The sequence below is a fragment of the Bidens hawaiensis genome, unplaced genomic scaffold, assembly GCF_021521415.1.
Source record: "Bidens hawaiensis isolate Kalapana, Puna unplaced genomic scaffold, B.hawaiensis_p1.1 tig00023079_1, whole genome shotgun sequence".
NCBI classification, from domain to species: Eukaryota; Viridiplantae; Streptophyta; class Magnoliopsida; order Asterales; family Asteraceae; genus Bidens; species Bidens hawaiensis.
The window spans coordinates 1-144,179 of NW_027493616.1; the positions used below are offsets into that span (position 1 = coordinate 1).

General features: G+C 35.6%; 7 protein-coding genes and 9 pseudogenes across 11 annotated transcripts; 7 read left to right on the forward strand and 9 right to left on the reverse strand.

Annotated features, from left to right (window-relative positions):
* The first annotated feature begins 2,725 nt into the window (after nucleotides 1-2,725).
* On the forward strand, nucleotides 2,726-17,624 carry LOC143566933 (uncharacterized; annotated as a pseudogene).
* LOC143566919 (G-type lectin S-receptor-like serine/threonine-protein kinase At4g27290) lies at nucleotides 8,323-11,190 on the forward strand (annotated as a pseudogene). The gene is made up of 2 exons (XR_013141311.1): nucleotides 8,323-9,804; nucleotides 9,995-11,190. The product of XR_013141311.1 is annotated as a G-type lectin S-receptor-like serine/threonine-protein kinase At4g27290 (transcript).
* A 2,550-nt stretch (nucleotides 17,625-20,174) lies between the features above and the next one.
* LOC143566940 (uncharacterized) lies at nucleotides 20,175-29,185 on the forward strand (annotated as a pseudogene). The gene is made up of 16 exons (XR_013141314.1): nucleotides 20,175-20,645; nucleotides 21,557-21,732; nucleotides 22,431-22,596; nucleotides 22,745-22,797; nucleotides 22,954-23,097; nucleotides 24,306-24,410; nucleotides 24,497-24,622; nucleotides 25,654-25,854; nucleotides 25,934-26,022; nucleotides 26,248-26,410; nucleotides 27,159-27,224; nucleotides 27,366-27,459; nucleotides 27,550-27,662; nucleotides 27,767-27,837; nucleotides 28,525-28,663; nucleotides 28,754-29,185. The product of XR_013141314.1 is annotated as an uncharacterized LOC143566940 (transcript).
* Nucleotides 29,186-30,606: 1,421 nt separating this feature from the next.
* Nucleotides 30,607-32,708, reverse strand: LOC143566920 (F-box/kelch-repeat protein At3g06240-like). Its single transcript, XM_077053476.1, has 2 exons — nucleotides 32,542-32,708; nucleotides 30,607-31,783 (listed from the first exon to the last, which is right to left on the reverse strand). The coding sequence occupies exons 1-2, from the start codon at nucleotides 32,579-32,581 to the stop codon at nucleotides 30,744-30,746; spliced, it is 1,080 nt and encodes a 359-aa protein (XP_076909591.1). The 5' UTR covers nucleotides 32,582-32,708; the 3' UTR covers nucleotides 30,607-30,743.
* A 19,056-nt stretch (nucleotides 32,709-51,764) lies between these two features.
* On the forward strand, nucleotides 51,765-55,729 carry LOC143566941 (rhomboid-like protein 19). The gene is made up of 9 exons (XM_077053490.1): nucleotides 51,765-51,942; nucleotides 52,008-52,132; nucleotides 53,417-53,477; nucleotides 53,575-53,741; nucleotides 53,832-53,937; nucleotides 54,685-54,780; nucleotides 55,020-55,126; nucleotides 55,212-55,349; nucleotides 55,472-55,729. Exons 1-9 carry the CDS (start codon nucleotides 51,928-51,930, stop codon nucleotides 55,581-55,583), a joined length of 927 nt encoding a protein of 308 aa, XP_076909605.1. The 5' UTR covers nucleotides 51,765-51,927; the 3' UTR covers nucleotides 55,584-55,729.
* A 430-nt stretch (nucleotides 55,730-56,159) lies between these two features.
* On the reverse strand, nucleotides 56,160-61,082 carry LOC143566942 (MLO-like protein 12; annotated as a pseudogene). The gene is made up of 15 exons (XR_013141315.1): nucleotides 60,559-61,082; nucleotides 60,274-60,331; nucleotides 60,022-60,173; nucleotides 59,779-59,895; nucleotides 59,625-59,685; nucleotides 59,433-59,521; nucleotides 58,655-58,729; nucleotides 58,427-58,521; nucleotides 58,290-58,339; nucleotides 58,111-58,151; nucleotides 57,845-58,018; nucleotides 57,727-57,762; nucleotides 57,564-57,631; nucleotides 56,864-56,924; nucleotides 56,160-56,768 (listed from the first exon to the last, which is right to left on the reverse strand). The product of XR_013141315.1 is annotated as an MLO-like protein 12 (transcript).
* Nucleotides 61,083-63,988: 2,906 nt separating this feature from the next.
* Nucleotides 63,989-64,661, reverse strand: LOC143566934 (elongation factor 1-alpha pseudogene; annotated as a pseudogene).
* A 1,811-nt stretch (nucleotides 64,662-66,472) lies between these two features.
* Nucleotides 66,473-67,077, reverse strand: LOC143566943 (17.9 kDa class II heat shock protein-like; annotated as a pseudogene).
* Nucleotides 67,078-73,824: 6,747 nt separating this feature from the next.
* Nucleotides 73,825-74,279, forward strand: LOC143566921 (17.9 kDa class II heat shock protein-like; annotated as a pseudogene).
* A 1,147-nt stretch (nucleotides 74,280-75,426) lies between these two features.
* LOC143566923 (uncharacterized) lies at nucleotides 75,427-78,080 on the reverse strand. The gene is made up of 4 exons (XM_077053477.1): nucleotides 78,045-78,080; nucleotides 76,537-76,646; nucleotides 76,367-76,408; nucleotides 75,427-76,046 (listed from the first exon to the last, which is right to left on the reverse strand). Exons 2-4 carry the CDS (start codon nucleotides 76,639-76,641, stop codon nucleotides 75,732-75,734), a joined length of 462 nt encoding a protein of 153 aa, XP_076909592.1. The 5' UTR covers nucleotides 76,642-76,646; nucleotides 78,045-78,080; the 3' UTR covers nucleotides 75,427-75,731.
* Nucleotides 78,081-79,921: 1,841 nt separating this feature from the next.
* LOC143566944 (uncharacterized) lies at nucleotides 79,922-82,406 on the reverse strand. Its single transcript, XM_077053491.1, has one exon. The coding sequence runs from the start codon at nucleotides 82,370-82,372 to the stop codon at nucleotides 80,048-80,050; it is 2,325 nt and encodes a 774-aa protein (XP_076909606.1). The 5' UTR covers nucleotides 82,373-82,406; the 3' UTR covers nucleotides 79,922-80,047.
* An 8,925-nt stretch (nucleotides 82,407-91,331) lies between these two features.
* LOC143566924 (nuclear transcription factor Y subunit B-1-like) lies at nucleotides 91,332-93,360 on the reverse strand (annotated as a pseudogene). The gene is made up of 5 exons (XR_013141312.1): nucleotides 93,138-93,360; nucleotides 91,938-92,067; nucleotides 91,732-91,737; nucleotides 91,530-91,613; nucleotides 91,332-91,407 (listed from the first exon to the last, which is right to left on the reverse strand). The product of XR_013141312.1 is annotated as a nuclear transcription factor Y subunit B-1-like (transcript).
* Nucleotides 93,361-99,161: 5,801 nt separating this feature from the next.
* LOC143566925 (ABC transporter G family member 16 pseudogene) lies at nucleotides 99,162-101,682 on the reverse strand (annotated as a pseudogene).
* Nucleotides 101,683-104,031: 2,349 nt separating this feature from the next.
* On the reverse strand, nucleotides 104,032-108,574 carry LOC143566927 (protein MAEA homolog). The gene is made up of 7 exons (XM_077053478.1): nucleotides 108,169-108,574; nucleotides 107,059-107,253; nucleotides 106,766-106,888; nucleotides 106,481-106,666; nucleotides 105,440-105,573; nucleotides 105,097-105,283; nucleotides 104,032-104,321 (listed from the first exon to the last, which is right to left on the reverse strand). The coding sequence occupies exons 1-7, from the start codon at nucleotides 108,460-108,462 to the stop codon at nucleotides 104,220-104,222; spliced, it is 1,221 nt and encodes a 406-aa protein (XP_076909593.1). The 5' UTR covers nucleotides 108,463-108,574; the 3' UTR covers nucleotides 104,032-104,219.
* Nucleotides 108,575-123,412: 14,838 nt separating this feature from the next.
* Nucleotides 123,413-124,808, forward strand: LOC143566928 (receptor-like protein kinase ANXUR2). The gene is made up of 2 exons (XM_077053479.1): nucleotides 123,413-124,450; nucleotides 124,597-124,808. The coding sequence occupies exons 1-2, from the start codon at nucleotides 123,548-123,550 to the stop codon at nucleotides 124,729-124,731; spliced, it is 1,038 nt and encodes a 345-aa protein (XP_076909594.1). The 5' UTR covers nucleotides 123,413-123,547; the 3' UTR covers nucleotides 124,732-124,808.
* Nucleotides 124,809-142,796: 17,988 nt separating this feature from the next.
* LOC143566935 (putative receptor-like protein kinase At5g59700) lies at nucleotides 142,797-143,418 on the forward strand. Its single transcript, XM_077053486.1, has 2 exons — nucleotides 142,797-143,160; nucleotides 143,246-143,418. Exons 1-2 carry the CDS (start codon nucleotides 142,797-142,799, stop codon nucleotides 143,416-143,418), a joined length of 537 nt encoding a protein of 178 aa, XP_076909601.1.
* Nucleotides 143,419-144,179: the final 761 nt, after the last annotated feature.

Sequence of the window (144,179 nt, forward strand, 5' to 3'; positions counted from 1 at the left end):
AGGAAATGGGGCTAGAAACTCACCTGGATCCTGTTGCGCTCGCCGTTAATCGTAATCCCCTCCTTTAACTGAGCCCGGCTAACTGTTAAACATATTTGTTAATTAACCGTATATTTATCTAAGTTGGTATTTAATTAACCAACACTTTTCTAAGTTGGCTTGTTTGTCTAATTAATACACATGGGCTATCTAGTTAGATAAGGCTACTGATCACTCTAGCGTTTGGGCCTAGTTGGGCCAGGCCCACCAACCATAACACTTCCCAAGTGGCCGAGAACTCTCGGTAGAGAACCCATGTGTTGACCGAGAACCCTTGGATTGACCGAGAACACCGTTCCTGACCGAGAACCTATGTTCTTGGCCGAGAGCACATGGTCACCGAATCAAATTGACCGAGAACTCTTGGTCACCGAGAACTCCAATTGACTGAAAACTCATGTTGACTGAGTTCTCGCGTTGACCGAGAACCCATATGGAGGCTCAGGTCTGAGAACCCTTGTCTGATGCTTTCAGCACATATTTTTCTATCTTTAATTTCATTTTAGCTCAGTAACGGTTAATCGGTCCATGATTATCCTTTTAATCGCCTAAACCCCAAACCTCCTTAACCGTTTTACGCTCGTTATCAACCCATCATAAAGACTTAACCCTTTTCTAGCATAAAGCTTGAACCTTTATGGCTAAAACGTTCAAAACTAGATCTAGGGTTTATTTAAACGAGCCGTTCATAACCATGAGTTCGTTAAGTCCTTTTTAATCTTCAAGTTTGCAACTTTACGATTTATCTAGACCCGATCTATCATCCTACCAATTTTCATGTAAATCCGTTCATGAAAAGTAAGCCTTTTTAACAAAAACGTACCTTTGAGGTTTTTGTATGAAATCACTCGAGATGCTCAAAACCATATCAAACGAACTCCGATTTGAGTGATTCAAGCGGCCACGGAACCGTCTCGTCCCGATCTAAAAACCCATCAGCTCACCTTCGCCGTAAACCGCCGCTACAGTTGCCGGAATAGCTGAACAGTGGCCGAAATCTTTACTTTTGAGTTGCTGTGGTGTTACTGATAAAAACCGAACTTCCCGACCTCTGATCGAAGATCTTTTCGGTGGAAAACTTCATTTATATGTGTTGAATACTCGGTTAAAATTTGAGATCGATCCGACGGCTAGATCTCCGGGAATCTTTGTATCTTTGTGGGTGTTTTTCTCAAAAATGGGAATTGGGTTGAGTGTGTGTTTTGATGGTGGAGGCTATGGTGTGGAGATGTATGAAAATGGAAAGGATTAGGGTTTTAATGGGTATTTATACTCCCTTAAACCCATGGACCTTAGGCCCATCTTTCCTTTTTGGTCCATAACTAATTACCTCTAATTAGCCTACTTATCATTCTATCTTTATAATTTTACTATTTTTATATTAACTCAAGTAAATTTTTCCATCTTAAATAAATAATATATTAATTATTTATTCTTAGAATTTCGGGATGTTACATAGGGTTAGGGTTTGAGGATGAAGCCGTGGTAGGTCAGGACGGAGAGAGCCATGGGAAGTGAGTTAGGGTTAGGTTTTGAGGATAATACAGAGATGATGAAGGTGAGAAGGTGAAGAAGATGATGATAGATTTGGACATGGTGAGTTTACAGAGATTAAGATATTTTTATTGTTATTATTAGAAAATAAAAATATAGGTAAAAGCCATGTAGGAAAATAAAAATGCCAAGTCACTAGCCATATCAGCTAAAACTTAACCCCGTTAATTATTTTTAACGGGGGATCATAAAACATAAAACCTTAAAAAGGTGGGACTTGCCAGCGGGAAATACCGGGGGTGGGATTATTATTGGCCAATCCATTAAATGTGAGATTATTTAAATCCAATTTTCCTTTAATTTTTGTGTCAATTAAAAGTGATTTTTTGATAGGTCGGCTCATGTTGACGATTTAAGTTTTATCAAATTATTTTAGTTAGTTGAATGCAATTAAGACTAAATAGAAGTCTAAATAAATATTGATACATGTTAGAAGGTTTGAAGTGCACGTTTGTTCAAGAATATTATGATTTTCTAGAGCAATGAAGTAGGTGTAAGAGGGCGAATCCCTCAACACCACGGGTTCCAGAGGGGCCGGACACGGTCCAAAGGACAAAACTCCTAAGCGGAGGTATCGGGTCTGGCTAAGGCGGTTTGAGCCCCTAGTTGAAATTTTTCCTGACATGGTTGCTTGGTTCTTTACTAGTTACTAGCAATTGAGCATCATTAACAACCTTTGCTATCAAAAGAAATTGCTATTTGTAGAGTAACGCAGTTAGGACTAACAGTAGACAATTATCAATAGTAACAAAGATACTTTTAAGTTCTTATAACCATTACAAATAAATCTCGGATTATAGCTAGGCTTTAATAACTAGCAAAATTAATCATTAAGTTTGGGCAAAAAACATCTTGATATTAGCTAAAATTTAAATTTTAATATTTTGGACAATAACAAATTTGAACAAACCAAAAGAACAAAAACCGCAGTTTACTCCCGAAATTGAGAAGACTAAGAGATAACTATACAAAAACTCTTATAAAAAATAGCCTTCAGTAAAACGTTCTTATCAGATTAAATAGTAAGTCGAATATCAAATGTTATATGTACACATTACCCTCATGCACTCCCAAATGAATATATTTGAAAAACTAAATAGCTAGTTGATATATTAGAGATAAGAACACATTCATGGAGGGTATTACCATACTTATGTTAATCTACGGCGTAATATGTTCTATGTTAACAAGTTCAATGGGAATAGACACTTTGTCCCCAACTCAACTCATCAGAGATGGCGATACAATCATTTCATCTGGTGGAATGTTTGAACTGGGATTTTTCAGTCCGGGTAACCCCAAGAACCGATATTTGGGAATATGGTACAAAAACGTTTCAAATGACGCAGTTGTCTGGGTTGCAAATAGAGATACACCACTTAATACCACTTCAGGCATCCTCAAAGTCAGCAACAATGGGATCCTGCTACTTGTTTCTGTTGGTAACACTAATACAACTATCTGGTCATCTTCTATTGTATCGCCAACGAAAGTTATATTTAATCCTATGGCACAGCTTCTAGATAATGGAAATCTTGTTATAAAGGAAAAAAGTAGGACTATATGGCAAAGTTTTGATTACCCTGGAGACACCTATCTCCCGGGTATGAAAATCGGTAAGGACTTGATTAGAGGCATAGACAGGCGGATGGTATCGTGGAAGAGTCCTAATGATCCTTCTACAGGTGAGTATGTAATATGGATGGATACCAATGGATTCCCACAGTTATTTGAGAAACAGGGTTCGGTTTTGCACACGAGGTTTGCACCATGGAATGGGCTTAGCATTATTGGTCTGTCTAGTGTCATAGGAAACGTGATGCCTGTTATGAAGATTTTGTCATGAATGAGAAGGAGATATATTTTACGATTTCAGTTGATGGGTCGGCTATTTCGAAAACGTATTTGGACCCTGATGGGAATATCAAAGTTATGAGCTGGGTTGATAGCACCCAAACTTGGCAAACCATTTTAGCTACAAAACCTAATGACACTTGTGCACAATATGGACTATGCGGTCCATATGGAACCTGTAACGGTGGGAACATTCCTGTTTGTAGTTGCATGGAAGTTTTTGCGCCCAAGCGTTCCGAGGAATGGAATGCAAGAAACTGGTCAAGTGGGTGTGTACCGAGAACCCCTTTGGGTTGTGGGGATAGGAATGCGTTTAAAGTGATTTCAGGTGTGAAACTCCCAGATACCCGAAGTTCATGGTATAATTTGAGTACGAATCTAGGGGAATGCAAGACGGAGTGCACGAGGAATTGTTCGTGTACAGCGTATTCAATATCAAATATTACAAGTGGTGGAGATGGATGCTTGCTATGGTTTGGTGATCTAGTGAGAATCGGATGGGACCGAAGATATTTACTTTAAAATAGCCCTTTCCAAATTCACAAGTAAGCACTGTTTGAGTTGATGATTTTTCATTGCAAACCAATCGGCCAATTTTGTTTTACTAAAAACATGGGCTCTCACTAACTTTTCACTCAAACACGCTGAAAAACATAATTATTTTTTAATCTTTATATTTTCTTTTATAAAAATCTGAAATAGTGAATTTGATTGGTTGGCAAAAATTGTGGCCCCATACATTTTTGCGCTCGTTAACATGGTAGCGACATAGCGCCCAAGGGAGCTCAATGCCCTTGGCACCTTATGATTTGGGGGAGATTTGATGGTGAGGTGGCTTGGGGCGCTAACCCACAAAGCTTAGTCTTAGAGCATCCACAACAACAAACATTCACAAACCGTCACGTCAGCGCCACATCATATTCCAAACTTTTCTTAAAAATCTCAACTTTCTTCCACAACAACAAACCTCCACAAACACCCACATCATCACCTACCTTTATAATTAATTTATATATAACTTAATTACTTTTACAATATATTAATGCTTTTTTCCTTTAAAAAATAAATACGTTGATATTTTAAAAATTAAATACATTTAAATAATATAATATAATTTAAAAATTAATAGATAATAAATTTGTGGTAAATCAACGACTTGAAAAAATTATATAAAATGATTTTTTATTATTAGTTTATTTCTTCCAAGACTAAAATAATATTTATATTTATAATAAAGCTTTCCCTTTATCTTCTTCTTGGTTTGGTAAAGCGGTGCCTGCATCTATTTTCATTCCAACCAAAACTTGATTTAGAATCGGATCGAAGACTGTCGTTTTTGATTCGTTTGAGGAAATCAAGTAAGTGTTTCAACTTCTTTCTTATGCTTAATATTGATAACGAATTTCTGGGTTAAATACAAAAGTTGATATTTGGGTGAAAACACGGATCTTGTTGAATTAGTGATTAGGGTTTCGATTTCAAAGGAATGGAATTTGAGGGAACGAATATTGCGATGGACGATGGTATTTCGTTTTTGAGTTTGATGATTTTGGATGAAAGGGCGACGGTTATGGCCCACCCAGCAAGGTTGTCAGTCGTTTGCTTTCACCAACTGTACAATCAGACTTCAGCCCCACAAGTCCGTTTGCTTGCCATGTAGATCTGGACATCGGGGAATGTTGCCCGCTGGAGATGCTCTTAGTAAGACTATTCCATTGTTTAATCTTTGAGGTTTTCGTATTTTTATTTATATATATATGTTTGTGTATTCAAGGTCCTGCAACCCCCGGCACAGGTTCTTCAACCCCTAGCCCTGCTTCCAACAAAAAGAAAACCATAATTATAGTGGTTGGCTTAATATGTTTGGTCCTGGTTGGTGCAACTCTTGCAATGCATGCAAGAAAAAAGAAGAATAGGTCTTACATGACTAGACAAGGTAAGGTCAGCATGCTGTTATATATACTTTTCTCATTAGGGTCAAATAAGAGAGAAAAAAAATGGTGAAAAGAAAACCATTAAGCATAATACTTAGTTTTATAAAAAAGTATACTACTGTAATATTGTTTGTAATCATAGTTGATACATACTTATTGATGGTTTGGATTAAAAAGTATATATACTAATATTGTCTGTAAAACACTTGACTGCCTGGATCATGATTCGAAACTAGATGTCTTGAAGTACCATCTAAGTCTACTTTCATAACGTCTTTACATGGTTTATTATATGTTTTTTCCTGTTAAAATAACTCTACATATGACTTTGTATCATTGTATGTGACTCAATTCTAGACCTTAATGAAGACTCTATAAGTGATAGTCGAAAGGAAGAAATTGATTTACCATCTTTTAGCTTGTCTATGATTACTAAGTCTACATGCAACTTTTCCATCACCAATAAGCTTGGACAAGGTGGCTTTGGTTCTGTCTATAAGGTAACAAATCTTCAGAAATTTTAGTGATTGAATTTCAACTTTTAATAAGCCTCATGTATCAAGATGGGTGGCATGAACTTGAAAATATCTGTTATCGGTCATTAAGAATATGTTTGGAAAACTTTAGGGAGTGCTGGAGGATGGTCGAGAAATAGCGGTGAAGCGATTGTCAAAATCTTCACGGAAAGGGATTGATGAGTTCAAAAACGAAGTTAGATGTATTGCCAAACTCCAGCATCGAAATCTTGTGAAGCTTTTAGGATACTGCATTCAAGGAGATGAAACAATGCTGATATATGAATACATGGCAAACAAAAGTTTGGACTTAACTATATTTGGTTTGACTCTCTTTCCATGAGACTTAACTATATTTGGTATTTGTGTTTTTTTTTGGCAAACAGCCGTCATTCTATCCCAAAAACGGAAGAAAAAAAAACTAGAATAAGCAGTTATGGACAAACACCTACCACATGAAAGTATTTTTCATTTTTCCATCATCACTTTTTTGCAAAGTACGATTTTTGGGCTATTGGCACACATGATGTTTTGTTATGTTGGATCGCCCCGATCATATTTAATGAGTAAAAACTTTCATCTCTGGTAAAGATTAGGAGTATTTTACTCAACCGGTCTGTTTTGACAACCAACAATCTTAGGAAAATTTAAAAAAACAAATCTAGGAGCATAAGATAGCAAATACAACTCTCCACTATTTATCAGCCCATCTATATTGATTTTTTTTGCATTTCTAGAAGTATCTTGGTTGCCTATATTTGAAGTGTCTAATTACTTTGGATTAAGATGCATAATAGTAGCTTTATCTAGTGATGCATTCAGTTTCTTCAAAAAAACATGGAATTACTATGCCAAAACTAAGCGAGTTAATTTTTTTAGATGCAAGCAGGAGTTTGATGCTTGATTGGCCCCAACGGTTTCATATTATCCATGGTATTGCTCGAGGGCTTCTTTATCTGCATCAAGATTCTCGGCTTAGGGTTATACACAGAGATTTGAAAGCTGCAAATGTTTTGTTGGATGATGACATGAATCCTAAAATATCAGACTTTGGTCTTGCTAGAAGATTTAAAGGCTATGAGACTGAAGCCAATACCAACAAAGTGGTTGGAACTTAGTAAGAACTAGTAAAACCAAATATTTGCTATATCAATTACAGACGTTCATTTTTATTAGTATTGATGAAAACTTCATAATTTGCAGTGGCTATATCGCTCCAGAATATGCAGTGCATGGGCTTTTCTCAGTTAAATCGGATGTATTCAGCTTTGGAGTTTCGGTATTGGAAATAGTAAGTGGGAAGAAAAACCGAGGGTTCTCTCATAAAGAACAAAGGGATAACCTTCTTGGACACGTAAGTTTAGCCTACTTATTCCACTATTGTAAAATAATATGGCGAAAAGTGATCAATCATAACTTCTTTTTGAAGAAATTTCCTGAATTTACTCTTTAATTGTGCAATTGTTTAGGCATGGAGACTTTTTAAAGATAACAAATCCTTTGAACTTGCTAGTTCTCAGTTAAGGGATGTGCATACTGACTCTGAAATACTCCGCTCAATACATATCGGTTTGTTATGTGTGCAACATCATGCGGAAGATAGACCAACTATGTCATCTGTGGTTGTGATGCTGGATCACGAGAGTATATTACCTCCACCAAAGCAACCTGCATTTTACATTGAAGTGGGTTCGTGTGAAAATGTTGAACTTTCAATGACCCCAACACATAACTCGGTTAATAATGTCACCATAACAACTTTAAATGGTCGATAGAATACCTAGTCTTTCATGTCTATGTCCATATGGTTTGTTGTGCCATATACTTTTGAATAAGTTTATGTTTAGAATTGCATGTAGATTTTTGTAATATAGCTAAAGTGTATTTAAACTTGTATTTTCAAGCTTGGCCTTAGTTGTTTGATACAAATTTAGAGTCAGTTATGTAATTAGTGTAAAATTTAGGTTGTGCCATTTGTGTATTTGTAAAGTGTCATAGGGCTAGCATCTAATATAGAACTGATTGTACTACATCGTTTAAAAGACATTGTTTAGATTATGATAGTGTTGATTGGCGAATCGACACGTCGATCTGTTCATTGACAATATAAAAGCTGATGATCACCATCTAAACTTTCACTGACTGTCAATTGATCAATTCAAGTTTGTGTTTTTATACTTAATCTATTTTCTTTGTTATTCGTTTAATATTCTTGTTATGATGATTGATTCAATGATCTCTTTGGCCTAGTTGGTATGAGAGCCATGTTGGTTCATTGCGGAACCATGTTCCAATCAAGATCAAGATCATCCAAAGCGTCCAACTAAATGTTAATAGCAACTGACAAAAGTTTTGTAAATTGATAAATTTTCAACGCTGAATATCAAATCACAAACACAGTAACGTAGAAAACAATAAGTGATAAATATTCAACGCCTCATGTGAAACAATTGTCCTTTAGTAGAATATTCAGTTGTTACTTGCCAGATTAGTCAATTACTAGACTTTTAAAATGGTCCAATGTTGAATATCAAATGGCAGATATTAATTTTCTGGTTCAATGCCAAATTGAATTAAGTTTTTGAAAGCTTAACAACTAGTTTTCTTTGAAAGCTGAAGATTAATACTTTAATGATGGGTCTTACCATACTTTTGTTATTCTTTGCTGCTTTAACCTCTATATTAACAACCGCTATTGCAAACGACTCTTTGTCCCCAAACGAACACATCAGGGATGGTGACACCATTGTTTCAACCGGAGGAATGTTTGAACTGGGATTTTTCAGCCCCGATAACTCCAAGAATCGATATTTGGGAATATGCTACAAAAACGTCTCGAATGGCACCGTTGTCTGGGTTGCAAATAGAGATACACCTCTCAACACTACTTCAGGCATCTTCTAAGTCAGTAGCAATGGGATCCTCGAACTTGTATCTGTTGGTAACACAAATACCACTATCTGGTCATCTTTTTCAGTATCTTCAAATAATATTAACAATCCTGTGGCACGGATTTTAGATAACGGAAATCTTGTTATAGGGGAAGAAAATAGGACTTTATGGCAAAGTTTTGATTACCCTGGAGACACGTATCTCCTGGGTATGAAAATCGGTAAAGACTTGATTACAGGCATAGACAGGCAGTTTACATCATGGAAGAGCCTTGATGATCCTTCTCCGGGTCAGTATGTAATATTGATGGATACGAATGGCTTTCCACAGATATTTCAGAAACGGGGGTTCTGTTTTCCACACGCGGTTTGGACCATGGAACGGGGTCAGGTTCAATGGCATGCCTAGTTTGATACAAAACCCCACAGCAGTAAACGAATTTGTTATCAACGAGAAGGAGATATATTATAAGATCGAAGTTGATAGTGCGGTTGTTTCAAGGATATATATCAACCCTGAAGGTGGTATGACACGAATGAATTGGGTTGACCTCACCCAAAATTGGTTTACATTTTTGGTTGTAGCGCCAACAGATAGTTGTTCACAATATGGGCTATGCGGTCCATATGGAACGTGTAACACTCAAAACTTCCCTATTTGTAGTTGTTTGGGAGGTTTTGAGCCCAAACGCCCGGAGGAATGGAACGCGGGAGCCTGGACAAGTGGGTGTGTACCGAGAATTCCTTTCGATTGTGGGAATGAAAGTGAGAATGGGTTTAGAAGAGTTTCAGGTGTGAAATTCCCAGATACCCGAAGTTCGTGGTACAATTTTAGTATGAATCTTGAGGATTGTGAGAACGAATGCAGGAGAAATTGCTCTTGTACAGCTTACGCAAATTTAGATATTAGAAATGGTGGAAGTGGATGCTTGCTTTGGTTTAATGAGCTTGTGGATGTTAGAGAATACAATGAAACTCAAGATCTTTTCATTAGAATGGCCAGATCTGAATTAACTAGTAAGTACCCTTTGTTTGAGTTGATGTATTTATTGATTTTATTCATTTGGTTTTTTTTAACCAACTCTCTTTTTTCATCTTTTGCTTGGTATTATTCACATTAGACAATCAATGAGGGCAAACATGTATTGACAATTAATAATACTACTATTCTATTATGTGATTTTCTATTCTTCTTTGTGTATTCAAGGTCTTGCAACTCATGACTCTGCTTCCAACAAAAAGAATACGATAATTATAGCGGTCGTGTCAACCTCAATATGTATGCTTGTGGTAGGTCTAGCTCTTGTGGTGTACCTAAGGATCAAGAAGAAAAGGTTATACATGAAAAGGCAAGGTATGGTAAATGTGTGTTTTTTCAATAGTGGTGCCAAGTTAAGCTCCTTTATGAATAGATCAAATATAGGTCTATTAGTCATATTGAAAAATTAGCCTGAAAATGTTTTAAATGCATAACACCTCCTTATTAATATCATTAGAAATGCATTAATATTTAAATAGTTTAATGTTTTAATGTTTGCTTAACACAAGATTTGTTAATCGATCAGTTGTCTATATTGTGCTTCAAAACTGTATGTCTTGATGTACAATCTATAGTCTGCTTTCCAAACTAATTAGTGCTTTTGATTGTTCAAATGTTTGTCTCTAGTTATAACAATTTCATATTTATCTTTTTATGTGACTCGGTACCAGACCTCAATGAAGAATCAGTTTATGACGGTCCGAAGGAAGATATTGATTTACCATCTTTTAGCTTGTCTACGATTGCTAAGTCTACAAGCAACTTTTCCATCACCAATAAGCTTGGACAAGGTGGCTTTGGTTCAGTTTACAAGGTAACAACCCTTCTGAAATTAGTGATTAACTTTGTATAGAGTTTTTAGGATTAATTCAATATTTACTTTTCTGATACATACTGAAAGAAAAAATAAACGCATAGATAAATTCTCAATAAACACGGATGAAAACTGAACGAATTAACTGTAATAGGAGGCATCCTTTTATTGAGTTTATTTATCATATAGATTTGGGAATTGTTGTTCAAAAACAATATTTGACATGGTAACCAAACTAATAGACTGGAAAAGTTAATAATATATTCTGGAAAAATTAAATAATGCAAATTCTTTTGAAAACTCCAGGGTGTGTTGGGGGATGGTCGAGAAATAGCAGTGAAGCGATTGTCAAAATCTTCAAGTCAAGGTCTTGATGAGTTCAAGAACGAAGTTAGATGTATCGCCAAACTTCAGCATCGAAATCTTGTGAAGCTTTTAGGATACTGCATTCAAGGAGACGAAACAATGCTGATTTATGAATACATGGCCAACAAAAGTTTGGATTTAACTATATTCGGTCCGATTCTCTTTCCATGATATTTACTATATAATCTCACAAAAATTGATGTGTTTTTGTGTGAACCATAATATTTTATGTTATTCTTTTTAATTTTTACCTGTTAGACGCATTGAGTTACTATGCATAGCTAACCAAATAGTTGACTTGTAGACATAAGTCGAAGTTCAATGCTTGATTGGCCCAAACGGTTTCACATTATCCTTGGGACTGCTCGTGGGCTTCTTTATCTGCATCAAGATTCTCGGCTTCAGGTCATTTATAGAGATTTGAAAGCCGCAAATATTTTGTTGGATGATGACATGAATTCCAAAATATCAGACTTCGGTCTTGCTAGAAGATTTAAAGGCTATGAGACTGAAGCTAATACCAACAAAGTGGTTGGAACTTAGTAAGAACTAAAAAAAATTAATTGATTTTTTTTTTACTAAATGAATACTAGAAAGTTATATATAAATTCAATCAACTTTTTATTAATTTTATGTATTATTATAAAGATATAAATGGATATATAGATAACATTAATGGAAAAATAGATAGTGAGGTGGATGCCGGAGGTGGTGGTTTTAAACAAGAACTATTTACTGTTCACCAGAGGAGAAATTGATGTTTTGGAGGTTGGTTTAAAATCTGATTTGGCATACGAAGATGTCGGTTTGAAACAAAAACAACATTTTACCATTGTGGATGCTCTAAGGACGCCCGTATAATGGTCCAACGGCAACAAATAGTGTGAAAGGTGAGACCGTTGGCAACACTTTTCTGAGGTGAAATTATTATCGACCAAATTAAAAAAATATGGGATTAATATAATCTGGTTTTCCTAATATTTTATGTTATTCTTTTTAATTTTTACCTGTTAGACGCATTGAGTTACTATGCATAGCTAACCAAATAGTTGACTTGTAGACGTAAGTCGAAGTTCAATGCTTGATTGGCCCAAACGGTTTCACATTATCCTTGGGACTGCTCGTGGGCTTCTTTATCTGCATCAAGATTCTCGGCTTCGGGTCATTCATAGAGATTTGAAAGCCGCAAATATTTTGTTGGATGATGACATGAATCCCAAAATATCAGACTTCGGTCTTGCTAGAAGATTTAAAGGCTATGAGACTGAAGCTAATACCAACAAAGTGGTTGGAACTTAGTAAGAACTAAAAAACATTAATTGATTTTTTTTTTAACTAAATGAATACTAGAAAGTTATATATAAATTCAATCAACTTTTTATTAATTTTATGTATTATTATAAAGATATAAATGGATATATAGATAACATTAATGGAAAAATAGATAGTGAGGTGGATGCCGGAGGTGGTGGTTTTAAACAAGAACTATTTACTGTTCACCAGAGGAGAAATTGATGTTTTGGAGGTTGGTTTAAAATCTGATTTGGCATACGAAGATGTCGGTTTGAAACAAAAACAACATTTTACCATTGTGGATGCTCTAAGGACGCCCGTATAATGGTCCAACAGCAACAAATAGTATGAAAGGTGAGACCGTTGGCAACACTTTTCTGAGGTGAAATTATTATCGACCAAATTAACAAAATATGGGATTAATATAATCTGGTTTTCCTAATATATAATAACTTACTTCAAACAAAGAAAACAATAGGAAAGAATAAGTGATGACAATTCAACGGAACCATTAAAAGACCTCTAGATGACTTTTGAAATAGTCCAGTGTTGAATAACAAATGGCAGATGCACCGTCTTGCAAGGCATGAATAAATTTTTGAAAGCTGAATAACTAGATAATCTTTGAAAATGGGAAGAACACCTTCATGGAGGGTCTAGCCATACTTTTGTTTATCTTCTGTGCTTCATGTTCTATGCTATTTAGTTCTAATGCAGTAGACACGTTATTCCAAAGCGAACACATTAGGGATGGTGACACCATTGTTTCATCTGGTGGAATGTTTGAACTGGGATTTTTCAGCCTCGGCAAGAACCGATATTTGGGAATTTGGTACAAAAAGGTTTCTAGTGGCACCGTTGTATGGGTTGCAAATCGAGAGAAACCAGTAAACACTGCTTCAAGCATCCTCAAACTCGGTAGCAATGGGATCCTGCAACTTGTGTCTCTTGGTAATACTAATTCCACTATATGGTCATCTTCTTATAAATATTTAAATATTAGAAATCCTATAGCACAGCTTTTAGATAATGGAAAGCTTGTTATAAGGGAAGAAAGTATGATTTTATGGCAAAGTTTTGATTACCCTGGAGACACTTATCTCCCGGGTATGAAAATCGGTAAGGACTTGAATACAGGCATAGACAGGCAATTTACATCATGGAAGAGCCTTGATGATCCTTCTCCGGGTAAGTATGTAATATTGATGGATACAAATGGCTTTCCACAGGTGTTTCAGAAACAGGGTTCTAATTTCCGCACGAGGTTTGGACCATGGAATGGTGTGAGGTTTAATGGCATGCCGAGTTTGAGAGAAAATCCATCAGCAATTAAGTTTGTGTTCAACGAGCAGGAGATATATTATGGAATTGAAGAAGTTGATAGTTCAGTTGTTTTGCGGATGTATTTGAACCCTGACGGTGTTGTCACACGCATGATTTGGGTTGACCGCATCCAAAGCTGGCTTTCTATTTTGGCTATAGCACCCACTGATACTTGTTCACCATATGGACTATGCGGTCCATATGGAATATGTAACAACAGAAACTTCCCTATCTGTAGTTGTATGGAAGGTTTTGTGCCCAAACAGCCTGATGATTGGAATGCGGCGGACTGGTCAAGTGGGTGTGTACCGAGAACTCCTTTAGAATGTGGGAATGGGAAAGCAATTGGGTTTAAAAGAGTTCCAGGTGTGAAACTCCCGGACACTCGAAGTTCACAGTATCATTCGAATTTGAATCTAGAGGAATGTGAGATGGAGTGCAGGAGGAACTGTTCTTGTACCGCGTATGCAAAGTCGGATATTTCAGGAAGTGGATGTTTACTATGGTTTGACGGTCTAATGGACATTCGAGAATGGGACGAGACCCAAGATCTTTACATTAAGATGGCCCTTACTGAATTAGCAAGTAAGCATGAACGAGTCACTTTCTTTCAAATGATTTCTTTTGGTTGTCACCTTCAAATTTTCGAGCACCGTCAGCTCGTACTAAAAAATTGGCAGTTCTTATCAAACAATACTAAAACTTGCAATTCTTGCGGGACATATGAAATGGGATTAAGGGTATCGAATACTATATGTTGTAATATGCTGTTATGACTTTTCTTTTTTCAAAAAATAAATATAGTTTAGAATACATCAAAGATTCAAAACTATAGCACACAAACTAAACGTTATACTTTTTTATTTGTATATTTTTATTCCTTTCATTAGTTCCATGCTTATTGTGTAATTAAGTTTATATATATTTTTCTTTGTGTTTAAGGTTTTCCAGCTCATGGTTCTGCTTCCAACAAGAAGAAAATGATTATAGTACCAAGCTCAATATGTTTGGTTCTCATAGGTCTAACGCTTGCGGTGTACACAAGAATGATGAAGAAAGGTCTTATATGAAAGGACTAGCTAAATAGTCATCAGAAGTACCTGTATTTTAAATGCATATAACCTCATCATTAATATTTCATTAAAATGACATAATTTTATTTTACAATAAATTTAGAGAAAGTATTTGTGCAGAACCGCACCAAAACCAGCAATATAACACTTTTAATTAACGAATCTCATATAAACACATATATATATGACTAACATGTTCAATTTCTAAAGTGTGCTTCAAAATTGTATGTCTTGAAGTACAATCAATAAGACAGGTTTCCAGATGTCAATCCAGATTTATTATATGATTTTCTTTTTTCTTTATTAATAATTTCAAAACTCACTTCATATGTGACTCAGTGCATGACCTTAATGAAAATTCTGTTGGTGACGATCTAAACGAAGATGTTGATTTACCATCTTTTAGCCTATCCAGGATCGCTAAGTCTACTAGTAACTTTTCAGTTACTAATAAGCTTGGAGAAGGTGGCTTTGGTCCAGTCTACAAAGTATATAAAATATATATTTAGAAATTAGTGATAAACATTTCAAAGACTTGATTGATTTTTGACAAACACTTATTAATTATGATTTGTCCCGATATATATATTTTTTCCACTTATAACTCTAGCTCAACAACGAATTGAGTGGGGCACATATCATAATGGGAATTAGTGAATAGAGAAAAGTCTTTAGCAACATTTGAATTAAATAATAATAATTGTTTGGAATAATTCAGGGTGTGTTGGAGGATGGTCGAGAAATCGCTGTCAAACGATTGTCAAAATCTTCAAGACAAGGGCTTGATGAGTTCAAGAACGAAGTTAGATGTATTGCCAAACTTCAGCATCGAAATCTTGTTAAGCTTTTAGGATACTGCATTCAAGGAGACGAAACAATGTTGATTTATGAATACATGTCCAACAAAAGTTTGGATTTAACAATATATGGTTCGACTCTCTTCCCATCAAATTAGCTATACTATATCATTTGATGTACTAAAGTTGGTGCATTTTCATGTGAACCATGGTGTTTGAATTTTTTGAAAGCCATAGCTCATTTTAGTATTCTATAATGGTAGCAAAAGAGGCCCAAATTAATGGTACTGGTTGTCAGGGTGCAGTAGGATAGCCCAATATTTGTTTATTTATCCTAGACTATTAAATTTTAATGATTAGTGTCCCAAATATGACCATCACAAACTTATATACTTTCAACAATAATATGAGGTTTTGAACATAAAACATTTTACTAGGTTTTATGCATTGAAATTACACAATGGTGGATCTTGTGTAACTCTTTTATTTGTCAGTATTCAAAGACAAACGGGTCAAAATTTCCATGTCTAGTATTCATTTTAATGCATGAAAGAGTAACATTCTGATCAACGGATTCTTTTGATGACCAGCATTCCTATAATCCTATGAGAATGATGAGAAAAAATGTGCAGTCAGTTTTAGATAGCAAATTCAACACTCCAAATGCCAATATATGTTTCTATATTCTGATAATTTATTTTCTTTTGCTTAATTTGCTAGAACTGTGTTGTTGTTTAGATTTGAAATGTCTAATTACATTAATGGTTTGTGATGCCTATTAGTTTATCTAGTAATGCTTTCAATTTCTTCACAAACATAGAACATATTACTATGCAGAAAATAATCATATAGTTAATATTGTAGACGTAAGTTCGAGTTCAATACTTGATTGGCCCCAAAGGTTCCATATTATCCATGGGGTTGCTCGAGGTCTTCTTTATCTGCATCAGGATTCTCGGCTTCGGGTTATTCATAGAGATTTAAAAGCTTCAAATGTTTTATTGGATGGTGACATGAACCCCAAAATATCAGACTTTGGTCTTGCTAGAAGATTTATCGGCTATGAGACTGAAGCCAATACCAACAAAGTTGTTGGAACCTAGTAAGAACTAATAAAACCAAATATGATAACCATATTCATTTTGGGAAGTTTAACTAGTTGTTGTTTCCATACAGGGCTTTTTAGAACTACATGTACAGTAAAATGTTGATAATGTGTTACATTTATTTGCATTGATTAAATAATAAAATTTTGTAGCGGTTACATTGCTCCAGAATATGCAGTGCTTGGGTTTTTCTCAACTAAATCAGATGTATTTAGTTTTGGAGTTTTGCTATTAGAAATAGTGAGTGGGAAGAAAAACCGAGACTTCTCTCATGAAGAACACAATGATAACCTTATTGTGCATGTAAGTTTAATCAACTTGTTTCCACTATTTATTTTAAAACAAAATTTAATATATGATTGAAAGTACAATAAAAGAAAATATATAGCTAGTCATCATGTTCAAGTAAATGGAACATTTTTAATGTCTTGAAATATTTTAATCTCGTTCGAATATCTTTGAAAAATGGCAACGAAACTAATTAAACCAATGAGTGGGATTTCATTAGTTTAAACCAGAACGTAAAAATGGCTAATAAAGTCCATTAACTTGATAATGTAACTTGCGTTTTGATTTTTTATTTTTATTTCATAAGCCAGGTTTTCTCATTGTAAAAAAGATGTATATTCGTCTTCCCCCCTAAAATAAGATAAAACTGCAACTTTAACGTTGAGCATAAGTTTCACTGTGAAAGAATTGTTTGCATTTATGATTGTTGTATTGTACTCTAATGGTGACGTTGTTTAGGCATGGAGACTTCATAAGAAAGACAGATCCCTTGAGCTTGCTAGTTCTGAATTAAGGAGTGCTTGCGCTGACTCTGAAATACTACGATCAATACATATCGGTTTGTTATGTGTGCAACATCATGCAGAAGATAGACCAACTATGTCATTTGTAGTTGTGATGTTGAATCACAAAATTGCATTGCCTCCGCCAAAACAACCAGCGTTTTTCACTGAAGAGAGTGTGTCTACACATAAATCAATTAATGATGTCACAATAACGCACTTAGATGCTCGATAGAATATCTAGTCTTTCATGCCTATGTTGTTTTATATAATATTTACTCCTAAATTGATTTATGCTTAATACTACTTCTTAAAACACTTTTGTAATACCAATCGGGTCTTCAAATCCTGAGTTCTTGAATATAATATTTAATGAAAAGATTGTCACATATACTTTGATATATTTATAAACCAGGTACCAACTTGTGGTCATATGCCTAGACCCTCAGGCGGGGTGCAACATGAAACTTGCATGTGCTACACAAAGAGTGAGGTCCGATGTAAGGCTTCTTGTGGGTTTGGGTTTGAGGGTCATGAGCTGGTGTGGGAATTGAGTTGGTTAAGGCATAGTTCTTGCGTTTCTTGATGTGGTTGCTATAATTTTTGTGAGGTTGGTTGATGAGGTTAGGAGAGGATTCACCTTTAACCTCCTCTGTGGGTTCGGTAGTAGCATTTTCCATGGTTTTATTTGCATTCTTTCGCGTCAAGGTCCCGACCTTAACGTGATTTTCAGATACAGTAGCAGCAAGGGAAATGGCTTTGGCAATGGTGGACGAGTTACGACTAAGCACGACATCTTGAATTGTTATAGTAAGTCCAAGATGGCTATATCAAGTGGTGTAACAAGGTGGGGATTCAACAAACTTTACTCATGGAAAACGGTTTGAATAATAACTGGAGTTATAACCGTTGTCTTGTTTGAGATTCCAAAACTCGGTTTCAAGTTTTTGGAGTTCATGTTTGGGACAAAACTCCTTTCTCGTGAGGGTCATTAGATTATCTCATGGCTAGGCCCTAGTGATTTCAGCTCTTTGGGTATTCTTGATGGTATTCCACCAGGTTAGGGCTCTTAGGTCAAAGATGCTTGAAGCAAAGCTAGTCTTTTAGTGATCGGGACACTTGCAATGGATGAAAACATTCTCCATGCTCTCAAACCATCGGAGGAGTTTAGTGACTAAAAAATATGATGACCATCACCACAAACTAAAGAAACATAAGCTGCTAAAGTATTAATATGTATGTGTGTAGCGAAAAAATTGCGCACATCAAGTGCGTGCACATGTAAGTTTTTAAGAGTTAATGGTTTTGTTTGTCCATGTGCTTTGTAGATCTTGCACCATTGGTCCTCAAAGTTTAATAATTACACACTTGATCCTAATAGTTGAGTCAAAAGCGGTAGGATAGACGGGTATTCAAATAAAGGGGAGTCGACATTGCAAGCAAACAGAGAGCCTCCGCCCGGTTGCGAGCCAGAAAGCGTATCGACAATTTGAAATTCCGACTACCGTGGTTCTTCTTGTTTTTTTTTTTACCAGATTTCATTCTTTCTTTATACACGCATATAATTGCAACGTGTTCACTTACAACTTCAGTCAATGAAAATCATTAACAATTAGTCACCCACACCCACCCATCACCCTCCCCTCTCCTCTCCTCACTAGCGCGTTTTCACCCATGAAGGTTATGTTATTATTATGAAAGGGGGTAACAACAAGCCACCTATAGGAGAACTAATTCTGTCCCAACTAACCCAACATATTTTGTTGCCCCCGTATTACTTCTTAAAATTTTTCATCCGCTTTGTTTAAAGTTGGTCAATAATCTTTTTTTTGGGGGGTTGGGGGGGGGGGGGTCTTAAATAAGGAAAAGTAGTATGTCAATAAGGTTTCCATTATCACCTTTAGAATTTTAAGTCTTTCGCCGGGGATGAAGCAGAAAATATCAAAGATGTAAGACCCATTTTCAATTCTATTCATGTTGGCTCCCACTGAGAGACCCAAGCATGAGAATGGGAATTGGGCCAGGATACACCCTATTTGACTAGCCATATCATTCAAAACCCTTGTATCGACCAATATAAATTTGATTTATTAAGGTTAATTTTCAGCCCTGAAATCAAAAAGATGTTTGGTATGTACATAGGTGGTGTATAGTAAGCAAACGTACATGAGAGACGCACCACTCATTTTTGGCACTTACATAGCCAAGATTTTTTTCCAATAGGAACCCTTTTCTTCGGTATTCAGATTTTTTACAACCAAATATTATAACTTTTGGATCGGTCGCGTTCGGGTTGGGTGGGTCGGGGCGAGAAACACCCCATCTTCATCATTGCTACCATGGAATGGCTTGTACAACAAAATCTTGTTTTAATTTTCTTTTCTAATAATTGACTTTGTTGGTTCATGTGTTTTTAGTTTCGATTTAAATTTCTTAAACTCATCATTCCTAAGTTATCTTTCTCTTAATTTTGATTGTTGTTAATGGAAAATAAGATCCAAGAAGTAATACTCGACAGGTATTTTGTCGAAACCTAATAGAAAGCCCGAAACTTGACGGGTAATTACCTTACTAAAATCTGACAGCTTTGTGATAAGCTTTAATAATCAGGTATTAGTTTGAGAAAAACTAAACCCGGCCCACTTTCATCTCTATCCCCTAGTATCAACAATAATAGCCGTCACCATTTAGAATTAATGTAATTAAATGAAGTAAACTAATAATAATATGACGTAGTTAGTCGCGCCAAAAGGAAAGCCATTTCTAGTTTTATCAGTCACAAGTCACAACATACATACATACATACCGATAACACAAAGCAGATACGTTACACCTTTATCCACCCTTCATTCCAACCCCAAATTCGCCGGAGATACGATATTATTATTATTATTATTATTATTATTATTATTATTATTATTATTCTAATCAATGCTCGCCGCCGCTGCCACCGGCGCGGTAGCATCCATTCCGGCTTCCGCAATCCGCTCACGAACTCAATCGAACTCAATTAAACCCTCGCGAAGTAATTGCCGTGCTGTAGCTGGAAACCTAGGGCATTTTGTTCAGGTCGTGAAGAAGGATGTGGATTTTATTAAGAGGAATATCAGTGCAGGTGTGAATTGGACGAGTAAGGCTATCGGTTTTCCCGAGATTGCGAAGAAGGTAGATGAAGTTGTGTGGTTACGGAACGTTGAAGATCCCGAGTATGTTGATGAGTATCGGCCTCCGGTGTGGCCGGAGCCGTATTATCCAGGTTTTAGTTACTTGTGGTTTTGATAGTTATACATAATTGTGCTATGGTAGCTATTAGTATAGGAATTAGGTGTTTTAAGATTGAGAATAGGTTTATATATTACTAAACTGTTTTGTGAAGTGAAGCTATGAATTAATATGTTGATTGATAGATGTTAAGAGGAGAATGTGATTTAGATAATGTTGTTAGGGCTTGTTTCTATTGGCTCAATTTAAATCAGTGTTGTAGAACTTGCTAGGTGTTAGTTTGGTGTTGGCGTACCGACTAAAGATAATAAGATTGGAATTTATACATAATTTTTCAAATACTTCAAAGATTTTGACCAAAATTTGACTGATTTTAGGGGCCGATTAGGTGATATCGAATTGGTAGACCTATGATTTCTGATTAATCGGCGCGTAATCGCAATTGTTTGCAACAATGTATAAAATTGATCACTCACTTGTCTTGAAAGCGATGCATTTGGCTTTTCAATGAAAAACCTAGAAATCAAGTACACCAACTAATAATCTAATATGGAACTTGTTACTAATTTATCATTTATAACTTGCAAGGTTAACCATTTGGTTTTCTTCTTAATGTCTAAGTGTAACTATATTGGTAACATAAAAAGTTTATGTTTGAAGTTTAATTCAGGTATTTCTTCTTTGTTATCTAGTCTAAACAAGCGTCTTGTGTATGTTAGAATGTTGATGTGTATACATACATTACATCCTTGACTAATGAGCAATTACCAGTTTGTGTGTTCTAAATTGTATTTGTTTTATTTTGAATCAAACCATGCAAGATAAGTTTGGTTGCCTTCTCATTTAATTGATGCAAAATGTTATGTGAAAACTAGGACATGCAAGTACATTATTGTTCAGGATTTATGTTGATTCTGTTGACATTGTATTATCTTCTTTTTACAGAGCTCTCTGGCACGGATCTGATTATGGCTGATCTTAAAGCCTTGGAGGCATATATACTCTATTACTATTATTTGTCGAAAATGTGGACCAAGCCACTTCCAGAAGTTTACAATGCACAAGAAGCTGATATTTACTTCAAATGCCGGCCTCATATAGTGGCCCTTCGACTCATTGAGGTAGATTATTACCCTTGATTTCACATAATTGTGATCTATGCAGATATAGTAAACAGTTTGTTTCCTTTCTAGTAGGCACATATGTTTTTCTTGATGTTTTCCAATAGACAACTGTTATTAATGTAGTTCTTAGTGAGTTAGTGCATGCTTCCAGCCTTAGTTTTAAAAGGCCCACATGAACTATTTGGAATATGCCTCATGCACATCTGGGTTAAATTTGTTTAAACTTGAGGTGTGGAGGAGACTTTAATCCTATTTTAACGCAAAAGAGTTGATAAACGTGCAACTCAAAATGCAAACTAGCCTACCAGTAATTCTAAACATTCAAATTAAATACTTGATAAGCATAGTAATAAACCTAGACCCTTTTCGTTTCTACCCCTTCAACTTTCTTGATGTTTCGTGTCAGGATTAAACTCCTATATACTAGTAAGTATCCAAATGTTAAAAGCCAGTTAATTGATTTATTTTTCCTCACACAATCGAGTGTAAGACCATATGTAGTCGGTTTTGTTATTTTTTTACTCTGTTTAAAAACTTTGTTAGTTCTTTAATTTGTGTCATCAGATCTACCTTTTCATATAAAGTTATGAGTTTCATCATATAAACAAAATGGAAAATCCATTATTGGGATTGTTTAGAATGTAATCTTCTACATTTCCTATTTTTTTTATTTCGACAATGTTGTGTTTGGGAAGGTTTTGGGATCGTTTGCTGCAGCTGCCATCAGAATCAGAATAGCAGGGATAAAAAGGTCAAAAAACTTAAGTGGGAATTCAGAGGTTGATGACTATAACTCCCAGTATCAATTTGGGATGGTGTTAAAAGAAACAATGTTAAACCTGGGTCCTACTTTTATCAAAGGTACAACTGTCAGCTGCAGAAGGATTTAATCATGATTATTATTTTTGTAGCTTATTTCTAGTATCCTGTTTGTTAGACCTTTGGATTTCTTTATGCTCTTGTTAGGTCTTCAATATTCATTGTGACATGCTTTTGGTTGCTGATGCAGTTGGCCAGTCACTTTCTACAAGGCCAGATATTATTGGTTTTCAAATATCTAAGGTTAGATGGAAGTGAAACTATTTTTTTATGTCAGTTATCGTAACTCTGTTTTTTTCAAGAAGTGAATATTAATTGTTAAAATTGGATTGCATCCCCCTAATGTCAATTAATCATGCTCAGATATTATTCATATTTCTTAATTACTTTTGATTGCAGGCTTTAAGTGAGCTTCATGATCAAATTCCCCCTTTTCCAAGGGATTTAGCCATGAAAATCATAGAGGAAGAGTTAGGTTCCCCTTTGGAAACGTTCTACAGTTACATTTCTGAGGAAGCAGTAGCTGCAGCATCATTTGGTCAGGTGCGATCTAGGGTTGTCAACAAACCGAATGTTCAATGAACCGTTTGTGAACCGTTCGGCGAGAAGTTTGTTTATGTTCATTGATTTTTAACGAACGAACATGAATGCATTTTTCTGGTCATTTAGTAAACGAACGAACATGAACACATGTCTTGTTCGTTCATTTATCTTTGTGAAATGTTGTTTATGTTCGTTCATTTTTAACGAACGAACATGAATGCATTTTTCTGGTCATTTAGTTAAATGAACGAACATGAACACATGTCTTGTTCGTTCATTTATCTTTGTGAAATGTTGTTTTATGTTCGTTACATTTGGTCTAGTTTTATGTTTAAAATATCGCTCATTACAATTAGTCTGGTATTAAAACTAATTAAGTGGTTCAGTTGGCTGGTTGGGTTGGGTTAAAGCACTGGGTTGCTGGAGAGCGTGGGTTCGAATCCCCTTAGCACCATTTTGAGTACTTAGAGCCGAGGGTCTCTCTGGAAGCCACCTCTTTATTCCTTTGGATAGAGGTACGGTGTGCCTACATCCCACCCTCCCCAGACCCTACTTATAGCTTTGCTGTCGGTGGGATTTTACTGGGCATGATTGATTGATTGATTGACAATTAGTCTGGTATTAATAAACTTTTAGACTCAACAGATCTATGTTCATGTTTATTTTTAATTGGTGTTTGTCCATTTATGTTTGCTTATGTTTCTTCATCTACGTTTCTATTATAATCGTCCGTATCCGTTCGTCTATATTATTGATGAATGGAAAATAGACGAACACAAACACACTTATTTTCTTAAGGAACGAGCAAGAACAAGAAAACTATGTTCGTTTAAATGTCCGTGTTCGATCGTTTGTTTGCTTAAAGTTAGATGAACCTGCTCGCCCCGTATGTCCTCGTTTGGTTCATTTACATGCGTAGTGTGATCTGTTTAGTAGCTAGTACCATGAAACGTTCTCTTTCATGATAATATTACAAAATATATACTGCTACGATAATAATCTAACTTTTTAATAGAACCGTTTAGAAGGTTTTATACATTTAAGGCTTGAAGCACACTTTGTGTGACTTTCCTTTTAGCTGAAATTACGATTAACCCATTTGACCCTTTAAAGATAAACATAACACTAATGTAAGTAAACGGGTCACAATTATTACAACAATTATGTCTTTATCGATCTTTCTTCATAATTATATATATTGTGCATAGGTCTACAAGGCAAAAACAATAGACGGTCACGATGTTGCTGTGAAAGTTCAACGGCCTAATCTGCGACACATAGTGTTTCGGGATATTTATATCATGCGACTTGGGGTCTGTAAAATTGTTTACTCTGTTCAACTCAGTACATTAATTCAAATCTTTAATCCAAATTACTTATAATCCATGAACATGCACAGCTGGACATTTTGCAACAAGTGCTTAAAAGGAAAAATGATCTACGCCTTTATGCTGATGAACTCGGAAAAGGGTTGGTGGGGGAGTTGGATTATACTTTGGAGGCTGCAAATGCTGTAGAATTTATGGTATGTTATTATTCGCAGTTTACAATTTTACCCTTTACTATGTGTGAACTTTCTTATTGCAGGAAATGGTAAAAAGATATGATCTTGATGTTGCACCATTTTTTTGTTGTACTTCATGCATATGCTTTCAGATTTGCTAGAAAGTAGGAGAATGCATTTTATAGACTACAGATCTAGCTTATTAAAAAGCAGTGTTACATATGGGCCTATAAATGAACCGAAAGTTCAGTGAATCGTTTGGCGGCAAGTTCGTTTAAATAATAAATGAGTGAACATGAACAATTCCTGTTGTTCATCTAGTTAAACAAACGAATATGAACATGTGTTTTGTTCGTTTATTTATGTTTGTGAATGTTTGTTTACGTCTGTTCATTTTAGTTTGTTAATGTTCGTTTACATCCTTTCATGTTCGTTCATTACGCTCGCTTATGACCGTTTATTTAATAAACGAAGGAACATGAACAAATGTTTTTGTTCATATAGTTAAATGGACGAACAACACACATTTCTTTAATTCCTTTATGTTCGTGAACGTTTGTTGAAGTCCTTTCATTTAGTTCGTTTATTTTTGTTTGTTTATTTACGTTATTTATGTTCGTTATTTTACGTTTAAGTTCGTTCATGTATATATTAATTTATGTTTTTTGGCTCATTACATATTGGTTTATTTTTATGAAATTAAAGTATCATACATTACAATATAGTCAAGTTTTGTTAGTTTTTTAGGCTTAACAAATTGATTTTTTACTTTTATTTTGTGTTGCTTAGTTATGCTCGTTTATATTCACCCGTCTATGTTCGTAAACCGTTCATTTATACCATTAACGAACGAACGTGATCGTATACGGTTAAAGTTAAACAAACGAACACGAAAATATGTCCGTGTTCGTTTGGTTCGTTTACAAGCCTAGTGTTGCATAGCATAATAATAATGTTAAATCAACCTTGATCTATCATTACAAAAATCTCATTTTTATTCAAAATTTCAATTATAGAGTGGATTTTTAATGCAAATTGGTCAATTTTTGCAGGAAGCTCATTCCGCCTTTCCTTCTATCCGTGTTCCAAAAGTATTCGAAAACTTGACTCAAAAGCGAGTCTTAACAATGGAGTGGATGGCTGGTGAGAATCCAAAAGAGTTACTCTTCATATGTAGTAGCAACAATCTTGAAAATGAATCTCAGTATTCAGAGAAGCAGAGAACCGAGGCCAAAAGGCATCTTCTTGATCTGGTTTGTATTTAACACTTCTAAAATATTATAGATCCAAATAATATATTTATTCAATATCATCACTCTTTGGATTATGTAGGTTAACAAAGGAGTTGAGGCATGTCTAGTTCAGCTTATTGAAACTGGCTTATTGCATGCGGATCCACATCCTGGAAATATGCTCTATTGGTGGGTATTTAATTTCTTATCATCATATTTGACTATTTGTTACTTTACAATGATATATCTGAATATTGTAATTGCAATGGAGGGAGAACCCTCAATATGTACGAAAGAACCCCTAGACAAACCTATAATGCGCTCTTGGGCTAAATGCAACTGAATCTTAATAATTAATCAGTACTAATTATAATTAACAGTTATAGTTTAACTTTCTCGGTGATTTTGTGTTAGATTTCTTGATTTTGGATTAATTTGTCGGATGGAAAAGAAACATAAGTTTGCCATGCTGGGGTCTATTATTCACATAGTAAATGGTGACTGGAAATCCCTTGTTGGTTCCCTTGTTGAAATGGATGTTGTCAGGCCTGGAACTAATCTCTCACGAGTTACCATGGTAACATTTCCGTAATTGATAAATTTTTATTTATGATAAACAGTTTCTGCTTTCTTGATTATTATTATTTAAAAGATAGCAAAATTAAGGGTGCGCATGGGTTAGTTTCGGGCTCACAAGATTTTCATAAGCGTTTAGTTTCAGTTTTTTCGGTTTCATTTTTTTTTCAGATTTCTGTTTCTGGTTTTTTAATTTTACAATTAGGCTTGGAAGTTTTTTGGCCGGAAATTTTTTAACTCAAAATAATAAATTTGCCTAAATCTTTCTATTAATTAATAATTAATTGATTATTTTACATTTGGGCTAAGCCAAAAGAGTAAAAAGGAACTAACTTAAAGGAAACAACAAACGCCCCACATTATTTTATTCAACAAACAAGATTATTATTGAAACAATATAGATTTTCTGTCATATTTGACAACTATTTATTTACAAAAAGCTTAATCAAAAAATATTCATGTCAACCCAAAAACTGACCATTTTGACCAGACTATCGATCCGACCATTTTACCTAGCCATGTGCACGAAATCCGAAAAAACCAAACCTAAACAAAAACTGACGGTTTGGTTCTATGTTTTTTAAAAAATCAAACTTTTGGTATGGTTTCGGTTTTGCATGTTTTTAAAACAGAAAAAACTGAAGCAAACCGAATTTATGGATTTTCATTATTTTGAATCTTAAGTAATCTGGAAGAATTTAATAAATAAGGTCCACCTTTGTAGCTGTCTTACAAAATTATTGGTTTAGGAACTAGAGAATGCCATGGATGAGGTGCAATTCAATGATGGAATCCCTGATGTCAGATTCAGCAAGGTGAGATACTGTTAATATATACTTATCTTTCAATTGTTATTTTTCTTTCCAAGATTAATAAATAGTAATATATGATCATTTTTAATTGCAACCGTGTCAGAATTTTTAAATATTACTAACTTTTTCAATCTCTTTATGTAGGTGCTGGGTAAAGTGTTTTCGATAGCCCTTAAGTATCATTTTCGCATGCCACCATACTATACTCTTCTGCTACGATCTCTCGCTTCCTTTGAGGGCATATTTGTCATATACCTAACTATATCCTCAGTTTCCAATCATGTATACGCTTTACTTTTATCCAACGTTATTTCGTTGTAACTTGTAGGGTTGGCAATGGCTGGAGATCCCAATTTTAATACGTTTGAAGATTCATACCCATATGTCGTTCGTAAGCTTCTCACGGATAACTCACTCGATACTAGGAAGATACTGCACGCGGTACTCAGCTTTTAACTGTTTTTGTTTCTATCTTCATTGAGTCAAATATATGACACTTAGATTTATCTGAATGTATTTGATTTCATGCCTTTTTTTTTCTTTAGGTTGTGCTAAACAAAAGAAAAGAACTTCAATGGAAGAAGGTTGCTTTTTTCTTGAGAGTTGGGGCAACGAGGTATGCCACTCGTGGTGTCATTTAGTTTGGTCCTTACCAATCTGTTTGTTCTTTTCGTTTACCTGGATTATAGTTTAGATGCTTGAGATTTCTTATGGTGTCTAGGCCTGTAAACGAACACAAACGGAGGATGTTCATGTTCATTCGTTTAACTTTAAGCGAACAAAGATCACACACGAACAATTAGACAAACGGGATTTTCTTGTTTGTGTCCATTTATGTTCATTCGTTAAAAGTATAATAAACGATTCATAAACGTAAATGAACATAAATGAACGACCATAACTGAACATAGATGAACGAGCACAAATAAACATAACTGAACGTAGATTATTGAACATAAACGAACACAAGTACACAACTAAGGGGGCATCAATTCAGAGTAAATGTGAACATCAATCTGCTGGGCCTAGTAAATTTAATAAAACTCACTGGATTGTAATGAACCTAAAAACTTTTAATGAATATATAAAGAAACGAACTTAAATAAACGTAAACTAATAAACATAAATGAACCTGAACAAAAGTTCATGAACATAAATAAGTCAATAAGACATTTGTTCATGCTCCTTCGTTTAACTAACTAAAAAAAATTGTTCATTCTTTTACTCAATAAATGAACATAAACGAACTTCCCGTCAAACGGTTCACTAAACGTCGGTTCATTTTTATTGTGATTTCTTTCAGCAAAGAATTGCAACTGACATCAAAAAGTGGAACATCTTCCGAGGAGCCCTCCAATAGGGTATCAGATACAGTAAACTTAGCCCTTAAACTTCTACTCTCAAAAGATGGTGCAGTTGTGAGACGACTTGTGATGACTGCTGTGAGTAACCAATATACATATAAATATGTATATATGCACACACCCACACATATGTATATACACACGCATACTTATTTTGTTGTTAAACAGAATGGGACGTCACTAATCCGAGGCATTGTTTCCAAAGAAGCGAGACCTTTCCGTCATCAAGTCAGCAAAATCATTGCCGATATGATATACCAATCTATATGTACAGCCTTAGGCAAAACCTTCATAGTGGCCAAATATGGTGCTATTTACACATCATCTTCAACACCAGCAATTAACTACCAGTCCCTAATGAAAAACCGGAGACTCAAGGTCATTCTCCTCAAAGTCTTGGAATCTGGAAGAAAAAACCCAGTTTTGATGGCTCGGTTATGTTGGGTTAGCTTTGTGACACTTGTTGCAGCATCAGCCATTGCTTGTCACCGCTTGGTTGTTTCTTTATCGGAGGCTTATTTGGGTCAGTTGTCATTCGGTTCAAAGAAACTTGCAGTGAGTAATAGCTAATGTTTGATTATTCTTCTAGTATATGAATACATGAAGCCATGAAGGATGAAGATGGCTTACCTTTGAGATTAACGTATAGTTGTAAAGAATGAATAATTCTGCAATTTAATATATGAAAAGCATCCTTAAAACTATATTGCAGGTATAAATTTCTTTCAAAAAGGCTTTTATTATTGTTTAATGTTTAACACGCCGGTCATTTATAAATAAATAAATGAAATATATTTTTTCTATATAGCAATAAGCCAATAATAACAATTTATAGATTGGTTAATTTTTATTTTAAAATTAATTAAATTATTATACATGGTTCATTTGCGTCTCATGAAGTTACGCAAGGGCTTAAATTCGTTTGACTTGAACTAAATAACGGATTAAATAGGGTCAATCTTATGTCAAATGCCAACTTATAACAGGCTTAATGAGTGAGCGGCATCTGTGAGACTGTGACTATTGTTTTTTTTGTCTCCGCTACCGCTTAATGGTCTCTCAGCACCACTGAACCCTTGCCAACGCAACCAGCATGTTGTGGTTGCCCTTGCCAACATCATTGTCTTCACCGCCACTCATGCAGTCACCCCCTGCATCGACAGGATGCAACTATCACCAACACCATCAATGTCACTAACACCAACCACCACTGGACCTCATAAAAATGAATACAAGGGATGACCTGATTTTGATACTTTTATTTTTCTAAAGCCACTCCTTTCAATCAAATTTATCTCATTTTAATATCAATGTGTTTTAAAGCGGCCCGTTTTAATCCAAACTTACTGTGACCCAATACTTTTTTACGTGACACGCCTCGTTTTGCCAGGCTTAGCTATATAATACCTTGATTTCTTGGGCTATGTTGTGGTTGCCTAATTGGACCGCACGTGTGGTTAGTTGCTTCTTTAGTTAAAATGAAATTTTGGTCGCATACTTAGGCAACGGCTTAGCTAGAGGAACACCAACGGCATACTATTTAGACGCCACCGACGTGTCATTCAAGCTGTATGATGTCATTTGGGTCATGTGATTAGTGAGAAATGATTATATGGGGGCTCCTATTGGGTTGTGATATTCAAATCATACGAGCCATATGGGCATATGATGATATGGGTCGTTCAATATAATGGAAAATGGTCGTACGGTCTTATGACTTTGCATGTCACAACAATCATTTTTTATGTAAGTCAAACACACATAGCAAGCCGTATGATTTAACTATCACCATCAATACAAGCCCCCATATGACCATTTCTCACCTGTCACATACTCACATGACCCATATGACATCATACTGCTCGTATGGCACAGCAATGGCATCTAAATAGTATGTCAGTGGTGTTTCTCAAGCTAAGTCGTTACATAAATACGTGATTCCAACTAAAGAAGCAACTAACCAGATATGTGGTCCAATCACAACATAGCCCAAGAAATCAAGAGCTCAACCACAACATGTAAATGCAGCAATCATGTTTGGATGTGGGGAGTATAACACTTATTATTGATAAAATTTGCAACTCAACCAACATGAGTTCAACAGAAAAACAAAACACACACACAACTGAAACAAGTGACCTAATTCATGAAACTAACATCAGTACAACAGACATGAAACTTCAGGTGAAACCAACCTTTCAACATAAACCGTGGCCTCGCCGAACCACTTCAAATCACCCACCCCTTTAACGTGCCTAAACGTCTTCTTTTTAATATTATAAACCGCAAACCACTGCAGCTCAATCTCCACAACAATTTCATCATCATTTAGCAACCGCAAAGGCCTCAAATACGAAAGGTCACCAGTCCACACATCAAGCGGCATCTTAACAAACATTGACCAAGAGTTGACCACCCCATATTCCTTCATCACCCACACCTCAACTTCTATATCATGCACATCATCACGAAGCACATAAAGACATCCTTTTAACACACCCAACATGTAATACGGTACGTACGGTTTTGAAGGTGGCAAATAAATGCCTGTAAACGTCTCGTTTAACACATCAAACGAAGCTATCACTCGTTTTTGACCGTCAACGTTGCTATAACGGGCCAACCAGTGAACCGACCCGTTTAAAAACACACCCGCCGTATCAATGAAATCATACGTACCAAATCTAGTATTGTCACGAGCGAACATTGGAAATCTAACCACTCTTAGATCACTCGGGTTTGACCCGTAACCGAACCCGTACACATAGTCAATATGTTGTGATGATTGAACCAGCTTGAAATATCTTCTAGTTGACGGGTTATATATGGTCAAATCGTTTGACCGGTCAATTAAACATACCAACCCGTTGCACGGACACAAAATCTTGATCACATTTCTCGGGTTTTGAAACGGGCAGTCGAGCTCTATCAACGCATTGGTGTCTTTTGGTGGTGAGTTATAGTTTAACAAAAGAAGGGGGAACGTCGGAATGAGGATTCGATAACATGTCGATAACGATTCACTTTTCTTAAGGTGTGATTTGATGAAATGGTTGTCGGAAATTATACGTTTAAACTGCTTTGATACAAGCATGAACCGTAACAAGGATTTAACCGGGAGCCGAGAAAGAATGTCCCTTACAATCTCATCCGGAAGATCATCATTTTGTATGTTACATTCCGACATGTTGGAAGACCCTGCAAAAGAGGTTTAAGGTTCACTATAATATACCACGGTGCTAAACGGGTCTTGTTTGTGGGTTATTACGTCCAAACCGACACATCAACTCGAAACACGACCCGTTTAACATGAAAACAAATTTACTTTACCTTTTTTTCACATAGTATACTCAAAATTAGAAGTGCAAAAACCGGTTTGGGTTGAAACCAGTTTGGTTTGGTCAACAAAAGTCAAAACCAGTTTATGATCGGTTTCGTTTCGGGTTGAAGCCGGTTTCTTCAAGTTACAATCGGTTATGGTTCGGGTTTTGACCGGTTTTTGCCCGATTTTGTCTGGTTTCGGTTCGGTTAACCAGTTTGGAACCGGTTTTGGTGGAGAAAATTACAAACCGGTTCCGAACTTACAGTTTCAATCGGTTCCAAACCGGTTTCTACATAATCGGTTCGGTTTTCGATTCGATTTTCGGGTCAATTCAGTTAACCAGTTTATTTGTCCACCTCTATTTAAAATTACAAATTTACAACCAATAAATACAAATATGCATAAAACAGTAATAACGTTTAAACAATAAAACCTAAAACTAACAAAAACCATGAAAAGGGTATCCTAAAATTAACCCAGATTCGTTAATAATGCAGAAATGGGATCCGTATGCGTAATTATTTAATAAATTTGAGCTAAAGAACGAATTATTAAGAAGTATAATAAATTTGAGTTAGTAAATTTGGGTTAATATACAGGATGATAAGTAACGAAATGATAATAGAAAGCATACCAGGAATGATTGAAACAGAATTGGTAATGGAATCATCCATGGATGCAAGCCTCGTTTGGATCTATGAGCGGTAAATGATTTAAATAGATAACATTTGGGGATAAGGATAAGCTCGGTACCGGTATTCAAAATATATGAAGATTGGGATTGGTATCGAAAATACTTAATACGCGCGGATTCAAAACCTCATGTATTAAATTAGTGCCGACCAGTTTGTGCGGTGCGGTGCGGTGTGGGCGAATTAAATGGGTACGTGTAGTCTATCGTCTTCTTGGTTTTCAAATTCTAGAGATTTCTTTTATTTTTCTTTATTATCGAAATCTCCGTCTCCATCTATATCTCACAAACATAAAGATTATGCTATGTATAAAGATTTACAATTCACGTCTTTTTACTTAAAAATTGTATCTCAAGCATTTCGGTTTAGGGTGTGTTTGAGATTGATCACTTAAGTTCAAAATGACTTTTCGTAAAAATGACTTATTTAACTTATGATTTTTCTAAAAAGAGTTTATTAAAAAGTGTTTGGATTAGCTTATGTTGTGGGAAAATAGATATTTACCAAAAAGGATATTATTTATTAAAAGTTGTTGGGTTTTGAGGATGTGAAAAGAGTAATGATAATTACCAAACATAAAAGTTAATAGGTTACACCTTGACTTATACAAAACTCCTTATTTATGTTTCTTGATAAGTTGAATACAAAAAGACTTATAAGTTTACTAAACACCTAATTAACTTATTAATTGTTTGAAAAAGTTAATAAGTCATAGGGAGCCCTAAATAAACAATCCCAAACAGGCCCTTATAGCTCAAGTATATGAAAGAAAAGAGGAAAAGAAATAGATAGAGATGCATATGAAGATGACGAATGTGATTTGCGAGATTAAACAAAACTTAGTGATAAAGAATGTCAGTTTTTCTAAAGAAGGAGATTGCGAGATTAAAGAATGTCAATTAGTCCCCTAGGGTTTGTTCTTCATTGAATCCATAGAGTATATTTCATTATAGATTGATTATGTGAGTATGTATTAGATCCTTCACATTGGGTGCACATCCACTCTAGTTTTGAGTTTTTTAACAGTAGATTGTTGTAACACCCCGACCAAAGGCGGATTATACATCGGGGCGCCACATATTGTTCCATTACTCGTGACACTATTCGGTGTCAATATTTAATAAATATATTCATTCGCGCACGCGCAACGTAAACACAAGATAACATAAATCAACATAAATCAATATATTATAAGACAAAATATTCAAACAATAATAACTTGTCTTGATACATTTTAATCTAGGTCCAAAGGTAAAAACGTCCTACGTGTCCACAAGCTCCAAATGTAGCTACAGCAAACCTGAACATGTGTTAAAATAAAACGTCAAACACTTGCGTGTTGGTGAGAAATCAAGTTTAATACAATACATAGATAACAATAAATCTGCGCGCAACACGTGTATGTCTGGTGTTTAACAAGGGTGCAATCAGATTGTGATCAAGCCTAAATAGATCATAGTTCATAGTTCAATCCGTGCTCCCAAATGAGCACAAAAACGAGAAAACATCTGTGCAAGTGTAAACAAAGAAAACCGTAAACGATAGGTCTCCCGTGTTCATCCAATGGATCCATGAAAACTTCGGAATAGGCCGAACAAAGCGGTTAATGATACACACATACAAATAAACAGCCAAGTAAACGTCCTCAACACATGGGATACTGCGCGACTAAAGTTCATAAACAAGTTTAAGACTCAAGTTTGTACGAACACATGAACATCCCAAAACATTAAAAATAAAAAGGGATTAGGTACGAGATTACTCACTTGATAAACGGTGCGGTGTAAGATAAAGCAAGAACCAACTTTAAACAAGCACAAGTTAACCTATAATTAAAGATTATTGTTTTAACGATTGGTTTTAAATCTTGATTATAAGTTAGCATAATTAATAAGTAAATTATTATATACTATATATATATTACCGGAAAAAGCAGGGCAGGGCAGGACAGGAGAGAGGACGGAGGCAGAGAGGGAGGCGGCAGAGAGAGCAAGGAGGAGGTTAAAATAAGTGTTTGTGTGTGAAGTGTTAGGAAAATAACATTATTATTTATAGGGAAACCCTAGGGAACACAATCCCTAGAAAAGGGGAAAAGATCTCCAAAAAGTAAAAGATTCCAAAAGCAAAAGATATCAAAAAGCATAAGAAAACAAAAGCAAAAGATATGGAAAGATATGGCAGCTGCAGGGGACAAGGGAAAAGCTGACAGGTAACAGTAAAAGCATGGGCGGTTCAGATAAAGGTACTGGTCAAGCATGGAAAAAGCAGATCTCAAAAGATAATGTCAGTCACTTTTTCTGTCAACCAATGGGGTTGGTGCGCATGCTGCGCCGAAAGTAACTTTTCAGACATAAGGCAGGTTAGGTCAACAGCACAGAAGATAAGACATCACAAGAGCAAACGGCTAGATTAAACAGAAGAAAACTCAAAGGGTTTAGCGCGAGAAGGCTCGAGCGCACGCGCGAGGGCGAAGGCTGACAGAGCAAACCTTAGCGCGCCGCGGGAAGAACTATTATCCTTAGCGCGTCGCGGGAAGAACTACCGTTCTTAGCGCGCTGCGAGAACAGTTCGCCTCGCGTGTCGCAGGAACAACAGGTCTTCGCGCAGGCTTCCTTGTAAGGAGTCTGGCGCGTGGAGCTGCGCAGACAACCTTAGGCGGGAAGAAACAAAGGACAAGCAAAGAGTTAAGAGAAAAGGAGGTTCAAGGCGTAAGGGCGGAACGACGACAAGAGAGAGAAAGAGGCGGGACGGCAACAAGAGGGAAAAGAAGGCGGAAAGAGAGAAGAAGAGGGACGGGACGGCGGGAAGGAAAAGAGAGGAAGAGGCGGGAAGGAAAACATTATTATTAAAAATAAAGTATAAGTATAAATAAATATTAAATCATAAAAGAAAGAGATCGGATCGGAGAAACGGGTACCTGGGTCGGGTCGGATCGGGTCAGATGTCACAGTCTCCCCTACTTTAAGAAATTCCGTCCCGAAATTTATCTCGAAGTAGGTTGCGCAGAGAACAGGTGCGGGTACTTGATCTTCATCTGATCTTCCCTTTCCCATGTAAACTCGGCTCCGCGCTTGGACTCCCAGCGAACTTTCACGATAGGGATGCGACTGCGCTTGGTTTGCTTTACCTCGCGATCCATAATCTCAACAGGCTTCTCAACGAAATGCATAGATTCATCAACTTGAACTTCATCAAGTGGAATGTGAAGGTTCTCGTCAGCTAAACACTTCTTGAGATTGGATACATGGAACGTTGGATGCACATTACTGAGCGCGGGCGGCAGGTCAAGTCTGTAGGCAACTTTTCCTACACGCGCGAGAATCTTGAATGGTCCAACATATCGAGGAGCAAGCTTACCTTTCTTCCCAAAGCGGACAACACCTTTCCAAGGCGACACTTTGAGGAGAACAAGATCACCAACTTGAAATTCGAGAGGCTTTCGCCTGCGATATGCGTAACTCTTCTGTCGGCTTCTGGCAGTCAGCAGATGATCACGGATCTTGGCGATTTTATCGGTTGTCTCTTGAACAAGTCCGGGTCCTGTGATTTGAGTTTCACCCACTTCGCTCCAACAAATCGGGGAGCGGCACTTACGACCGTAAAGTGCTTCAAATGGGGCCATACCAATACTGGAATGATAGCTGTTATTATAAGAGAACTCGATCAAAGGCAGGTGCGAATCCCAATTACCTCCAAAATCAAGAACACAAGATCGGAGCATATCCTCAAGAGTTTGAATAGTTCGCTCAGACTGTCCGTCAGTCTGAGGATGATATGCAGTACTCATGTCCAAGCGAGTTCCTAGCGCAGATTGGAGAGATTTCCAAAAGCGAGATATAAAACGGCCATCGCGATCGGATATGATGCTCAAAGGAGTACCATGGCGGCAGACAATTTCCTTGACATAAAGCTGCGCGAGTTGCTCAACACGATAGTTTTCACGAATGGGCAGAAAGTGAGCAGACTTAGTCAAACGATCCACTATTACCCAAATGCTATCATGTTTGCTTGCTGTCAAAGGCAACTTGGTAATAAAGTCCATCGCTATACCTTCCCATTTCCACATAGGAATTTCTGGTTGTTCGAGCAAACCAGATGGGCGTTGATGTTCAGCTTTTACCTTAGAACAAGTCAGGCATTTAGCTACGAACACAGCAATATCCTTTTTCATACCGGGCCACCAATAAGTAATGCGCAAATCCTTGTACATCTTATCAGCGCCGGGATGAATAGAATACCGAGATTTATGCGCTTCACTCAGGATATCAGCGCGAAGATTCTCATCAAAGGGAATCCAGATGCGATTGAGATAGCAGAGAATTCCACTCAGATTAGGGACAAAGTGAGCTTCCGCGCTACACGCTAACTCGGCGCGAAGGTTACCATTACTGATGGATGCGCGCTGCGCGTCACGAATGCACGATTCAAGGTTGCTTTGGATCGGCGCGAAGTGAAGCTGCGTGCGCGGCAAGATACAGTTAAGCTGGCTGGGTTTTCGGCTGAGCGCATCGGCTACCACATTAGCCTTACCAGGATGATACCGGATCTCATAATCGTAATCGCTGATGAGTTCGTTCCATCGGCGTTGCCTCATGTTGAGTTCCTTTTGATCAAAGATATGCTGAAGGCTTTTATGGTCAGTGTAGAGGATACACTTGGTACCATAAAGGTAGTGTCTCCAGATCTTCAAGGCAAATACCACTGCGCCTAGTTCGAGGTCGTGAGTTGTATAATTCTTTTCGTGAACCTTGAGTTGCCTTGATGCGTAAGCGATAACCTTGCCTCGTTGCATAAGAACACAACCGAGACCTTGGTTGGATGCATCGCAATACACGACAAAATCATCATTACCCTCAGGTAGCGCAAGAACAGGAGCTTCACACAACAAACGCTTGAGCGTCAGAAAGGCTTCTTCTTGCTTCGAGCCCCAAATATACGGTTTACCTTTGTGCGTTAGAGCTGTTAAAGGCAATGCGATCTTTGAGAAGTTCGAAATAAATCGCCGGTAGTAACCAGCTAAGCCCAGAAAGGAACGGATCTCAGAAGGAGTGGTCGGCGTAATCCAGTTCTTGATTGCTTCAATCTTGGATGGGTCGACATGGATACCCATCTTGTTTACAACATGGCCAAGAAACTGTACTTCATCAGACCAAAATTCACACTTGGAGAGCTTGGCAAAGAGCTGCTCGGCTCTAAGCTTTTGCAACACCAACCGAAGATGTTGCTCATGCTCGGCCTTGGTCTTAGAATACACCAGAACATCATCGATAAACACAATCACGAATTTATCCAAGAAAGGCCTACACACCCGATTCATTAGATCCATGAAAACGGCGGGTGCGTTGGTTAAACCGAAGGACATGACCAAGAATTCAAAATGGCCATAGCGAGTTCGAAAGGCAGTCTTCGGAACATCTTCATCGCGGATGCGCAACTGGTGATAGCCAGAGCGGAGATCAATCTTGGAGAAACAAGAGGCACCTTGGAGTTGATCAAAGAGGTCGTCAATACGCGGTAAGGGATACCGGTTCTTAATGGTGAGTTTGTTCAACTCGCGGTAATCGATACACATGCGGAACGAACCATCTTTCTTTTTAACGAACAACACCGGAGCACCCCAGGGCGAGGAGCTAGGGCGAATGAATCCCTTAGCGGTCAACTCTTGAAGTTGGCTTGCCAATTCTTGCATCTCAGCGGGCGCAAGACGGTAAGGAGATTTAGCTACGGGGGAAGCACCAGGGACAAGATCAATACGGAACTCGACTTCACGAGCGGGAGGGATACCAGGAAGATCATCAGGAAAAACTTCAGGGAAATCACGCACAACAGGGATATCGCGAAGCTTCTTCTTTCCTTCATCGGGTTTAACCACATGGGCTAAGAATGCAATACACTTCTTCCGCATGAGTCTTTGGGCTTCGGCGCAAGACATAAGCTTAAGACCACTGGAGGGTTTTTCGCCGTAGATGTGAAGATCACCATTTTCTCGAGGTATGCGAATCATCTTCTTGGCGCAAATAACTTCGGCGCGATTATTCGAGAGCCAGTCCATACCAATGATAACATCAAAGCTTCCAAGAGGCATGGGGATGAGGTCGATCAGAAAATCGTTTTCGTTAAGGTTAAGCGTGCAATCTTTAATCACTGAGTTAATTAAAACAGTTTCGCCATTAGCCAATTCAACTGAAAAATTTTCTTTTAAATCGTTGCGCGGTCGCGCAAGCTTCTGCTCAAACGCGCGAGAAATAAAACTTCGATCGGAGCCAGTATCAAAAAGTACAGAAGCATAAAATCCGTTAAGCAAAAATGTACCATTAACTACGTCATTATTCGCTTGCGCTTGGTGCGCGGTTATGTTAAAAGCTCGTCCGCGCGTCACTTGGTTCGAAATCTGGTTCACCGGATTCGCTTGCGTAATCTGAACTTGTAGTCTCGGGCACGCGTTCCGGAAATGACTGGGATCACCGCAGTTAAAGCACGATCTGGGTCGTGGGTTTTGGTAGGTTGGTTGTGGGTTCTGCGGGTAGACTGGTGGTATTGGCGCAATTGGATTGGCGGGAGGGACTCTACAGTATTCGGCTGAGTGACCAATGCGGCCACATCGGTTACATTGTCGACACGGGGTCTGAGTTGGGTGGTGAAGTCTACAGGTTGGGCAAAAGGGTTGGTTTCCTGTGTAAGGTTTCTTAGTTGGCGGGGTAGGGAGTGCGGGATTGGTTAAGGCATAGTTATGGACTACAGGAGGTGTTGGGTAGGTCGACAGTGGGTTAGGCGCGTAAACTGGAGGTTGGTAGGTGGGTTGCTGGACTATGGGCGGGCTGGTAAGCGCGTAAGCTTTGCGCCTGCGCTTGAGGTTGTTACGGTTCGAGGGTTCTGGTTTGGTTTCTGTTGGTTCAGGGACAGTTTTGGTGGGTTTGGTCTTCTCAGTTCCCCGCAGGAACAGAGTTCCTGCTCTGACATGGTTGTCGCTGAGCACAGCGGCCAACTCGATGGCGTCAGAGAGGGTTGCTGGGTTTCTGGCCCATACAGAATCTTGAATTTCCATGGGGAGACCCCCAAGGAATTTCTCGATGGCTCGGCGGGAAGGGGTAACAAGGTGAGGGACAAGCAGGCTTAGTTCATGGAAGCGCGTCGCGTACTCGCGTTCTTCACCGCTGTATTGCTTAAGATTCCAAAATTCTTCTTCCAGGCGCTTAACTTCGTTGGGAGGGCAGAATTCTCGTGTCAGAATTTCCTTGAATTCCTCCCATGTCATGCTAGAAGCAGCTTCTGCGCCACGCGCATGAGCTACTCCATTCCACCATGTAAGCGCTCTAGATTCCAGGACACTGGAAGCATATAGGGTTCGTCTGTCTGAGGGGCATTGGGTGTGGAGGAAAGTGTTTTCAATCTTCTCGAGCCATTGGAGCATCACGGTGGCTCCTTCAAGACCTGTGAACTTTGGAGGGTTACCCGCATTAAAGGACTTAATGTTATAACTGGAGGTATTAGCATTGTTTTGGTTTAAGGCTTGGGCTATTGCGGCGGCCATTTCCTGGGAACGTTGCTGTCTACGCCTGCGCGAGGCTTCTCTCCTCTGATGACGGCGAGATAGCGGAGGCATTCTATAAAAGTTTTAATTTTTGTTAATATCTTGGTTTTAGCGCAAAGTTTAATCTTATAAAGCTTGGTTTCGCGGAGTCAGTTACTGTCAAAAGTTAAAGTAAAATAAATGACCCTAAATGCAGACTTAATAAAGGTAACAAATTCGAATCAAGAATCGACAATTCATGTATCACCATGACTTTCCGAATTCTCAATTTAAAATGACGAGTAAACGAGTATTGGAGATTGACGATTCATGTATCACCATGACTTTTCAATCTTCAATATAAAATATACAAGAAAATGAGTATTGGAGGTTGACAATTCATGTATCACCATGACTTTTCAAGTCTCCAACCTCAGAACATAATCGTAAATGGAAATTGAAAATCAACTATTCATGTATCACCATAACTTTTCGGATTTTCAACTCCCAACAAACGAATATGTAAGAAAAATCAATAAAAATCGAAATTTAACAAAAATCGAAATATCGCGAAATAAATCATAAAATCATATACTGCGCAAGCGCGAGCATATTCATAAATAACGAGTAATTAACAATAAGCGTGCAAACATGAGATTTCTCTCATGCGCGAGAAGGGACTCTTAGGTATTCTAGGCCGTTACGTCTAACCACCTATCCTAAAGTCAACGAGCTCTGATACCAATCTGTAACACCCCGACCAAAGGCGGATTATACATCGAGGCGCCACATATTGTTCCATTACTCGTGACACTATTGGGTGTCAATATTTAATAAATATATTCATTCGCGCACGCGCAACGTAAACACAAGATAACATAAATCAACATAAATCAATATATTATAAGACAAAATATTCGAACAATAATAACTTGTCTTGATACATTTTAATCTAGGTCCAAAGGTAAAAACGTCCTACGTGTCCACAAGCTCCAAATGTAGCTACAGCAAACCTGAACATGTGTTAAAATAAAACGTCAAACACTTGCGTGTTGGTGAGAAATCAAGTTTAATACAATACATAGATAACAATAAATCTGCGCGCAACACGTGTATGTCTGGTGTTTAACAAGGGTGCAATCAGATTGTGATCAAGCCTAAATAGATCATAGCTCATAGTTCATAGTTCAATCCGTGCTCCCAAATGAGCACAAAAACGAGAAAACATCTGTGCAAGTGTAAACAAAGAAAACCGTAAACGATAGGTCTCCCGTGTTCATCCAATGGATCCATGAAAACTTCGGAATAGGCCGAACAAAGCGGTTAATGATACACACATACAAATAAACAGCCAAGTAAACGTCCTCAACACATGGGATACTGCGCGACTAAAGTTCATAAACAAGTTTAAGACTCAAGTTTGTACGAACACATGAACATCCCAAAACATTAAAAATAAAAAGGGATTAGGTACGAGATTACTCACTTGATAAACGGTGCGGTGTAAGATAAAGCAAGAACCAACTTTAAACAAGCACAAGTTAACCTATAATTAAAGATTATTGTTTTAACGATTGGTTTTAAATCTTGATTATAAGTTAGCATAATTAATAAGTAAATTATTATATACTATATATATATTACCGGAAAAAGCAGGGCAGGGCAGGACAGGAGAGAGGACGGAGGCAGAGAGGGAGGCGGCAGAGAGAGCAAGGAGGAGGTTAAAATAAGTGTTTGTGTGTGAAGTGTTAGGAAAATAACATTATTATTTATAGGGAAACCCTAGGGAACACAATCCCTAGAAAAGGGGAAAAGATCTCCAAAAAGTAAAAGATTCCAAAAGCAAAAGATATCAAAAAGCATAAGAAAACAAAAGCAAAAGATATGGAAAGATATGGCAGCTGCAGGGGACAAGGGAAAAGCTGACAGGTAACAGTAAAGGCATGGGCGGTTCAGATAAAGGTACTGGTCAAGCATGGAAAAAGCAGATCTCAAAAGATAATGTCAGTCACTTTTTCTGTCAACCAATGGGGTTGGTGCGCATGCTGCGCCGAAAGTAACTTTTCAGACATAAGGCAGGTTAGGTCAACAGCACAGAAGATAAGACATCACAAGAGCAAACGGCTAGATTAAACAGAAGAAAACTCAAAGGGTTTAGCGCGAGAAGGCTCGAGCGCACGCGCGAGGGCGAAGGCTGACAGAGCAAACCTTAGCGCGCCGCGGGAAGAACTATTATCCTTAGCGCGTCGCGGGAAGAACTACCGTTCTTAGCGCGCTGCGAGAACAGTTCGCCTCGCGTGTCGCAGGAACAACAGGTCTTCGCGCAGGCTTCCTTGTAAGGAGTCTGGCGCGTGGAGCTGCGCAGACAACCTTAGGCGGGAAGAAACAAAGGACAAGCAAAGAGTTAAGAGAAAAGGAGGTTCAAGGCGTAAGGGCGGAACGACGACAAGAGAGAGAAAGAGGCGGGACGGCAACAAGAGGGAAAAGAAGGCGGAAAGAGAGAAGAAGAGGGACGGGACGGCGGGAAGGAAAAGAGAGGAAGAGGCGGGAAGGAAAACATTATTATTAAAAATAAAGTATAAGTATAAATAAATATTAAATCATAAAAGAAAGAGATCGGATCGGAGAAACGGGTACCTGGGTCGGGTCGGATCGGGTCAGATGTCACAGTCTCCCCTACTTTAAGAAATTCCGTCCCGAAATTTATCTCGAAGTAGGTTGCGCAGAGAACAGGTGCGGGTACTTGATCTTCATCTGATCTTCCCTTTCCCATGTAAACTCGGCTCCGCGCTTGGACTCCCAGCGAACTTTCACGATAGGGATGCGACTGCGCTTGTTTTGCTTTACCTCGCGATCCATAATCTCAACAGGCTTCTCAACGAAATGCATAGATTCATCAACTTGAACTTCATCAAGTGGAATGTGAAGGTTCTCGTCAGCTAAACACTTCTTGAGATTGGATACATGGAACGTTGGATGCACATTACTGAGCGCGGGCGGCAGGTCAAGTCTGTAGGCAACTTTTCCTACACGCGCGAGAATCTTGAATGGTCCAACATATCGAGGAGCAAGCTTACCTTTCTTCCCAAAGCGGACAACACCTTTCCAAGGCGACACTTTGAGGAGAACAAGATCACCAACTTGAAATTCGAGAGGCTTTCGCCTGCGATATGCGTAACTCTTCTGTCGGCTTCTGGCAGTCAGCAGATGATCACGGATCTTGGCGATTTTATCGGTTGTCTCTTGAACAAGTCCGGGTCCTGTGATTTGAGTTTCACCCACTTCGCTCCAACAAATCGGGGAGCAGCACTTACGACCGTAAAGTGCTTCAAATGGGGCCATACCAATACTGGAATGATAGCTGTTATTATAAGAGAACTCGATCAAAGGCAGGTGCGAATCCCAATTACCTCCAAAATCAAGAACACAAGATCGGAGCATATCCTCAAGAGTTTGAATAGTTCGCTCAGACTGTCCGTCAGTCTGAGGATGATATGCAGTACTCATGTCCAAGCGAGTTCCTAGCGCAGATTGGAGAGATTTCCAAAAGCGAGATATAAAACGGCCATCGCGATCGGATATGATGCTCAAAGGAGTACCATGGCGGCAGACAATTTCCTTGACATAAAGCTGCGCGAGTTGCTCAACACGATAGTTTTCACGAATGGGCAGAAAGTGAGCAGACTTAGTCAAACGATCCACTATTACCCAAATGCTATCATGTTTGCTTGCTGTCAAAGGCAACTTGGTAATAAAGTCCATCGCTATACCTTCCCATTTCCACATAGGAATTTCTGGTTGTTCGAGCAAACCAGATGGGCGTTGATGTTCAGCTTTTACCTTAGAACAAGTCAGGCATTTAGCTACGAACACAGCAATATCCTTTTTCATACCGGGCCACCAATAAGTAATGCGCAAATCCTTGTACATCTTATCAGCGCCGGGATGAATAGAATACCGAGATTTATGCGCTTCACTCAGGATATCAGCGCGAAGATTCTCATCAAAGGGAATCCAGATGCGATTGAGATAGCAGAGAATTCCACTCAGATTAGGGACAAAGTGAGCTTCCGCGCTACACGCTAACTCGGCGCGAAGGTTACCATTACTGATGGATGCGCGCTGCGCGTCACGAATGCACGATTCAAGGTTGCTTTGGATCGGCGCGAAGTGAAGCTGCGTGCGCGGCAAGATACAGTTAAGCTGGCTGGGTTTTCGGCTGAGCGCATCGGCTACCACATTAGCCTTACCAGGATGATACCGGATCTCATAATCGTAATCGCTGATGAGTTCGTTCCATCGGCGTTGCCTCATGTTGAGTTCCTTTTGATCAAAGATATGCTGAAGGCTTTTATGGTCAGTGTAGAGGATACACTTGGTACCATAAAGGTAGTGTCTCCAGATCTTCAAGGCAAATACCACTGCGCCTAGTTCGAGGTCGTGAGTTGTATAATTCTTTTCGTGAACCTTGAGTTGCCTTGATGCGTAAGCGATAACCTTGCCTCGTTGCATAAGAACACAACCGAGACCTTGGTTGGATGCATCGCAATACACGACAAAATCATCATTACCCTCAGGTAGCGCAAGAACAGGAGCTTCACACAACAAACGCTTGAGCGTCAGAAAGGCTTCTTCTTGCTTCGAGCCCCAAATATACGGTTTACCTTTGTGCGTTAGAGCTGTTAAAGGCAATGCGATCTTTGAGAAGTTCGAAATAAATCGCCGGTAGTAACCAGCTAAGCCCAGAAAGGAACGGATCTCAGAAGGAGTGGTCGGCGTAATCCAGTTCTTGATTGCTTCAATCTTGGATGGGTCGACATGGATACCCATCTTGTTTACAACATGGCCAAGAAACTGTACTTCATCAGACCAAAATTCACACTTGGAGAGCTTGGCAAAGAGCTGCTCGGCTCTAAGCTTTTGCAACACCAACCGAAGATGTTGCTCATGCTCGGCCTTGGTCTTAGAATACACCAGAACATCATCGATAAACACAATCACGAATTTATCCAAGAAAGGCCTACACACCCGATTCATTAGATCCATGAAAACGGCGGGTGCGTTGGTTAAACCGAAGGACATGACCAAGAATTCAAAATGGCCATAGCGAGTTCGAAAGGCAGTCTTCGGAACATCTTCATCGCGGATGCGCAACTGGTGATAGCCAGAGCGGAGATCAATCTTGGAGAAACAAGAGGCACCTTGGAGTTGATCAAAGAGGTCGTCAATACGCGGTAAGGGATACCGGTTCTTAATGGTGAGTTTGTTCAACTCGCGGTAATCGATACACATGCGGAACGAACCATCTTTCTTTTTAACGAACAACACCGGAGCACCCCAGGGCGAGGAGCTAGGGCGAATGAATCCCTTAGCGGTCAACTCTTGAAGTTGGCTTGCCAATTCTTGCATCTCAGCGGGCGCAAGACGGTAAGGAGATTTAGCTACGGGGGAAGCACCAGGGACAAGATCAATACGGAACTCGACTTCACGAGCGGGAGGGATACCAGGAAGATCATCAGGAAAAACTTCAGGGAAATCACGCACAACAGGGATATCGCGAAGCTTCTTCTTTCCTTCATCGGGTTTAACCACATGGGCTAAGAATGCAATACACTTCTTCCGCATGAGTCTTTGGGCTTCGGCGCAAGACATAAGCTTAAGACCACTGGAGGGTTTTTCGCCGTAGATGTGAAGATCACCATTTTCTCGAGGTATGCGAATCATCTTCTTGGCCCAAATAACTTCGGCGCGATTATTCGAGAGCCAGTCCATACCAATGATAACATCAAAGCTTCCAAGAGGCATGGGGATGAGGTCGATCAGAAAATCGTTTTCGTTAAGGTTAAGCGTGCAATCTTTAATCACTGAGTTAATTAAAACAGTTTCGCCATTAGCCAATTCAACTGAAAAATTTTCTTTTAAATCGTTGCGCGGTCGCGCAAGCTTCTGCTCAAACGCGCGAGAAATAAAACTTCGATCGGAGCCAGTATCAAAAAGTACAGAAGCATAAAATCCGTTAAGCAAAAATGTACCATTAACTACGTCATTATTCGCTTGCGCTTGGTGCGCGGTTATGTTAAAAGCTCGTCCGCGCGTCACTTGGTTCGAAATCTGGTTCACCGGATTCGCTTGCGTAATCTGAACTTGTAGTCTCGGGCACGCGTTCCGGAAATGACTGGGATCACCGCAGTTAAAGCACGATCTGGGTCGTGGGTTTTGGTAGGTTGGTTGTGGGTTCTGCGGGTAGACTGGTGGTATTGGCGCAATTGGATTGGCGGGAGGGACTCTACAGTATTCGGCTGAGTGACCAATGCGGCCACATCGGTTACATTGTCGACACGGGGTCTGAGTTGGGTGGTGAAGTCTACAGGTTGGGCAAAAGGGTTGGTTTCCTGTGTAAGGTTTCTTAGTTGGCGGGGTAGGGAGTGCGGGATTGGTTAAGGCATAGTTATGGACTACAGGAGGTGTTGGGTAGGTCGACAGTGGGTTAGGCGCGTAAACTGGAGGTTGGTAGGTGGGTTGCTGGACTATGGGCGGGCTGGTAAGCGCGTAAGCTTTGCGCCTGCGCTTGAGGTTGTTACGGTTCGAGGGTTCTGGTTTGGTTTCTGTTGGTTCAGGGACAGTTTTGGTGGGTTTGGTCTTCTCAGTTCCCCGCAGGAACAGAGTTCCTGCTCTGACATGGTTGTCGCTGAGCACAGCGGCCAACTCGATGGCGTCAGAGAGGGTTGCTGGGTTTCTGGCCCATACAGAATCTTGAATTTCCATGGGGAGACCCCCAAGGAATTTCTCGATGGCTCGGCGGGAAGGGGTAACAAGGTGAGGGACAAGCAGGCTTAGTTCATGGAAGCGCGTCGCGTACTCGCGTTCTTCACCGCTGTATTGCTTAAGATTCCAAAATTCTTCTTCCAGGCGCTTAACTTCGTTGGGAGGGCAGAATTCTCGTGTCAGAATTTCCTTGAATTCCTCCCATGTCATGCTAGAAGCAGCTTCTGCGCCACGCGCATGAGCTACTCCATTCCACCATGTAAGCGCTCTAGATTCCAGGACACTGGAAGCATATAGGGTTCGTCTGTCTGAGGGGCATTGGGTGTGGAGGAAAGTGTTTTCAATCTTCTCGAGCCATTGGAGCATCACGGTGGCTCCTTCAAGACCTGTGAACTTTGGAGGGTTACCCGCATTAAAGGACTTAATGTTATAACTGGAGGTATTAGCATTGTTTTGGTTTAAGGCTTGGGCTATTGCGGCGGCCATTTCCTGGGAACGTTGCTGTCTACGCCTGCGCGAGGCTTCTCTCCTCTGATGACGGCGAGATAGCGGAGGCATTCTATAAAAGTTTTAATTTTTGTTAATATCTTGGTTTTAGCGCAAAGTTTAATCTTATAAAGCTTGGTTTCGCGGAGTCAGTTACTGTCAAAAGTTAAAGTAAAATAAATGACCCTAAATGCAGACTTAATAAAGGTAACAAATTCGAATCAAGAATCGACAATTCATGTATCACCATGACTTTCCGAATTCTCAATTTAAAATGACGAGTAAACGAGTATTGGAGATTGACGATTCATGTATCACCATGACTTTTCAATCTTCAATATAAAATATACAAGAAAATGAGTATTGGAGGTTGACAATTCATGTATCACCATGACTTTTCAAGTCTCCAACCTCAGAACATAATCGTAAATGGAAATTGAAAATCAACTATTCATGTATCACCATAACTTTTCGGATTTTCAACTCCCAACAAACGAATATGTAAGAAAAATCAATAAAAATCGAAATTTAACAAAAATCGAAATATCGCGAAATAAATCATAAAATCATATACTGCGCAAGCGCGAGCATATTCATAAATAACGAGTAATTAACAATAAGCGTGCAAACATGAGATTTCTCTCATGCGCGAGAAGGGACTCTTAGGTATTCTAGGCCGTTACGTCTAACCACCTATCCTAAAGTCAACGAGCTCTGATACCAATCTGTAACACCCCGACCAAAGGCGGATTATACATCGAGGCGCCACATATTGTTCCATTACTCGTGACACTATTGGGTGTCAATATTTAATAAATATATTCATTCGCGCACGCGCAACGTAAACACAAGATAACATAAATCAACATAAATCAATATATTATAAGACAAAATATTCGAACAATAATAACTTGTCTTGATACATTTTAATCTAGGTCCAAAGGTAAAAACGTCCTACGTGTCCACAAGCTCCAAATGTAGCTACAGCAAACCTGAACATGTGTTAAAATAAAACGTCAAACACTTGCGTGTTGGTGAGAAATCAAGTTTAATACAATACATAGATAACAATAAATCTGCGCGCAACACGTGTATGTCTGGTGTTTAACAAGGGTGCAATCAGATTGTGATCAAGCCTAAATAGCTCATAGTTCATAGTTCAATCCGTGCTCCCAAATGAGCACAAAAACGAGAAAACATCTGTGCAAGTGTAAACAAAGAAAACCGTAAACGATAGGTCTCCCGTGTTCATCCAATGGATCCATGAAAACTTCGGAATAGGCCGAACAAAGCGGTTAATGATACACACATACAAATAAACAGCCAAGTAAACGTCCTCAACACATGGGATACTGCGCGACTAAAGTTCATAAACAAGTTTAAGACTCAAGTTTGTACGAACACATGAACATCCCAAAACATTAAAAATAAAAAGGGATTAGGTACGAGATTACTCACTTGATAAACGGTGCGGTGTAAGATAAAGCAAGAACCAACTTTAAACAAGCACAAGTTAACCTATAATTAAAGATTATTGTTTTAACGATTGGTTTTAAATCTTGATTATAAGTTAGCATAATTAATAAGTAAATTATTATATACTATATATATATTACCGGAAAAAGCAGGGCAGGGCAGGACAGGAGAGAGGACGGAGGCAGAGAGGGAGGCGGCAGAGAGAGCAAGGAGGAGGTTAAAATAAGTGTTTGTGTGTGAAGTGTTAGGAAAATAACATTATTATTTATAGGGAAACCCTAGGGAACACAATCCCTAGAAAAGGGGAAAACATCTCCAAAAAGTAAAAGATTCCAAAAGCAAAAGATATCAAAAAGCATAAGAAAACAAAAGCAAAAGATATGGAAAGATATGGCAGCTGCAGGGGACAAGGGAAAAGCTGACAGGTAACAGTAAAAGCATGGGCGGTTCAGATAAAGGTACTGGTCAAGCATGGAAAAAGCAGATCTCAAAAGATAATGTCAGTCACTTTTTCTGTCAACCAATGGGGTTGGTGCGCATGCTGCGCCGAAAGTAACTTTTCAGACATAAGGCAGGTTAGGTCAACAGCACAGAAGATAAGACATCACAAGAGCAAACGGCTAGATTAAACAGAAGAAAACTCAAAGGGTTTAGCGCGAGAAGGCTCGAGCGCACGCGCGAGGGCGAAGGCTGATAGAGCAAACCTTAGCGCGCCGCGGGAAGAACTATTATCCTTAGCGCGTCGCGGGAAGAACTACCGTTCTTAGCGCGCTGCGAGAACAGTTCGCCTCGCGTGTCGCAGGAACAACAGGTCTTCGCGCAGGCTTCCTTGTAAGGAGTCTGGCGCGTGGAGCTGCGCAGACAACCTTAGGCGGGAAGAAACAAAGGACAAGCAAAGAGTTAAGAGAAAAGGAGGTTCAAGGCGTAAGGGCGGAACGACGACAAGAGAGAGAAAGAGGCGGGACGGCAACAAGAGGGAAAAGAAGGCGGAAAGAGAGAAGAAGAGGGACGGGACGGCGGGAAGGAAAAGAGAGGAAGAGGCGGGAAGGAAAACATTATTATTAAAAATAAAGTATAAGTATAAATAAATATTAAATCATAAAAGAAAGAGATCGGATCGGAGAAACGGGTACCTGGGTCGGGTCGGATCGGGTCGGGTCAGATGTCATAATTGTAGCACCTGACTCAATTTATTTTGGATTCATATTGTTCTTTGTGTTATTATTCTGGAATTTGTTTAGGTTGAATAGAGAGGTTAATAATTTAACAAGGATAAAAAGCATATACAGATTCAATGTTGTTCTACCATAGCTATATTTTTAGTAATGTGCAAGCATCAAGATTTTTCATCTTGTTTGGAGGTAGTTTAACTTTGAAAAGCAAGAAACAAAAATTGGAGACAAGATCAAGTGTAAAACCCAAGTATGGATAGTAAAAAAATGCAATTTGCATGTTATAAACAACTTTTTGAACATAGCTCATATGTGAATGAAATTGATGTACACATTACACCTGATTCAACAATTGATTATGTGAAAAACAAAAACTCTGTTAATATGATTTAACACTTGACTCAACAATAATCTTTTAGACAAGAGATCTCGGTTCAAATTCAGACATAAGGTATATTAGTTTGGAGAAGTGTAGAGTAGATAAGTTTATCATTAAAAAACATGAAAAACCAAAAACTCTATGTTGGTATCATCGTTACCGTCATTATTAAATATTAAGAGAGGGTGGGGGTGGGGGGAGGGGGTATTGTGGTTGAAATTGTTTGATAAGAAATTAATGGCAATGAAATTCATTTTTCTTCTTTATTAAATGTTACAATAACTAGTGTAGTAAATAGTTTCAAGTTTAATTATTAATGTTAAAAAAAATTCTTTTGAAAGCCTGTTTTAAAAGTTTATAATTACCTAATACAATATAAGAAAAAAATTCAAAATATTCTTCCCAATATATGAATTTGTTATAACCTGTAACATGTTATCTACATTTAGACATGTTAAAATTCAAAAATTTATAAGCAACCCAACCCAAGCACCCAACCGCTTGACTTTAGCTTGAAGCTTATATTTTTCTTCTTAAACCCATCATTAAAGTTTAATTGTTTTATATTTATAATCCTTTGTCAAATATTTTATATATAAAAAAAATATCTTAATTAGTTATTATGAGTACAATAAATCAATTCTTTGATACTCGCTGTAAAACTCCTTGGGTAGCCACTTTTCGAAACCTAAAGCGCAAAAGCTCGTATAGAGATTCAAAATGTCGATTATTATAAAATTCCTACCCAAAACATATCATAAGGACTACTTTGTAGGAAAATTATATCTTGTAAAAAACAAAATGGCTAAAATAATATAACTTTAAATAACCAATCTCAAATAAATAATTCAAAGCCTGTGACCAATTGTTTACTTGCATTAAGGTGGATAAAAGTCATAACACTCTATGATCCTTGTGGTCACCAACTCAAATCCCACTTTTTAACACAAAAAATCTTGTTGTAATTAACATGGATGCATTGAGCTTCCTGGCATAGGCAAGTCAGAGGGGTTTACGAGCGTCTAGTTTTTTCATACAACGGATTGGTGTTATCCTTGAGCGTCAAATTAATGATAGGCGGTTAAAATCTTGTATGATGTATAAAGTATAAACACGTCTGGGCTATGAAGGAGCATACCACTAAACCCGAATTACCATCATTATTAAAAAAAACAATAATTAAAAACTTAATTCCTAAAAATACACATTCTACATCTCATAGCTCTATAATTATTCATCACAAACATAACAAAAAACCAAAATATTAATTTCCAATAATACAACTTGTTAACAAATTATTATCCACTTATAGATATGTAAACATTTCATAAGCAACCCCTTAAACCCCTCATTAACATTATTTACTTACCTTTCTAAAACTTAAACCCCTCATTAACATTCAACGTGACATTTCATTACTCTAAGATCTACTCAATTCTCCGGTCACCGGTCACCGGAAACCCGCCGATCTGTCTTAATTACTTCGTAATCGGATCACATCTAAACCTAATCACAGTAACTACTACACTCTCCGGTGACCATGAGTTCTCCGGCAGTAAGTATTAATAATCTAATCGGTTTTGTTATGGCATTTGACCTAATTGTTAAAGTTAATTGTAGAGTGCGAATATGTTTACGGGATTCACGAGGCTGTGTAAAGGATTAGTGGTGGTGCTGTTGATTGGATACATTGCTGTGCAGATCTTTCCCTCTGTCATTACTTACGTGGCATTGATTCCTGCTAGGTATTATTATTATTGTTTGATTTGATTGGTTAATTTGAAATTAGGTTAGCTGTTGTAGTGTGATTAGCATAGGGAAACTGTTTGATGCTTATGAGATCCATGAGAATATAAATTTTTAGATTAGATATTTGATAGTGGATTGTGAATGATTTAAGGCATTTACACTGGTTTTTGAAAATAAGACAAGTATTTTTGAGTGTTTATATGATAAATATGATAGCAACGAGGACCGGATTATTTGGTTCTACTGCGCGTATACATACCTATATGGACATGAATGTGTTTAGGGTTTGGAGTGAGACTGATATCCACAACAACATAGCCTTTTATTGGATGTAATTGGGCGTATTCATATTTGTGAAGGTGGATTATGTTATGCGCTTATTTTGGTTTATTGACGTCTATATCATAGTTATCAAAGGCGCTAGTCGCACTCAAGGTGCATAGGCCTCGTCTAGGGCCTAAACGCAAAAAAAAAGTGAGTGCCGGAGAAAAAAAAAAGTGCACTTAATAATATTTTTAGATATATTATGTATTTGAAAACTAAAACTATTCATCGTATAAAAAACAAAAAGCTATTATATAACATATTAACATTTAATTAGTACCTAAAGTTCTAAAAGAATCAAGATTCAAATGTAATTCCAAAACTTGAATTACAAAATGTTCAAAACTTGAAAACCAATAGTTCAAAAAGTAATAAATAGTAAAGGTTCAAATTATCATTGTTCTTGATCTGTCATCAATACCAATGGAGGTGTCATCAACTTTAAGAAGCGAGGGTTTTTAATAACTATGGTCTATATTATAAACTTCTTTTGTATGCATGTATGTGACTTTGAGAAGCTTATAAGGGTAACTACTAGCCTTCAGGGTATGTTTGACTTTTAGTATATTACGACTCGTGCATCTAGATTTGATTTTTGGTCTTCTAGTCCTCATTTATTTCTTTTAAGGTCTATAAATCTCGATTTTCTCGCGTTGCAACTTGCATACATGACTTAGCAGATGGACTCTATAGTTTTTAATTCATAATCCATTTGCATACTTCAACATCTTTCAGTATTCCTAACGAATTCACATGCTTATATAAAACGTAATATTATATTGAACACGCTTTCAACTGTATCATACTTGTATGTCATAGGTTGCACAAACAGGAATATAGGATAGTTCAGCACTTGATTTGAACTAAAACAGATGCTATTATTAAGCTCATTAATTTCCATTTACGACCCGAGTTCTATCGCTTATTTCCCATTTCCTACTTTTTATAAAACACAGGACAATTCCTTTTGGTTGGAATCTCATAACAGCTGGTTATATAGAACAAACAGTACATGGGGTATGAAACTATGAACCATTTTTATTCTTAATACAATATACTAACACAGTAGGACAATTTGTTGACTTTTTTGTGCTCCATGACATTTGCTAAACAGGTTCTTAGCAGCACCATTGGTCTCCTTTTCATTGGGAAGCTTCTAGAACCCATCTGGGGTTCTAGGGAATTCTTGAAGTACATTTTCATAGTCAATTTCTTGACTTCTGTGTGCGTGTTCATTACAGCCATCTCATTGTACTATGTAACAATGCAGGAAAACTATCTGTAAGTTCATTTGTGTTCTTTTGTCATTCTTTTTAGAATTCAACCCATTTGGTCAACACATTTTGATGATTATTTGTTCTTTTTTGGTAGTTACATGCCTCTTTCTGGATTCAGTGGGGTACTTTCGGGGCTGTTAGTTGGTGTTAAGCAAATCATTCCCGATCAAGAAATTTCTCCATTAAAAATTAAAGCAAAGGTACCAAAGTTAGGCCTGTAAATGAATTAAACTTTCAGTGAACCGTTCATTTATGTTCGTTTATTTAATAAACGAACAAACATGAACAAGAAATTTTGTTCATTCAGTTAAACGAACGAATATGAACACGTCTCATTCGTTTGTTTACATTCATTTATGTTCATTTGTTTACGTCCATTTATTTTCATTAGTTTATGTTTATTGGTATAAGTTTGTTAATATATTCATTTAAGTTTTTTAGGCCAATTACAATTTAGTCTAGTTTTAATCGCCTTTTAGGCCCAACACATTATTGTTGACATTTACCTCTAGTTGGTTTTCGCTCATCTATGTCAGTTTATCTATGTTCAGTCATTGTCCTTCGTTTATGTTAGCGAATTCGTTCGCTTAAACTGTAAACCAATGAACATGGATGACGACCCATTTTTTTTCTTAACGAATGGTTTAATTGTTCGTGCTCGATCATTAAACATACAACATACTCCGTCCGTGTTCATGCGGTTCGTTTACAGCGATCCAAAGTATATGAAATGCAGGTGACAATTTCACCTCATTTCCTTGTGAACGAGTCAATTCAGCTTATGTTATATCTTTACTGAGCCCTAGTAATTGAAAGTCACCCAAAGTGTAAAAAAAGTAGATTGTTATTGAAAGAATATAATTTCTGTACTTAAACATACTAATAAAAAATAGTCAGAATGCAGCGTTTGACTGTCTGAGATCATAATTTGTTTTTGTGTTGTGCAGTGGTTGCCATCGATCATGTTATTATTAGCTATTATTGCAAGCTTCTTTACACTTGAGCCTGCAGCATACCTTCCAATCTTGATATTTGGCACATACATTGGTTGGATTTACTTATTATTAATATTATTATAATTAGTAGTAGTTTTTATATAACTGTTAAACTTTGATTTCCTTTATTTTGCTTCATTCACATGTACTTAGAGCCGAGGGTCTCTCTGGAAGCCACCTCTCTATTCCTTTGGATAGAGGTACGGTGTGCCTACATCCCACCCTCCCCAGACCCTACTTATAGCTTTGCTGTCGGTGGGATTTTACTGGGCATGATTGATTGATTGATTGGTTGGATTTACCTCAGATACTTTCAAAGAAAACAAGAAACAGGATTTAAAGGTGACCCCAGTGATGAATTTGCATTCTCTACTTTCTTCCCAGAGTTCATAAGGTAAGTTTAGAACTTTCAACCAATTTAAAATATTTGGTTCGTTTCCATTTGAGCTAAAAACTATATCAAATTGCTGGTCCTGTAGACCTGTGATTGATCCAGTGGCTTCAATATTTGACCGAATGCTTTGTGGAAGATCTGAATCATCCAATGATGCTCGGGGCTACACAGTTGGCAGTGCTCCATTGCCTGGTTCTGATCCCATTGAGGCAACTAGGAGAAGGTAATAGTAATAGTAATAATAATAATAATAATAATAATAATAATAATAATAATAATAATAATAATAATAATGATACTCTTACTAATATGGGCGGATAATAACAATGATAATAAAACCTGCAGGGAAAGGGGGGCCCGGGCGTTAGAAGAAAGATTGGCAACCGAGAGGTTGACTGGTGCTGGAGGAAAGAGTAAGACTGATGAACCTGAAAGAGATGAGACTGACAATGTTTAGTTATGTTTTGAAACCCGGGACTTGTGTATGTGTAACTATCCATCTGTTTCTTTCGGCTTTAGACCTTTTTGGATCACAACAGTTATATTTTTAGTTTGCGAACTTTGGGTATGGGCCCGTATAGCAAGAGAGATTCTTAATCTTCTTATTTGGATGGTTTGCAATCTAGTGACTTGTAGGCTTTAGTAATCACCCGACCGTGATCACTTGCATGCTTTATGAATATTATTTTTTATGTTTAATGATCGCTTGGATGGTGCAATCCATGCTTAGGTGTCATGTCACTGTTTTTATTATATATTGGGGGTGATCGGCCGAATGAGTAACAAGACTATGTGTGTCGATAAAAAACATCGTCTTAAATTTTAATGTGACTAGTATACAAAACCATTTTCCTCCTTATAACGTGGTTTCAAATTGAACCGGTTGGGGAAAAAAACAATTATGACTTTCTTTAACCGAAACTGAACCGGGCTGGGCTCAAAAACCAATTTGTGCACCTCTATTAGCAATTAGGCCAAAAGGTTGTCAAAACCAACCAAATCAGACATTGCACATATGAACTAACTTGAACGAATTTTATGTTAAAATAAATTCTTTCACTCATTCACAGTTGATTGAGTACAAAATTACATCTTCAGTAAATCAATAACAATAAAGTATACATTAAGGCATGTAGAAATTGGTAAATTTATAGATTAAACTACTTTCAAAAGTATTACACGAAACAAATTATTTACCCTGGCCGAATGAAAAATCGGTCACATCAACCTCATGTTGAGTCCTAACCGGTCTCGGTTCTAACTGCAGCCGGTTTGCACCCGAGCTCGGTTCTTGAATCTCCCCTTCTTCAAGATCAGGCCCATCGTCTCTGATAAAGTTATCAGGTTCCCGATACTTGTAGTGAGAGTTTGAAGTCGACTCGTTAGCCCAACCTTCATGCTCGAAACCCGACCGTCTTGGCGAGTTTGAAAGGCTGTCAAGACTATTATCAGTGTATCTATGCAAAAGATGCATTGGTGATGTGCTTCCATGAAGTGGGGTCCCGGGTCTGCTTGAGAATGGTGAGTTTGGGCTTGAATGGGTACTACCATGTTTGATGTTTTTTTTGGCTGTGTGGTGCCATGTTTTTAAGGCTTTCGCTACATTCTCACTGAATATTGTTGTTCTCATTCTTGAACCCATCTGTTGAAAATCAAACACGACCAAAAAGTTAAAAACCCGATCGTGGTTTTGCTTGCCGTGCATTGTTGTTATGAGTTGGAAGGTAGATGTTTTACCTGTGTTACTAACGCGTATAATGGTAGTGTCACGTAACTGCATATGAACTGTATCAAGACCCTGAAAATATGCAACAAGCTAATGTTATATTGATGTTACAAAGTAATCCAGTGGCACACGAGTTGTTAAACACTTAAAACATTAGAGCATATCAAAGTTCTCGTCTTCGCATATTGTGTCTTTAAATTTCAGTAAGTACAAAAAATGTCACTGAAGTTCATATGTTGCCACACTTTTTGTCCTGTGTATGGACAAAAAAGTCATTTTAAAAAGAAAAGTAATAACACAAGTTAGTGGAAAAGAGTCAAAGACGAAAAATGTTACAACTGACAACATATGAACTTTAATGACATTTTTTCTACTTATTGATGTTAAAGGAAACTGACAAATTACCGCGTATAAAAAGGATGAAAACTATAACTTACCCTAGTTAACATTGTATATGTCTACCAATCATGACACTTTTTTTTATCTTTTAAGAAAAAAGATTATTTGCGTAAAAAAATATTTGCTTATGGCTTCGTTTGATCTACTTCAGTTATATTACCAGTCAAATAAGTCACTATTATCAACCCTATTAACTTAAACTAGATCAAATTGATCATTTTTAAAACGTGTCAGTTTTGACCTGTACATTACCCAAACTGCTCGTTTTTCATGTTTAACATCATAGGAAAAACTAAAATAATGGTTACTTACGCCATTGTGATCCTTATAATAATATCTTCGTTACGATGGTGGAAACAAGACTTGAACCCAAACGTTTACTGCAAGAAAGGTCAATTAAAACACACATTAACGTCATATTCATTCAAGAAATTAACCGCAAACTTCATCCCTATTCGAGGTGAAAAGTGCTTACCCAACTCCACAAGAAGAATGCAAGTTGAAAAGCGTTCTGTAAAATAAACAACAAAATATTAGAACACAAATGGCAAACCCATGAGAGAAATTGAATAATAATTTGTGGATTTGTGAACCTGAAAGAGGACAAAGTTGATCAAGAGGAGTACGAGCCGAGGTCGGCCAAACCAGAAGAGATCATCTCCGGGTTGAACCATGGGTGTACCCTTCACAACATCAGCCATTTCATGAGTCCTTCTACCCATTTTTGTGATGATCACTTGTAACTTGGCTCCAACCAATAGTATTATCTGCATTGTTAACATATATCATTGGTTATCATTACATATATTAATGCAAGTGTTTTATAAAATGTTATCAATAATAATTAACTAGGACTTACAACTAGTGGGATGAAAGGTAACCATAGGTATGAATTCCAATCTGTCAAGATAAAAACAAATAAAATTTATACAAAGATTTTTGTATTTGGGTAAATTACAAGCATAAGTTTATAAGTAAATACATATTAATAATTTATTACTTTTAAATTTATAATTTAAAAGGTTTGTTATTGCTTACCATGGGTGTTGGTGAGAAGAAGCAAAACAGCAAAGAACCAAACAACAGGACTGCATATACAAACATACAATAAGTTAAAATTTTAATTTAAATTACTTAAAGTAAAATAAATAATTCTTGAAACAAAAATCATTTACCTTATTCCAACCACAACTTTGAAATCTTCTTCAAGTGATCTACTGATATATTTGTGGAAGTCAAACTGACTTTGACTTTCCGGGGTTAAATGTGTCTGTAAACACACAAAATGATTCAAAATGGTTAAGAATTTCATATATATTCTGGATATTTTACGCTTAATCAATTAACGGGTTTTTTTTAATAATTTTTTTAAAAAAATTGGAAGGTATTTTTAAGATACTTACATTGATGAACCCGTGCCTAAGGGTAAGGTAATCAACCTTTGCTACTGATGTCCAGAACTGCCTAAAAAAACATCCCTACATTTTTCCAAAAATATATTAATTATTATAAGGATTTTCATAAAAACAAAAATGTATTTAATCAAATAGTTTATTTATTTATTTATTTTATAAATAGTTTAACTAGTCAAACATAATACTTTTTGGGATGTAAGAACTAATATCTTACAAAAAATTAAATATAATGAAAAAGTCAAAGTTAATTTTAGATCACATATAATGATAAGTGACATATACCAAATAAATATACAAAACTGTACTAGAAACGTGTACATATATAATATATACACAATTACACACACATATACCTATAACTTTTATACAATTTCAATATATATTTTTGTCAACTTTTTATTTAATGTAGTCAAATTAATATTTAATAAGAAATGCAAGTGGCCCTTGTTTGTGGGGGTGTTTCAGTCTCAGAATGGCCACATCCGTGGTACAGTTGTACACATGTTGGAGATTTTCTTGATTTAACAATATGTTTTGCTTATATGCTTGAAATTTAATAAAAAAACTATATATTTAATTAATTTGGGAATTTAATAAATATTATCTCTAAAGCCAATAATGTAAATGATAACAATAATTTTAAATGACACGAGTAATATGTTGACCTCTTATTTCAAATGATTAAAATTAAATTAGAATATTGTTTTCTTAATACTGAGTTCGGGTAAGGATTTCGCTTTTATAAAATTGCTTAATGACTTCTTACGATCCATAGGAGAATTGGCGAGTCACTCCAAAATCTCATATGCCGACGTCCAAATGTAGTCTCTCTTGCGTATCTAAATCTTTCTGGATCTGAAGTAAACAAGCATTTATGTTAGTTGACTTTCATGAACTTGTTTGACTTAGAAACAAATTTATAAACAAAAATCTTCAAAGTTGAATATAACACACTTACCGTGATGGTACTGGTATTCAACCGTCTTTGTTTCGTCTTCCCAAGCCTTCCACTTCCTCATCTATATAAATAATCCCAAACAGTTAGTTCTAAGATCATACTATTAAAAAGAATCACGTACGCGTATACATAGAAAGTCTTTTAAAGAATGTACCTTGAGTCTACCCAAGATTAATGTGAGAATACAATACATGACATGAACCACAGCCAACACAAAGATAAATATGTGGAGTTGATGTATCCCAAAGTTTGACACCAATTGCACCTTTCCCTAAACAAAATTAGACAAAATGTTAATATTAACTGCATATTGTTTACATGCACATCCACCATCTGTTGTTATACGGTGTAAATGAAACAAAATTAAAATTTGATAAAATGATAGCATACGACATACCTTTTTAAGACAAGGATCATAGTATTTATCATCAGGATATGGTTTGTTACAAGGGTGCCATGTTCTGGCAACTCTACTTGGAATACATATATCAGAAATTGGTCCTTGACCCACTGTTAGTAGCAATGAAATGAACCCCAAAAGCATCAACTCTGAAAGAAGATTTCAAGAAAACAACATTTAAACATTTGGACCATTTCAACACTATAAAAAGAGAAGGTATATTATCAAGTTAAAAGATTACTATTTTACCTGCTTTAATCTTTTCAAGGGCTTCATGGAGTGATTTCTTGTGTTTGTGTTGTAACCACTATGAATTTAGAAAAAAAAATAAGTAAAGATTAATTACTTTTCATTTTTAATTGTTTGAATGAACTAATTAAATGATATAAAAATTGTAAAATGATTTTGTGGGGATGCCTTTTGAGTTTTGGCATATGCTTTGTTGTATGTAATAACTAACAACAAAGAATGTGTTTTTAAAAAACATTTTGTAGGAGAATAAAATTAAGAGACAAAGACAGGAGCTAGACATACATGGCCAATGTAATGAATGAAGGATGTATTCAAGAGCAATTGAAATGGCAAGTATCACAAACACCACCACTGCTACTGCCCATGATGGTGTTACCTCTAATGATCTCTCTTTTTTCCTTTCATAATCCCCACTATCCATCTCTCTTTATCTATATCTATCTGTGTATGTATTTTGTATATGCACCAACTCTCTTTCTTTGCAATCTATTTGTATTTGTATACACGTAATTCTCCACGAACGTCTATATATCTCACTCGCTCAATCCTATCTCTCTCTTTTAATTCACTTCTTACTCTTTATCAGATGATTGAAGAAGAGTTTTGAGTTAGAAGGTAGGACACTTGAAGGAAAGATATGTAGATGTGTATGCTTTGATGTGAAGAAATGGAAAGAGGTTGGGTTGCATATATACTTGCCTATCCACAAGTTGGTATTCATGACAAATTTCATTGACTTGACTTTGCTTTAGCAATACATGAAAGAATATAAGTTATACAAACAACCATTAGCAAAGCTAGTTGCATAAGCCTGTCATTATCTGTAAGGCCCCGTTACCGGTAGCCCTACTTTAGCGTCGGATTTACTCATAAACACAGTTCTACAAATCAGAGTTTATTAAAACTTTCGCGGAATATAAAAATGTAACTGTTTATTACAAAACATTTAATCTTTTCTTTAAAACCCTAACATAAATCATCACATTAAAACATCATTTCTTCCATCTTCAAATGTCAGCCGTTCGATCCATGCCATGTGCCAACCTCATGCTAGCTCTTTAATCATATTCACCTGCGTTCATACTAAAAGTCAGCTACACTGAGTGAGTTCTAGTTAATCAGACGCCATACAATACATACACATACATACATATCCGAAGATACATATCCATACTTAATCCGTTACCCTACTACCATACATACATACATATCTACAATCACTAACCTCAGTCTACCGAGAGTACGTTCATAGTCCGCCGTCTATACCTGTACTCAAGATCGTGAACACGTAAAGGGTCCGCAGTCCTTACCTATGTTCACAAGTTTTGGTACGTGCAAGGTCCGCAGTCCTTCCCTGTACCATCCTATTATAACAACACGTACAAGGTCCTCAGTCCTTCCCTATGTTGCACTTAAACCATAGCACGGACGAAGTCCTCAGTCTTCCCCTATGCTACCAGAACACAAGTATAGCACGTATAAGGTCCGCAGTCCTTATCTACGTTGGCGTCAATCACCTATAACCATAACACGTACGAAGTCCGCAGTCTTCCCCTATGCTACCACAACACAAATATAGCACGTATAAGGTCCACAGTCCTTTCCTGTGCTGACGCCTATTACGTATAAGGTCCGCAGTCCTTATCTACGTTGGCGTCTATTTCCTATAACTCGTATAAGGCCCATCGTCCCTATCTACGTCTACATCTATCATCTACATCACGTATAAGGCCCGCAGTCCTTAACTACGCCATCACCAGCCGAGTCTAGGTCCAACAGAAGTTAGAGGGATTTGTCATCCTAACTTACTATGTCGAACGTAGGACTCACATACCAGTAGTGTACCTGTATACATATACTTCACATATACAATAATTACATTATAGCATAAGAACACTCTAGGCGTTCTTTACATCATTCATTTAACAACCATACCCCTTGTCGACACGTGCAATATCCGAAGATCGTTCACGCCCCGACAAGTGTTCATTTGTAATGTTCATACATCTCCCATATATAATATTCATACCTTTATTTATAACCTGACAGTACGCGCAATATCCGAAGATCGTTCGCGTACCGACAAGTAATCATTCATACCTATCACATATATCACATATGGCATACACTTATCACTTAGGATAACTGTATTAACAACACATCGAGTATGCACATAGCCCCGAAAATATAACAAGGAATGGGGCTAGAAACTCACCTGAACTCGGTTACTTCTTCTGCTAACGGTTACTCCTTCTTGAGCTGTGCGCGTCTAACTGTTTAATAATTACAGTATTAAGTACCGCTCTAGTCATCTCATTGCTACTTAATTAGTCTTACACGTCTAAGTTGTTTTATTTCATTAAATCATTACCTAGTTAGTTAATCGTTACTCATTAACCTTTAAATGTATCTTTCATAAATTGCCAAACTCCAAGGGCTGTTATGTAATTATATAATTCTTTTCTAAGTCCATGGACCATTCTGTCTTTACATTAAACTCCTAGTTCGTTACTTTGCCCTTAACGAATTGGGTAAAGAATCATCCTCTGATTCGCTAAGCTCCCATAACGAACTAGCTAACGAATCACCCTCTTATTCGCTAAGCTCCCATAACGAACTAGCTAACGAATCACCCTCTGATTCGCTAAGCTTCCATAACGAACTAGCTAACGAATCACCCTCTGATTCGCTAAGCTCCCATAACGAGCTAGCTAACGAATCACCCTCTGATTCGCTAAGCTCCCATAACGAACTAGCTAAAGAATCACCCATAACGAATCACCCATAGTTCTTATCCAGACTTTGACTCAAGGGTCAAATTCAAAATCGTCAAGAACAGCAAATAGTCAACAGATCTTAGATCTGCAATTAAACCTTCGTTTCTTAACCAAATATCACGATTTTGGTATCAACGGAATCGTCTGACCAGCGCCTACAAACCCCAACCATCAAATCGGCCTAACATCGATGTTTAAGGGGTGCGATTTAGGCATATAGGTTACGGGTTCTTTTAGGTTAACAATTAACCTATCAAATGCTAATCAATTCCAGTAATATTTGTTGTTTTGGGTTCGTTTATAACAAACTAACACAGATCTATGATTTACCAAATCAAACCGAACCTATACGAACGATTTCTAACTATAAACGTACCTTGAACGAGTCGAACTACGAACACGGTTAAGCCTTGATGTTGTTTTGGTCCGTCACGACGTTCCAGCACCAACAAGCTCGGGTTTTCGCCTTCGGACCGAACTAGACTTTGTTCGTGTTAGTTCGTGAAGCATATATTGGACAAACAGTACACGAACACATAACTAAACAAGACGTGTTAGTGTTCGTTTACTTCATAAACAAACACAGATCGAACATGAATGAACATACCTTAATTTGAAAAATAAAAACTAACATTCTTAAGCTCAATCATTAGACATAATCACCCAAAATGTATATGCAGTTGATTACTTGACATAATAAACTAGAAGTTGGAAAATATAAAATGTGAAAAACCTTTAATGACCAAAAATAAACAAATATTCACGAACATGAACTAACGAACAAATTATCGAACATTCACAAACGCAACTGAAACGTAAACTATGTTCATGTTCGTTCATGTAATTAATCGAACATAATTTCTTGTTCATGTTTGTCATTTATTAAATGAACAAACATAAACAACGCCGAACGGTCTACTGAACATTCTGTTCATTTACAGATGATTCCAATTCCAAGAACTTACCTTGTTGCAGCAGCAGATCATCTGTTTAACACCAAGAGTAAAAGCAAGAAGCGCATGCTCACGCGTCTGCCCATCTTTAGAAATACCCGCTTCAAACCCTCCAGTAGTTGAATCAATAATCAACACAGCACAGTCAGCCTGTGAAGTGCCGGTAATCATATTCTTAATAAAATCACGGTGACCAGGAGCATCAATGACAGTGCAATAATACTTGGAAGTCTCAAACTTCCACAACGCAATGTCAATTGTGATACCACGTTCACGTTCGGCCCTTGAGCTTGTCTAGCACCCACGCGTATTTGAATGAACGCTTGTTCATCTCAGCAGCTTCTTTTTCGAACTTTTCTATCACCCTTTTGTCTATTCCCCCGAGCTTGTATATTAGATGCCCGGTGGTGGTTGATTTGCCGGAGTCCACGTGGCCGATCACCACAATGTTGACGTGGATCTTTTCCTTTCTCATGATGAAATGTTAAACTGCATTTAGAGTGCAAACAAATTAGTTAGAAAGCTCACGAAATTCAACCGAATAGTGTACAAAACTAAAAGCAGAATTACGAAATTTAAAAACTGCATGTAGAGTGCAAACAAATTGATCATGTAATTTCTGGAATCGGTGCGTATAAAAGTTTTCATAAACGGAGGCTGGCCTCAATTCAGACGAAAACGGGTAAAAGAATATACGCTGCGTATAAAAATTTCAAACGAAAATGCGTAAATTTACACTTGAGAAAAAAAAAGTCCGGGACCGACCTAAAAAATTTCAGACGAAAACGGGTAAAAAAATTTAGACTGCGTATAAAAATTTTCAGACGAAAATGCATAAATTTACACTTGAGAAAAAAAAGTCCGGGACCATCCTCAAAATTTTCAGACGAAAACGGATAAATTTACAATGCGTATAAAATTTTTAGACGAAAACGCATAAATTTACACCTTAGGAAAAAAAAGCCCCGCATTTCGCCCAATATCATAAAATTACAAATTAGAACACGATTAAGAACATATGATTACGAAAATATAGATCAAATAACATTGATCATTTAAGCGTGAAATGATATGAATAAAAACAAATAACACATATTCAGATAATAAAAATTAAAAAACTACACATGAATGCATGATTAGTTACTGCATATAATAAATATAACCTTTTGTTGAGAGGCTGATCGATCAAACGTTAGTTGTAGTGAGAGCAATTCGTTACAATGAGTAGAAGAGTTGTGAGTTTATATAATGGTAGTGTAGAGTTAACTGAGTCGAGATCTTTTGGAAATTGCAATTTACCCCCCTAAGCTATGAGGTTTAAGAAACTTGAACCCTTTTACTTTTACTTTTGTTAGCTCTCTCTTTCGGACTCTTACCAAAGTTAACACAACCCCTTTTACTTGTAGAAGTTAACTAAACCATTATTGTGCTTTTTTTGTAGGCTTCTTAAATGTGGTATTTTGAGTTTCAAAAGAATCGTACAACTGCTCGGCGTTTAGAAAAAGGAAGTACAATGGATTCTATCAGTATCAGCAGAAAATTTCTTTTAGATTCGGTTCGACTACTTAACCAATGATAATTAAGAGAGTTCAAATTAAAATATGGATTATATAATATAGAAACAAAAGTGTATAATGGTATGCTCAAGGAGTCAAGGGATCACTAAGATATGTTACTAATAGTGTAAGGGTAGAAAAGTTAAATTATGAGGAGAATCGGTGTGCACGTGTTACTGACGGAAAAATCGCACGTGACTACGTCTTTGGCTGTTTGGCGAGGAGTTGCATTAGGAGTTAATATTGGTTTGACTGTTTACTATTGCATAACAAATTCAACAATTTTGAATAGTCTCCTGTTTTTACCCTTATTATTTTCGCATTAAAACTTTCATTTCTGTTTTATAACATGAAAATGGTGTGGTGCAAAATAAAATGTCAAAACAAAATTTAAAATATAAGAGAATTTTGATTTTAATTAGTTCTAACAAAATTGGTTTAGAACTAAAATATCATAAGTGCCATGTAAATAAAATATTGACCATTTTAACTCCACATTTAAATTGGGAGCAAGCAAGACAAGCCATTCGATTGAGGAAAAAAAACCCAAGCCAAATTTTTTCTATTCTGCGCCTCAATTAAAGCTTATTTAGTTGTTGAGATTGAGCTCTAGCTTGTATAGAAAAGTAAGTCTAATGGATTTTTAAGTTATAGCAACTTCTATATTACTCGTAGTTATTATTATTCAACTAAACTTAAGAAGTGTTTTTGCTCGTTTAAGGTACTACACAAAAATTCAAGCTAAACTTTCATTAGTTTTAAGTTCTTTTCTCAAATTAGCAACATAAGCTCGAATTGGGCTGAGCTCAAGTGATGTAAAATTCGTATTTGACTCGTTTACACCCTAAGTTTTTAAGATTCAAAAAACAGGGTAATCATAAATGGGTAGAAACCAAGAAAATAAAAATCACATTACTCATTTTACTCATTACAACCCATTATTTTGTAAACATAAGATCGATTTCTCACTCAACACTTCACATAACTCATAACATTCAACAACCATCCTACCCATTATTCAAACCATAATATTAGCACATGCTCATTCAAGCAACCTGAACCTGGATAGTTTTCGGCTTCTTGGGTTCGGGTGGCGGCAGTTTCTCCACAGTGACTGTAAGCACCCCATCCTGACAAACCGCGTTTATCTTATCTGTATTCGCGTTATCGGGCAACACAAACTTCCTCATAAACTTACCAATCCTCCTCTCCATCCTCACATACTTGACTCCTTCTTTCTCTTTCTCTTCTTCTCTTTTCCTCTCTCCGCTTATCACCAACACGTTGTTATCCTCCACCTGCACCTTTATCTCTCCTGATTTCAGACCCGGCATGTCGATGATAAAGACGTAGGAGTTGGGGTACTTCTTCACGTCAGCCGGTGTTGCAGCCATTGCTCTGGCGTCACGCACGTAAGCGTTGGTGGGACCGCCGTTGTTGGTTGACTTGTTTCCGGTGGTGGTTTAGGAGGTCGCGGAATAAGGGACTGTCGAAACCCATCAAACTGATGTCCATGTTTTGAAAACTGAGTGAAATAGCAGAATTGAATAATAAATAGAAATTAGAGATTGATATTTTGTTGTGAAAGGAGGAGTTAAAAAATGATGGATGATTTATAGGGATGAAGGAGTAGTTTCTGGAAAGAACATGGATGAATTGAGGGTTTTGATGGTGTCTAGAATGTTACAGATGGTCAATAATATTCTTTCTTAGATGTTTAATTTTATTTTGCTTTTTTCTTTTCTCCTAGGTATTTCTTGTAGAAAATGAAAGAAAACGTCATGTCACGTTTGTAGACAACTAACTAGGAATATATTTTTATAACATAACTTAATTACTTTTATAACAATTTAGAAATAAATTAAAGCTTAATCTTATTTTTATTTTTAAATTTAAACTATACACTTAGACAATAAGCATAGTAATTTATAACAAAAACATGAAAAGTATTAGATTAATACTTCAATTCATTTTGATTTGAAAATATATCATAATCATTAAATCTTACCAATAGCAAAACTATGGTAGGGTCTGAGGATAGTAAGATGTAGACAACCTTACCTCTACCCTATAAAAATAGAGAGGCTGCTCCCGGTGAGACCCCCGGTTTGATAGTAGTTTTACATCAAGCCTTAGACATGAGGCACGTAACACTCGACCATCGCGACATTGACCAATTGGTGTATGCACCCTTGTCTTTCAGCTATCAACGCCACCACATGATCATGCATGATTAACCTTCTACCACTTTTAACGTTATTTTCACCAGATTAGTAAAATAACGTTAAAATTATTGCAATTTCACTTTAGCCCACCCAAGGGTTCACACGTATATATATTATATGCGCGCACCGCAAATAGGGCGTAGTTTTTTTTATAGGAGTACGTGTTTCAAAAAATAACACGATTAGTTATCGTGCCGTGTTCATATTTAATACAACATGTCATCTTATCTTATCGTGTCTGTCATGTTCGACATGTTATGAATTTCCACATTTCATAAATAAAATTTCCTGTATCCGTATTAACACGATTATTTAATGTTCACCCTTCCTACCACAGGTGTAACATTGCCTATGCCCTAAGGGTTCTTCAAACATTAAAAGTTTGAAAAAATATGCTATGGTTTTTGTCATTTTCCCTATTCTAAAGCTTACACGTGGCAATATTTAGATAAAGGCGTAGGGTATATTGGATAAAAACTTAAAAAAGTTAGAAGTTTCATGTATTTTCCAGAAACTCCTTTCTCTCATATTCTGATCCTTCCAGAAACTACCAGTTCATGCTTCAACTCTATAAATCCACCTTCAAATCATCATCATCAAGCTATAACTCAAAACAGGTCTCAGTTCTTAGTTCTTAATCGTATTCTGCAATTAATTACACTACTAGAAAAGTGTAATGTTTTCTACGAAAATTTCCAACGCATTTCCTACGAGTGCTATTTCCTACAAATTTCCAACGAAATTCCAACGAAAAAAGAGAACCATAAATTTGCAACACAATTGTAACAAAATAGCAACAAAAGTAATTGTGTAAGAAATGCGTAGCAAATATTCCAACACAATTCCAACAAAAAGATAGTTGCACACTTTTATTAACATTTTCGTGAGAAATACGTAACAAAAAAAGAACCAAAATAAATAAATAATATATTTCGTTGAAAATGCGTAGGAAATATTCCCACGTAATTCTAATTGATGTTTATTTTTACTATGTAGGTTTTGATTTTTTATTTAATTTCTTATAGAAAAAAATATGGATCTTTTTGTAAGTTTTTAACATTTTTGGGAAATGCATAATCGCGCAAGATTTTTTTTAACTTTTTTGGGAAATGCATTGAAAACTTGAAAAATAAAATGATAACTAATACATGTAGATATACTAGATGGGTGCCTACGCGATGCAGCGGGTGTTTGAAAATGTTAATCACGTATAAATATAAGTGTTTATGGTTCGGTTAAAACCTTGAAATCGTTTAAATCGGTGATTGGTTTGACTTCTTTTTTCTTTTTCTTCTTTACTTTCGGTTTGTTGGTTGGTTTCAAAATTTTCAAAACGTAGTGAATGGTTGGTTCGCGGTTTATATCGGCAACCAGCCATATGAAACCAGAAAAGACTGTAAATTAACATAATTGCAATATGATTCTTTTTGTAATATTTGTTGTTATTATTTCACGTCCTAGATCTTCCATTAATATTTACCATTTATGTTGCTAAAATTATTATTTTTTATTTATGATCATCTCAAGTATCATATTATATTGGTTTTTAGTTAAAATTGATGGTACATTTAAATTATTAATTATTTTAAACTAAATTTATTATTAAAGTTTAAACTGTGAAACCAAACTGGAACCAGGCCATTAGTAACGCTTCGGTTTCAACTTTCAATGGTTGAGTTTGGTTTTGGACGACAAAAAATCAGTATTAACGGTTGGACTCACAAGTTTAACTTAAAAACCATCAAAACCGACAATAAACACCCCTACGTAACATATTAATTTATTAAAAATGAAAAAAATTACAACAATATCATATCCAAATTAAAGAGAATAAAATGCTCGTTTTTATGGTGCAATTTTTTTATAAAAATATTAACGTATGAAAAGGCTATAGTCGTTTAAAAATCATGGGTTGGAAGTTAGTTTACAATTTAAATAGAAAATATAATATGGTTAAAGATGAGGGACCAAACTTGTAAGTTGAATGGATTGTTTAAAAGACATGTTTACCCTTGCTAACACATGTATCTCATGCTTTAAGTGTTGTAAATTACTTATAAATTGGTGTCTTAATTTTCCCTTGTTTGGTGTATTCTATATAGTATAGATAATTATTACTATAATAATTATACTGTTAATATAATTATAATATTACTTATTATTATTAATATTATTATTATTTGTCGGTGTACGTATGTGTGTATGTATGTATGCTTGTGTTTGTGTATGTGTGTGTATGCATGTGTGTGTATATTCATATATGTATGTACATAATAGGTTTTGGATCTACACATAAGAGTTTTATGTACAAGCGAAGGAAGAAAAAACACGATGATGTTTGGAAGATTATGTTATGTAACGTAATTATTATTACAGAAAAGTTATTAATAATTAATAAAAAAGATGATGTATGTATGTATGTATATGTGTGTAGGGGTGGGTTATAATAAAAAGAAATAATTTTCTAAGTAGAGTAAGAATCAATCTGGGCCATTGGATTTATGATCTAATGGTTGAGATTGGTAGTTTTTAAACTACCAAATAGTTTCATAGGATTAAGGATTTATACTAAATAGTTTATTAACTCTAAATTTTGTGTTATTCCTGCTCTTCATACAAAACTATGTATTTTTATTTTAACCATTTTCTATGTGTGTAAGTATATGTGTGTGTACTTGCGCATATGTACGTATACATGTAAGTTTATGTATATGTATGTGTATGTGTATCCGTGTTTGTACATGTGCGTGGGCGCGCGTCTCGGTAGTCATTGATTGTGTTAGATTAATCATGGTAAACCGACACCATTATTTGTTTAATTGCAATATATTGTCTTAGTAACCATCGATTGTGTTCAAGTAATCTTGGTCAACCAACACCACTATTTGTACTTAATTGTATTACACACTTAAGCGTTGATTTGTTATTTCTTTATTATATATATCAAACTGGTCGCTCAACATGTGTTGTTGAAAAATTATTGTATTTTTACGTATATCACAGGTGACATTGGATTTTGCAAGTTTGAATCTCGTATAATCTGACCTTTAGGATATCAACTAATGATAATTGTTTAAATGATTGCAATGTGTATTGTGTTTGTCTATGAATATTGTAATATGTATTGTGATTTATATTTAATAAAGTAATTTAGATGTTGTCGCTTTTATTAATATTAGTGTCTTGCGAGCTATGCGCAATCAGTTCGCGTCCTAACATTTCCGCCTTAGACTGGGGTGTGACATGCATGTTTATGTATACGTATGTCGTGTATATGTGCTAATAATAATTATTATTCAATAATTAATTTAAAATTATAATACTTACTTTACTTTTAATATTTGATTTTTTTAATTATAATTAAGTTATCAATAAATATTAGTAATGGTACGTATTTGTTTGTATTTAATAACAAATTTTTAAAAATATAGTATATGGGGGTAAACATGTCTATTTGAGCCTAAGCTCGAGCTCAGCTCCTTTCAAGTTTTTTTACTAAAGCTTCGAGCTTGAGGCTCGCGTGTTGTTTCTTTAAGCTCAAGCTTAACCCATTAGTTATTTATTTATTAATTTATGTACATTTTTATTTAATTAAGAAAAACTTTTAACGAGTCTAAGCTCAGCTCGAGCTCGCGTAGTGGCTTAAACAAGCCAAAGCTTGGACGCGCAACAGTGCAGTGTCAAATTAATACATTGAATTTACACGAATTCTGTGAAACGAACATGCCCTTAAAATTACACAACTAAACAAGGTTCATTAAGGCCTGACGAGCCTAAACGAGTTTATCATATATGGCTCGAACTTGGGTTCAATAAGTTAAGGAGCTTTATTTCACGATTGAGCTTGGCTTGATCTGGAAAAATCTCGGCTCTTTTCGAACCTTTTATCAATCCGAATTTGAGTGGCTTGTTAACGTCTCGACTCGTTTTCATCTTAACATAATGTATAAGTTATTGTTGCATCAATGTATAAGCCGTTAATGCACTTATTAAGTTAACATCCAAAAAAAAATTCAATTTTTTATACTCGAGAAAAGAAACTGTTCCCTCCAGTGTGCATACGTGATTAACCGGTGAGTTTAAGTTTTAGTTTCATTGGCTAATGTGAATTCAATGTAAACGACTTCTGGAGAATCCGTTCATGGCGGATCTCTGAGTTTCAAACCCTAGCAATCCAATCTTAAATCCAAAGACCAACGCTTATCCGCCCCTACGCCATCACCGCCTCCGACCGGCAGTCTTCCAAATCGGGTTATAATCGATTTTTCAATTAATCATTTAATATGATCATTGTTTGATCTCACTTATTATAATGTGATTAATATTCAATCAATTTGTTGATTTTGGGTTTCTATTGTTTGTGCGTTTTAGGGCATCGAGGCGTTTTAATACTTGATTCAGTCAACAGTTTGAAAAAATTGGTATTTTAGCAGCTTCAGTTTATGAATCTAACCCTTCGCACTCTACAAGTTTTGTAATTCACTTTTTTTATCATTAGCTACTGTCTTTAATATCTGTGACTCTGTTATTAATGCAATTGATTCAGTACTTGGTACTCTCTCTAAAACCACACTACAGCTCCATATAAGAGTTGCTTTTGATTGTTTGTTTGTGTTTGTAACTTTTTTGTAAAAAGCAATTAAAAATTGAAACAATAGTTTTTTATTTTTTTATTTTTCTACAGTACATTGGAGACTGTGTAGCTTATTGCACCCATTCTTTTTTTGCATTTGTTGACTTAATATAGCAGCAGATTGGTGTAATGGGTTTGTGATTAAATGAAGGTTCATGGTAGCAACAGATAAATTTAGTCGGTAAAGAAACCTGCGTAACCTGATGTTTGCATTTCACGCAGCGGGCAGCCTTTTTTTGTTTAACTGAGAAGTGTTGTTTACTAATGTTTCGGGTAGCCTCAGTTCGCCTCAAATTGGATATGATAACCGATTTCTGGTCAAGAGAGGTCGGACATATTATTGGGGATAAAGAAGAGAAATTCGAGATAACTTGTGATTTTCCCCAATTCGGTGCCTCTTGACATATGGTGTCACTTGTGTTTGGTAAGCAAGTTAGTGCATTATTGTGTTTTTTCTTATATTTTATTGCCCTTTATATAGTATACATACATGTAGGTCCCGTGACCGGATCAAACAACAAAACAAACTAGTTGGCGAAAACAACTAGCTAGACCTTACAATACAGTTTTTAGTCTATAAACGGTTGAGCTTGGGAAAATGGCGAAAGAAGTCCGCGAGTGGGAGACAAAACAGTGCCAATGCCGACGGCCGTGACTATGTATCTCGGCATGCATTCGGACCTATGGGATTTTACAAATGTCGTGTCCATTTGGTAAACTAGTCATATTTAATTTTAGTTAAAAATTGAGAAGAGTTTATTAGAAACTTTCACTCTCCAAATTAGTAATTCTGATTTTGCAACAAGACCTTCGAGTTGAAACTTTTAATTTGAGCAATTGTATGTATGGTTGATTTGTAAAGCATGTTTTAAATTATATTTACATTTTTTCGGCATTCATTTGTTACCGTATTTATGGTGTTTGCATAAATTAAAAACTTAAAATTATTACTAAATCGATGTGTTGGAAATGCATAGAAATAAAATAAATTAAAATAACAAAAAAATTAGATGCGTTGGAAATGCGTATAAAAAATTAAACAAAAACTATTTAGATGCGTAGGAAAGGATATAAATATGTGTAGGAAATGAGTAAGAAATTATATTAATATGCGTAGGAAATGTGTAAAAAATTATGTAAATATGCGTGGGAAATGTGTAACAAAATAAAAACAAAAGTTTTAATTATTTGTGTCAGAGTAGTGTTGGAAACTTCCAACGACATATTTTTGTTGGTAATGTGTTGGAAGATGCGTTAGAAATGCGTAAGAAAATATTTCCCACGAGGCTTTTTCCCACATACCTATTTTTGTTGGAAATGTGTTGGAAACGGTGATTTCCTACACATTTCCAACGGAAAATGATGTGGGAAGTTGGACAATTTTCTAGTAGTGTTACTCTCGAAATGGACATCAGTTTGATGGGTTTCGACAGTCCCTTATTCCGCGACCTCCTAAACCACCACCGGAAACAAGTCAACCAACAACGGCGGTCCCACCAACGCTTACGTGCGTGACGCCAGAGCAATGGCTGCAACACCGGCTGACGTGAAGGAGTACCCCAACTCCTACGTCTTTATCATCGACATGCCGGGTCTGAAATCAGGAGAGATAAAGGTGCAGGTGGAGGATAACAACGTGTTGGTGATAAGCGGAGAGAGGAAAAGAGAAAGAAGGAGTCAAGTATGTGAGGATGGAGAGGAGGATTGGTAAGTTTATGAGGAAGTTTGTGTTGCCCGATAACGCGAATACGGATAAGATAAACGCGGTTTGTTAGGATGGGGTGCTTACAGTCACTGTGGAGAAACTGCCGCCACCCGAACCCAAGAAGCCGAAAACTATCCAGGTTCAGGTTGCTTGAATGAGCATGTGCTAATATTATGGTTTTTTATATAATAATATAATAACAATCAGTAGGATCGAATTTGAATGTTATGAGTAATGTGGTTTGTGGAATGACAAGTTGATCTTTATGTTTTGTAATTGTAATAATCGATGTAATCGTTGCTGAATGTGATGAGTAATGCCGTCATCTTTCATGTCTATTCCCATGTTTTCTAGCTACCAACTATGATTAGTAGTTTAACTAAAAAGTAAATGAGCGGTTTAACTAAAAAGTAAATGAGTGTAAAACGTTCGGCCGGGCCATCACCCGTAGCGTAGAAGTTCATACTAATAACGCAAAATGATTTAACACAATATTTAAGATTAGCCTCCAAGGGGCTGATTCTTGCTTGTCGCCCATGTATGTATGTGTGTTTTTTTTAACACCTAAAACCATGACACACATAAATGCATATAGTAAATGGACGTCGTAAATGTGTCACAAAAAGATGACATGTTCAATTTATGACAGAAGCTTTAATGATACACATTTACGTGTTATCCTTACTCTTTATAAGATAATTTTTTCTAGTAGTGTATTCAGAAACCCACTCAATAACACCCAACTCTAAAAATTGGCCGCACAATCCATTTCTTCAGTTGGTAAAATTGTATAGTTTTGTTTTGAGTCCCGAATAGTAAGAAGTTTTCTGGTCCTCAGAGATCTACAACTACAATATATGTTTGAACTTTGAATGTCATGGTGCGATTTATCACCATACAAGACACATGTGATGTCAACAGTTTAAGCTTACAGATAAATCAACCATGGACCAAAATAATAAACGTTGTAAGCATTCAACATTTTTACATAAGTTGTCATCTTAGTAAGCAATCTTGTCTTTTGTACAGTATATTTTTTTGATTAAGAAAAGTAACAATGCAAGATATTGTAAATGAACACTATAAACATGACAAGTTGTACGCGAACACATAAATGCTTTAAATAAAATTTCATTTAACATTTTAGATAAGACGCAAGAGTTTAAACAATTCTATCACAAACACAAGTTTTATCACCAAAACATTTCATTGCAAGTATGAATAGTTTTACAATATCATCTTTATGTCAACTCCATAGTTTTCGATTCGCACGTACTCTATTTATGAACACATAAAATATAAAAACACAGGCGAAACTCTCTAATTCAAGTAGCCATTATGTAACGTCCTAATTTTCGATATAATATGTCAGTAATATTTTGTTTAGTAAATTGCTGTAATTCATATTTATGACACCTTGTACTTAGTTTTTCTTGGTTTGAATTAGGTAGACCAATATTCTAACAATAAGCATAATCTTCACACTCACTTTCCTTTCCTATAGCATGCGTTTCTGCCAAAATCATTAGCGAGGTACTGGCTTGGCTTCAATCACAAAATCCTTCCATTTGATTGGAGCTTTCTTGACCCGATCACTCCTCTTAGTTTATGTGTCGCCCATTTTAGTTTTCTGGTCCTTAATCTGCTTTTGTGAGCCCAATGCTAGAGGCCCAGGCCCAGGTCCATTCACAACAGTGCTGCAGTCGGGTTTGAAGCGTTTAGGCGGCAACTCTTCTTCAAAATCAGTGACTGAATTGATAGTTTCAATATCAGTGATGCAGCATTCTTGCCAATGCAGAAGTGAAATGTCTCTGATTACATCATTTACACTCAGGAACACGTTTGAAGAGACATCAGTTTGCAGAGTCGAGCGGTGCACATCCATCAGCTTGATTGACCTCACTGCACTCAACAAATCATCCTGAAAATACAAATTTATTTATTTATTTTGATTTTAGTGAACCGAATAATACAAATTACTAGAAGTTGAGTAACGGGTCAAGACAAGGAAAAACGGGTCAGATTGTGTTGCGTTGACCTGACATAAATTATTTAATAAACAATTAAGCATATGATTAGATAAATTGCTTGTTAAGATTGAGGTTGCAAACATTTAAAAATACCCGGATCACTTTTGGCCCGTTTCATTGCTTTGACCTGTTATTTCCAAGTAAATGGTAAAAACGGCCACTTCCAGAATTCACAATAATGTCTCATTAATAGTGCTTAAGATCACATAACCTTTGGAACATTGCAGCTTTTGATTCCATGTATCATAAGTATCTGTAAAGTAATCAAAAGGTGTTCATAATTTTGATAAAATATAAAAAACACAAATTATAAATAAACTAAATGTATTAAAACTATCTGGAAATATTCAAGGTTTTATAAACATTGATTAAGACTCTCACCTTTCGAAGAATAGGAGGAGAGATGGTGTCCGCATGCTCCAAATTGAGGTAATTTTCAAGTGTCAACTTTCCCATCAATGGTCTTCCCGTTGCTCCTTGTGGCATAATTGCTGTTAATTGTACACAATCACTTAAATAGGTCGCTACTGATTTAAGTTTTAAGACTACATACAATTTGCTGTTTCGTGCTCTCATAATATCTATTAGTCTTCCAATTTCAATAATATTTTATTGTCAATATATAACATACAACATGTTGAAAGTAAGGTTCTATTTGTAATAAAAACGAATCTACGTTAAAACACAGAACCAATAGAGTGTCCTGAAAGCAAAGTGCTGTAAACTGTAAAATCTGTTTTAAGTAGTCAAAGCTCACAATCAGGGTGTTGTTGACTGTTGACAAGCTAACACTTGATCTCTTTGATGCTTAATAATAAATTGTCAGTTACAAACTATAAAATCTGTTGTTTACTAATAATAACAAAGATTATAGCATCATATAAGGACAACTGATATATATATATATATATATATATATATATATATGACCGTCATCAAAGAGGAAGCCAATATTTAACATCAAATTCATGTTATTACATGTCACAGAAGATATTAGATTAGATTAAGATGTGAGGAAACTTTCAAAATCATAATATAATATTGACGAAAACGGTTGAGTGAACTGAATGAACTCTGTCATTCTTACAGTATTGCGTGTTTCAGTTCAGAAAACATCAAAAGGTTATATATATATATATATAGGGGTGGGATCCAGTACAAATAAAATAAGCATACTAAACATACAAATAACTAGAGTAATTACAGTTTTGAACTAGAGTAATTATGTTATAAAACATAATAGTGTAATAATAATTTCTCTAGTTATTTGTACACTTCTCACGTTTCAGATCTATAAATAAATAATTAAATACACAAGTATTTCTGCCTTAATTAAATCACTTTAAGATCCAGCAATGGAAGAGGCTGGCAGACTTTGAACATGACATTTATATTCACGTACATATCACAGAAGATAGATATCAGATGTGAGTAATTATACTACTACTACTGCTACTGCTACTGCTACCGCTACCGCTACCGCTACCGCTACCGCTACCGCTACCGCGACCGCGACCGCGACCGCGACCGCGACCGCCCCCGCCCCCGCCCCCGCCCCCGCCCCCGCCCCCGCCACCGCCACCGCCACCGCCACCGCTACTACTACTGCTGCTACTACTACTACTACTACTATTAATCTAAATGATCACACTACACTAGAGGCTCAAAACGGCGGCATGATATGATATGATTTAATTAAGGCAGAAATAGTTGCGTATTTAATTATAGATCTGAAACGTATACAGCAGACGTATTGGTTGAACACAACTGAATCGATGAAATTGAAAATGAAAATGAAAACAGTTAGACCTAATTTAACTTAACAACAACTAGTATAATCGGAGCAGAGCAGTTAATTGAAATTGATAATCAAACATGTAACCAAGTACATGTATCGATTACGTGACAATTGGATGCAGCAGCAGTAAGAAAGAAGAGATACCTCAGCAGTAGTACTGGAGAGTGAGTGAGTGAGTGAGTGAGTGAGTGAATGCACCTCCAAAGCGTTTTAATATAATATTTAATAGAGGTGTCCAGTATGGAACCCGAAACAGGTTTCAAAATTGATATGAACTAGTGATTGGGACAGATCGGCAGTGGTAAAAACCAAACGTTGAGATCGTAAGTTGATCTGAATTTCGTCGGTTTTGGTTCTATGCGTTATTATACCGGAACTAAACCATGAACAAATATAAAAATTGAGATGGACCAATCACCAATGGGTAGCGTTGGTCGGTCAAACTCGGGTGTTGGTAAAACCCAACTGTTGTCGATCAAGGGTGTTGAGGCGGCGAGCCTACGCAAATTCGGTCAATTTCTTTCACGTTCGTTACGAAATTGGAACTAAAAAAAATTAGCATTCGGTCGTTTCGTTACATTCGTTACGGTACAAGAACTAAAAGAAACGCGGTGAGTTTAGCGAATTCGGTCGTTTCGTTACATTCGTTACGGTACTATAATTAAAAGAAAACGCGATGAGTTTAGCGAATTCAGTCGATTTCTCTCACGCTCATTACGATACCGGAACTAAAAACACAAAAGATAAATTGTCATTTATGTCATTTTCATTATGTTCGTTGCGAAGCAAAATTAACAACAAAAAAACAATTTTGCACCAATTAGGTGCCGTCAAGTGACCCAATAGGGTCCTTGTGGCACCAAACCCTTCAATTGTACATAGTAATAGTAATAATCGGTCTCGAAATCGATTCTAACCACCTGTTTATGCTAGTTTGAGATTATAGACGTTGAAAGTTGAAACCAGCTTCTCATAAATCGGTCGGAGAAGTGGTTTTGAGAAATTAGTCGTTATCTTATGTGAACCTTTATCTTTTGAGATAAAGAAAATGGTTGTAGTAGCGTCCTATCATTCCTAGACTGTATCGACATTGTTTTTTGTATTTTTAATCTTGTATGATGCACATCAACTGTATTCTAGTTGTTTTGAACTTCGGATATTTTTTGCTTTTAACATTTTTTTGTGTATTCACATCTTGATTAAGTTCTATACAACTTCTAGTTTAACAATTTTATTTCATGTAAAAGCTAAAAAAAGCCCAAACCAAAAGCAAACTGTGTATTACATAGGTTGAATTATTTATTTAGGCTACAAAACTTTTGGGTTTGCTATAATATTACAAACCAATAAAAAAATAGAAAAACAAAAAGTGTAAAAAAACGTTACATAGGATTTTTGTTTATAAATGAACAAAAATACTTGTTCGAAATTGTCGTAACACCTTATATAAAACGACTCATTTCGACATGACCTCATTTTGACCCAAACTTATTTTAGATAGATTTGTATGTTCTAAAGATCGGTGTCTCGAGTGCGTCTAGCTAATGCCTCAACTGTGACCGATAATCTATCTCTAGTAGCCTTTGATCTCATATAACAAAGAAACATATACAAATTATCACTAACATTTCTATATATCACATTACGTACAAATTTAGTAAATACACAAAGAAAGATAACTGTTTTTCCCCTTTTTTGTTTAAGGCTTAAGATTTCCTAGGTAGACATTTATAAGAAGTAAACCTTTTAATAATTAGAAACCCAAACCAAACCAAACCGTTGATATAAAAAACCAACCAAACCGGACCGTTACCAACGATTTGGTTCCAGTTTGATTTCACGGTTTGAGCCTGACTGAAGGGGGCAAGGGCGGGCCATTATATTGGTCGTGGTCATCGAGTTAAGCTTAAAGAAAAAAAATGAAAATGAAAATAAAAAACACAATTCGACACAGTATAACGAGTGCAATGTTAAGCTTAACAACCTATAAATCAAACACAGTATAACTATAACTGCTCAACTAATACAAAACATGAATCTTATGAACCAAAAATGTATTTTTTTTATGATAGTACATCCGTTGACTTTTTGCAGTCAAACCGCATTCGACATCCTTATTTCTCTCTTAACAAGTGCACACATCAAACTGATACAAGTAGACTTCTTCACACTCATACCCATCTCCAACACTTCACCAAAAACCCTCATTGCATCTCTGTACTTACCTTCACTACAAAGCTTATCGATATTTTCCGAATAAGCCCTCGAACTTTCACTTAATTCCTCTTTAACCCCTGCACTTTCATCATCAAACACATCACCCCATTCAATCATCTTTGCCATCAAGTCCTCTGCCTCTTGATGCTTCTCACCATCCGTAAGCGTATCAAGAACCGCATTATACGTATATTTATCAGGCCCCAAATTATTATTCTTCATTTCGGTAACAAGATCCATTGCATCTTCAAATCTCCCAACTTTACACAAACACGAGACTAACGTGTTGTACGTAACCGCGTCAACGGTTTTCCCGTTTGAAACCCACGTGTTAAACAAAGTAAACGCTTTCTCCACCAACCCTTTACTACAAAGCCCGTGAAGAAGTATATTACATGTGTAAACATCGGGTTTAAAACCGTTCTTAACCATGTCGTTATGAAACTGAAACGCTTTTTCAACATCCCCCTCCCAACAATACCCGAGAATAACCGTATTGTATGTCGTTTCATCTGGTGATAACCCGTTTTCAAGAAGCTCGTTTAACTTCATAATCGCTTGTTCGGTTTTTCCTGCTTTACATAGCCCGCCAATAATCGAGTTATACGTAACAATACTCGGAACAATTCCTTTATCTTTCATTTCATCCCAAAGCTTTAACGCAACATCAGCGTCATCGTTTTTAAAATACGCGACTATCAACGTTCCATAGCTTACTTCATCAATAATATAACCACGGTTTTTACAGTCTTGAATTAACTTATATGCTTCTTCTAGCTTCTTCTGTACGCATAACGCGTGTAGAACGGTATTAACTGTAAAAGTATCCATCTTTAAACGTTGTCCAATCATTTCTTCCATAATCTTTAACGCCTCTTTTAAATTACCCGCTTTCGAATAACCATTTATCAAAGTATTATACGTTACACTATTCGGAACGAACCCGCTCGTTTCCATATGCTCGAGCGTTTCACTAGCTTTATCCAAATCACCCTCTTTACAATACCACTTAATCAATATATTATAAGTAACCTCATTTCTATTAACCCCTCTTTCACTCATCAAATCAAGAAACTTAACCGCCTCACTACTCTTCTTCGCCTTAAAACAACCGTCAATCAACGTATTGTAAGTCACCACATCGGGCAACAATTTCAACTTCTCCATCTTACTAACAAGATTAACCGCTTCGTCAATATCCCCCTCGTCACAAAGCCCGCTAATCAACGTGTTGTAAGTCCACACATCGGGCAATAAATCATTTTGAGTCATTAAGTCAAGAACCTGCGTAGCTTCCGCTAAACAACCTTTGCGTAAACAATATCCGTGAATCAAAGTGTTATACGTGTTCCGATTCGGAAACAACCCGTGACTCTTCATATCCGACAACATCTCCCTAACTTCACTCAACCTACCCTTCTTACACAAAGCATTCAACAACGTGTTATACGTTACGTTATCCGGTAAACAATTAAACTCCCGCATTTCATTCATCAAAGCCCGAGCTTCACTAAACTTATTCTCTAAACAATAACCATTAATCATAATATTAAACATATTCACATTAGGCACAACTCCTAACTTAACAGCATCATTAACCACTTCACGAGAATAAACAATCGAATTCAAAGACGAATGCTTTACCAGCGAATTCAGAAGCGTATTACATGTAATCAGTTTCGGGCGAATTCGGAGTCTTTTCATTCTCCTAAACACAATCATGGCAAAATGCGGGTTACCCGTTTGGACATACGCCCCGATGGCAGTATCGTAAAGCGCTTTCGACAAACGTGGCGTGTCCCGGGTCGGGCAGACGATGTTGCGAATAAGGCAGTGGCAGGTGTCGGATGAAATGAATTCGACGAGTAGTGTTTTCGCATCGGACCATTTGTTGTGGGCGAATAGGGTTTGGAGTATGGAAAAGAATGATGGGAGGGTGGTGGGTGATCCGGTTTTGAAATTGGGTAAGTGGGTTTGGGTGAATTTGAAGAAATTGATGAGGGTTTGTGGGTTTGATTTTAGGGGTTTGGAGGATATGATTGAGAATATGATTGTGGGGGTTAAGTGTGGGAGGAATTGAGAGATTGATGATGAAATGGAGGTGGAATTGGGGGTTTTGGAGAGGATTAGGGTTAGGGTTTCAGTGATTTGGGAATGAGGAGTTGCAGGTGGTGGTGGGAGAGATGATGATGTGGTGTTCATTGTTATTGTGTTTATTTGTTGCAGGGTTTAGATGGTATAACTGTGTGGTTTTTGTGGTTTTATTTACAATTTGACCACAAAAGTTAATAACTATTGAATAACAATTTTTCAAGATTTAAAACAATTGTTACATTGATACTCCAATGTTTTAAATAGCATAGAGAAAATATATTGTTACACTAATAATCTCTTTTTCAAATTTAAAATAAGTTAACATGATTTAAACTACATCTTGTGACTTTAAGCTTGTTTGTCTTGTTTTCGTTTTAGATAGAGCTTGAAAATGATTTATTTACTTATATGATTTGTCTTGTTTTCGTTTTTAGAGTGTCTAGCATGATTTTAGAGTGCTAACATGATTTGTCTTGTTCGTTTTAGGAATTCGTGAAGAAGTAAAATTAAAGTTAAAGATTTTTAGGGAGAAAAGAATACATTGGGGCTTCTATTTAACTTATTTTGGTCACACATCATAATAGTATATTATTATTATTATTATTACTGTTGAACTTTAATTTCATTTGGATTGCTTCATACATATGTATTTTATAGCTGAGGGTTTCTCTGGAAGTCACCTCTTTATCCCTTTGGATAGAGGTACGGTGTGCCTACATCCCACCCTCCCCAGACCCTACCTATAGCTTTGTTGTTGATGGAATTTCACTGGATATAATTGATTGATTGATAGAGCTTGAAAATGATTTATTTACTTATAAATTAATATTTTTAGAGTGTCTAACTCTCACATGAAACTTAAATCATTTACGCTATGTTCTCAACTTCCATTTAAGAATGGAAAGAGAGGGAAAGAAGAGGAAGTTTGTGTTCCCGAGTTTCATTAAAGGAATAAAAGGAAATGAATGGATAAAAAGTGTGTTCTCAAGTTTCATTTAAAGAAAGAAAGGAAAAAGAAAGTAGGTGTTTTGTAGTGCAAATTCTTTCTTTCCAATTTGAAAGAAACTAGTATCAAGCCCCCCGCGTTGCGGTGGGGGCGTAGAATCATGAAAAAGTAATGTTAAATCGTTTTATTCAAGCTGTGTTTTGACAGGAGTAGACCCGTGCTTTGCATCGAGACTGTTAAACCTAACGAAAATTAAATGTAAAACGTTCAATCACGCACGTCCGTTGTGGCGTGTTTACCCGCAAATATTAAACTGAAATGTGAATAATAGGAAAAGAAAAACTAAAAGATTTGTGTTTTATATATTTGAAGTAAAGGGTACAACTCCTTAAGCTAAAGGTACAACCCTTAATGCTCAAGAAAGTTAAAAATTAATATATATAATAATTTGATGGAAGGACAAGAAATGAAAATAAATTAAAGAAAGGAAAAAGAAAGTACAGGAATGGAAATGTTATCCTTTTCTTTCTTACGTTAAGTAAACTTAGGAACATAGTGTGAGAAACATATTTACAACACACCTTAATACCGGTAGCAATAAACTAAAAAAAGGAAAAGGAAATGAATTTTATATTATGGCTGATTTGTTTCATTTTTAGTTTTGGTATTATGTTTTGGTTGCGGTATTACGATTCTGGTATTATTATAAATAATTGATTGCCGGTATCGTATCGTTACTGATACTAGTTTAGTGGAGGATTTTTTTTTTAAAAAAGAACAAAGAGGTACTAAAGCGAGTACCGTACCCAAAGTACCTGTACCCGTACCCGTACCTATACACGTACCCGTACCCGTACCATATAATTTGGGGTACGGGTATGGGTACCAAGATTTACTGATTTTAGGTACAGGTATTTTCGGGTACAGATACGGGTACGGTCCCGATCTCATCCCTAGTAGAGATCAACATTGCATCCGACAATAGAGCTTAATTTTTGTCTTAACATAACAACCATGCACAATCAATCTCTAACGAGAAATTTCGGGTTGTATTTTATCATTAACAAAACAAGTATAAATAAAATGGTATTGTAATGGAACTACGGAAGCATGTCAAATGTGTGGGCTGACTAAAAATAAAAGTGGTAGCAACTTACTAGATTTCACTAGTTCCTTTTGATACCTTAATCCTTAATCCTGTACTTTTTAAATACAACTCATCTTACTCGAGCGAAAACCCCATACAATGGTGCTCCCATATTTCAGAGCTTTGCACATGAGTTGGGAAACGAACTTGAAACCTCCAAGGCAGGAACCCCATATAAGTGAGACAAACATTTGACTGTTTTATCATTGTTTCAATGGTTATCGTTGATTTCGAGTTGTTTGTTTGATTTAATGAAGTCATTGATAACATAACGAATAAAACTGGGAAACCACAAAACCGAAATAGTTGTCTTTTTATGTAGAATTAACGATGATAATACGTTAGAAACAACACTACATATTGAATAAGTTTAATAAACGTATTGTAAAAAACAGTGTTGGGATGTATTATAGCATAAAATGATTTTTGGTGTTTCTCGGTGACTAGCTACTTGATAGTCTCTTGTTGGTATTTGTTAGTAAAATTGACCGTTAAAAAAGACGTGTTTTAGTCTTTTAAGTTAATGAATGTTTTGTAAATTTTAATTATTCAAATTCAGTGAATTAATAAGCAAATTAGTAATTTTGTACAGTTGTAAATATTTAAATTTTGAATGATAATTTATGGTCAATCAAAAATGATATAATATTTAATGTTTTTCTACTAAAAAATAATTAAAAATTTAATAATAATAATATAACTAGGTTTAAATCCGTCGCGTTGCGGCGGCGGCTTAACGCAAATTCGGTTGGCATCGGTTAAGCTCATCACGACACCTGCACTAAATCAAAAAATTATATATGTGAACACCCAAAATAGTGTCAGCATACATACAACTTATGATGAAAGCGTATCTGATAAAAAATAAATTAGTAAACGCATAGCTTATGATACCCGAAATAATATAAGTAAAACGACGTTTATTCGTTTGGAAAATTACAAGAGTTGTGACGAAAATTCGGTCAGCACCTATAGGTTTGCTACAACACTGGAAGTAAACCCAAAAAATAATTTCGAAAAAAATGACATATTTAAAAAAAACAAACAAGTACGAGCGTTGCAATGGCGAGTTGACATACATTCGGTCGGTAACAATTAGGTTTGTTATCGTACCATACGTAAACATAAAAAGTAATTTTGTTATTGGCTAGGTTTGTTACGGTACCGAAACTAAATAAACAATAACACGGGTGTTGCGTCGATGATGCGCTGTGTTCTTAGTTTGCGTCGCTTAAATTCGTTACGATACCGAAACTAAATCTAAAACTCAATTTCCTTAAATTATTATACTTAAAAAAAACTTTATAAATTATTATACTTAAAAAACGTTTAAAAAATCTAGATTGAATACCTTTTAAAAATGTATAAATGATGCAAAAGTCTTTTAAAAAAGATTCTATATGTGCAGTCACACACAAGCCAACATACCATCACTAACAACTTTGTTTTAAGGTTGAAACAAAAATCATAAATACTAAAACTATTGGTTTCTTAAAAGGAGTTGTGGCACCAACATTTGATATTTATCTATATATATAATTACTATTTTGGGTCCAGATTTGACAAATAAATTAACTTAAATGGTCAGTGAGATTTAGCTCAACCGACAACTGGCACTAGAGTGGAAATAAAAATTTACATTGAATACCGGAAAGTCTTGAATTCGAATCCTATTAAAATCGGTTTCACCAGTTACCACAGTAGGTCTTCGGAAAGCTGGTTTTTTCCAGAACAAGAGATAGTAATCTTAGACTACCCAACGATGACTGTGATCACGATTCACAAACATATGAAGTTGCATTTTATCATTAGGTTATCCTGAATAGCCGGACTTTATTCATTTTGTCTTTAAAAAGAAAAAAAATAACTTCAATTATAGTATTTAAATTATACATATCTCCAAATATGAAAAAGTAATTAAACTTTTCCCGCCTGTTACAAAGTCGTCATCTTTATTTTAATTAATTATTTTTCTATCAGGAGCGTCTCATCCAAAAACCCATTGCTATCATATTTGTCCAAATCCGCGTCAATAAAATTGTATCTTTAGTAATAAATTCAAATCAATTCAATTCAATTCCGATTCCGATTCGATCAATAACAAAATCATTAAAGATTCTGTTATAATCGCCTCTTAAACATAAACACAATCAAATTCCAAATTCAACGCAACAATGACGTTAGAAACCAAGAGTTTTGAAGGAGATAATAATCTGCTGCAACTCATAGATTTTAAAGAAGAAGATGATTACTTAATCGCCTTTCCGTTTCGTGATTCTCTAGAAGATCTTCGGCTTTCAGGTGCCTCCGTGTTCTCGTAATCGGTTATTAGCTGTTTCTGTTCCAATTATACGGTTATTATATTGTTTCAATCAGTTACATGATGAAGAGATGTTGTTATGCTGTTATGTAACTGCTTAATGTACTGTATGTAAAGCAGTAGGTACATGTGTTTATGCGGCTTTCGTAGTTCTTTACTTAAACTGGTTCTGTATTGAACGGTTCTATATGTAAAAATGCATCAATAAATCATAATTCTGTTTGAATTAAAGATATGGCAAAAGTTTTAGTGGATTAACATTTAATAAATCATAATTCTGCTTAAAACCGGCTAGTATTGAACGGTTCTATATGCATTTAATATTTATGCTTTGATAAATCATAGTACTGTTTGGACTAAAGATTCAGATAAAAAGATATGACAATAGGTTTATTTTTGTTGATTAATCGTTAAATTTCCCTATAATTTTATTTCAATTTATTAAGTTTTTACTTTATTCAACAAATCACTATACTTTGTAGGATTGATTAAATTTGAAATTAAAAATGATCAACCATCTTATCAGAAGTAATTATCTTAAGCGTGATGATTTATGTTTATGATGTAACTTGTTTTGCAGTATCGTTTGATAATGTAAACGAGCGGACTAATCAGGTTCAGTCAGAGCCAAGAAGGCAAAGTTTCTTGCGTAAAAGCTTAGCTTGGGATAATGCTTTCTTCACCAGTGCAGGTGATTATCAGTGTTTGTTTTCAACATATAGTTGTTTATGAGAATTGAGATAGCTTATAATAGATGTTTATTGTTACATATGCAGGTGTGTTGAATCATGAAGAGCTGTTTTTGATAAACAGAGGCTTCAGGAAAGTTGAATCAAATGAGTCATTAGTTACACCACAAAAAGATGGTAAAAGTTCAAAAGCTGCAACCAACAATGGTGGTACAGCATGCAGTCAGTCAAATGCATTCTGTAAGTACCTACATGTATAGTTTTTTTTTATCATCATGTTTTCCATAAAATGGAGATTGAAAGTGTTCTTGCTTCTTTTCAGCATGCAACAAAATGACGAATACTTGCTCTCAAAATAAGGTGTGCCATTGTTTACTTGTTGGTATTTCAGTCTTTTTGTTATAAAGTTAAAATTAAAGCATTTTTATTAAAAACAATATGTAGGTGAAATCAGTTAGAGGTTTAAAGGGCCAGAGCCTGAATCTACAAGGAACAAATGGCAAGACAAAAACGAGGATAACCGACCACCAAATTATACAGGTATGCATTTAAAGACACTTTGACCATCTTTCAGCCCGTTTGACTAGATGTGTGTTTGATGCATTAAAAGACACATTGATCGTTTTTAGCCCGTTTAACCAATTTGAAATAAAACATAAATTATCTTTTAGCCCGTTTGACTAGATTTATATTTGATGCAGTAACATACACTTTGACCAGTTAGAAACAAATCATAACTGTCTTTAAACCCCTTTGACTAAATGTTTATTTGATGAAGTAAAAGACACTTTGACCATCTTCACTGCGTTTGACCGTTTATAAATAATGCACAATGATTAGATGCGTATTTGAAGCATTAAAAGACACTTTAACCATCTTTCATTCGTTTGACCAATTCGTAATGAAGCATAACCATCTTTCAACCCGTTTGACTAGATGGGTATTTAATTAAAAGACAATTCGATCGTCTTACAGCCCATTTGACCAATTAGAAACAAAGAATTATTATCTTTCAATCCGTTTAACTAGATGTTTATTTGATGCATAAAAGCAGGACAAGATGTCAACCCGTTTGACCAACAACAATGCAGCTGTTGAAGGATCAAACAGTGCTAAAACTGAAACCAAAACCCGAAAAGACGGAACACGTATGATTATATTTCATAATAATAACGAGCCATATATAAGTATTTTATATTCACTTTTCCAGTTTAACGTACCAAATTTGCTCTACATTGTGCAGCACAAGATTTGACCATATCCAAAAGGTCTCGATCGGGAGACTTATCAGGTCTTCCAAAGTCAACATCTTTTACTTCCCCAACAAAGGAAAAGACCTCAAAAGTTAACCGCTCATATGAGTCATCATCTTCTAGTGCACCTTCTTCCAAGACTTTATCAAAGTCAACCAAAAGGAAAGTCAACCCAAAAACCATGAAACCGGTCAACCTTCCTTCGTTGTCCACGTGTTCTTCTAACACGTCTCCTGCTAGCTCGATTGATGGATGGATTTCAGAATCCTTATCTTTAACTACCATACCAGTATTAGATTTTCGGTCTCAAAATTTTGAGGGAAAATTTGTTAGTCAAAATGCCACAAGATCCTCTATAGGAACTGGCCCGTTTTCGGGTGGGCCCAGAAGAAAGATAAAACCTTCGGGTCTTCGTATGCCATCTCCAAAGCTCGGGTTCTTCGATGAGGTTAGTGATTCAAAAGTCATCTTAAGTGTATTTTTAATATACATAATCTCCTAATTATTTTATTTAAAAAACTAGCTAAATAAACTTCTGGGTCAACCCAACCCATTACCCATTCTAACATGTACAAGACCAACCGGATCCATTTAATTTACGATAGCTCGAACTCGACTTGTTTCAAGCTCTGTTTTTAAAGCTCGAGCTCAGCTCGTGAGTTATTCAAGCTCTCGAGCTTAGCTCAGGCTTGGATCGTTATTTATTAACTAACTTATACAATTTTTTATTATATTTTGCTTATAATTTTTATCTATAACACAATATACATTATTTACTTATGTTTATTGTAAATTTGTATATAAACAAATTTATAATAAAAATGTGTACTTAGTATGCCATATATAAATTATAGGCTGGTTTAGGCTTGTGAACCAGCTCGATCTCAATAAGTGAAGCTCGAGCCCAGGATGGTTAATTAAATAAGCTTATTTTTAGGCTCGAGCTCGTTTAAGCTCAACTTTATTTGGGCTGATTTTTAATCTGATGAAAGCTACATGAACTTACATTTACCTTTTGTTGTGCAATGTATTCTCACAGGAGCCTAACCGAAATATGCAAGATCGTTTTGGGGGAAGGAGTCCTACGTTTAACGAGAGCGATTTTAACAAAATACAGCTGAAGTCAGGTGGGCACACACCGAAAGAGATTTTAAAGATGAATTTGGACAGGAAAAGGCTGAAAGATGAGAAGGAGAATGTGTGCAGTTTTGAAGATCAAGTGAATTGTTTAAGTAAACAGTTCGAAGTTATTGATCTTGCAGTTGGTGCTGAGCATAGTACACCTTGCTCTAGGACTCCTTTGGCAAAAAAGAAGTTTGGTTAGTAAAATTTTTTTTTGTTATATTTTTTAACTTCTTAAATCAAATTTTGTTATCTTTTGGTGGTTTGAGTTCTATGTTTGGAAACAAAACATGTTTTTGTGAATGAGTGAATTAGATTTTGAGTTATTGAAGTTGACAAGTTATAACTGGTTCTATGGTTCTATTTTTCAACGGTTCCGGTTCAGTTCCAACCCATTGCGCAGCCCTAAGGTTATGTCTTTTATGTATCAGGGTTAAAAGTATAGATATACAATTATACGGTCATCGTAATTTGTGTCTAAAACTGTTTTCGTATTGAACTACACTTTTAAGACAAAAATATTAAAAAGACATACACGGACAAGTATGCTTCGTAAGACCATAATAACATAAAGCATGTGCACAAATTGAAAACTTTATGCATATTTGCACAGGATAAGTCTAAATTTAGGTAAATTAAAGCATACAAAGATTCAATATAATGACACTTTAGAGAAACATGAAACAAACACATTAGCTTTCGCACGCCCCAAGAAAAAACATGTTGGGGGAATGAACAATTTATACATATATACTAACCTACCATATGAAAAACTATACGATATAAAACTTATAAATCATGTTTAAACATTATTTACTGACTGCATAATTGTAACCGACAGAATCAGTAAATAAGAAGCTTTAAAGTTCAACGAGTGTTCGCCTGCAAAAAACGAGAAACACCACTATTATATATTTTGAAACAAGCTGCATAAATGGTGAACAAGCTACAAGGCAAATTCGACCAGTCTAGTTATGAATGGGTAAAATTAAGTTATGTTTTTAAATCTAAAGGTACAAACAAATAAACTGAAAAAAATAGCTAAGAAAATAGGTCCAAGTTGAAAGTAGATTTGTGTATTCCTTGATATGCATAAACCTCATAAATCATTTTATTCAAAAATCAGATCAATATTGAAAAAAATAAAAGCTTCATACATAATACATGACAAGCTAATTGTTCACTACTTACAAAATGTAAAAATTGTGGACAAAAATGTCCCAAGTAAACCCAACTTATTTCCATAAGAATAGAGTTAATGCAGTTAGTGAGAATGGTTTTCTTCCTAATGCCTAACTAATTAGAGGTGTGCATGAAACCGAAACAACCGGTCCGTAACCGACGAAACCGAATCGAAACAACCAAACCCAAAAACAAAAATTTCAAGCCTAATTTTTTTTCGACCCAAAATTCAAGCCCAAATGATAAAAACCGAACCAACTATTCACTTTTTATTTTGGTTTGAGCTCAAAACCGACCCATGCACACCCCCAAATGATAAAAACCGAACCGACTAGCTTATCAAATCATACTAATTTATACAGTTAATAATATGCAACTGTCATAAGTATCCAAAAATATAGCCTAGAGAAAGAAATACCCTGGAAGTTCAAACTTGAGAATTCACAAAGTTCATGCCTTGTGTAAAAGAACCTTGATGATTAAACTGCAAAAATTATTTCCACAATGTATATATAAGAAAGAAGTCACCAACATACTTAAAGATTAAATGCTCAAAACATTCTGTTAAATGTAAAAATTAAAACGCTGGAGCTCGGTTTAACTCACCTGTGCATTAGAAGGAAGTTGCGATTCAATATTATCTTTCTTACCAGATCCATCTCCACCCCTAGCAGACCCCTTGCTATCACCCTAAAAAAATTTACGATATAATATCATCAACAAAGGGTTTAAATTCCAACACTAAACAAACAATTCAAACTTAAATGAATATTAACACAAATTAATTCAAAATATTCTCAACACACACCTCTAACTGCAGGGATCATTGTCCCACACAAGCATCCAACACGAAAAGGACAAAAGAAACGTATGTTAGACAAAGTATTTAAAAATATATAAGACTTCATAAAGTAATAAAGTATTATTTGACACATGCTATTAACCCTTTCGCAACCATAGCAAGATAATCAAAAGACCACGTGTTACAAAAAAGATGATCACAAAATGCATTACCTCTCGGTACCTAGATAGGTAAGCTTTAAGTGGATCAATGTAGTCTTCAAAACCTAAAGTCGCCATCGCCCACAATAAGTCATCGCCATTGATCGTCTTTCGTTTCTCCTTTTGGCATTTGTCACTGGCCCTAGGTAAACAAAAATGAATCGCAATATAGTTCGGTTTGTGTTATATATAAAAGGATCAACGTTTATTTTGGATTATTCTAATCGCAATATAAGAAATTATGCTTTTATGAAAATATGCAACTTCAGTGGCATTGTTGATTAATTTGAAAATTTCATATATAGAAAAGAAATAGAAAGAATGGAATTGACATATGGATAGGTTAAAGACACAAGAGAATAGTAAATGAATGAAATTGACATAGTGATGGAATACCACATTTCCATAAATAGACATTTTATGATGATAATGCATAGATATGACTACAAAAAGCCAATAAAACCCCTAATTTAATTGCATTCCTACATTCCAAAATAATGATTCAGGCCCCGAAAACAACACTTGAGCAATTGGTTTTGTGATCAAACACCAGATCACAGCGTTTTCTTTTATTCAAAAAACATGCACACTAATTAATAATTACCATCTATTTATATTATATAACTTCCTAAACATACTATGACTCAAGCTCCTAATATCTACGTTAGAATTGAAATTTTGGATCGCCTATTTCTTGATTCAATTCGCGAGAAAATCAACGAAATTACCAATATCACCGAGACAAAATCGGCCAATATTGCCAATATTATATGGACCGATATATTACTACAGGTCTGATAACCGATATATCACCGATATTATCTGCATTTTATCTAGTAATCGAAAAACTAGATAAACATGCAATTAAATCAAACTATTAGACCGATCAACATACCAACAATTTAGGGGGTGTTTGGGATTCCTTATTTTGCCTCCTTATAACTTTTCATTAAGTTAATAAAGTGTAACTTTTGGAACTTTTCCTCTCACAATATAAGCAATCCTAAACATCTTATTACTTTTCAATAAATTTATAAGTTATAAGTTAGTGAAAATAAGCAATCCCGGATACCCCCTTAAACCTATCTCTTGACTCTTTTACGGTTCACCCCTTTGGCTTTCACACTATTGACTGATTATGATTAACTTCCAATAACCGAAATTCAAAAACCAAAATTCCACAACAACAAAACACAATACATAACCACATACTCGCTAGTGATGAAACTGATGAACTCCGAAACGCACTCCTGAACCGTATCCTTGGCGTCCTTCGCAATCTTCCCGTCGTCGGCAACGCCTTTTTCATAATCCGACTAATATTCGCGATTGGAAGAAACCTATCCTGCTCTCGAATATTATAATTCGACTACGGACTCCGCTCTCCACCGCTTTGACTTCCACCGCCTGCCGGACTTCCAGGAGCTTCAGTCATCCTATCACCAAAAACCTCATCACTCAACCACCACCACCAAAAACCATAAAAAAAATAAAAAATCTAACACATAATTTATCTTTATCGAAACCTATAATACTTATGGTATTTACCATAGGGTTTAGTATTAAGTCCACGGCCCAATTTATCTCTATATATAATTAGGACTACAATATATAGAGATAAATCGGGCCGATAGACAGGGTACTAAACCCGATAAATTTAAAATTTATAGCTTTGAGCTATATATTCATTATTCAGCTCAAAGCTATAAATATAAATTTGTAGCGAGCTAAATAAAGCTACAAATTTGTAAACTTTTGGTGGAGGTTACATGGGAGTTGCGTACTTTTTAGAGAGAAAAAGTAAAAATGGCGCGCAATTGTTGAGAATGAAGATCGGACGTTGGAGAATGAAGGAAGAGATGGGATATTGGATCTGAGATCTGGGAGGATAATAATATTATTTTGAGCTTTAAGTAATGGCTGGGTTTTATCTGCACCGTTAATTTTTTAAGCTAGACCGATAGAGAGTAAACGACGTCGTCTTGGGGTGTTCTCGTGTCTGAATTTTCTATCTTTTGTGACGGTGAGAGTGAGAATGGGAAATAATATATTCACTTTTGTGGTGCTGACTAAACTTTAGTATTTTTTTTATCGGGTTGTCATTTTTAAATTATTGATAGTTGTGACATTATGACTTAATAGTTATTTCAGACTATGTAATTTCCTAATTTTTTATATTATAAAAGGTATTTGTTTGATTATTTCTACAATGTTCCATCATCTACATGTGCGTAACATCGTTAACGAACGGGTTCGGTCAAACCCGTACAAATTTTGTTTTAGTATTATGTGTATTTTAACATCGAACCCGTAGAAATTTCAACATCGAACCTGTAAAAAACCCTAATCTAAGTGATAAACAATTGGTCGTTCGTCCCTGAAATTTTCCGAACCCGTAGAAAAAATTTCTAGCTACGCCATTGATCTACTCTTCAAAAACATCTTTCTTGTTATTTATACTCTCGAAAGAGAATCAGTTTGGTTATACAAAATAACCCCATTTAATCATGGCATGCTATGCTAACTTAACTGGAAGGCGTATATATTTTTATGTTGACAGATAAACTAAGAAGGCAGAATTAAGTACTAAGATAAAGGTTTCAATGACAAACCAACATATAAATTATAAACCCATCTATGATCACAAAATGGGCCAAATGACCCTGCCAAATAGCCAATGAAACATGTCTTGGGTTTGTGAATTGTGAAGGCTTCGAGATTGAGCTAAAAATTAGGGGTCGATTTTAAGCTCATATTATGATTTTGTTAAACTTAATTAGTCTACATATATCATAATTGTAAATTTGTAATATTGTATTTGAGTTAATAACTTGAAAACCCTAGTTGCAGGCTTGCAGCCATGGACTTAGGTCACCCTGACAAAACCGCGTTATTTCTTGTGTGTCGTTTACTTCTATTATGCGTGATATTTGTTTGTGTTAGTGTGTTGATTCCGTTGCATGCCCTTTTGTTCCTAGCATCAAACACTTAAAAAGAGTTGCAAGAAGATTATGCACTGATGTTTACAAACTATTAACCATGAATTTAACTCTAACTTAGTTTGATCATAAATGGCCTATCTACTTATCTAGTTTGATTTTTTTAGGTTGGTTGAAAATTTCAATTTTGGACTATAATTTATATTTTTGGACATTTAGTCCAATTTACATAAAGTTGGAATTAGAGGTGCATAAATCGGGTTTTCTAAATACCCGGGTTCGGGTATAGAACCGGGTTCGGGTATGACCGGGTATTGGTAATAATCGGGTAGGGTTCGGGTCAGGTATTGTCTCTAAAAATCATACCCTATGCATCGGGTTCGGGTCGGGTATACAACCAGGTATTCTAAAACCGGGTATTTGAATACCCTATTATCGGGTATTGAAAAAACTCTATTTACGGGTTTTTTCGGGTTTTTTTCCGGTATTTTTTTATATAGATTGGATTTTTTAAAAGTTTACACTTTTTAGGGGTATTATTCGGGTATTTTTAAGGTATTTTTCGGGTATACATCGGGTATTTGAAATACCCGGTTTCGGGTATTAGAAAACCTCGGTTCCGGGTTCGTGTATTACCGGGTACAAATCGGGTTTTCGGGTATTACCGGGTACAAATCTGGTCCGGTTCGGGTTCGGGTTTTAGTGTCAAAATGCATACCCTATCCGTACCCTACGGGTAGGGTCGGGTTCGGGTATTAAAAACCCGGGTATTAGAAAAACCGGTTCCGGGTATTTATTTCGGGTCCGGTTTCAGGTTCGGGTTTTTTTTTTCACCTCTAGTTGGAATGGTGAGGTGGGGGCCCATGATAGAGTGGTTGAAGAGGGCCGAGATCTTTGTAAAAGGACTAAAGCCCACAAGCTAAGGTGAAAATCTAAATTTAGAGCCCACTTGAAATTTAAGCTCATTGCTAATATAAGAAATAATTAAATACGTTTTAGTCTATATTGGTTTGACCCAAATAATTATTCAAGTCTAAAATTTTAAATATAAATTTTTTAGTCCATTAGTTTGGTTTTCATTCTTAAAGTCCAACTCACTAACACCGTTTAAATTATCAATTATCTTAGTTTAGTTTTCGTACCACTTAAAGTCCAACTTACTAACATCGTTTAAATTTCCAGTTAACTTACCATGAAGGCCCTCTTTAAAGTGGTTATCTAGTGAAGTTAGGGTTTCAAGATTCAACCAAATTCAGATATAGAAAAAAAAATATATTGTGTAATTGATAATTGAAGGTGGGTTTTATAATCATATATTATCAAAACCATAAATAATAATATTTTTAAATTACCAAAAGTTATAAACAGTTTTATCATAAATTAAGGTTGTAACAATTTATATGTTGGATCACCTCTACTACTTTACTAGCATAACAATCTTTTACCAAAAGGAGGACTCATTTTTATGAACGTGACACCAATTTATAAGTCATTTACCAAACTAAATGTCATTATCCAACTTGGTTTTAACCAACGGAACAAAAGTATAGGCTTTATGGAACAAATCTCTTGACTAACCGAGCTCAACACTTCAATGTGGTTAGGGTTAATGTGTGGTTGCTTAATGGAAAAGCATGAAGATGACCTCTTTCTCATGCTTTTAAAGTGACATGTAATGAACCCTAAATTCAAATATTCGTAAATTCTAAGTATTATTGATTTTGACCCTACACAATATAAGAATTTATCGCGTATGACTTTGGGCCTAATAACCTAAACCTATGACTTTTACAAATACAATAATTACAACTATCAAAGCAAATATTATTCTTATAACAAATACAAGAATTTCTTGAAAATTTTTATTTTACTGGTTGATTATACCTTTATAACCAGGGTTGTTCACAAGTTCGTGAATCGTTTGAAAAAAGTCTGATCAAAATCATTTATAAACAAGCCGAGCCGAGCTAGCTCGCTTGGTTTCTAAACAACCAAGTCGAGTTGGCTAGGTTTGTAAACGGCCGCGCTCGATCCACGGTAAGCTCACACGTTTGACTCATTTTAGTTAAACCCAATTTTTAATATTTATTTTAGTTTTTTACTTAAATTACTAAAATAGTTATTAAATAGAAGATTTAATTTAAACGAGCTAACTCGAGCTTTGTACAAGACGACCTCAAGTTCGAACCTTTGGTGCTAAGATAAGTTAGCTCGACTTGCCTCATTTCCACTCTACGTATAAGCATGCCATCGAATGTACGAATCTTTTTTATTTCGGTAAAAATATGGTTTACATTATGTAATAATGCTTCATGATGATCTGTTTAGTCACATTGCTTCACAATTTATGATGATTTATTTAGATATCTGTTTAGTCACCTTGCTTCACAATTTATGATGATGCTTTTATTAAGATATCTGTTAGTCAGTAGTCACATTGCTTCACAATTCATGATGCTTTTATTAAGATATATCTTTACTGCTTCTTGCTTTATGATAACTTCATGAACACAACACAATATATTTCTACAACTAATTATCTAGCTTCTAGTCATTAAGATTTCACTTAATAATCATATTCAGTTGATAAGGCCTTATTGATAATATTGCCATTAGTTTTCCATGCTCATCAAATTCATTTATCAGATTGTTCAATGTCTTGTTGAATATGGTGTACATTCAAAAATTCATTTTTCCTTTTTGAGTTTCATTCTAATCCTCTTAATGAACACAAAGGCAGATTGTCTCGATCGATCTATCTTGGACCGTTTGTGACATATCTTGAACTCTACTAGAAACTATGGCGACACGTGAATCATGACTCTTAGCATAAGGTCTTTTTGAAAGATAGAAAGTGAAAGAGAGAGTTAAAAGACAGAGAAAGAGAGAAAGAAAAGAGATTGAAAGGTTGTAGATAAAAAGGATATTTTGTGTATATATTTTTAAACGGCTATGCCTTATATGATGAGTATATATTATATCCATATAAAGTGCATGTGGTTAGAAATAATGAAGAATGGCCTACAATTGTCTACAAAAAAAATGCAACTTACTGGTTTGTATATAAGAAAAGATTACATTAAAAATCAAATCAAACATTTATAATAAAAAATCAAATATGAGTTTGAGTGGGAACACTATACAAGTCGCACTCTTTTCCCCTAAGTTAAGGTTTGTCACACATGGTTTTCTTAGTAACATAGAACTCATCCACGAAGTATTAGTATATTTGTAGCTAGGTCCTGAAGTACCGGTTTAAACTATCCTTAATTATGTTGTTAATATTGAATAACGAGCTTACGAACCCCTCTTTATGCTAGTTTTGCTTGGCTACTACCCCAAACCACTGTTGTTTTTCTCCTCACGTGGACTGTAACCCATCCCCCCCCCCCACACACACACAAGGGTCTGGGTCACAAAATTCTCCCTAACGGACTAGCAATTTTCTCTCAAACACCTCCTCCGCGTTGGTCACTCTAACTTCCGTCTCATCCCCCTAGCGCCTTCATATCAGGCTATTAGCAACCAGGGGGCGGATGGACCCCATTGAAGATGGCCTCATGGTTTTCCTATTGGACACGCCACTAACGTAATTTTAGTGCTTATGTGAATGTTGATTGCGTTGAATGCCAAAATGTCATTACTCATTAGCATACTGCTAGGGACCCGCCTTTTCTTAGAACCTATCTAACAACTTCAAGAGTATCATATCAACACTAGACCGAGCAACGAGGTTGAGTATTGTGCATCGACCCATGCTTATACCAAGATTGAATAGACTATACATGTGACACATAAGTTACATATATATGTTTTCTTCCCACTCATATTATGGCGTGACAATACTAAATTCAAATATTTTGTTGTGTGTTCCATTATTATACTACACGTAACACCTTATAGTTAGTTTACAATTTACTCTTTACATTCTTCCACCTTGAATTATCTTGTTAGTTTGTTCTAATAGCCTAACTTTTAAACAAAATAGTTACACTAAGTTGAAAAGATGTCTATCAAATTGTTCAATAGTTTACCCATATTTACAACATAAAAACTACACGCTAACAAAAGGTAAATAACAAGTTTCCTAAATCATTTCATATACCACCAAATCCATCACAATTTGTTGTTTTCAATACACAACTTAAACCTTTCAAATAATTTTGGACTGCGAATTTCTTTTGAATTATTATCAGTTTATGAGACTTAAACTCAATACCTTCATAAACCCTTCAAACTAAATAAATACAACTATTTGCTCAAAAATTAAGATTAGTCTTTATTATTGAAAAGGAAAAATTATTCTGAGTTAAATTAATACAAGTAATTATTCTTTATAATTTATAAATTATATAAGTTACAACTATGAAATTTCATTACTAGTACCTCAGCTTTCAAACATTGACACTTTACCTCCTCTTATTCTTGCTTCCTATCAACAATGCCAAGTAGAACAAGATCCTAAACAAGAACCCCCAAGCAACCGTTACCCACAAGCAGTTCCATTTGTTTAACTGCGTGATCCCTTGTTGTTTTAGCACGTCAGCGCCCGTTGATAAACAAGTGGCGCTCGTGATGTTGACTCCAAGTGAAGTACTGATGCTTTTTAGCAACACTACTTTCATGGAGTCATCAATGACCCTGAAGGGTGTGTTGTCAAACAGTTGAGTCCCTCGAACATAACATTTGTTTGGGTTTCCAAACTCGTTATGTAAAACGGCTTCGTACGGGTACTTCACAAGCGACATGTAATGGAACCAGATCCAGTACATTGGGATCCGGTCCCGGTTAATGAAGAATCCACTAAAGAGAAGAAAGTAAGCAAGGAGTGCTACAGCAATAATGTACCCTACTATGACTTGCGGGACCACGGCCGAGAAGAACGTGACAAATGACATCGCGGCCCAAAACGAGGCGAGGATTATGTAATAATAATACAAGAAACCCGAAAACCCTCCGTCAAGTCCTACCGCCCAAAATGCAGTATCCGCGAAGGCGAATGCAAGGAATATGATTGGCGGGACCCCAACTATTGAATTTGAAATAACATATGATGACTGTCTATACGCGTTATACGCTGTTTCCCTTGTAAATATGTAACGTTCCTGAAGGAACACGGGTAACGCATCCGTACATGTATAGAACGTTGTCGACATCGCGAACGCGAAAAACCCTAACCGCTCTTGCACGCCTTTTGGCGAGCTATCCAGGTTCCAAAATATCGTTGCGAGGATGAACCCGGTAACCATGACCGCGCATAACCGAGTCGCAAACAGCTCGGGCATTCGTCGAGAGTTTGTGAAAGATCGTTTCGACAAAACCGCCATTTCCCGCCACCAAGAGTTAGCAAAAGTAGGTACTAACGAGTTAGGATTTGATGCACCCGCTGCGGTACCGGCACCCGAGACTAATTTACGCGGGAAATACTTGCGCTTATCGCTTCTTTTAGCGATAAGCCGCGAGTTACTGCTTCGGTACCGGTAATGGTATTACGCCCAAATTGTTTACGGATTATCCATGACTTGTTGAACTCGACTAAGCTTTTGGTTCCGCCCGGTGATCCTTCTAGTTCCCGAATTATATCGAGCGCGTATTCGGTTCGGTTTTCGTTATCAGGAATCGGATGTCCGAAGTCCGAAAAGTATGACTGAAGATTCGCGGGCGGTCAGCTGTAAACCGTCTGTCCGCGGGACAGAAACAGTAACCGGTCAAGCAAGCCGAGAATTCGGTAACTCGGCTTGTGTATCGACATGATGACGATGCTTCCGCTTTGCGCGATTCGTTGTAAAACGTTAACGACCATGTACGCGCTGGTGGAGTCGAGTCCCGACGTCGGTTCGTCGAGAAGTAAAATAATCGGGTCGTGAATTATATCGATCCCAATCGACACCCGACGTCGTTCCCCACCAGAAACGCCGCGATGATCTTCATCTCCAATAACAGTCTTCGCGGCGTTTCTGAGCCCTAATTGGTCAATTAGGGCTTTGACTCTAAGTTTCTTTTTACTTTTGGAAAGTGTTCGCGGCAGACGAAACTCTGCCGCGAACATTAACGTTTCCTCGACCATTAACATCGGGAACAACAAATCGTCTTGCCTCACGTAAGCCGAAATCACCTTCAACAACCTCGATTCCAACGCCTCGCCGTTCATCGTCACCGTCCCTTTTAAACTTTCTTTAGAAATTCGGTTCGCTAAAGCGTCGATTAACGTCGATTTACCCGACCCACTTGCTCCAAGGACCGCCATTATCTCCCCGTCCCTCGCTTGACCCGAAATATCATTCAACAATACCTTATATGTCGCGGGAGCACCCCCGAACAACGCCATCTTGCTTCGAACCTTGACGCTATATGTCAAGTTATTAAACGATAAAACAAACGGCAATGGACTCGTTTCGGTCATTTCGAATACACGATGTGCGGGTGTTTGATCATCGTTACCGTTGTTACTAATATCTCCAACAAGCTTCAAAAGCTCACCGAGAGTTGGGGAAGCCACGGGATTTGACGAGGCGGCTTCCCGACGGGCGTAAAAGGGCGAAGTTTCGGGCATGAGCCTTGACATTGGTGAGCCGGCAAGGAAAGTAAGAGGTAGTAGTAGTAGAGAAGATGAGAATTGTAAGGAAGTTGAAGATGTATATATGCATGTGTATGGCGTGTATTGTGTTTATGCATGTAACCTCTATATCCTACAACTCTTCCCACATCACCTTTTTATGCATTATGTTTTCGTCTCAAAACATGATACAATTTATACCTAAAACAAATTTCAATTATTTAGTTTAAGCAAAGAGCCAATTAGCTGGTAGTGGAGTCGTAAGGAAAAGACTTGGTTTTTATGTGACCCCAGGTTTGATCAATTCCTGTTTCAGATTCACTAGGGTGATGACTAGGCGATTAGATGACGTTGACTAGTTGGATCCTTGAACGGATTTTGTCTCCCCACATTGTCGTGCCTTCGGTTCACGGGCATTGGCCATAGGTGAGGGTTTTCCCCGGATCAGAAGACGAGTGCATATTGATACGAAAATGTTGCGTTGGTAATTTAAAAAATCGAGGAACCGAAAAACAAGACCTAAATTTAACATTGAATTGGAACTTTATTTGAAGATCGAGTCGTGGATAATATTTTGAATTATACTAAAATATATTATTAAAGAAACATTTATTAAAAGGTGGTATTCACATCGATACATAAAGTAAACAGACAATAAACTGCTGCTAGCTAGTTTTTTTGGATGGCTCAGTGTCATCAGGAAATTACTTCAATTTGATCAATATCTAAAATGAGTGTGTTTTCGTTGATACTGAACCGCCACCTTAGCCAACCCGATCATCTTATTTTCTACACTTGGTGTGCACGAGAAGAATTATAAATTGTTTCAATTTATTTGTCGGAGAAATGCATGGGGGATGACGAGTGAGATACGTGTGTGATTATGGTGGTTGTAAACTATATCACGAGAGTTTGATGTGTACTTTGACTAAATTAAATACACACATATATGCGCGCTCATACATACATTGGTGGACGGACAATATAATCGTAGGGGTCGGAGGACCTATGTGAATTTTTTTTAGAGCTATGAATTTGTTAAAATCCCGACCATCCACTGTGAATCTTTTAACACCAATCCTTTTCTAACCCCTGTAAAACTTTTTTCTAGGTCCGTCACCGCCGACATGGTCATTGACCGGTGATATTTGTAACTATGACTTTCTTAGTTACAGGTAATTTCATTCTAACGAAAAGTTTTAGTTAGTCTGAACCTTGTCAGGGACAAACATGTTTGAAATTAGGCCCGGGATCACGTATTTCTGAATACTTTCTGTTTATTAAAATTCTTGACCTACCAATTACATAACTATAACCATCTATTTGAATTAATATGTATAGTTACAGTCTAATATTAAATTTTAATACATAAAAATGGGTAAAATGATGATCTGATTTGCAAAGTGTTTCAACGTGAAGTGAATGATATATAACATAAATTTCAGTTGATCAAACTGACCAAGTTCCTTCGGTTTCAAATTTCAATTGCTTATCTCACATTAATTTATATTGAATTAACATTAACCATTAATTTGTATAAGTTTATAACACAATAATATGCATTAACTATTATAAAAGAAGTATATTTGAGTTCATTTAATAAATTTAATAAAAGTGGGCATAAAATTCAATATCTTTAATGGCCTTTGTTAACTCCCTTTTTAATATTTTTAATTTATTTAATTGGATTTAAATCACTTTAAAAGTTAAAAAAATAAGAAACTTATTTGGATTATTTTTATTAGGGTTTCTAAAATTCGGTATGCTACATCTGTATATACTGTGCATATTTCCTTAAGTCTATTGAGTTTGAACACCAATTATATTATACTGTTACTTGTTACTGTTGAACCATCACCACCTTCCATGTTTGGTTGTGTTCAAGACCACCTTCTATGTTTGCTTACACAACCGATGATGTGCCTCCAATTATACATATTTTTACCACAAAATATTCCTCACATTTGACCATCTTCTCTGGATCAAGACCCGAAGCACGATTTGAAGATTGCTAATGGTGCGCGTGCAAACAAATTTCAGAAATTTGGCTCTACATTGTTGCAAAGGCGTTGTATTATACCAATTTTAAACAGATTAACTACTTAACTTTGTTTAACATGTCTAAATAACAGCCCTTAGAAGCCCCCTTATTATATTTTATAACTAGGTAATGATATATGTGAACAATTTTTAAAAATATGGCTTTTAGTGTTGCAAAGGCAATGACGTTGTAAGATGGGTGACTGGTGGTGTATGACAGTGGTCTGACGGAAGGGGTGATGGTGGTGGTGGTGGTGGCGGCGGTGGTCATGACAACGATTAGGCGTTGTTGACAAACATAGCCATGGGAAATGAGTAGTGCTATATCCCATTTGGACCCATTTTTAACTACCAAGTTTCACAACACTGATCCGTATTGGCCCGTTTTATACTTCATATAGACCCAGCCGACTTGTGTTCACTACTAACGAATTGTATACCTAAGTACCTAACTATGCTTTCCAAATTTGCAAACAAAATGCACTTACAATGTCGGCTTATCACATCATATCGACACAATAAACTACTTTATCAGAACATAGTTTCAATGAAACAGTTAAATATTTTCAGATGATCGACACAAACTGTACATTTGGACATTCAAACAATGTTTTCCAATGAAGGGAAGTTTTATGGCTGATTTAGGTACAAACAACAATTACAAAGCCAGATAAGACAGATAAACAGAAGGCGATAGCATATATATATAATTTAAGAAATAAAGATCATAACATACCTATACTCCGATGAGTAGGTATATTATGAGATAAATGCTTTGGTCACTTCGGTATAGCTGTAAACCTCGCCTGTTCTTGGACAAGTGATTTTTCCATTATTGTTACTCGCCATTTCTTCAAGAGCCTGCATATCCAAATATAAATAAGTATTTTTTTAATACTTATTATTATTATTATTATTATTATTATTATTATTTTGTGTGCTTTTGCCAATTTTCACAAACGGGTCGATTTCGGTTATGTTAATCCCAAACGGATCAAACAGGTTATAAACTCGTCTAACAACGCATACAACTAGCCCTGTAAATAAACTAACGTTCAATGAACCGTCCGGCGAGAAAGTTGCTTATGCTCGTTTATTTAATAGATGAACGAACAAGAACACTTTTGGCTCATTTAGTTAAATAAACAAACATGAACACATGTCGTGTTCATTCATTTATGCTTGTGAACGTTTGTTCACTTATGTTCGTTAGTTTACGGTTGTTCGTTTATACATTCATTTAGTTTTTTAGACCCATTACAGTTTAGACTAGTTTTATTCATTTTTTGGCCAACAAACTGATGTTCAAGTTTGCTTTAATTGGTCTTCGGTCAGTTATGTGACTTATGTCTATTCATCTATGTTCAATTATGTCCGTTTGTTTACACTATTAACAAACATACATAAACAAACATGAACATGGACATTTTCTTAACGAACAAAAAAAACCCAGGTTCATTTTGTTGTCGTGTTCAACCGTTTGTTCGGTTAAAATTAAATGAACGAGCACGGACAGCCCCATTCGTGTTTGCTCGGTTTGTTTACAAGCCTACATACAACCTCCTAAATTGCTTTTTCAAACATTTAGATTATTACCGTAATAATATAGTTATGTAATCATATGATCATATCTAACCTTAGTGCTGTAAACATAGCCATTAGGCAAAACAAGTGGTGGGTTCTCAGTATCCATCAATTCTTTTGTTATGTAACAGACAAGCTTGGAATGGTGTTGTTTTGAAAACGGTAACGGTGTTGCAAGCTTCCGGAAGCTTTCTTGAGACAAAGGATCTTCTTTTGTGCAATCATCCTCATAACATAATCTAAAGTAGTCAAGGCAGAAACAAAAGATACCAAGTAGTCTAGTACAAACATAGGATTGTTAATTGTTTTTAATATGATACCTTATGTAAGTAACAAATTATTTCTATTTGAAACAATGTAAAAATAAAAATAAAAAAGTAACATTAGTAGGATACGGGGTTTTCAGAGCAGATAAGCCTGCTTGAAGAAAGATATTCAACAAAGGTTCCAGCGTCATGCCGTACAACCTACAAAATTCTTGTTTGAACTGATCCATTAAGTAATCCCATTGCTTTGGTTCAAATAACACCTGCCATGAAAAAACTAAAATTATTAAGAGTAAGCCATAGGTTAACCAATGAACTTATATGTGTATCCAAATACAAAGAAGATATAGCCTAAGAAGCAATGTGGTGTTTTTCAGTATCAAGGACATCTCTATGCATTTTTTTTGTTTTTTCAGTATCGTGTTGTTTTCAATTCAAACTGTTTTAATTTACCATTATAGCAAAAACTGTGTGGGTTTGCCCTTTATTGTTGTGTTGTTTTACCATTAAAACCATGTTGGTGCGATTATAATGGTAAAACAATACAATGCTCATGATGATGATAAAATAGTACAGCTCTACACTAAAGCAGCACACAATTCAAAGTGTATGATGAAAAAATGTCTTTTTTAAATAAGCAATACAATATTCAAACTAAAGATAAATAAGCTTGACTTTTTAGTGTAATTTATCTGAAAAAATAATCTTGAATGAAAAATTTTATTTATGTTTAAAAAAAAGTAGGATAATTTGAAAAAAGTCAATAAATGTGGTTTTTCCAAAAAAATCTCCTCTATCCCCTTTTCTTCCTACACCTAGATCTCAAACATTGATTTCTTAAATCAATGGGCTACAATCCTTCTTAGGCTATCTCCACTGTGTAGTTGAACCCCTCTATCTACACACACACACACAAACAAACACAGCGGCATTCAAAAAAAGATGCTGCTTCCGAATTTCGATCATGTCAATAGTCTAACAATAAAGAAATATCATCTTAGCCTTTATTTACTTTAATATTGATATATCTGAGGTGTGGTACATACAAGTATTAATATTGATATAAGTTAAGATTTTGTAACTTATTCTGAATTTGTGATCTCATTACTCATTTATTCCACAAAATGCTTATGCTAATCTGACAATGCATATATTTATAAAACCACTAACCTTGTATAGCTCCAATCCGGTATTACTTGTGTAAGCCAGTGTGACAAAAACTTTCTGGAACTCTTTCATATATGTAGCTGCCCATGGTGACAGGTACTTTCGAGCATAAATAATCGCCTGCATATTATTTTCACTGCGTACCAATTCAATGAACTCCTGAAGTCTTAACTGAAACTCAAATTTGCTCTGCCGTCAAAAAAATCAATATTAGAAAATTTGATGCAAAATTATGAAACTTTTTATATCAATAGCAAATACAATATATAGTCATATAAAAAAATATACCTTAAATTTCTTTAACCTAGATTTGTTATCAGCACACCAGGCTAAAGCAGGGGCTACCTCCTTATTACGCAGGGCATCAATAACTTTTTTAGCTTCATAAAAGATCTCAATATCAACAAGATCCTGTCAACACCAAGCAAGAACATTAATCCTCAGAATCAACTAAAAACGATGCAAAAAAAGTCTCAAGCTTTAAATAACATAAGATCTTCTTCAAAATCTAACCTTTTATTGATCCAAACAAGCACAATACCAACAACACCATTGCTAAAAGAAACAAAAAATCACAATACCTGTATGTTACTAGTTTCAGCAAGCTTTGTGGCAGTATCATAGTATGACATTCGCAGCATATAGTCCACCAGAATTCGGTTCAACCGAGTATTATTCCACTCAGACATATTCTCACTATCTGCAGATTCCAAATGATCAAGCCTGGCCCTACACCTTTGTGCTTGAAGACGCTCAGCCTTACTCCCATCTTCCAACTAATTTTTGCAAAATTAAAACACACTAATTAACAAATTTTATCCAATCACTCAATCGACCGATCAAAACAATAACAATCAAGTACTGCATTTCCATAACCGAAGCCCTAACAAACCAATTGCAATTTAGGTTTACAAAGATAACGAATTGAAAACTGATAAAAAAAAAAACTCAATAGTGTTCCAATCAATAAAACACAATAACAATCAAGTATTGCATTTAGATAATCGGAACCCTAGTGAACTAATTTGCAAACTAAAACACACTGATTAACAAATGTTTTCGAATCAATCGATACAATAACAATCAAGTACTGTGTTTCGATAACTAAAACCATAGCAAACCAATCGCAATTTAGACTTACAAAGATACCGAATTGAAAACCGATAAAAAAGTAGTAGTGCTCCAGATTTCCAACCAATCAAAGCACAATAACAATCAAGTACTGCATTTATATAATCGAAACCTTAGCAAACTAACTTCAAGTCTTCAACTAATTTCAATTTACGTTTACGAAAACGAACGATCTAGAACCGATTACCTTCCAACTGATTGTTGCAAACTGAAACATACTGATTAACAAATGCTTTCCAATCAATCAATTAATCGGTCAATAAATACAATAACAATCAAGTACTGCATTCGCATAACCGAAACCCTAGCAAACTAATTCCAATTTATGTTCACAATTCGTAGCATTACAATCAATCAATCAATCAACCAATACAATAACAAATTAACAATCAAGTACTGCATTTAAATAACCGAAACCCTAGCAAACTAAAAACGAATTAAAACACACTGATTAACAAATGCTTTCCGATCGATCAATCAACACAATAACAATAAAGCACTGCATTTAGATAACTGAAACCGAAACCCTAGCAAACTAATTGCAATTAACAACTAATTACCTTCCGTTTGAGTCCTTGTAATCTAGAGACGAGTGAATTGAGATGCTGAATAGCGTCATCTCGCGAGATACCGGCTGAATCCGGTATGCCGGAGATAACAGCAGACACCTCTTTCTCGACAACGCGGTGGTTGGCACGGATCGTCTTCTTATAGTGTTCGAATGGGACTCGTAATAACTGGTGTTCTAATTTTAACGACTCCGTTAGTTTGGAGGACGGGGTGGTGGTGGTTGTGTTGAGTGATGTAACGGAGGCCGTTGTGGCGGTGGAGTTGCCGTTAGAAATGGGTTCCATTTGATGAATCTGGAATGAATAAGAGGAAGAAGGCTAGTGTGTAGAATGAGGATGGTGTGGGAATAGGGGAAGATGTGTATAATTGTATGCTATACGACGTCGTTGCGAGGTGATTGCTTTGACTAATTCTTACGGGACGGTAATGGGTCGGGTTTTGGATGAGTTTAGGTTATTTTTATTTAAACCTGAAAGTCATTATAAAGCCAAATAATTTCAAATTTGTGGTTTTCGTTCGTATGGTTTGTCCAAATATACGATTTTAGTCAAATAGTTTCAAATTTGTGATTTTAGTTCATGTGGTTTAATTTCAGTTGCAATTAAACCCGATTCCACTAACCCTTTTAAGTATGTTCGTTAAACCCATCCATGTGCTCCTCACATGAGGGACAATTTTGTCATTTTTCTCACTCGCAAGCCCCTCACGTGAGGGCTGGGGTATATTTGGTGAGAAAAATGACAAAGCTGCCTCTCATGTGAAGAGCATGCTGATGGGTTTAACGGTCATACTTAACGGGGTCAGTGAAATCAGGTTTAATTACAAGTAAAATAAAACCACATGGACGAAAATTGCAAATTTAAAACTGTTGTACTAAAATCGCATATTTAGACAACCCATGGAGACGAAAACCACACTTTACTCTAAAGCCTCACTCAAACTTGTTGGGTATTTATCAGGTAATTAATCGTCGGAGATAACCATGGGTTTGGGATAAACTAACCTAAAACTTGTTTGAGTATCTATATGCCATTTACTAGGGATAACATGGGGTTTTATTAAAAAAAACCCTTTAATATGCCCTGTATAGAGCTATACAGGGCATATTGAGGGGTTTTTTAGTAAAACCCCACCAACTTTTGTCTTATTATGTTTTTTATTATTTTTTTTATGTTTTTTCATTTTTCTTTTTATGTTTTAAGTTTTAGTTTTGTGTTTTAATTTTGTTTTTTTGTTTTCTGTTTTTTTGTTGTTTTTATATAATAATTTTGCTTAAAAATTTGTGTTTTTATAACAAAACAATAAACACGTATATACATCAAACCAAAGCATTATCATATACAAAAGATCGAGTTTGTACAAAATAAAAATATATATATATACAAACTATAAAAACGGCGTGTCGTTGATGCCAGAGGCCGTAAACGCCGCATCTTGAACATCAACGTGGTCGTCCACGTCGACGCCCCGTTCGCGCCGAACGCCCGACGTGCTCGCCTCGTAACACACACACATATATATATAGGATCAGGATCACGAGAGAACTTTTTTAAAATTAAGAATTATGAGAAACATTTTGGACCACAAAAAACCCAAAAAAAATCATAGAATAAAAAAACACAAAAATCAAAAAAGTAAAAAAACCACAATTCTTATTTTATCATCCCGGTTTCATAAAAAAAAATAAAAAACTCGGTTTACTAAATTATATACAGATATTGTATAATATATACATATATGTACATTTACATGTTTTTTTGTACACGTGTGTATAATTTAAGATAAATGATACTGTACATATATATATATATGTGTATATTACGTAACTAAAGATTATATAAATTATACATATGTGTATAATACGACGTTTTTTTATTTTATTTTAAAAATTTTTTTTAATGAAACCGGAATGAAATATATGAATTTTGGTTTTTTTTCTTTTTTTAAATTTTTATTATTTTTTGTTTTATGATTTTTTTAAATATTTTTTAAAAGTATTTTTAGTGGTCTAAAATGGTTCTCAAAGTTCTCAATTTGCAAAGGGTTCTTTTAGAATCCTTACCATATATATATATATATATATATATATATATATAAGAGAAGAAAGGGGGAGCCATATGGCTCAATTATTCAAACTGAACATATATGGCCCATATTGTATAATATGTGGCATATTGTTACTAAACCAATATGCCCCGTATTGTACGATACAGGGCGTATTATACGTTAATATGGAACGTATTGCATAATACACCTCATATAAAGTAAAACATAAAAGACGAACACCCCTTAATATGGGCGTATTACATTATACGCCCCATACTAAGGGGTGTATGGGGTGTGCCTAGTACAGCCTTATCTATATGGTTTTGACAATATATAAATAATTACGATAGTAAAACATAAAACGTTGCACAAAAGCAATGGCACGGCTAGGAGTTTGAAATAGGAAATAGTGAAGTCATATATGCTTATATTATCTTTTCAATATTGTGTAGCAAGAGAGGGTGAATTGAATGTGAGAAACCGATCAGTTGTAAATAAGTTTGAACTAGCCAATTGCCCGCGTGATGCAGCGGTGTATGCACAAATGCAACCGGTGTTAGTACGTTTGTAACCTCGTAACGGTACGTACGTGCATAACCCGACGGTGATATGCATTTAACGTGGCATCAGGCGTGTAACCGGTGCCAGTAAGCGGGCCACTTAATGCCTATACGCGAGCAACTCGGTATGTATAAACAATGCCATCCACGTAACTGATGCTTGAACGCGCATATTAGGTGGCGACAAGCAAGAAGCAAAAATGAAATTTACAATAATTTCAAATAAACTACTTTTAACCCAATTCTTTTTGACGGACATGTTCCAACTCAAAAATGTGTTAACTCGATGCCCGTTTTGACAAGAACCCTTTCGATCTAAACCCATCCCAACATGAACTAAATTAACCCTTTTTTGTATTAACATGTTCCAAACCTAAACCGTTCCAACACCATTAGTCGATTATGCCCGACCCATTGCCGGTAATAACCGTTAATCATGTAGCATCTTAGTTTTTTAAAAATTAATAAACTATAACAATACCATACTCAAATTAAAGATAATAAAACGCTCGTTTTTATGGTATAATTTTTTAGAAAAAATATTAACGTGTGAAAAAGTTACGGCCGTTAAAATGTCGTGGGGTAGTTGGTTAATAAATAGGGGGAAAATATGTAATTATTTAATATATTAACAAAACTTTATTGGAGTTGAAGGACCATTATTGTATATTACTTTTGAATAGACAAAGACTATCTTACCCCCTACATTTTAAAATTATATGCATTGACACTTGTACAATATGCAACAAAAGAGGTACCTCTTAAAATTTAAAAGGTCCCTCACTCCTATATTATATATAGTATAGATATGTGTTGGATCAAGATTGGATGGATAATATTTTTTAAAATTTATAGTGTGTTTATATATCAGGGCTGTCTCCGAGAATTTAAATACCCCGACATAGCCAAAATAAAAAGGCTCATAGGCCTTAATGAAACTTTTTTATTCGCTAATGTATATGGATAAAACTTTATCGACCGATTTATTATAAGCAGAAATCATTCTGAGCATGTAATTATCTCATAAACCATTGCAAATAACCTTATTTTTAATACCAAAAACATATATATGTAATATGTATAAAAAAGTTTGTGCCCCCGAAACTTATATGCCCCGGCCGATAGTGCGGCTCGCACACCCTCCGAGCCTCCCCTGGTTTATATATTATAAATAAGTGAATACAATTATATCGGGTTGCTAAGTTATATAATTAGATAAATAAGACTGTTATCAGGTAATCTAACATATTACAAATCATATCCGTCCCAAACCTTGAAAAGTTACAAAAGTCATACCAAACTTGTCCCAGACAATCCCAAAATATTTCGGGTTTTCTCATCAGACAGTGTTTCATTGTCTTCCCTACTAACTAGAGTGTTAAGTATAAAACTTCCTCATGCGTGGTGATGAGCTAAACCATGAAAAAAAAAAAATTTCTAAAAAAATTTGTAAAATAAAACCCTATACTTTAACTTGAATCCACCTATCAGTCTATCATGTTGTGGCTATGTATGTAGCTTCAATAACAAGTAAATGGGTGTGCAAGCGATCCGTTCTTATAATGTGCAACTTCGTTTTAGAAGAAACTTACATTATAAAACGTAGATAAAAGTAAGGATGTGACATTCGTCAATTTCGGGTTTCGTTTGTATTCGTTTTTGTATTCGTTTATCATGTAAACCGACCCATTTTGTAAACCAAAGCTTACGATATAATCAAAATTATGGATTTTATGTTACAATATGTTTTACACTTGTTGGGTCTTGAAAACATTCTTTTTGGTCCTTAAAACTCCTTAAAATGACTTAAACCAAACTTTGAGGACTATTATTGCCATTTACCAAAAACTTGTTTGACCATTTCAACCATCACATGCATCTTTACCTTATTTGTATGAACCATACTCTTACCATTATAAAAGCAAGGCTCTATACACCATTTTGGTTGTTCATCTTCTCCAAAATCTCTCTCAAATCCAAGTATTCATCTTCAACATTTTGTTATTTTGATTTTTTAAGGTCAACTAACTATAGTCTTTCATTTTAACTTGTTCATCTAATATTACTAACACTTGAATATGGTGGTACAACATATATATAATACACACCCCTTGTTTCCTTTATTTGTTACTTCACCGACTCCGGTTAGTTAAGTTTCGAATGTCATAAGGCAATGCTTCATGGAGGACTTTGTGTTCTTGATATATATATACACACACATAACTTATTATACATATCACTAATGACTAACTTCTAACCCTTTTAGTTTGTTCATCTTATTTACAAGTTCCATGGTGTGGGTTTGTATAAGACTAACCTCGGTTTAACCGAAACTAGTCCAAACCGAAAACCGAACTTTTGTTTACTAGTTCTGTTAAAATAGTTGTTTAAACATGTTTATTGCTAGATTTGAGTTTCAAAAATCATTTTTACAAGTTCTTTGATATTAAGCATATGGAATCCATCTATGAACTCGTTGGGAAATGGAAACCGAACTAAACCAAAACTTTTGCTTAAAAGACTTGTAGTTAACTTTTTAGTTGTAAAATTTAAGTTTTCTTCATTTATAAACCAATATACAAGTTCTATGATATTTGGGCATGTAGAAACCATCTATGAACTATTTGTGAGATGGAGACCGAACCAAACCGAACTATGCCGACTTTTACTCGCTTAAGACACATAAGTGTGTTTTTAGCTATCAAGACTTGTATATTTCTTTAAAAATAGTTTACAAACTGATTTTAATTATTTTTTTAAGTACTTGAAATTGTTGGAGCCAACTTGATCTCATCACATAGTTTGGACCGACAAAACCGAACACTCGCTTAACGTGCGTTGTTAGTTCTAAACAATAGATCTACATACTTGGTTAAGTGTTAGTATATTTTAATGAGTTATCTCATAACAATTAATATGTTGGAAAGTTGACTTTGGGTTTAACCATTTGTCAAGACCCGAATCGACAACCCGAACACTCGTTAAAAACCAGTTTTAGTATCTTTGTCCCAAAGGAACTTGCATTATAGCATTGTTCCCACCTTATTACTTAACATTGGTTAAGTAAATATTAAGGTTAGATACTTTAACCCGGTTTCGAGCTAACTTGCATTTTTAAAGGATTGTTATTATAAATTCTTAAATAGTTACATTTAAACCTTGAACTTTAATTGTTTACTTTTTGAAACAATTATTTTATTTAAAGATCTTCAAGACAACCATTCTAAATCCAAGATTTTATTGTCATTTAGGCCTTGCTCGTTAAACTTCATCCATCCGGTTATTCATCTTTTACCGATCAAGTTTTATACTTGAACGTGAGTAACTTCATACCCCGTTTTCTATCTTTTGTTTTGGGGTGACATTTCATACTTATTCAAATCAAATGCTTTATACTTGAGTCTTAAAACACAAACGTTGTTGTATACTTTACTTGAATAATTGCTCGATTTGGTGTTCTATGTTTATATGCCTATGTGTTTATCGCTTTCGGTTGCTGGAATCTATAAATCCTAGACTACTTGGCATCCCCTTGTAGCAAGGTGTTGTTAACGTAATGCAATTAACGATATTCTATTAAATCCTAGACTACTTGGCAATCCCTTGTAGCTAGGTGGCGCTAACGTAATTCTATTAGCGATTGTCAATTTATCCAAGTTTATAGCTATTATTTATGGTTTTTATACTAGTTTTGTGGCTTTTCATACTATATATCTATTGTTCAAACTTATGAATTGCTCACCAACCTTTGTGTTGACAACTTTATTATATGAAATATTACAGGTTTGCATCTAGGTTGATTATGAAGTTCGGTGAAGAAAATGACACAAATACCGTTAGGATATTAGCAAAAATGAACAATATTTGATTTGCTATATTTTGCTATATTTGACTTATGAATATTTGGTTATATGACATTTTCGATGTTGTGAAATGAAATGAGTTTGTTAAATATTATCGCTTTAAATAGTGTCACGCGCTTATGGGCAATCGTTACACCTCGGCATGTTCCGCCGCCTTTGGTCGGGGTGTGACAAAGGATGTCATCAAAGGTCAAAACCTATAAGTGAACCCATTACCCACCCCTCGTGTTTGTGGCTATGTGTACAGCATCAACAATATGTACAAAGGTGTAGAGACGACTTGTATTTTATCACATGCACCCCATTTTAACCAAAACTTACATGAAAATGTAGACAACAATATGCAAATTAAAGTTATAGTGAGAACAAAAAATTTATAAACAAGACACATGTCAGCCTGTGACTTGCCATAAGAAACATTCTAAAAATCCAGTGTTCAATTGATAGATTTAAATTTCAAAAAGCAAAATCCTTTTAGTTTTCAAAATAAATCTTAACAAAAAAGTTATCAAAATGGGCCACTTAGTTAAATTGTATTAGGGGTGATTATTCATTCATAAACAACTTAACTTTCCTTTTCTTTGTGGGATGGAGAAAATGCCATCATGGATTCAGGCATTTTCATCTAAGTTTAAACACCCAGATTCAAGTTTATATTGACCCTAAAACACCATATTGGATTGGATCACCGCCATTGAATATTCATCGAAGTTTTCATTCCGTGTGGCCTCAAGAGGGGGATTTTACTACGTGGATTGGTTATTGCGGCACAATGGTAATGGGGAATATGCAATTGGTGAATTTCAAGGGCGGGGATGCAAGCTAATCAAGTGTCGTAATTAATGTAAGCTTAAGTCTAAGTGTCTAAACTCGGTTGGTACATTGCAAATGTTGGAGTTTCACAATAACATAATGCAGAGTTTGAGTTTGCTAATATGAAGCTAGAAGTTTGAGTTTGAGTTTGCTAATATGAAGCTAGGAGTTTCACGAAAACTTGAAATTCGATTTGTTTTTCAAAATCTTTGATTCCATCAACATTTCAATTGTTGGTAGTTTTTTCGACTTGTTTTCTTTATAAATCAACTTTATGGTCTACTTCAAGAAAAAAATTCTCCAACTAGGACGGCATTTAAATCATTAAATCACGCGCATAACTCGCAATAATGTTGAACAAACAATCATTTATAAATCTTGCATCTTCATTCCAACATGATCATCTTGGACTCCTGCACAGGTTTCTTGAGGGAAATTTAGACACCCGGATTCGAATTCACATTGATTCACCATAACCCATACATGCCCACCAAAATCCGCGACAAGTACATGCTGAATTTTCATGGTAGTGATTCAACCCAATATGGTGTTAAGAGGTAAAAAAACTAAGTTCAAAGGTTGGAGTAAATGCCATTCAATGCTCATGACTAGAAAGCAATGAGGTCTTCAAAAGTAACACAAAGTAGTCTCAATTACAATAGTGTCTGGTCTTTTAGGTACAATTCGGGTTTTAATAGAAGTGACAAAACTGCAAGTTATACAATGAGAGATTTTGCATATGGATGTAATAATATTTAACTCGTAGAGACTTGATGATTCACATATGAAGGTGTTTTATTTTTTCCATTAAAAAAAACTTCATGTTTTAATAATCTGCGAGTTAAGTTTTATAACATTCATATGCAAAATCTCTCATTGTATTTTCAGGAAGTAATAAGAAAAGGGACTCTTGACATTATCAACATCCAGTGCACAATTTAGAGTCCATAGTAAAAAGGGATTCTGGTTTATTAAAAATTTAAACCGATATCTATGTTTTTTTTGTACATCCCACATCGGTGGTGAAGTGAAATATCAAATGTGCCATCGACTATAGAACTTCAGAGTCCATAGCATCGTTCTCATAAAAAAAATTCAGATAACTCAAATAGGAGTACGAATACAAGTAAGTTGAACATTATTCATTAATAAACTATCCAGAGATTTTATTGTTTTGCGTCAAATAATTTAAAAATTGAACCCGTACGCCTTGAATAATTCTATACACCGTGAATGGATGGAGTCAACAAGTCACCGGTCACGTACCCATTCTATGCCACGTATTGATCTATACGGCGCATATGAGTGGGTCAACACGTTATGGCTGGTCTTTGTACCTAAGTAACTATATGATTGTCGACGATCTGCATAGGGTTGTTTGTCTTTGGAAGTTGTGAAAGTTATACGCGTCGTATTAATCTATACAAAGCGTATGTCGGGTATCAAATTAAGATTGGGATGTTCTAATACTAGGAGCTACATATATCACCATCAACATGCATTTTTAAAATAACAATATGTGCATTAGTATAACATAATGAATAGCATCCCCATCAATATGCACTAATTAATTCCCGTCAATACGTATACATTTTTTTTAATTATAATCAACCACTAGATAAGAACAAAAGAGTAGGTATGCAACGACATTATAATATTACTATACAAACTACAAAGACCCATTAAAAAACATGGTCGTCGATGATGGTGGTAGGTGATAGAGTGTAGAGAGAAGAGAGTGGAGGTGGGGTAGGTATTGTTTGTATTTATAATTTTATATAATTATTTAATATATACAAAAAAAAAAATTTAAGCTTCTACCCTAACTAAAAAAGACCAAAATACCTTTCAAATTAACATCAAAACTACACGGAGTTAATGTCTTGATTGTAATAACAAATAGGAAAAATAATATAACGTCTCACAAGAAATTTTGTTTTTGAATTAAAGTGTAGTTTGGGTTAACCGGACTACAATAGAAGCTAACTATTAGTTATAACTCATAAATAAGTAACCATTGTTTCTGTTGACGGCAATCAATCGCAGGAAATTAAAAAACTTAAAAGTACTAAAAACTAGTCAAAGTGGGCTGAATTGGTAAAACATCTACCGGCCATTGAGAAACTTATATCATAGTGAGTTTAAATTATTTTTTAGTTAATCAGAGTAAGGTACGTACGATGTACAAAACTTATTATTTTCTTGTGTTTGTGCATAATTTTGCATCATTTGGATAATTTCTGGTTAAATATTTATACAATCTTTTCTGATCTATAATTTTGTATGTAACATCTTGCTAGTCTTCTTGATTCAAACTGGGATTCTGCTTTTCAAATAATATTTTTCTGATCCATAATTTTATATGTAACATATTCATGGTTTAACTCATGAACTATAGTTTGCAATTGGCAAGTATAAAAAATAAAGATGAAGGTGTAGAAAACGTGTTAAGTCTAAGGCTCGTCCTCAATTAGTCCAAACCATTTCCATAAGCATGAATGTTCTCCGAACCATACTAGACCGATCAATCGGATTGAGAACCTCCTACAGAAATGGTAGATCAGGTTGTGTACTCTTGAATCGGAGTTTGGTCAAACTTTTTGAAACGACGAACTAGACTAGATTTTCAAAATTTCATTCTTTTTTTTATGAAAAACCTCATTTACTCGTTCAATTACTTAATCAAACATCATATTAATTGCTCATATTAATGGTATACAATGATTTCAGTTTAGCCTTTAACTTTAGTAATACTATACTTAAATTGAAATTAAAGATAATAAAATGCTCATCTTTATTATGTAGCTTTTATAAAAAAAATATTAACATTTGAAAATTTTCTGATCATTTAAAAATCGTAGAGGAAGTTGACATAAACATTAAATTAAAAGAAATACATGGGTAAAGATGAGAGAACAAAAGTGTAAGATGGTGTATGGGATTGGGGTTCAAAATGACTTATTAACTTATTGGCTTTTCAAAAAGCAAATAAGTAAAAAAAAGTGTTTGCAAACTAACAAGTGTCTTTTGTTTTGACTTTTTAAAAGAGTTTTTTTTTTAATTTTAAACTGTCAACTTTTATAAACAAAGCAACCGAGAAACAACTGAGCCCTCTCCACAACCCTAGAGAGGTGCCCACAAACAACATTCACCTTAGATCAAACTTACACAATTTTAACCAATCTATTGATTTACAGTTAGATCTATTCTTGAGCCATAAAAAGCCAAGAGACTTTACGTCACCTATAGCTTCTTCGATCTTTATATCTTTGCCTTTGAACACCTTCTCGTTCCTAGCTTTTCAAATCCTCCAACAAGCAATAATCATAACCCCTTGAAAAGTTTTCTTATTCAAATACCCCGACCTCGAAGCAAGATGTAACTCCAATAAATCTCTAACCGAGAATGCATAAACCGGAGGCACCTTACACCAATGCCCACAAAGTTCCAAACCCTTAGAGCCAACCCCCCCCCCCCCCCCCCCCCCAAAAAAAAGAAAAAGAAAAAGAAAATATGCTCAACCGACTCAACTACCGAATCACAAAGACCACAAAGTCGAAAAGTAATCTGGATATTCCTTTTTCTTAGTGCTTCCTAGGTGGGGATTCTACCCATCTTTGCCCTCCAAACATGTGTAATCAACACCCAATTACACCATTCCAAAACAAAGTTATTTGAGTTATATCTACTTTGAACAAGAAGGTTTTTAACCAATTTAGTCGAGAAGGACCCAGACGGGTCACCCAGCCACTCCCATGAGTCCATACCTGAATTCCACTTAGCTGATATTAAGGCTTTAAAACAACTTTGCCATTACATTCTTTCCACTGCAAAAGTCAAGCTTCGGGTCCAGTCCCATTTCCAAACTATTTGACTCTCATGCCAGCTTACACGATCTCTAACTTTGCATTTTTTTTTGTCTTTTCTAATATGTAAATGTTGGGGAATAATGACCTCAGGCCAGAGGTCCAAACATCTAACCAAAATCTAGTTTCCTTGCCATCTCCCAGATCACCTTTATTCAACTCTTGGAAATTCCTACTAGCCAAGTTCAGTTTGTTAACAACACTGGCAATATTTTTCCAGATTCCTGTGTAAGTTTTATAATTCGGAACCAACTTCCATTCCGATAGCTACCGATGAATAACTTCAATCACTTGCTTCCAAATCCAAGCCATTTAACTAACAGAGAATTATTCACATCTCTTAATTTGGAAAACCTGAGTCTACCCCTATCTTTTGGTAAGGCCACCCGATCCCATGCAACCCAATCCATTGAGCCTTCTTTCCATTGTTTGACCCTCCCTACAGAACCCCCCTCTTCATAATTCCTTCAAGCTTTTCCACAACCTTGACCGAGACTTTAAATATGGATAAAAAGTAAAGAGGAAACTTTCAAGAACCGACTTGATCAAGGTGACCCGCCTCCAATAGACAAAGAATGTGCTTTCCACAAAGACAATCTCTTTTCAAGCATTTCATGTTCCAATTATTGACTTTGTTCATATTAGCTCCGACCGGTATACCAAGATGAGAGAACGACGTCGATCCGCGTTTTCAGCCTACCACCTCAGCCATATCACTAACTTCCGACCTCCAACCCTGCATCCAAATAGGAAAGATTTATGCAAGTTGATCTTAAACTACTTTTGGTTTTTTAATAACAAATTACCAACCTACCCTCACCGTTTACCTCATTTACCCTTCATCACCACCACCCTCCCACCACCACCTACATCACCGCCAGCACCCACCACCATCACCACTCCCCCACCACCACAGCCGCCACCTCCCACCATCGCCACCGCCACAACCACCACCTACCATCGCCCATTTTTTTAGGAAAATTGGATTTTAATAATCCCAACTTAATGCAGTTGGCCGATAATAATCCCAACTTTGAAAATAGCTGTCACTGATCCCAACTTTCACACTATTTGTTTTCATTGGACATCCGTTAAAAAAAACTTAACGACGTTAAGTTTTTTCCAAATTTCAAACTGATATTTTAGGGCTTTTGTTCGGAATGAGGATACGAGTAGATGATGTAAAACTTACCATCAAACGGTGGGTCCAAATGACTAAATGATGCTTCAATTCCGATGTTTAAACTTTTAATTAACAAAAATTAAACTGTTTAAAGCGTCATTTCGAGTTAAGTTTTACATAAGTCGATTCATATTCTCATTCTGATCAAAAGCCCTAAAATATCAATCTAAAATTTGAAAAAAACTTAACGTCGTTAATTTTTTTTTAACGGAGGTCTAATGAAAACAGATAGTGTGAAAGTTGGGACCAGTGACAACTATTTTTAAAGTTGGAATTATTATCGGCCAACTGCACTAAGTTGGGATTATTAAAATCCAATTTTCCTTTTTTTTAAAACTAATTTTTGAAAGATGTTCTTTTAAGTCATTTACATGAATAAGCAAAGCCAAACACTTTTTAAAAAACGGCTCATTGACTTTTCACACTACAAAAGCTTATACAAACATTTTTTCTTAAAACTCCTTTTAAAAAGTCATAAGCCAATAAACACTTTTGACATAAAGCTTTTTGAAGCTAAATAAGTGATTGATGTCAAAAGGTCAATCAAAAACATATATAAAATACCTTTACTAGCAAGAGAAAATGTGTCGAATCCCCATGAATCAGTGGAAGTGCGAGTTGAGTTTATTGTTTTAATAATAATTATGCTAGGCGGACAAACGATGTCAAGTAGATTAAATATATATTGATTTGGTTGTAAAACAATTAAAGAAAAGTAACCACACTCCAAGTTTCAGGTTGTGAAGGAAAATAGACCAATTGATTAAACTTATTTGGGAAACCCGTTAGCTTACGCCTATAATCAAAATATTAGATATTTGACCTTACTGATTGACAGAATTGAATCCGAACAATTGGTTTGGTTAAATTGGTTAAACAATAACCTAACTGATTATCAGTATAAAGGTTTGATAAATGCAATCAGCATAATGGTTAAAGATAAGCGGGTCAATGACTCTACGAACCTAATCCTAAAAGTTGATGACCACAAATCAAGTATAAAGGTTTGATAAATGCAATCAGCATAATGGTTAAAGATAAGCGGGTCAATGACTCTACGAACCTAATCCTAAAAGTTGATGACCACAAATCAATTAACTGATAAAACTTTAAAGCATTCAATTGCGGAAAACTGTTTAATGAACAAACAAACATCAAAAGTTAAATAACCGAATGGTTCAACTCTAGTTCCAATGTAAAGATTCAAACCACAAAGAGTCTTGCATACAAACACAATCCTATTCCTGAAGATGGTCACAGATGGATTAGCCTTGCATCTTGATCTTGATTAGCTCAATTATGGGTTGGAAGGATGAAACCATGAAAGAATTGGTGATTGAAAGGTGTTAAGATGGTAGAGAATGCTTCCCAATATCCCGGCAACGGCACCATTTTGATCGATGCGAAAGGTCAATCAAAAACATTTATAAAATACATTTACTAGCAAGGGCAAGTAAGATGTCGAATCCACAAGGAATCAGTAGAAAGTGCTAATCAAGGTCAATACTTAATAACTTATTATGCTAGGCAGACAAACGATGTCAAGATGTTTTTAAAGATTTGATTATGAAAACACGATTACTTTAGTTTGTAAACACTTATGAGAGAAATAACCAACTCCAGGTTTCAGGTTGTGAAGCATATTTGATAAGTTAATTAAACATATTTGGAATTCACTTTGTTTAAATAAATAATCAAGAGTGGCCCTGCTGATTTTCTGAACTTAATCTGAACAATTGGCACAACTGAATAATAATCTAATTAATTACCAGTTTTTAGTTTTTGGTTTTGATGAATGTAATCAATTCAATGGTTAAAGGTAAACAGATCAATGACGATAAGAACTCAATCCTAAATATTGATGACCTCAAATCAATTAACTGATAAAATCTCAAAACATTCAACTATGAAAAACTATTTAATCACACAAACAAACATAAAGATTTAACTAACCGAACGATTAACCAAATCGAAAGTGAAGGTTTAAATCAACAAAACTCAAACTACAAACACAATTCTACGTCCAGAGTGGTTATGAGTGGTTTAGCCTTGCCTCTACATCATGATTAGCTCAAATATGGGTTGGAAGGATGAAACCATGGAAAATTGGTAATTGGAAGATGTTAAGAGAAGATCACTCCGAACGTAGAATTGTGTTTGTAGTTTGAGTTTTGAAATCCAAGATTAGGTTTATGGAGGCAAAAACCCAAGATTCATGTCTTTTTTCGAGCTAGGCCGCAAGTTGTGGTCATGAGACCGCAAGTTGCGGCCTTCCTCTAAAAACTTCCTCGTCTGTGAACATGCTTGCGGCCTTCTCATTAGACTTCTTGCGGCCCTTCTATTAGACAGGACCACAAATTGCGGCCCTGATGGGGCAACTTGTGGCATGTTTGGTCTTCTTCGTTTTTTCTCCATATCTTGACTTCTGACCTCGTTTATCTTTGTTTTAACTTTTGAGTATCATCATAATGGTTTCCCTTAAGCTTCACTTAGCTCTATTAGGCATCGAACACCTGTAATCATAAAAGATCTCAAAGTAATTGTGTTTGATATAAGTAGATAACTAAAATACACAATATTAAACATTAAAAACACATTCTTTTACCCACTCATCAATAAGCAATCCCAAACACAAAACTTTGGTACATACGAGGGGGCAGATTATAAGTATTCTTTTAAATAACTATAAAGGTTAGTAGATGATTGTGTCTAAAAGATAAATTTGTCCCTTTAAACTATTAACCACGCACATCCAGTGCAAAAAAGTGTTTGCGGCTTACCCACCTTAGCCACATGATCTAAGGTGGCGCTATCTGATTGGGCTAAAGCGGTTAGAAATTTCTTAGCTAACACTGTCTATTTTGATAATTTTCCCTAAAAACGGTGTAGCGTTTTGAATGCTTAATGGACATAAGTATAATAGTTAGAAATCTTGAAACCGCTACTGCGCATAGAATGCCTATGTATGTCACTATTGTTTTTTTCTGAAATAATACCTTCCTTTCTCAAGTTCTTATTCATTTTAAAACAGAAAGAGGATGTCTGCTCCTCTAGAGATCTCACTTAAAGAGATAAAATCAATCACCAACAACTTTGACAAGGCAAATTTCATTGGAGAAGGTTTTCTAGGGGAGATTTATAAAGGACGGCTCTCTCTATCCGGAGAGTTGGCCGATGTTTCTGTACGGGGGTTAGATAATAGTTCTCGGCTTCAAGAGTTGGTCGATGTCGATGTTGCTGTACGGAGGTTAGATAATAGTTTTCGGTTGCAAGAGTTGGCATTTGAAAAGGAGATTTCAATTCTTTCTCGTCATAAGCACAAAAATATGGTCTCAATTGTTGGGTTTTGTTATGAGGACAATGAGATGCTTATTATAAATGAGCGTGTCGCCCGTGGAAGTCTAAGGAGGCGTCTAAGTGACCCGGAACTTACATGGACGAGAAGATTGCGAATAAGCGTCGGGGCCGTGTGTGCTTTGAGTTATTTGCACAAGTTTAACATAATACATCATAACATCAATACCAATACAATCTTAGTAGATGAAAAATGGGAAGCCAAGATATCTGGCTTCGAGTACTCCATAACAATACCGGCAAGAGATCTAGACCTGGCGTACGAAAAGCTTGGAATTGGGATCTACAAGTCTGATGTTTTCTCCATTGGCGTTGTATTGTTTGAGCTCTTGTGCGGAGAGAAAGCATTCACTTCAGAAGATAATAGTGGATTTCAAGCTTCAATAGCCATGTTCAATTATGAAAATAGAACATTGAATAATTTGGTTGATCCGGATCTATTTAGCCAAATGGATCCACTATCGTTCAAAATCTTTTCGGACACAGCTTATAGTTGTCTGAACAATCAAAGATCACCACCAACTATGGATGAGGTCCTCAAAAGACTTGAGAGAGCATTGAAAGTTCAACAAATGCGTGATAATAATGTAAGCCCATACTCTATAGTTGTTTTTTTTTTCCTTTCGTCACCATGTCATAACAGCCTATAAGTTTATTAATTTGTTCTTCAATGTTTGCTAATAGATTATTCTAGATTATGTATAATTAAAAAAATCTCGTAATGATAATACAGGAGCACTCAGCAGTTCCAGTTGAACGTACAATACCAGACCACTTGAAGTTGAAGGTAACACATTTATTTGTTTTGGCGATTGTGTTAGTATGTAGTTGTTTTTGTACCCGTACGACAGCTATCAATGCTTTGTAACCAGGTAGGTTATAAACAGACCGGTCCTCGGCTCTCACCAGGTCGGTCACTTGTTAAACCGATTTCAAAACTGAGTGATTCCAAGAAATGATATTTAATAAATATGACTAGACGAAAACAAACTATGAAACTGTATTATCTTGTACTTAATTTTATTTTCCTTCAATAGCTAGTTTTCAGAAACTAAAAAAAGCTAATTAAGTAGTTGCTTTCAATTTTTTTTTCTAAACATTTCGATATTAATTTTATTCAACAAAAAGTTTAGTTTGCGTTGATATCGTAAACTATATCAATTACAAGTATAGTAACGGTAACCGATAATACTAATCAGACAACATCGATGCGGATACCAATATTGAAACCGGCATTGGTGTTCATTTTTATGACTTTCTATCTATGTAAACAGGTGTCAATGTCCTTTCAAGCATATCACGTCTTTATTGTTTTTTGTAACAAGAGACTACTTTATGACTTTATGTAATCAAACCATTATAAATAAACTTCTTTAGTTCTTTTGTACCATAAACTATACCAAGTACCGATATTGTAGTTGACAAACATCGATACTAGCACCAATTAAGCAATATTGGTACTTATATTGGTATTGCCGGAATCGATATCAATATCAGACTTTCACTTTTATATATAGTTTTTGATTGATTTAAATCAGAAGCTGATATCTTTTTGCGCATATCATGACTTATATTTTGGGGTATGAGATAACTTTCGTGTGCCTTTCAAAAAAAGAAAAAGAAAAGAACTTTTGTGTAACTAAACCGTTATAAGTAATTTTTTTATCATTTTGTAATGCACATAATTTTTTTACCAAACCGAACCTATAGATTTTTGGCTTCAATACGAATCGGATTCATGATTTTTTTCACTGCTTGGGCAAAATAAAGTGGTACCTTACTACAATATAAATCTGTAACTTGTTACAATACAATCACTTGCTATAGCAACCTAAAGCGAAAACTAAAAAAGTAAAGTTGTGATGTGATATACACAAAATGATATCAACACACGTTTTACATTGAAAGCAACCAAAATGAACATCGGTATTTTTTGTTTCAGTAATACCAAATACCAGTACCGATGCTCGGTAGGAATCAATTTGGTACATCACGGTACGACTGGTACAATACCGGCAGTAGTATAGCTTAAGAGAACAACAAAATACTTTGTTTTCTGTAATACACCGTTTTCAACAATTTATACCGAAACATCAAGAAAAAAAAGTTAAATACAACTGTGTATTTAGTTTTAAAAAAACTTAATGAACGCAACTTTTTAGAGAAAATCAAAAAAGGAAACTATTGAATGAGGTTAAACGTATATTATTTGTAGAATAAAGTATAAATAAAAACGTATAAAGTATAGCGAATGAAAGAAAACTTAGAAAAAGGATTTAAATGGTTCAATGGATCAAAATTTATATTTATTTTAATTTCTACTGCTTTCGGAACCATTTTGTTTATTCCAATAGTCTACTTCAGACTGTATATCAGACAAACCTTTTGACATTCGTTGATATCATCTGTACGTAAAGGGAGAAAAAATATTTTTTTTTCTTGAAAACAATCAATATATAAACATATTAACACGTATTGGAGGCAACACTCTCCTTTTCTCTAGCATGTATCGTTGCAGCTGAAGAGCATAGAACACATGAGGATTCCACTAGCTGATATATTGTTGGCCACCGGGAACTTTACAAAAGGTGGCATCGTGTCAGCTGGCGGATTTGGTTCAGTGTTCGAAGCAGAACTGGAACATGTAGATAAAGCATATTGCTTTACAACTGAATGGAAGATCAATGACCGTGAAGTACCTAAGAAACGCAGCAAAGTTGCTATAAAACGCATCACCGATACAGAAGATGAGATAGCACAGCAAGGATTTTATGCAGATATTAAAATGCTTACAAGTTGTAAGCATTCCAACATAATCACTCTACTTGGTTTTTGTGACGAACAACGTGAAATGATCCTTATTTATGAGTATGCTTCAAACGGGAGTCTCAACCATCATTTACAACACAAGAGCGTTAATCATAATGATAGTTGGGCGCAATGAGTGAAAATCTGCCTTGATGCTGCAAAGGGACTAAGTTTCCTTCACGCTACCGAGTGGGACCGAAGAGAGATAGTGCATCGTGACATCAAGAGTGCCAACATTCTGTTGGACGAGAATTTTGAAGCAAAGATTGGTGACTTTGGGCTTTCCCTATTCCTTTCTGTTGGTAAACAACATAACACTAGGTATACCAGAGAATTTGCAGGCACAATGGCCTACATGGACCCACAATATTATAAGGACGCTAAGTTGAAAACAGAATTAGACGTTTACAGTTTTGGAGTAGTCTTGTTCGAGATTTTATGTGGGGGCGGTTACCTATCATAGAAAATACGTTGAGAACAATAAGAGAGGGCTTGCATTTATAGCAAGACGATACTTCGAGAAGGGAACAATAAACGAAATAGTAGATCCAAAAATAAAAGAAGAGATTAATGAAAGCCTCTTAACTTCAATTATAGGGCATGATCAAAAGTCTTTGGACACGTTTTCCAAAATTGCCTATAAATGTCTAGCAGAAGCACAAGAGGATCGTCCAACGATGAAAGTTGTAGTCGAGGAACTCGAGAAAGCCCTATTCTTTCAAGTAAGTTTATGTTCAAAATACAGAACCGTTTTTTTATAAGTCATTTTGTTTATAAATTTCTTGAACTATTGATTTATGTTAAATATCTAAACACATTAAAAATATGTTCAAAATTATTATTATATGATACTCACTCTGTCCCATTAAAAGTGTCCTTATTTCTTTTTTTGTTTGTCCCATTACAAATGTTTATTTTAAAATTTGTTAGCCAATTTCCAAATTTGACCTTAAACACACACACTAACATTAATAAACAATATTGATGAACGACCCACTTTCCAATGGCCTTACTGTCATTTAGTAAGATATAAAAGTAATCATTCAATCCACCTTAAACTTTGTGTTTTTCAAACCATGACACTTTTAATGGAACGGAAGGAGTACATAACACATGTATTACACGGGATAAATTAATGTATAAATTACAATAAATTATTTAATACAAATAAAAAAAAAGATAATTAAGTCTCTTTATATTATATATGTAAAAAACGTATTACAAATATAGTCATTTTCTATCATCAAATATATTTATATTTGAATTTTAAATCAAGAATGAGTTATTAGTATACAATAATGAAGCAATGTCATTGGAAGCAACATTTAAAACAATAAGGCGTGAAAAATGTAGCTAAAGTCTTTCAAAAAAATGTGTTGCATTCCATACCCAACCATAAACAACAAAAAACACCATATTTTCCTTTTTGAACAACTTTCATGTTGTCATTATAAACACAATCTTGTTCAACTATCACAATAGTCTTATAATAAATATAAAAAATGAAAAATTTGTCTATGATTTATAAGATTGAATATTTGTAAAAAAAATTATTATAGTTTTCTTCAATATGAAGATGTCTCAAAAAGTTGAATAAAAAGTTGAATGTTAGTGTACTCCTTAAACATGAACTCTTTTATATATATATATTTTAATTTTAAAGAAAATATATTTATGACATGCAATTATTATAATAATATTTTTTTATATTAAGTATGTTTAGAGTATAACTTATGACATTAATAATTCAATCAATATGAAGATTAACCAATTAATACGGTATGTTGAATTTATAATCAATACTATATTTATAACATTTTTTTTTCCATCAATAGAAGATAAATGATTTTAGCAAGTATTTTATAGCTAGAATTAACCTAAGAATTCCATGTATTAAGAATTATTTTATTTTATTAGTATAGGTAGAAATATACTCTTATTAGCAATTTCCTTATTAGCAAGTTACTAAAATATCATGAAACCATGTATCAGATAATAGTAAATTTAAAATAAATGAGAATTTTTTTTTGAGAGAATCACTTTTAAACAAGAAATCTTTTTTGTGTTTTTCTTATTTTTACAGTATTTTTGTATATTATTAATCTATGAAAATAGAGCTATACATAGTTAACGAGTTACATACATATGTAACTAGTTTTTATCCCCTATATTACAGTGTTGTTTTACATTATTCGTTTTAGTGTTTATATATTTTTTGGATTTTATTTTATTTATTGTAAGGAGTTAATAATATATTTAGGATTTGATGATGAAAAATTTTATAAATATATGAGATGTTATTGCCCGGTTAAAAGCTATTTGGGTTTGTGAGACCCTTGACCCGCTTATTTTTTTATTATGGAATTGTTTTTTAATTATAAATAATATCTTTTTTAAAAATCGAATATTAATTTTTAGTATATCTCTATTTTATATGATTTTCATATCGAATATTTGTGAGATTAATTTTTAATTTAATGAGATGTTATAACCCGTTTAAGGGATATCTGGGTTTGGTGAATTCGGGTCAAATGCATGAGAAACTTCCATTAACAAATAAAACAATTTGGTAGCTTAAGAGAATATTTAAGATATCTGGGAAGGTTTCGTTTATATATATTTAAGATTTCGTAAACCATGTTGGTTGCCTATCTAAATGACTCAAATCGGTTGTAACCTGTTGTGGGTTGTAACCTGTTTACAGTAAACAGAACGGTTGATAGCTTGAGCTTATAAGCTATATGTACATGTTGTTCTAATACAGGTATTAAACAGGATTGAGGGTAAACCAACCCGAACAAGACACGTATTTTTTCAACAACTAAAAAATTTTGTGCTCATACGCACATCTATAAATCAACTTTTACAAATGATTTTTATCCGCAGTACTTTGAAACGGTTTTCTCCTCTCATTTACTTTGTTGTACGTTTCTTATCGTAGACAAACAGGGTAAAAAAAATCCAACTTGAAGAGATATTAGTTGGCACCAATGACTTTTCAGATGAAAATCTCATCCAGGAAGGTGGATTAGGAAAGCTTTACAAAGGAACACTCTTTCAGTCTGGGAAGTTGATGGATATTGTTGCCCGGAGGTTCAATCGTAAACATGGGCAAGGAGAAGTTAGAGTTCCAGACTGAGATTTCCATGCTTTCTGGTTTCACTACTCTCAAGCATAAAAATATCATCTCTATCTTTGGGGCTGTTGATGAGAAAGATGAAAAGATCGTAATCTACGACCTAGCATCTCACGGAACTTTGTACCAACATTTAATTGGCCCAACTGATCTCGACGGCTCACGAAGACTACAAATATGTTTAGGTGTTGCGAGGGCGTTGAGCCACATACATTCTGATGTAATACATTGTGACATCAACAACTCCAAGATATTTTTGGATAAAGACTGGGAACCTAAGATATTTGGTTTTGAATTTTCAACAACCTATCCTCAAAGTTGGAGGCATCGCCTTCTCTACTCTCGCCGCTTTCACGGCACACGTATGACACCCAAGTTTGATGTTCATTGTTTTGGTGTATTCATGCTTGAAATCCTTTGCGGGAGAAAACCAACGTTTAAAGAAGATGGTGCAGTAGGAAAAGTGGATGAAATCGTTAATCTTAATGTGAGAAAACAAATGGACAGGAATTTATTTAAGAGTTTCTTAAAAATTGCTAAAAGTTGCTTGAATAAAGATCCTATGGAACGTCCAACTATGGATCAGATTATCCAAAACCTTGGGGAGGTATTGGAACCTGATCAACAGAAGCGAAAAAAATCTTGTAAGACCATCCTTCTGTAATTGTTTTGTTATCTTTCATCCTTATGTTATTAGTATTTTGATGTTTATTTATTTACTTTCTTTTTGTGATGATTTGTCTTAAAGGAACATTCAGCAGTTGATGAAGAAGATGCATCAACCAAGCGGTTGAATGCAGTAAGCATATTTTTTTTTATTATATACTAGGTCAGTGACCCGTGTGTTACACGGGTTGAAGAAAATAAATTTGAATTTGAAGAATATAAAAAAAATTAGATAAATAATAAAATTATTGCACGAATCCTATAAACTTATTGTCGGTGTGAACGTTGATATAGTAAATATAGTTTTAAATTTAATAAAATAAGTTAAAAATTATTATACAACGTAAACAACACCAATAAAAAACATAAGCATACGTTCATTAACATTTTAAATAGAAATAAAAAATATAAACATCAAAAAAGAAGTACAGTTTACATACAAATGAAAACGTCTATTCTACTGACGTAAAGTAAGAACATTAAAAAAACATGATACTATGATGTGATCCAATTCATAAACCTCCCCATTCAGTCGTGATTAGGGATGAGGTCGGGATGGTACCGATACCGTACCATACTGGTACCGAAAATTCAAAACTTGGTACCGATTCGTCACTTATATAATTTGACATATTATGAAATGAATCAAGTATAAACAAAATATGTAACTATGTAAGTTTAAATAGGATACCAATATATGAACTATAATGTTCCAAAAAATAAAATGCAAACGAAAGTCAATACATAAGTCGAATTACAACAAAAAAGTTGTAATAATATAGATTTCACAACTCTCTAAATACCTCCTTGTATACCACATTTGTAGGTGTATTGGTAACATTACCGTTCTTGTCAAATATTAACAGTTTAAGCCCGTCTCTACTTTTTACTCAAGATAATGCTACGTATAGTTGACCATGTGAAAACATTGGCTCCTTCGGAAACAAACCCACTCTGGATAGCAACTGTCCTTGACTCTTATTTATGGTCATTGAGAAACATACGGCTAGTGGAAATTGTCAACGTTGAAACTTAAAAGGAATCGGTAAGTGTGGGCGACGTCCTATGTATATAAACAGGCTCCCCAATGTTAGTTCTAGATATAATATTAGCTTTTATAACACGATTTCCTAGTGATGTCACTTGAAGTCTAGTTCCATTAGATAACCCACCTTTTTGATCAAGATTTCTTAATAACATAACCGGAACCCAACCTTTAGCACCAGTTTATGATACAGCAAACCAGATAATTTTAGCCCGTTTAAAATATCAGGAGAGTACAATGATTCATCAAAATTTTCATTATTACTATCTGAACAACTAAATCTATAGCAACACAAGTATGCATCTTTTGTTAATATGAAACATATACACTGTTGAAATAATAATAATAATATAAAATTTAAAAATACTAATACCAGAACGTTCACGCGAAATGGTAACTGGTCGCCGGTACTTGTGTAACACGAAACCGGTTGCGGGACGCGTTCAATAGGTAACCGGTCACCGGTAGTACGCAGCACATTATTAAGCGAAATCGGGCCCAGAAACCTTTTTAAACACGTAAATGTGCGCTTGTGCAGATTAATAAGTATGCATATTTTGTTAATATGAAACATACTTTTTAAACACGTAACTGTGCGCTTGTGCATATTAATAAGTATGCATCTTTTGTTAATATGAAACATTTTGTAAAATTACGAAAGGTGCAAACTGTTGACTTTTAAGGTCAACAGTTTAAAAAAGACTTGGATAGTTTGATGTGTAATTATATATGGATGTACACCGAATGATTGAATGTTGAACATTGAGTTTGTTACTAAACGCCGGTAAATTTGAAAATCAAAAAGGTATGAAATAATATCATGGCAATCTGGAACCTTACGGTGTCTTGAGCTTCACAAGTCAGATTGTAGTTTATTTAATAATTGCTTGAGACACTGTTGACTTTTAAGGTCAAAAATATATTTTCAACTTCAACATTAACGGGTACATACGGATTTTAAAAATAAAATGTTAGAAACATATTAAGGCAAGTAGCACCTGTAGACATGAATTGTAATAGAATACCTGATCGAATGGAATTGGTTTATACCTTTGCCACACGAAGAGCCTTGTTGATGTCTTTCCGATTTGACTTATTTATTACCAACTAGCTTACAACATATAGATGCCTGCATATTAGTAACTTTGCTGATTATACACAAATAAACGATAAATAAGTAACCAACTTACAAATAAGTGATTAATATTGTTTTAAAAATCAATCATTACTTTTGTTGAACATTAAGTTTGTTACTAAACGCCGGTAAATTTGAAAATCAAAAAGGTAAGAAATAATATCATGGCAATCTGGAACCTTAAGGTGTCTTGAGCTTCACAAGTCAGATTGCAGTTTATTTACTAATTGCTCAAGACATTGTTGGCTTTTAAATAGACATGAACATAAACCCTAAATCTAAACCACAATTAAGAAACAAACCAAACACAAAAAAAACCTCAAGATAATTGATCACCATGAACATAAACCTAATCCTAATAACTTATATCGGATCAACAATTAATCACAAAGTAACCAAAAAGCACAAATTGATTTCCCAAAACTATCAAAATCTACAATCAAATCACAACAGCATAGAATCAGTAATCAAAAAACTCAATGATCAATAATACTAACCAAAATCAAAACCCATTAGATATTGTGAATCAGGAGATGATTAATCACCGGTTGTGCGTTCATCAATTAAATCGTCGGAGAGGAAATCGAACATAGCCTTACAATCGCTTGTTCATCGATCGATTGATTGCAATAATGGAAAACCCGTAGGCCTAGAGAATAGGAACAAAAGGAATTTGTGAAGTGGATACGTTGAATGAAAATAGAGATAGAAAGAAAGAAAAAATAAACCCTAAAAAAATACTCTAAATAAGTGATGTGTGGGAAAATAAAAATCCGGTGATTGAGAAAGACACCTGTCCCGTAATGCTTTCCTTTATTATAGAGTTTAGATAGTTTGATGTGATTATCGTAAATAATTTTTTGGGTCAAGGTTATTCTACAAAGGATAACAAAAATGAGAAGTATGAAAATGCATAAATAATTGACATGTGTCAAGTGAGACCAAAAGGAAAACAGTATACTGGTAATTGTATACATTTTCTCTCTCCACATGCAAGTTACATGTTAATACCCCCATCATTTTAGAATGTCAATAACTTTTTCGTATGATATTTTTTTTTTAAAAAAATTTCATCGTAATAACAAACGGTTGTTTATCTTTAATATGAATATGATTTTTGTTATATAAAATTTAAAACAAAAATTACGTCATTGTGTCTTTTCACACACCATTGTGTCTTTTCGCTTATCCTTGTGTCTTTTTTATTCATTGTGTCTTTTCGCACACCATTGTGTCTTTTCGCTTATCCTTGTGTCTTTTCGCACACAATTGTGTCTTTTCGCACACCATTGTGTCTTTTCTCTTATCATTGTGTCATTTTTCGTTATTGTGTTTTTTCGTCATTGTGTCTTTCAACTCATCATTATGTTTTTTTAAATACTAATAACACAGTTGTGTAATAATAATATGTAAAAATAATGATAAAATAACAATAAATTATCTAATACATAAAACACAATAATTAATACTGTTACACAATAACTTGAAACGTAAAACATAATGGTGAATACGTATAACACAATGACCTAAAACGTAAGACACAATGGTGAATACGTATAACACAATGACCTAAACGTAAGACATAATGGTGAATATATATAACACAATGACTTGAAACATAAAACACAATGGAAACAACATATTACACAATGACTTGAACGTAATATACAATGAACGCAATAATAATTTTCTCAAATTTAATGAATTTGGCATATGTCAATCCCAATAAAAGATAATGAACGTATTACACAATGACTAAAAGACACAATGACAAAACGACACAATGACGTAATCTTTGTTTTAAGTTCTGTCTTTAATATAAGTACCAATTGAAAAATATAATGATCAAAATCTATAATACAATTCATATGAAAACTCAACTAAAGACACAATGAACAACAAAAAAACACAATTAAAAAAACCCATTATTTTTATTTTTATTTTTATATAACAATATGATACTCATATTAAAGATAAAAAATGCTTATTATTATGGTGTTTTTTTTAAAAAAAATAATATCGTATGAAAAGTTATGGACATTTTAAAATGATGAAGGAATTGACATGTGCTTTGCATGTGGAAAAAGAAAGTCAACAAAGGTGAGTTATTACCTTCATGTCCTTTCCATCAATTTTTATTTATTAAATTAATCTCAGCCATTCAAATCTAAGATCAATGGACTGGATTTCTTCTCACCATTCTCATTTTTGTTTTCGTTTGTATTTTAACTTTACCCCAATTTTTAACCATAATAATTGCACGGCATTTGACTACAAATTATATTTCTTTTATCTAGTTTAAACTAGGAAGATTCCCGGCGTGTTGCGCCAGGTTGTTATCACTGACAGTCATACTCGTACAACTTACGTACAGTGCGTTTGCGAGACGAGGTGAATTTGATGGGTGCCCGATTACTAAACTAGTAATCCCCCCTTCCAAAAAAACTTTGTCAACACAAAAATACAACAAATTAACATAATAAAACACGCGTTGCGATTACGAATCAATGACACTTCGGTTTATATTTTGTTACGACCCAATAACTAAAGCAAACCATAAACTCATCCACTCTTAAATACAACAATTTAACATATTTAAAATTTTAAACAAGTGTGGTAGAAAAAAACACGAACGTTGCAGTTGCGAGCTGATACGAAATCGTTGATTATGAATCGAGAGACAAAAAAAGTGATAATAAAACCCACGCGTCACGGTTGCGAACTAACGCAAATTCAGTCAGAATCGACGTTGTTGAGACTAAATCATACATAGAAAACCATGTATTGTAATGGTGAACCGGCACGGGTTCGGTTGGTATCAGGTTATGACTCCGAAGTTAAAGCAATAAGTTAATTCATTCACACTCAAAGTACAAAAAATTAACATATTTACATAAAAAATACCACAGCGAAAACCAAAAATATAGACGCATTGTGAACTTTACCTGACGCGGGTTCATCCAGAATCGATGGACTAAAATAACTCACGGAGAAAAAACCTTGAGTTGCGACCGCGAGTTAACGCGAATTTGACCTGAATCATTTGACGATATCATCGATAAAAAAATTCGTATTTTACGGCAGCGAACCGACACAAATTTGAAAATGTTAAACAAATTAATATCAAATAAGAAGTTTGCCGACTAATCACGTGATTGCGTCGCCAAACTTATTATATATAATAATTACACGATAAACTTTTAAAACCGAACCAAGCACGAAATTGTTTGGTAGTCTCTTAATGGATAAGTAATAGAACACGATGACTGATTCAGAGGCTACATCTAATTAATCGGTTAGACCTCTTAATGGCTCGACATAAAATTACTAAACAACCCTTATGCCGCACAATTCTCAAAACTCCACCATTTCAAAGGAAAATTTCGTTATACCCTTTAAAATTTGCATAATATATATCGTATTTACATCTCTCAAAAATTCATATGGAATTACCCCATTTAAAATAGTTGAAACTTCATATTCTCCCATCTCATTACAAACTATTTATAACTCTCTGCTTTTAGCTTACTGTCACGGAGCTATCCATTTGACTCCGTGTGGCGCCCGGAGGCGAGCCAATTGGCCCGCTCATGATTAGGGCTTGCTGGTTTCGTCCAACCTTGGACTCATCAGGCGAGCGGCAACAGCTCGCAACCAGCGATGCGTTCGTCGTGCAAGCACGACTAGGCATGTACGCCTTCTTTCTCGCTGAGGTCGTGCCCAATGAAGTCCGGGACGAGCCAACGAACCCAAGCCTAACAACACAAATCAAGCATCTCGATCTTCAAATATTTGGTCTGTGACATTATGCTCTAAACAATGTTTTAAAGAGTAGTATGAATGTCATTAAATTAAAAATCACTATATTTGATATGGGGAAAATGAATACGGTGCTATCATACATCTAAACTTAGACGCAAAACCCTCAAAACTACGTAGTTTTTTTTTTAAAAAATCAATCAATCAAATATCTCCACTTCCTATTTTATCTCCATAGAATGATAATTTGTCATTCCATTAGAGTAAAGTGTCATTTTCGTTTTTGTGGTTTGACAAATTACACGAATTTACTCCAAAAGTTTATTTTTGCATATGGACCCTTCACGTTTTCCTAGTTCTTGCCAATTACATCCAAATCACTAACCTCGTTAAATTTTATCGTTAAGTCAGGGTAGACGTGTACATGTCTTTTCACTTTTTCTTTATTGTAATACTTATTTTGGTGAACTGTGGTTTTCGTCCCTCTAGTTTGTCCAAATCTACAGTTTTAGTCCAGTAGTTTCAAATTTGCAATTTTCTTCCCTATAGTTTCACTTCACTTGCAATTAAACACAAATTCCCTAATCTAGTTAAGTCTAGTCGTTCAGTGTGTCCTTCACGTGAGGGGCAATTTTGTTCCTTCTTTTTTTTCCTTTTCCCCAAAATACATCCAAGCCCCTCACGTGAGGAGGGTTGTGAATTAGGACTGAGGTTTATTTGGGGAGAAAAACGACAAAGTTGATCGTCACATGAGGGGCATGCAAATGGGTTAACGACTAGATTTAACGAGGTTAATAAATTCGGGTTTAATTGCAAGTGAAATGAAACTATGAGGACGAAAATTGCAAACTTGAAACTTCTGAACTAAATAAATACCCCTTTTTATGTTTTTTATGGGCCTCTTGCTAAGCAATCTTCAAATTTCAGTTCGTTTGTTTGCTTGCTGTGATCTTTATATTTTCTTGTTATTATAGATAGGTATTTATTATTCACAAAAATAATATAAATTAAGGGGACCTTTATTTAAAAAAGGGAATATTGGATTTTAATAATTCCTATTAAATGGTATTGGCCAATAATAATTCCTATTCATTTTATCGTCACTGGCGGTCCTAAATTCAAAAAAGTTGGCCCTCAATGGTCCCTTGTTAAATATGACTTAACGGCGTTATAGTTTTTTCTGAATTTCAAACCAATGTTTTAGGGCTTTTGATCGTTAGGAGGATACAAGTCGATTGGTGTAAAATTTAGTTCGAAACAGTGCTTCAAAATGACGAAACAATGCTTCAATTTCAGGTGTTTGAACTTACAATTAACCAAAATCAAGTCGTTTAGATAATTGTTTGGAGCTAAGTTTTATATCACTCGACTCGTAAAAAAGTATAACGCCGTTAAGTCCTTTTTAATGGGGGACCATTGGGGGGTAACTTTTTTTGAATTTGGGACCGCTAGTGGCGATAAAATGAATAAGGATTATTATTGTCCAATACCATTCAATAGGGATTATTAAAATCCAATATTCCTTAAAAAAATCATTACCTCCGTGCTAGTACAAGCTACAATACTCCCCTTCTTACTTAACGTATGATTTTGTAGTTGGATTTCTTGAAGATTTCACGACAAGAAATAAGGGAGGCCACATTAGGTGATAGGAGACCTTATGTAGGGACTGACATGTACAGAGCAGAACTTAATATCTTAGACTTCCAAAGTATGTCATCAATGGAGTTAATAGACGAACTACCCAAAACAAGAAAAACTGTAACTATAAAACCCACCTTTACAAGACAATATGAAGATGATAAACAGGGGTTTTTACGAGAATTTGGATTGCTTATTAGACGTAAGCATCCAAATATAGCCTCTCTTTGTGGATTTTGTGCGGAAGGTGGTGAAACACATTTTGTCTTTGACGTCGCCGTTAGAGAATTAAAGCCTAAGTGATTATTTTCAAAACAAGTTCACTGATAATCTTACTTGGGCACGAAGAATACAAATTTCTCTTGATATTGCACATGGAATTCATTACCTTCATACTAGCATGGAAGGAATGTTACATGGAGATTTAAGGAGTGAGAACATTTTGTTAGACGTGAATCTGAATGCAAAGGTCACTGGCTTTGGGCTCTATAAATTCCGCACCAAAGAGAGCACTATCCGAACAGAATATAATGCAGACTCACAGGTGTACCTGGATGATCCGAAATCTTTCGAAACAAGCAATTATAAAAAAGAATATGATGTTTATTCTTTTGGAGTAGTCTTATTTGAGATTTTTTTTGAGAGGCTGGCCTATGATAAAATATACATGACGGAAAACGACGTTGGCCTTGCACCTATTGCACGGCAACGATTCAAAGAGGGAACACTAATGGAATTGATAGATCCTAAAATCATAGAAGAAGACGAGCACATTTTTACTATAAATAGAGGGCCCAATCAAGAGTCTTTTGACGCCTTTTCAAAAATTGCATATTGGCGGAAACTCATGCCAAACGTCCAACAATGGAAACCGTCATCAAGGGTCTTGAAAATGCACTAAAATTGCAGGTAAGTCGTTTTTTTTATGTTCACATTTCTTCTTTTATATGATCTATGTTAGTGTATAGTGTACTCTCCCGTTACAGTTTTAGAAGAAAGATACTGTTTTTTATCACTCTAGTATTGTTAACATAAAGTGTAGAAACTTGAATTTTTATGTACAGAACTACACCAAATACAAAACTATAGCTCGTAGCCTCGTATCATTAAACCACAAACTTGGGGACTTTTGGAGTTTTTAATATTGTTTGCAGAAACCGATTTCGTTATCGTCATTATCGTGTTCATCAATCTGTTTTTCTATGCGTGTGCGTACAAACAGAGTATATAATCAATGTAATTGTTTTATTGAATATCTTGATAATTTACAATGAATACAACGTTTGATATATGTACACACACTAATATGTGGGTACCTAAATGGTTTTGGAAACGGTTATGCAGCCCCCATTATGTCGCACTAACTAATTAGTATGCCTGACATATATACCTAAATCTAATAAGGAGTAGTTTGAATTCTGGAGATAATGTTGTGTGTATTTAGTGGTTCCTTCTAAATTACAAGTTGTTTAAAGGTTTTTGTTCTCATCCTAACCACATATAAAATGTCTATAGCATCCTACATTTTATTAACTCACTATCAATATTGCAGGGTGAAACCATAGAACTAATTAGGTTCAAACCTAGTGATATACTGTTAGCCACTCAGAACTTTTCTGAATCATTCTGCATTGGAGTATATGAATGTGGTAAGGTGTACAACGCAATAATGGCCCGGATCGAATTAAACACGAGAATATATTTGGCACAACTCACCAATTTTATTAATCAAGAAAATAACTCAAAACTTGATCAATTCTCTCTTAACCCTTACATGAATTCTTTGGGTTTATATAGAGGCTCGATTACAGTTTGAGGAAAACACAAACTCCTATTTATCTATTAAATAAAATTCCATCTCTATCTAATAAATAAAATAGATAATTATCTCTAACTGCAATAATTAAATAAATAATGAGATCAATCCATTGGCTCGAACCGGCCCCACCTTCCCGACCCATAACTTGGTTCGGGAATTAACTCCAACAATCACCCCCTTAATTTCCGAACCGGAATAGGCGGACCTTTAACCTCGAACATGTCTCTTTTGTTCTTTTTAAGTTGACCCACGATCTTGACCTTCTCGGCTTTCTCAACCATATTGGTCCTCATCATCTTGGTCTTCACTTCTTGGAACTTCTCTTGATCCATGACTTTGTTCTTTCGGCCCTCCCGAACTCGACCTCCTTTATGACCTTGTCCCCGACCATTCCCTCGGCATGAACTCGCATAACCGCTCCTTTGGTTGCGATTCTTGTCATCTAATCGAGCGAACAACAGTTTTCCTTGATCCCCTTTTGTTCCCGAATCGTTTAACTTAATTTGAATCGGCGTGGATTTCTTAACATAACCCGGAACTCCCACGGTTAATTTAATCGTGTATAGGGCTTCTCGTTCGAAACGCCTTCATCATAAGTTTACCCTCGTCATCGTACAAGAGCAAATAATCTTCCTTCATATGAACATTACACACGTTCTCTGTTGCTTGACCGAGACTTATTATATTATCTTTCAAACTTGGTATAAAATAAACATCGGATAAAACCCGATCACCTCCGGTTTTCAATTTTAATAAAATCTTTCCTTTACCGCATATATCAACACACGACCTGTCCCCGAATTTTACCTTACCTGTTATATTTTTGTTGAGTTCGGAAAAATACGACTGGTTACCTGTCATGTGGTTCGACGCTCCGTTGTCGAGATACCAAGTGTCCTTTTCCACTTTATCGACTTCAAGCCTTTTCGGGTTAACTCGTTCTTCGTTTAAGTAAACCGTCTCATGAAGATTTAAATAACCTGCCAGATCATTCGTTTGGTTCATTCGTTTTAGTGAGATTTGCTTCCTGATATTCTCGTTTTCGTTCCGGACACGAGGACGCAAAGTGTCCCATCTTGTCACACCGAAAACATTTAATCTGGGAGCGGTCTTTCCTTTCTCTTACCCGTCCTTCGGTTTGGTACGATCCTTATCCTCTGGTATCCCGGCCTCTTCCACATTCCCATGAACTCGACCCACCTTTACCTCGGTTACCGGACTGATCATACGATTTACCTTTGTAACTACCTTCTGATCGATTGAAAAGTAACTGACTTTGAGACTCCGAAAAAAGTAACTGACTTTGAGACCCCGAAGCAGCGCGCTCTCTTCCTCGTAAACGTTCCTCAAACGCCTTAAGTCTTCCTACAACATCTTCAAACCTCATACTATCGAGATCAACCGTTTACTCGATTGAGGCAACCAGGTTGAAGTATTTGTCTGGAACTGCGTCGAGTAACTTTTTCACCAAAACATCTTGCTCGAATACGTGACCAAGACCCGTTGCCTTTGAAACCATACCGGTTATTTTTCCCGCAAACTGATCAACAGTCTCGTCTTCCGCCATCTTGAGTTTCTCAAATTCACTTTTTAACGTTAGGAGTCGAGCCTTTTGGACTCGCTCGGCCCAACAAACGGTGCCTTCAAAGCCGCCCATATTTCTCGAGCATTCTTGTATTGAGAAACCTGAAGAAGAATATTACCTTCCATAACTTGGAACAAAAACGACCTTGCCGTTTTATTCTTCTTCGCATCAATAGCCGCACCCTCTTCCGGTTGAACGACTTCCCATAATACTTGATCGTCCAAAATCGCTTCCACCACAATCGCCCATGTGATGTAATTTGTTCCGTTTAGCTTTGTAACCTGCACTGATATCCCCCGTTCGCTTTGGGTGGGATTATCGGTCTTTCTTCGGCATCTGCCATTGACGCCTTTTTTCTCTTCCGTTGGTAAACACTTAACGGTGTCGAACTCCCTTGCTCCAGTCCGTTGGAACAAACACAAACAAATCAGTCCCGAATAACTTTTCAGGACCGAATCCGTTTGCTTGCAACACCCGAATCACAAATACCTCTTAAAGAAAAAATAAATCTTGTGCAAAAATAATACAATTGCAACACACTTATTGTAAACTTTTTTTTTCAATTCCTTTGTACGCACAACCCCTGTGCACTTTTATTCTTTTTGACTTTTATTCTTTTTGAGTTTTGACTTTTGTGACACTCTTTATTAGTTTCTTAATCACAAAACACAACCCAGAAAGAATGCACCGATCCTCCTGTTGCCTAACACACCTTATCCCGTTACAGAATCAAACCCTTGTTCTTGAACACAAAAAACCCGCGTCTTCCTTGCTTGAACAGAACCTGCGAAACCGTTGGAACCGAACACTGTTTGAACCGAACAACTCCTTTTGTTCGATATGCAACCCTCGTCTCACCGCTCGAACACAAACCCGGTTGTTCTTGGTGTGCTCCTCCTGTGATCTTGAGGTTAACTAATCCTTGCTCTGATGCCAATTAATGGCCCGGATTAAATTAAACACGAGAATATATTTGGCACAACTCACCAATTTTATTAATCAAGAAAATAACTCAAAACTTGATCAATTCTCTCTTAACCCTTACATGAATTCTTTGGGTTTATATAGAGGCTCGATTACAGTTTGAGTAAAACACAAACTCCTATTTATCTGTTAAATAAAATTCCATCTCTATCTAATAAATAAAATAGATAATTATCTCTAACTGCAATAATTAAATAAATAATGAGATCAATCCATTGGCTCGAAAACTCGGTTCAGGAATTAACTCCAACACGCAGAACTTGATTTTGCCCACGGACATGATCTAGTAGCAGTAAAACGCATCACTGGTGGAGAAAGTGGACAGGGAGAACAAAGGTTCATTTCAGAAATTGAAATGCATATTAGATATAATCATCCCAATATAGTCTCTATTCTTGGTTTTTGTGATGAACATGATGAGAAGATTCTTGTTTATAAGCATGCTTCTAACAACAGCCTTGACGACTATTTGAAAAGTGATAATATTATTAACCTTACATGGACACAACGTCTACACTTGTGCCTTGGTATTGCACGTGGACTCAATCACATTCACATCGAGATGGACCCTCAGCCACACGGTGACATAAGGAGTGCCAATGTTATGTTAGATAACAACTTGGAGGCAAAGGTTGCTTATTTTGGGATCCCCAAATTACACCTACCAAATCAAGAGGTAGGCATGAAAGTGTATCAGGATCCAGAATATGAAAAGGCAGGTAAATTAGAAAAAGAATCAGATGTCTATTCTTTTGGAGTTGTTATGTTTTGAGATCTTTTGTGGGAGGGTGGCATATGATCCAGTTTACATGGACAAAAATGAGAAAGGGCTTGCACCCATTGCTTTACGATGCGTCAATGATGGAACCATAAAGAAAATGATAGATCCCAAGCTAATGGAAGAAGCTGATGAAGGCACTTTTACTTCAAGTAGAAGACCTAATCAAGATTCATTGTGTATAAATGTTTGGGAGTAATAGATAACGAATTATTTGAATATTATTTGAATTATAAATTTATGTTGATCTTGTGTTTAGTTGGAGATCTATCCCTAAAATATGGGATATAGTTTGTATATATATTCATTGTATTGAGTTGGGAAGAATCAATGAGAATTACACATTCCTTTATGGTATCGAGCCAAAATTCTTCCCAACCCTAGCCGACATCATCTTGTCGGTCTCCATTCTCTTTCCGACCCCCTCTCTTACTTCTCAACCATGGACGGTAAAATTCATCCCGCAATAACCGTCTTGAATATCAAGACTTTCATCCCAATAATTCTTGACGAGAGTGCTCAGTACAACACGTGGTCCGAGCTCTTCCGTATTCATTGCACGGGTTACCTCGTTGACGATCACCTCCAACCCCGCCGCGAAGGATCATCCTCTACGTCGGCACCCGTTTCAACAGACAAAGACAAATCTACATCCCCTCCACCATCAGAAGAATCCTGGAAAAGGATCGATGCGATTGTACTCCAGTGGATCTACGGTACGATTTCGGTCGATCTAATACAAAAAATCATGAAAAAGAATACTACCGCCTACGATGCTTGGATCGCCTTGGAAAATTTGTTTCAAGATAATAAAAGCTCGCGAGCTCTACACCTTCAATCCAAACTCACCAATACTCGTCTTGACTCGTTCAAAGACATGGCTGCGTATTGCCGGGAGATTAAAGTTCTCGCCGATCAACTTGCAAACGTTGATGTCCCCCTCACACAGACACAACTGGT

Coding starts and splice junctions, on each gene's coding strand:
- LOC143566941 (XM_077053490.1), top strand. Junction 52,133..53,416: donor GTGGCATTGATTCCTGCTAG/GTATTATTATTA, acceptor TATAAAACACAG/GACAATTCCTTTTGGTTGGA. Junction 53,938..54,684: donor CATTAAAAATTAAAGCAAAG/GTACCAAAGTTA, acceptor TGTGTTGTGCAG/TGGTTGCCATCGATCATGTT.
- LOC143566920 (XM_077053476.1), bottom strand. CDS start 32,581: ATGGATGATTCCATTACCAATTCTGTTTCAATCATTCCTG. Junction 31,784..32,541: donor TTCTGTTTCAATCATTCCTG/GTATGCTTTCTA, acceptor CCTCTTTTGCAG/GGTCTTCCAACATGTCGGAA.
- LOC143566935 (XM_077053486.1), top strand. CDS start 142,797: ATGCATATTAGATATAATCATCCCAATATAGTCTCTATTCTTGGTTTT. Junction 143,161..143,245: donor TCCAGAATATGAAAAGGCAG/GTAAATTAGAAA, acceptor CATATGATCCAG/TTTACATGGACAAAAATGAG.
- LOC143566923 (XM_077053477.1), bottom strand. CDS start 76,641: ATGCCACAAGGAGCAACGGGAAGACCATTGATGGGAAAGTTGACACTT. Junction 76,409..76,536: donor CTCCTCCTATTCTTCGAAAG/GTGAGAGTCTTA, acceptor ATTACTTTACAG/ATACTTATGATACATGGAAT. Junction 76,047..76,366: donor AAAGCTGCAATGTTCCAAAG/GTTATGTGATCT, acceptor TTGTATTTTCAG/GATGATTTGTTGAGTGCAGT.
- LOC143566927 (XM_077053478.1), bottom strand. CDS start 108,462: ATGGAACCCATTTCTAACGGCAACTCCACCGCCACAACGGCCTCCGTT. Junction 107,254..108,168: donor TACAAGGACTCAAACGGAAG/GTAATTAGTTGT, acceptor TGCAAAAATTAG/TTGGAAGATGGGAGTAAGGC. Junction 106,667..106,765: donor CTAGGTTAAAGAAATTTAAG/GTATATTTTTTT, acceptor TTTTGACGGCAG/AGCAAATTTGAGTTTCAGTT.
- LOC143566944 (XM_077053491.1), bottom strand. CDS start 82,372: ATGAACACCACATCATCATCTCTCCCACCACCACCTGCAACTCCTCAT.
- LOC143566928 (XM_077053479.1), top strand. CDS start 123,548: ATGTCTGCTCCTCTAGAGATCTCACTTAAAGAGATAAAATCAATCACC. Junction 124,451..124,596: donor AACAAATGCGTGATAATAAT/GTAAGCCCATAC, acceptor ATGATAATACAG/GAGCACTCAGCAGTTCCAGT.